A 121466-nucleotide genomic window follows, 5' to 3' on the forward strand; every position below is an offset into this window, starting at 1 on the left:
TAGTAAACAAAGGGGTAGGCTGGGGGTACTTTCTAACACAGCATTTTATACTTTAGAAGACTTATACATTACCGTCCTGCAGAGTTCAGCTATTCAAACAGACTTGAAGCAACTTATCAAGATCCTATGGATTACTTGAAAAATAAAAGGCATGTGTATTTTATGAGGGTTGAAGCTGAATTGTTGCGGGATTGTATCTCGAGGAGCATGATTGCGCACCCATGCATGAGTGTTAAAATAAAATTTAATCATGAAGAACGTTCATGCATTTTTTACAGAACTTGACAGTTGTGCTCGATTCCCTTAACATCTCTCAAGCATTTTGGCCTATTCTGGATAAATTATAAACACACCCTGCATTCATGGAAAATGATTTATGCATAATTATCGATGGGCTGTTACTGAACAATGGCTCTTTAAATCAATCTTTTCTCTTGCCGGTTGCTCTCCACATTTGCTCTATTGGATGAACAGTGTCCTTGTTCCACTGACTCATACAAGCAAAGATTTTGTGACTCATTCTTGGCTGTGTTTGAAGGATGAGCTGTCTAAATCATCTCTCTACTCCCCTCACAGATCCACTGAGAACTCGGGGTAACCCGCATTCGTGTGGATGTTCTCTCCATAGTTGTCTCTGTGTGCAGTAAACAACACAGTGATGTCAACATGAGTGAGGAAGCTTTTGGAGATATGCAGTAGTCTTTTTCATTTGTTGGCTCATCGCTCTAGAAATGTCAATGTCATTGTGTGATTCATTTCAGAGGTGTCACTGACTGGATTTTGAGCTCAGAAAGTTCTGCCGACCCGAGTTCAAAACCAACAATTGCCTTTGGCCATCACACTGTGCTGGTGTATAAAGTAGGAAAAATGTCTTTGTTCTGTTGCACATAAAAGAAGATATTTTGAAGAATGTAGGAAACCAAACAGTTCTGGGGCACTTTTGACTACTATTGTTATTTTTCATACTATAATAGAACTGTTTGGTTACAACCATACTCCTAAATATCTTTCTCCATGTTCATCAGAACAAAGAAATGTATACAGATTTGGAACAACTCGAGGGTGAGTAAATGTTTTTTTGTTTTTGGGTGAACTGTCCCTTTCAGAGTTGGCAAATTGTGAATGAATACCAATCAACAAACATCAAATTAGTATCTGACAATATCGATTCTACTCCAATACACTCTCTTCCTCTCACTTAAACACCTAAGCTACTAATAATTCATATTCAAAAGTATTTTTAAACAATACATAGAATTCTGTGTTTCATTTTAAAGTCCTCCTGTGGTAAGAATCACGTTTTAAAGTTGTTCATACTTCTATGAGATGTTTTTAAGATATACCATGTAAAACTTAATGTAAAACCATTGCTGAGTATTTTCTCCATAAAACTGCATTTTCAAAATCATAAACCTCCAAGCAATCGCGTCAACACATTTGACCTGAAAGGATCAGGTAATCGTAGTCCGAGTCATAGATTTGTAACGTTGGCAGTGGCGCATATATTAACCTGTCATGATTCTGCCTCCTTGATCATGTTTTTCTAGTCTAGTGGCAGAATCATGACAGACCCACATGTTTAGTGTAGAGAGGGACATGACATTGTTTGTTTTGACCTGTAATGCACTCTCTCTGGTCTCGTTTTTGTCCCTGCCTCCATGTTTAGTCGATTAGCCTCCCGCCTGTGTCTCATTACCATACCTGCTCATTGTTATCTTCTTTGTTAGTTCCCTCATTTAATGCACTGGTGTTTGCTGTCTTGTGCAGTTCGTTTGTGCATTTCCGATGACTACACGTCAAAGGTTTGTTCCAGTCCTGCTATTTGTAGATCTGTCAAGTCGAGTATCCTAGTCCAGTTATCCTAGTTAGTGTTCTGTCATCTGTCTTGTTATTTTGCCTCCTTGTGGGTTTTTGCTTTGTCTTTTTATGAAGTAAACTGTTTTGTTATCCTCACACGTCTGCATTTAGGTTCTGCACCCACAATCCTGACATAACCGCACTTGCTCATCGTCTCCTTCATAGCTAAATCATTCTCTATCCCCTATAATGCTCACTAGGAGCTTCATTTTCATGTAGGGATGCTTCAGAGCTTCAGAGTTTACAGAGCACTCGATTGGACAGAAAGTGTTGATTTTTGATTGATTTTTTGTTTGTAGCCTTACCAACTGGAAATTGTATTCATGCCACATGACGTTTGCGAGTCCGGGGTGCGGCTGACGAGGCATGTAGCTGTACATCTATAAATACAAGAACTGTAAGAACAATTATGCAAACATTCAAGCACTTATAAAAGGAGAGAATTTGTTTAACTCACTCAGGTACAGGAACTGGTGTCAGTTTGGTCTTTGCAGACACGTGTAGCCCTTCCAGCAGACCGCATAGCTCTTCGACACCTGAGTCAGCTATCAGAGTCCTCCTCTGCTTCCGTGGAACAGCCGCTGAAAACAAATCAGAGCAGCTAAATGACCAGTTCATCAGATGACTCATATAAAATATGAGGAGTTTCAGTTTTGAAAAATAAAAGCGCATTGATACTGTACTCTTTGTAAGAGCGTTCTGGGTGTTCTGTGAGCTGGTCTTGTGGACACTTGTAGTCCCTCCAGCAGCGTGCATTACTCATCAATCTCCGGAAACGCTGCTGAGAACAAAGATTGGGTATATTAAATATTCATCCAATGATTATTAATGTAAATGAATATAGAAATGATTTAAAATCACATATAAAATGAGAATTGATAGTGTTCGGAAATCAATGTAATGACTTAAGAATTACATTTTTCCTCCTGTTTCAACTTCTTTTCATCGAGCACTCAGATGGTTGAGGAACTGTAATGGACACAGGAATCAATTTAGAAGGTGCTAGGACACAGACTCCGGTCCATACTTCTGCCTCCGACGAGAAGGTGCTGAAAACAATCAAAGCAGATAAATGACACACCTGATGATGCAATGACTGACATCTTGAAACCCAAAAATGAAAATTCTGTCATCATTTTCTCACCTTCCACTTCAATGGTAGTCGAAAGTCCCCCAGAACAGTTTGCTGTTCTTCATTCTATAAAATGTCTTCTTTTGTGTTCAACAGAACAAACATAAAAAAATTATCAAGTAACTTTTCCAACTATGGGAGTCTATGGGGGGGGACTGTTTGGTTATAAGCATTCTTCCAAATACCTATCTTACAACATAGTGACATGCATTTATGTAATGCCAACATGAGTGGATTCATTAAACCTTCCAAAAGGGAAAGTATATTTTTTGGTGTAGCAGCTGAGGTCTGCCAACCCCGCCTATAATGGAGAAGACAGATACAGTTAAATTCCCTGAAAGAGGAAATCAGAGTTACAGTGGATGATACTTTCCAGCTTTATTAATGACTAGATAATTGGCTGTATAAAGTATGTAAGAGACGATTTCTCATATTAGTACACCCAAACAAAAGCGCTACCCGTTCACTTGCATTAGTTTGGTGTCAAAACAATGGGCACAGTCATTGTTCAGTTATCAGTATTCTTTATACTTTTGTGTTCTGCAGAAGAAAGTCAAACAAGTTTAAAATGTCAAGAGGATGAATAAAACAGTATTTTCAGATGAAAACAGATGACAGTATTTTCATTTTTGGGTGAACTATCACTTTAATAACAGTTTTTTAAAATACTGTTGCATATGTGACTCACTTACCTACTCCCCTACGTAGTTCCCCATAAAAAACAAGCCCCACATGTGCTGTGCTGCACGTCAGTCGTCTCTTCAGCAGACAAACAGCGACCCAGCGTCACCTCTTTAATGCCCAGCAGATGGCTGTTATAGGCGTGAATTGCAGGTGCACATACAAATACCTGCTTTTACATACACATATACCCATGCATGAGCACACATAGGGTCTTCTACTTCTTCTTCTACTCGGGGCTATGTGGACTTTATAATAGACACCTTCACTGTTTTTTTTTTAATGTCTGATATATTAACAGTCATAAACATTTGAAGAGCATTAAACATAACTAATGGTAAAAGTGTGGAAGACAGTAACATGCCACTTTTATATAATGAAAAAAAAAACATTTGAATCAGAATAATAGGTAACGCTGTACTTAAAGCACATATGTATAATGCATTACAAAGTAGTTTTAATGTATTAATTTTGCCTTGTAATGCACCTTATAATGCATTGTGGCAACTTCTGAATAATTGTAACTATACATTATAACAGTTTTTTTTTTAATGTACAGTATTTGGCAGACACTTTCCCCAAAGCGATTTACATTCCATAATCCTATACATTTGTACATAGGTAGATGCAATCCCCTGGGATTGAACCCACAACCTCTGTCAAAATCTGTCTGTTATAAGCATTCTTCCAAAAAAATTCTCCGTGTTCATCAGAACAAAGTAATTTATACAGATTTGATTTTTGGGTGAATTATCCCTTTTAAGTAAAGTGTAAACCGTTTTTAAACATTTTATTTATAGACATTAAGACATTAAACAATTTTCAGTATGTACAGCAATGCTTTCTACCAAGACAGTAGCACAAGTAGCACAACATTCTTCAATAAAATTCACTTCACGTTTTGTTCAGCGGACCCTAAATATCTCCTGTGCTAGGAAAAGGCATCTATGGAGTAGAGTTCAAAGTGGCGTTTCCAGGAACTGTGGCCTGGAGATCACCCAGGAGAGGTGTAGCTTTCAGTGTCCTGCAGGGAAGGGCCGAAGGGTGCTGAAGTTCTCACTGCTCACTCTGCACCTCTTTCCTTGTAGACTTTTTCTCTCTCTCTCAAGCTGCCTGTCTCACTCACGCTCTCCCTTCCATGAGCTGTTTGATTTCCTCCAACTCTGTTTGTTTGTCTCACAAACTATTTTTCTTGCGCTGTCTGTCTTCGTATTTCTGTCTGATGGTCTCACACCAGCCGCCGAGATGGACGAGCTTCCTAGTCATGCTGTTGAGTCACTTCATTAAAGTTAAACAAACAAGCTGCCAGAAGCTCGGAGAGGTAACACGATATTCGTCCCAATATCATGAATTGAGATTATTCTTTGGGCTAAAGAGAGTTTTCACCGCACATGTCTGCCAGTGCATAATAAAGCAACTGTGGCTGCCTGCACATTGTTCCAAAAAAAACATTGATTGGTGGGCCGGTGATAGTGTACTGACAGGCAGGAGTGGCTCGCTGGGAGAACTACGCCTGTAGGTGAATCGAACGGTTAGCACAATGGAAAAATCGTGACGCCGCAGACATGAGGAGAGATATTATTGTTGCACCCACGCATTTTTGGAGATCTCCTGCTTACAAAAACCACCAAAGAATTTATCGCCTGCGAAACAAGCGGCCTTAAAGCTGACAAAACCAAAAGTTTTCTCATGTCTGCAGTTCTAGCCATTCCAAACGTAAGGGTCACGCAAATTTTAATACTTCAGACAACCAGTGCGAGACGCCTCTCTCTCTCCCCAGCTGCAAAGAGAACGTTAAAGAGCGCTGGTGGGAGGACGTTACAGCAGAGCTTCCCTCGAGTACGGACTGCAGAGCCAGCAGGAGCATCCGTCCCCTTCCTCTGTTGATTTTGGCATGGGGCCATCCGTCCCCTCCCCTGCTCGCACTGCACCCTGAGTCCACATCCCCCAACCTCTGTATGTTACCCCAACATCCCGTATTCATCCGTGTATGCAGCTGTAGCACTCACAGTGACCCTGACGGTCAACACAAACCAACAAATACACAAAAGCGGTGGGATAAAACTTGAGTTCAAACTGATAGTTGTAACGATTAAACATTGAGGATTTCTCTTTGATTAATAGCATGCTTAAGGTACGCTATGGATTTGCTGAAGGATTATGTCGCTGTTAACTCTGTCTTCACTAAACCCTCAGGTTAAAACACATGGTTAACTGGCAACTTAACTAGGCACCTTCATTGTTTAAGGGAATTTTTGTTGCCGTGCCACAGATGGTCTGCCGCTTTACTACTAAAAACCAAAACACCATAGCGTATGTGTGTGTGTGTGTGTGTGTGGTCTGGCATGACATACTGAGTAATGATTTGGACCTGGTATGGAGGGACTCAGTGGCACCAGGAACCCTGAAACAATGGAACAGTGTCTGATCTTAAAACACCAACTAGATCAGGTTCTCAAAATGATTATCCTTGTAAATGTCTTTAAAATAAAAATATATCTCAGGCCTGTCATCACATACTTTAGATGTCAGCATGATTCCTGGAAAAGAGGAATCTTAAAGGAATTGTTCAGCCAAAAAACAAAAATTAAATCACTATTTACTCACTTTCATGTTGTTCAAACCCTTTGATTGTTTTCTTTGCTCTTCAAAATGTGGATTTTTTTCCTGTTCTGCTGCTTTGTTTTTATGATGGGAGGCCAAGCGATTTGTGCCTTATATTTCAAGTGTCCTGAAAACAAACGAATGGTATGAATGGTAAAAAACAAACTTACCTACAATGCAATATTTTATGAACATCTGGACTTGTGCCTCTTTTCTTGCAAAGAGAGTACACAAATGGCACTTTTTCACTGCATATAGTACTACACGGTACGGGGCGGTAAAGCTTACTTTTGGCGGGTTTCGCACTGGGTACAGTAACTGATTGTATAACTGATAGCAAACCAAATGATCGTTGTCTGGTCTTTGCTGTAAGATTTTCATATGACAATAAGTTTATAATACCCATCCACTTTGAAGAGGTATTACTCTGCTGTGGCAGAGCAAACTAAGCTGAAGTGAGCTGCACCGAGTCGTACTAAACCTGTCGCTGCCATGCAGTGGAAAAGCGCCATAAGAATGCAGTTTCTCTATTCGAGCTGAGGATATCGCATTTGTTTTGGTCCTGTGTCTTTTTGAAGCTTCAACAAAGGGTCATCATCTACTCACACTATAATCGAAAAGCACAAAACAATACTTAAAACCCTATTTATAGAACAAAGAAAGAAATCAGGAGACAAAGCCATCATGACAAACTTTTAATTTTTGCATGAACATGCACTTTAAGGCTTCGATCTGCTGTGTTGTGCATAACAGCCTTCAGCCATGACTACATTCACAATGTAGCACAGCTATATTAAAAAAAACATATTTTAATTAAATCAGTACCTCATTGTTTTTTTATTGCTTTGGCTTAGTCTCATTAGTCCACCAAAGGAAAATCAAGCATTTTCAATGCTCGAAATCACCTTGTTTCACGTCTGTAATGGTAATCCAGCCACATCCAGACGCCTGATAAAACTTTGACAGCCCCCCTCCTCTCCCCTCTGAAAGCTCTTATTCATAGTCCAGTCTTCTGCTCCAGACAGGCAAGAACTGTCTATATTCATCCTCACCTCTCTAATCTTTGCTCGTATCCTCTCCCTTTCGCCAGCCAGACAGGTCCTATCTGGAGCCGATATGATGTCTGGAGTCTGCCTCTCATCATGACGTAACTTTACTGAGGCAAAAGCTGTAAGGCAATGAGAATAACCAAACCTTCAACTAAAAAGCTCTTAAAAAAATCATAGAATCTTGCACCCAGCTTCAGTAACTAAATACCAGTTTGTCCTTCCAAATATACACAAAAGCAAGATGGACTAAGGGAGTGAATTGGTCAATAATATCTCACTTAAAAAACAAATTTATTGGCTTGTTTCATTATTTTCCCAGGTCAAAGATTATAAGAGAGGAGGCAGTTCCTTCCACAGCCCACATGATACATAATAAAGCAGTCATTGGGGCATTACTGATGTGATCTGGCTTCATATCCGTGCTGGATCCAGTCCTGCACTCTGTGCGGCAGGAGGAGCTGTAAAGTATCCGATTCTTGGACCACTAGATGTCTGACTCAGAGCATGAATCATCATCACATACTTACAGCAAGTCACAATCCTCACTCACTAAAGTCCTGTGCAGGCAAATCGATTATATGTCATGTGTGTGGTGTTAGATGTGTGACAATCTAAAGTTTGTCTTTTAGGAGACCCAGGGAGCTGAAACGGCTGCTCAAAAAGCCGAAATTAAATCCCCTAAAAGTATTATCAATCCGTCTTCATATGCAGACATTGTGCAATCATTTTAAATCATGCAAGACGTGAATATTGTTCTAATTTATCTATTAGGGTTATCTTTTCATTGTTGAAAGGTCTTCTGTTAGTTATGGTCTGTAATGTTATGCCTGGATAAGGAACATTAAAGCATCATAGGATACAAATTTAGGATGTGATGTAATCGAAAGAAAATAAATCTGGTTTTATAACTTGATTTTACGCTTTTAAAGGTGAACATTTGAAAGGTGGGCTGCCTGCCAGTCTTCAAGCTCTGTAAGTATCTTTGACATTTATTCATCTTTTTACACATCGTTAGGTTACAATGCACTACAGCACATGAACACGTTTATTCCTGAACTGCAAGTTTGAGATAAACAAAAGCTAAATGAAAAAGAAACCACGACCCCTTGCGGACAATGTTTATCAGTTACCGTTATATAAACAAAGCAATACAATAACAGTTTTTTGCAGTCCTTCAGGACGAAGCATTATATTTGTGTATTAGAAATATCCAATATAAATACTAATATTTAAACATACCAAAATCTTTTGGTTTTACGGGTTTACACACACACACATATATATATATATATATTAGGTTTTTTTTTGTATTTCATAGGGAAAAGTTTATAGGGCCTTCACAAAGTCCATGTCGTATTGGAATATAAATACAATCTAAAATGAATAATTGAGACGTGGAAATATTTCTTGTTTATAAACAAAATTAAAGACAAAATTAAGCTAAACCCGACACTCAGTGTCGTGTTGGCGTTTTACGTCTTTTTCATTAAATGAAAAGCAATCTTCTAAAACAATTAAATTAACCAAAAATCAGTTTGTACATTTATATCACACGGGAAACATCAAGCTAATTCTGTAATTTGTTGAGGCTGAACATGTAGGCTAATTTTAAATACTTTTAAGTTATTTTTGTTTGATAAAACCACAACAAAAACTTTCAGTTGAACATGCACTCGTGTTTTAAAGTTCACCAAACAATCATCGAACTTGTCAAGAAAATAGAGTTTAAAAGAAGTTATTAAACTGTTTTCCCTTCGCGTTTTTTAAAGATTTCCCCCACCCTCCTTCTCACGTCTTGAACTTTCTTGGCCAATCACCTCTCTTCCCACAAACCCTTAACCAGGCTATAAGAGCTCCCCAACTTTTTGCTTTCAACCTAAGTCAAAGTTTCTCGGAATCGTGGATGTTTAGATATTTTCGCTTGGAACTGCATTTCACTCTCATGAGGGGATAGCATTTATTCGCACGCGCTTTCAGACCTGAGCGAGATGCCCGAAGAAGCCGCGCGAGACTCATCCAGCTCCCCGGTATCTCCAGCGGACAGCCTCAGCAACAGCAACAGCGACGGAGAGCACGAAAGGCCACCGAAAAGGTGCGCGAGGAAAAGACGGTCGAGCAGGAAAAACGGGGAGGATTCCGATAGTTCGACCCTTGGGAAAAGGGGGAAGAAGTCCAGCAATAGCAGCAGCAGTCCTCAGTCGTTTGAAGACCTGCAGACTCAGCGTGTGATGGCGAACGTGCGCGAGCGACAGAGAACGCAGTCGTTAAACGAAGCGTTTGCATCGTTGCGCAAAATCATCCCCACCTTGCCGTCCGATAAACTGAGCAAAATACAGACGCTCAAACTGGCCTCCAGGTACATCGATTTCCTCTGTCAGGTTTTACAGAGTGACGAGCTGGACTCCAAGATGGCAAGCTGTAGTTATGTTGCTCACGAGCGCTTGAGTTACGCGTTCTCGGTTTGGAGGATGGAGGGCGCCTGGTCCATGTCTGCATCTCACTAGTGTGCAGGGAAACTTTTTGGAGTGCAAATGGTACGCTTTAGATTCTATCACACTACTCAGATGCTTAAATAATTGTTAATATAAATAATGTTTTAAAAGCTACACACTGAAAGCCACACTCAAGCTTTAACATCACCAGTTATTGCTTACTTCTGATCGGATGAATTCGTTTAATGTCGGTAATGGGTTTATGCTTCCACACTTTTCTCTTTTCCTTATGAAAAAAGTATCATTCATTAATTATTCTAATTATTTGGAGAAATGTATCATATAATGTATATTTTTAGAAATACCAGCTTTTGAATTATTATGGCCTATTTGCAACACACAGTGGTTCATAAAAAGTATGCATTATTTTTTCTTAGGAAAATGTGAGTTTCTGTCAATAATGTCTTATTATGCTTTGCAGGTGAAGTTCACGCACTGGTAAACACTCGTGGAGCAGTTGTGGATATGCGCATTCCTTCAGATTCATGGGGGAAAATGGCAAACGTTCAACAGAGGTCATGGCTTTTATCTCGTGAAGGCCACGGACAGAGGACTGTTGCACGTGCGCTGCATATGGACTTCTTCGCAAGTGTTATTATTGACGACGAATGTTGGAAAGGTGTGCTTATGCATGATTTTTTATGAATTTTATAAAACACTCGGTCGTGCAAAGCTTTCTTGGAGAAAGTGAAATTGCATCACAAGGACTCAGAAAATGGGAAATTAAGCCTCTAGTTCTTTTCCTGTGTAAAATATAAAGTTTTAGTACAAGTCTATTTATTTATTGATGACACAATTATTAAAATGAAGGCAAATGTATTCTGTGTCAAAATGCATTCTTATTTTTTGCTACTTTTGTACATAAATATGTCTTTGTGTAATAAAGATGAAGAATTTAAAAATTAATATTTGACTAGTTTCCAAATTATTTCGCTATTTTTAACTATTTCTGCATTTAAGCAAGAAATATTTGTGCATGTTCTTATACCCTTTCTTTATTCAATTGTAACGAATAGTATACTAATTGTAATATAATTACATCTTATTGGTTAACTTTTTTTTTAATATAGCCCCACGAAAAAAGAAACAATGCATTCCTTAAGTAAAGTGAAATAAAAAACTATTCACGAATAAACATGTAATAGGATTGCCTTTAGTATCACTTTACTATTAAAAGTATTCATGCTTCATTCATTTAAGACACACTACAATATTTAAAATGGAGAGAAAGTGAAAAAGTTTATGCTGGACTGCTTCGGAAGAGAGAATATATGACAGTAATTGCTTTTACAAGAAAAAGGCATTTTTTTCTATGTGTGTGTGTGTAGTTTTTGGAATACGTTTTATATTCTTCAACTATTGCACAAGACTGTAATGCTTTATTCCAGGAGTTCTGGTTAATTTCGACTTGTATGGCTTTGGGTTTTTGGCTGGTATCATATGGTATTATTGACATAACAATGTGTTGAAAGATTGACTAAAGAAAATACACAAAATGAAGGAGGGGTGAAAAGAGCAGTATGGATAAATGCCATGATTTCATTTTTCTAACAGTTGAACTAAATATTGGCATTTTATTCGGTTGATATTACAAATAAACACATGTGCGTCATAGGGTCACATCCCTTGGGACTTAGCTCAATGTGTATAGCCACAGGCTGCTCCAAAAATATTGTGTGCGGGAAAAGCACAAAAACAGGATCTCAGACTAGCTTTTTATTTTTAATCCATGGACTCATTAATAAGTATTTAATAATTGTCATCGAATTGTTCGATCGAGTTAAATTACAATTTTTAGCAAATAAATTTAAAACTGTATTTAGCCTATACTCTTTTGATTGAGAAAGACGTGTTTTGTTATATTCGTTTGGGGAGTATGTATACAGATAATACACTTCGTGTCGATTGCCTTTAGTTTTATATAAGATCTGGAAAAGTATTTTGAAATCATGGAATATTTGGAATAAAGACACGTGCACGTTTGAAGGTGTGTAAATGGGTTTTTGAGGCATGTGTGGAATTCCCAGATGTCTATGAAATTTAAGCTGCCTTCAGCAGGACATAAAAGGTGGGGTGGATGAAGCTGGTCTGCACGGAGTGCAACTGAAACGTTAGCCTTAATACTATTACTGTAAAATCCCCCTAAGAAACATACAAACAAACAACAGAGTTTTTTGTTTTTGTTTTTTTTTTGTTTTGAAGGATTAATGTGGGATTGATTTTCGTATTCATGTTGGTTTAAATAATAGTGCTAATTTCTACACAAACATCATATAGATCTAGTTGAACTTCAAGGGAAAACTGGGACAAAGTTTGAGTTCATTTCCAGTTGTAAGGCGTTTGGCAGATGGATGTAAGAGGCACACGAATGAAACTTATTTTGAACAGATGTTAACATTTTAGAGTCACGTGAATTGAACAGATGTTCAGGTCCGCCTTTAAATAGACTATACTGAAAAACTTAGAAACAAAGCATTGGCTTTTATTAAAGAAGCAGAGCGCGTGGAGATTCGAGCTCTGCGTGATTTCACATATTTGCTCGAAAGGCCTGAATCACGGCCCGTGGGATCCCATTTTGAAAGGAACACGCGTGGGAGCTTCCCACACAAAGAAGCCTATTGCTGTATGAACAGGTACTGTACATGTTTCCAAGAGCAAAGTCCAATTATTTGCGTTTTTGCGTGTTTGACGTTTTTTATTATTATTATTATTTTGTGGAAACCTGTTATTTGTGTAAAAATCGTAGCAATTGGCCTACTTGACAAGAACGAAATACACGAAAAAAACATTTTCGTGTATAGCTACAAGAAACCTTCTCAGAAAATAGTAGGGAATTGTAGCAAGTGATCTTTAGAAGTTAAACTGTTTGGTGTCATGTCATAGTCTGCCTCGTTTGATCAACTTCAACTTTTGACCGACACATCATTAGCCTACTATTATTAATAGCCTAGTTATTTCTCCAATAATAACAAATAATAATAATATTAATAATAATGATGATGATAACAATAATAATAAACAATTCTAGCTTTTTAAGGGAAACTATTATCTTGCGTTTAAGGTCAAAAAAGTATTTATTAATATGGTATGTTAGCTGCTAGCTCTACATAATATTATAAAATATGTATTAAATAACTCATTGTATTGACCTTTTGTGGTTGTAAAGTGTTTTATATTAACTGAAATCATCTTAAAACGTGGGCCTATATATTTATCTTTCAGAAACGCATATAGATTAGCTACAATAAACGTTTAGCATTGTGAAATGTAAATAGGGAATTGGGTGAGTTAGTCTAATCACAAGATAAATGTGTTTTTAATACAGCTTATTTAACGGTGAGGTGACATCCTGGCGGCAAATAATTAACTGATCTTTCACTAAAGATGTGTAGCCTTATTCTGCTCTTTAAAACAGTTGCTCTTTCCAATGCGATAAAAATCATTATGACCGACAAGTTTCGCAGTAATGTGAATCATGTTGTTTTGTCAGCTGAATGTGGAACAATTCGTTTAATTTTTAATACTGTTAATTCCTTACTCATAATTCCTGTGTTGTCAATCATTTCCTATTTGTCCCATTTTAAGCTTTTATGTTTTACATTTAAAGGGATAGCCTACTGTCATCATTTACTCTGATTCAAGTTGTTTTAAAAATGTATAAAAAAAATTCAACAGATTTGGAACAACTTTAGGGGTGTAATTCATGACAGAGGTTTTATTTTTGGGAGGAGCATCCCTTTAATATTCTACAATACCTGTATCAGGTAGTACAGCTGTCACAGACATAAGTTTTGACCTTCTGTCTTTGTTCAATTTGTTAACCTTAATGTTGTAATACTTAAGATTATAAAGAAATAAAAGCATTTTTGAAGAACACCTGCCATCTATCATGTTGTATTTCCTATATTAAAGGCTTGTGCCCATTTGGGACATTTCATTTGACACAATTGGGAACAATATGGTGAGAGCTGAAAAAAGAGGGTGAAACTAGGGTCGGAGTTTAATGTGCAGGGTCACAGTTAGGGTATGTCTGGGTGCAGAAATAAGATTGAGGGCTATAAAACCTACACCTTGATACCAGTAGCTTAACATTCTATCTCCTATTTGCGAAAATATATTTTGAATAATAGTAGTATGAATGGTCCATAATTGGTATTGTACTGTTTAAAAAAATGAATACAGAAGGGAGCAAAGGACCACCAAACTATACTAACAAGCACCTGTTATACGTAACATGAAAAGTTGACTAAAATGTGTAAACCTGCCTTAAAATTATGATTATGTGCTATAAAATGGAAAAACTTTTATTTCCTATAGGACACAATTTCTTAACTCAAATATAATTACAGTTTTCTCGTAAAAAGTAAAGAATAAATGCTGTAAACTAATTATGCAAAGAAAACAGCTGTTAAAAAAACAAAATTTATTTAATCCATATAGTTCTATTTAATTAATTTATAAAGTAGTTTAGCAGTGTATTTAAATAGTGCACAGTCTTATTGTCACATAACAAGTCTTTCTGCAGATTATCCCAGATAGTTTGAAATAAATGTATGCCTACTACATTTAATCTTTTAACCCATTAGATTGAATAGATTGAATAATATAGTAAAGTGAACTAAAATAATGGAAAAGTACATCCCTTTGGAAACTTCAATGCAGTCTTTTAGTTTTGTTGGAATAAGGCCCTAGTGGTGCAAGTGTTGCATTGAATATGACAGAGTATCAAACGTCTCCATTTTAAACTCACTCAACAAAGAGAGCGCTGAACCCCATGTTTATGGAATGCTTAGCACACGCCACCCAGAGAGCAGACAAGACACGCATCATGCTGCCGCTAGGGGATACACAATGATGTCACACACAGGAAATGGCTGGAGAGACTTGGCACCTCACGGTGGTTGGCCCAGCATCCATTGGCTCAGGAGGGCCGCTGTGAAAATAAACAGGCAATCAGAACGCTGCACGAGAAGTACACAAGCCCATTGTGGTGTTTCATGGATAATAAAGTAGGGGACTGTTTATTTACGCAATCTGCCTTTCCATAAATAGAACTGTCTGTTTTAGGATGGATAAACATGAAGTGGAAGTTAAAACAGTTGTCCGAGGAAAAGCTTTCAAACCTTCTGCTAATGTTTAGAGATGTTTATTAGATGATCAGCTGTCAACCATCAATAAAATAGCATAAATTGAATTTCAGTTATATTATATTTGACCATAATTCCAGGATTATATTTATGAATTTTGTTTATTCCAATTCATTAATAACATCAATGTGCTGTTCGTTTTTGCATATATCGTCATTAAGCTTTTGGTATGTATGTTTTGTTTGTATATTAAAATAAGTTTTATTTACAGTATACAAAAAGCATCCCCTAATGTAAATAAGGTTCAGAGATTTCATAAATACTCATCTCGTATCACTTACACCATTTTGCTCCAGGAAACTCTCTTCTGTTTGGCAGAGAGACACCCCATCTGGATCCAACCTGTTAGGAAAGAGAATTTCTAGTGAATTTAAACCTAAAATACTGCCGTTTAGAACTGAACTAATGGAACAAAAAATGTGCAATTGTCTGAATAAAGGAAAGAATGAAATCTCAACCTTTGTTAAAAAGACTAACCCATTAACCCGTTATGGCACATTTTATGATAGCCCTGTCAAATAAGCACACGTCATCATCAAATGTTTTCTAGGCACTTTCTTAACATCCACAGATGTCAAATTAATACACCGCTCCAAAACCAGTTAGTGTTAATACAAAGTGTGATGTGTTTTCATTGGCTCTTCATTAATGTTCTCCAGCTCTGTATCGGACACAGTACTGAAGCCTGCCAGGACACTATAGAATCTTTTATACATTCAGAAATAGACAATGTGTGACTGATGGTCTTACCAGTCAAATGGCCTATGCCACTTTCTTTGACCTGGGGGCATTTGGCTTAATGACAACCCCCACTCACGCTCCTAGGGGTCGGCTCCTGAGCAGCCACTAATTTCCATACAGTCATTAACCTGCAGCCCACCGGTGCGCCCGAACACAGGACTGTTTTCAGTGCTGTGCAAGGAAGATAAGTGATGTGTTGTTTCTCGTACATTACAATGATTCCCCTTTTCCTTCCTCTGCATGTCACTGGGGCTAAAAGCCAAAGCCTTAAGGTTTAAAACAGGATCATTTAACCTCTTCAGGTTAAGCATGTTGTCAATGATTTCATGCTTTAATTGTTCATTTGGAAAATTGTGGAGAAAGAGAGAGAAATAATATAGTGTTGTAATATTAGGATTATATTTTCAGTTTTTTTTTATATGGAGGCCATGCAGTTGTTTTGACACAATGGATTACATTTAGAACATGAAAAATTCAGTTAATACCAAAATAAAATTTGTTATGGCTTATCATGAAAAACAGTTCACTTGCAAAAAAATATATATTTGAAAATATTATATCTCAGGGCAAATATGTAAGCAGAAGTGACACATCCAATTAAACATAAGAAGTAACATAACTCAATCTTTGAGCTTTGTTGTGTTAAAAACTGTTGTATTAATATCAACACATCTCTGTGTCTAGTTAAGGATAACACATTCCCTCGTGTAGTCCCTTTTCTTAATTTATGTTACACATAATGTGATAAAATATTACAAAAAATTTGTTATTATTCAATACATCGTTTTTAAAAGTGTTTAATACCTCTTTGAACACCCCTCTGTTAAATGTCATTCGATGTCATTTCATACAATTTCTTTAAAAATTATCTTAAACAGTATGCTTATGTGTGGTTTGTTTCAGTGGAGTTTGTGTAAAAAAAGCATACAGATGTATCGTCTTTGACTCAGATACAGTCCATTTCCGAGCAGCATGACTTATGACTTACAGTCAAATGCGTCACGTTTTAGTGAGGGTGTGTAGTGCGAAAACAATAGTATTTCAAAGAGACTGGAGGAAGATGTCACCTTTCATACGTCAGTGGCTATTTTAGGTCTTTTATTTTCTTCATGTAAATTTCTGTACACATTATAGGCTATGTGAATGAAATATTTGAACTGTAATTGGCAAGAAAAATATTTTTTTTCGCCTCAAGTGTAAACATGAACAAATAGGGCTCTTTTTTTTCCAGTAGCATACTCATATGACCTCTTATGTTAATTACATTACATAATGAAAACATGGGAATGTTATTCTTAAAATTTCCTAAATTCGAAAATCCCCTGCATTATTTTCATCATCATGTTTTTCTAACCTGTTTTATGGAACAGACAATGTCCACACTTTTTACTTTTATTAAGTGGACTCGTTTTAAAAAGCAAAATTTAATACACTGGTTAAAATCATATCAGCATCTGGTCGAAATCTATGACATGACCTTTCGGTAAATGATACATATCAACACTGCATTCAGAAGTATTCAGGTTTAATCAGACAGCACCTGAAGTTCCGATAACTGAAGCTCATGGAATTGGAATGAAGGGGCATGACTGGATGAAATATCTCCAAACCACCACATGAAAGAGCAGGAACTGGAAATATTTTTCACGAATCGGTTCAGAGGAAAAGGTGACGCATCTATTTTTCATAGATCAAGAAGTTTCGATGTGATCTGACCGCTTGGCTGTTCTGTTTCTTATTCCGAATAGACTTTTAAAGTCCTTTTTCCAGAAATCTCGCAATGACATCGGAATTTTGACCGCGTATAATGCAACAGCGTAATGTGCAGAGTCTGAGTTGTATAACTCGAATTCTGCAATAGGGCCAAGATGGAACTAAAAACATTGCTGTGCATTGTATCTAAGGTCACAGCAGGGCATCTTGTTGGTTGATCGGAATATGACATGAAGCTCTCACTTATCTTTCTGTACGAGATCGGCGTCTCCAGGGTGCTGGCTCCAACCTGCAGCGAGGCGAACCTGGTCGTTTGTGACCCGGGTACTAAATCAAGTTCAAAGCATCTCTCCGCACGCTCGCAGGTATTGTGTTACGCGTACGCTGTTGGGATCTGGCCAGCCTGCCTTATGTTTGGTCAACCCCTGGGTTGCTCCTTTGACTTCTTCTCACAGCATGAAGTCTGCTGGAGTGACATTTCTACAAGCAGGAAGTACTCATTTAACTCTTAAACTATTCTAGAGCTCCATGTGGCTTGCATATTTAAATGGAAACACAAAACAAGCTCTTTGAATGCAGAGCGATCAAAGCCTGTGCAATCGCCATGTGACAAATGCTTGAAAAATGTGAGAATTGCATAACTCGGTGAGAATAAAACAGGGCCTTTAGAACAACAGGAGCCCATTAAGACTTTCTGTCTGCAATCAACATGTTAAATCTGCCCGCTGGCACTGTTATCTTGTGACTGCAACATACCACATGTGAGATAAGAAACTGTGCAGCGGGGGAACTATGTAGAAGAGGCATGGTGGAACGTAACGCTGTTTTGAAGCTCAACTGCCTGGCACCATTGATGGAGTTGATTACATGGGCCAAAGAATGTGGACATTCACGTAAAGTGTGGTGTGCACTATTCCCAACTGCGCATTAGCATGGGACAGTAATAACTGCCTTTTCCCCACAACACACCTCATTAACTCTTCATGGGCTGTGGACGGTTGCAAACTTCCCGCCTTGAAGGCCATTCCAAACGTGGTTCGATTCTCCCTTCGTGACATTTCACTGATGCGATGTGTAAAATTGAGTGAAAAGCTGTATTTGAATCATCAGGGCCATTGTCTGGAGTAACGTTGTCCCAGGCCCTATGACAGGGACCTAAGAAATGCATCTTTACTCTACAAAAATTTAATTCCATTCATAACTAACAATAAAAAAATATTATTAATTGCAGGAAAACATTATTGCTCATTGTTAATTCATGTTAGTTAATGATTTTTTTATGTTAATTAATAAAAGTGCTATTTAAATGTAACATGTTACCCAAGACTTATTTTGAAAGACACTACTTGGTTTTAACCGATTATACTCAATAAGGATTGTATAATTAAAATAACAGCTTATTTCAAAAACAAAAAAAGAACATTTGTTTTTTGTTATCGATTTACAATTCAAGTTTAAAACTAAACTGTAAATTAATAAAAACTGAAAAGATCGGTCACTGAAAAACTAAACAGAATTTTAACACAAAATTTAAACTTAAGAAAGGAATTAAGAAAGCTAACCCCCTAGAGAACCAATGCAAGCACACACTAAAACAAAAACAAAACAATATATATGTCGAAACAGGTCACATGTTGCCAGCTCAACTACTATGATTAAACACAGATTGTATCATAAAACAACTGCTTATTTTATTTTTTGTTTCACATAATGCGATACATCAAAACATTGTCACACCCCTAGTCAGAAGCATTGATTTTGGAGAATGATTCAAATGTTGCATGTTGGTGACATTATGTGTGATTATTTTGCATTATTTTGATCTTAAGCCAAAACAATCATGTCCCATACCCAATCCCACAAAGCCATCACTCATTACAGTTCTAATATCACTTAACTTTTTGTGTAAGCGATATAGTTCACTGAAACGCACACATTATTCTCCAGTTTTTACTTCCACAAACACATGTGTGATTAAACTTCTACTTGAGTAAAGAAAATCAAGTGTGTTTGAGAAATACAGTTACATTCGCTTCTGTCACCAAACTTCGTTGTTCTAATCGTGTTTAAAATTTTCAGATTAAACTAGTTCAAATGACCTTTGACACCGGGCCAAAACCACGCGAATGCCCACGGCACATATAATGGCTGCTTTCCTTCGTATTAAAGTCAGCAGTAAAGTCTGCAAATTAGAGAAACCATGGCAACCGAATTAGAAGGCCAACAGTGCTGCGAACACTTTTGCAACTTCAAAAGGTCTGCAGCCGCAGACTCCAGGGGCTGGCAGAATAAGGCCTGGTTTAAATTAAGAAGCGACTTCCACACGCCTCACAAACGCAAACTCAGGAGGGATAGAAAAAAAATAATAAAAGGAAAACCAAAAAAGTGAGAAAGGTCCTGGGGAAAGCCTCGCTGAACAGGCTCTCTGGATTCTATTAAAGCCAATTATCTTATCTGTTTCATTTCAAAGGCTGACCCAGGGGGCTCAATGGCATTTCAATACTGTGTTCATAAACAGACTGCAGCCTGCCGACTGGGTCATTACAACAATCGGACCCCCTGCCTGGGGTGATCAAATATTTGTGCGCTTTTGTAAATAATGTTCACGTTTTTGCTTTCCCAAAGGAAACAAAGGTTCGGTTTTCGTGCAATTTATTTCGATTGATGAGGCATGCATTTTTCTTATTCGACTTCTTACATCTGTTACTGATGGTTCATACACATTCATTTCCGTTTATTAAACTATACGTACAGTATGCTTATTTTGTGTAGGAACCTAAGTACATTCTTTTTTTATCCTTCCTTTTACAATCTAAAATTCACAGATGATTTGTACAAGCTGCTTTGTATTGTAAAAGTATTCTGATATGATTTTGGAAAAATTCCCAGAGTCACTGTAATTTTTCCCAGTTCATGCATCAACAGTATCAGTGCGAAGGGAATGCAGTCCCTACACAAATCGATCAGTACAACAGTATACTAGATGACAGTTCAAAGTTTCCACCCAGTAGTTACATAACACTCCTATGACTTACGCCCCTTGATTTTCCACCCACAGTATTCACATTGCTCTGATCCTAAACCAGCACCCCAAAAACTTGCGGGGGTTATTATTAATATATCTCATTGGACAACAACATGAATAATAATAAGAATGGAACGGAAAAATGGAATGCAACAAAAAGTGATTTTAACTGTTATTTACAGCAGAACCTGCATGTTTAGGAGTATAAAGAATGTTTTTTGGAGGGCTGTCAAATATATCAGTCATGATTGATTGGTTCCAAAATAAATGTTTGTGGTTATATTATATATATGTGTATATTTATATGTATGGGAATGAACAAACATACGTACATACACATATTTTATAAAATATAATATTTTTTAATATAAATTCATCACAGTTATATATATCAGATATTTTTATCTTTTACATGCTGTATATCTTACTTTGTGCATCAAAACTACTAAGGTTCGAAGTAACATGTAAGTTAAAGGTAAAGTTCACCCCAAAATGAAAATTCTATCATGTTTTACTCAGCCTCAAGTTGTTCCAAACCTGTATACATTTCTGTGTTCTGTTGAACACATATTTGGAAGAATGTTATCAACTGAGATTTCCGGGGCATCATTGACTACCACAGTAGAAATAAATGTTGTATTTTTTTGTGTTCACACAAAATAAAATTTGTTGAAGAATTGAGTTAAAGAAACAGTTTTGGGGCATCTTTGACAACCATTTTAATGGTAGTCAATTGTGCCTCAGAAATCTCAGTTGCTAACATTCATCCAAATATCTTTCTTTGTGTAACTCATGACAGAATTTTGATTTTTGGTGAACTTTCCTGTATGTCACAAAATAAAATTAATTCTGTAAAAAGTAAGAATACTTGAAACGTCTTTAGCATTTTACATTAGCATTTTACAGCTAAAAACATTTACATAACACATCAATGGGCATCAATCAGATACAGATAAACTAGACTTTAACTATGGTTTAAACGTGTGAATTATAGTATATTTGTTCAAATTACATTCTTCAATGATTCTTTGTTTAAACACAAAGCCGTGATGATACAATTAGCTACTACAGTGTAAAAAAACACCACTTTGTCAAAAGCTGGTTGAGCTGTATAGTATACAAAACAGCCTGTTTTAGCAAGTGCCTACGCAGTGTGCCATGATATTATCCTTAACGTAGCAACCGGCCACCTGCCCAAGCAATACATGAATCATTTAAATCTGGATTCGTGATGGTTTAGAGAAACACCATCCCAGAAATAACAGTGACTGGTCATGCTCTCTGGCCAGCATCATCAAACAGCACATCAAGCAAGAGGCCCTCGTCATGAGTCCTGACAGGGCCCTCTCCGGCTCTGAGTGACACCCGGGTGCGGTAGGGTCCCATAGGACAATTTGGGTAATCATACAATTAAGCAGCTCTGTCACAGATTTTAAACAATGTAGGTCTAATCAGCCAGGAGCTCGCTTGTGATTGAACAGTGCTGGGGGAGGGGGTCTGGGACTCAAAACTGAAATAGAGACCCCGTCTCATCACGAAGATTTTTGCCCCTGGAAGAGCCTCCCTTCATCACAAGCGCACCAGGAAATGCAAAGGACGGTGGGGTCACCAGCGATCGGCCTGCTGTGTGCCGTTGCCATGGCGAACATCCCTGGGGCCAATGAAAACAGATGACAGGAACAATAATATGAGGTATAATCACCGAGGTCAGTTGCCTTATACATGTCTCCGCTTCAGCTCACCTCACCCTCCTGTCTGAACAAACCCATCTAATATTGCCATTCTTCCAGCATGTTGCAAGACGTTTGGACAAGTTTTATGGACGTGACTAACAGATTCAGTATGAGTAGAAACTTTCTTCGAATTTATGAATAATTTTATGGTATTATCAAGTAGTGTCTGTAGCCTCACAAATTGACTTATGAACTATCAAAAGTTCGCAAACCCCAAAACAATTTCTGGTTTTCTTTCATGGTCCTGCAAAAACTGCATAATTTTGAAAAAGGGTGTGAGAGTATTTACTTGTAAAACGACGGAGTGTGTTATATTGTCGTTGAGTTCAAATTCAAACATTCATATAACCCATAGTTCATTGCTATTTTATGAATAACGGTAGTTAGTTTACTTTTGACTATTTATTTTTGTCACATGACCCAGATCAAATTGTTTGTAAACTACATGCAATTATAGGAATAATACTGTATAATAAAAGCCTATCGTTCTGACCCAAACCCCCTGATCATATAGATAATAGTTCAATAACAGCCTCCTCTAAACGCTTTAACGCTCAACATAAAAACGTATTTAATCTTTATTTTGTCACGCTGCCAAAGCTTTGTCAATAACTGGATGGTTTTTTGGAGCATTGTTTTTGCCTCGAAAAAAAATGATGTCAGAGCCACGCGGCTAAATCTTTTATCACTTGCCAAAAAGACGGAGGGCAGATAATTGCATCCAGATGCGAGGCATTCTCATTGATAGCAGCCTTCATTTCCTGCCTCTGCTTTTTCAGACAACCTATTACACCTCAGAGGGAACTGCTGTTAAAATATACCGCCGTCTTGTAAATCAACACTAACTTTGGGCGAATGTCATTTAGAAACATCTAAACACGTCTCCACGTCTGGAGTGTTTCACAGCGGGATTTTCTGGGTGAGCTGTTTACTATCAGTCATGGACGTGATCAGGCCTCTTCATCATCGGGATGCTAATCAGATCTCGATTAAATAACTGGAAAGTCATCATGCCCTATTGCGATCCTTAAAGGGACAGTTCACCTAAAAATACAAATTCTTTCTTCATTTACTCACGCTCAAATTGTTCCAAATCTGTATAAATATATTAGTTCACAGAAGAAGATATTTTGAAGAATGCAGGAAAGAAACCAGTTCTGGGGCACTTTTGACTACCATTGTAATTTTTCCTACTATGGGAGTCAATGGTGGTCAAGATTTGTTTTGTTACAAGCATTCTTTCAAATATCTTTCTCTGTGTTCATCAGAAAAGAGAAATTTTTTAATACTGATTTTTAACAACTTAACAACTGTAGTTGTAGTTTTTTAACAACTACAGGTTTTTTATTTTGGGGTGAACTGTTCCTTTAACAGCTGCACGTGTGAAATGGATGTGTGACATAGTGTTTTGCATGACTTTGAAAATATGTTTCATTTGGAAATATGCAGATGGACGCCAAATAAAGCTTAAACGCAGAGTTTGTTTGTGAAAGGAATCGAAATCGTTTACAATAAAAAGCCCATTGTTTTTTTCAGCTTTTTGATACTCGTGTGGCAACATTTTAATTTGCTTATCTTTTTATAAAGTGCCAAGTCCTGTTTTCAATAGTTTTGCAGCTGGTTAGACAATGTTTGTTATGGGGGTATTGCGGAGTTTGAAATTGTTCAAAATAAATTAAGCTTATTTAGGGAGGAAAAATCATGCAAATAAGAAAAGGCATGATTTATATGCAAGCTTCCATGTGTGAAATGACTCTTTAATATAAATGTCTATAATTACCATTGAGACTATCAAACTCACAAAACAAGTCCTTGATCCCAACCTTTGGGCATTCAACGGTATAAACGGCTTCTTTATCCAGTCTGATTTCCAGATAGGCCCGTTTTTATTCTCGAAAATAAACGGCCCACAGGCAAAATTCCATCTCAGACTGATGTCAAGATTGTTTGGACCCCAACGTAAACAATACAGTGGGGTTGCCTATTGACTCAGATGTCATGTTTAGACTGTGATTAGTCTTCACGAAATGAAAATTCCTGACAGAAGTTCTGAGACTGCATGGCATGCTAAAATAAACGCTGTTCAAGGCAAGTTCCACAGACCATAAACTTTAAAATCCATAACCCGGCCCCCGCGCTCATCATCTAAACGGGTGGTCGTCCACCTCTCCGTCTCGCACATTTCTACAGGACCCCTCATTTTCTCATCTTTAAGCGCATATACACACTCGAGTCCCTCCACCTCCTTATTTCCTCCTCTGTCCTCACTCACTTTCTCTTTTTGCACTGCCATTCTCCCTCATCTTTCACCGTAGAGCTGGCCTGTATTTGTGTTGTAGCTTCCTGCTTCTCTCCCACCCACTGTGTGAAGGGGCTGAGAGCTTTACCTTCACTGCGTGATACAACTTTTGGCCATGCACGGGGAGATGGTGGAGCATGCTTCACTTCTAACTGTGTCGCTATCCACCTGAGCAAACACATTCTGACGTTACAAGAGAGAGAGAGAGAAACAGAGGGAAAGGGTGCTGAGGGACCGTTGGTGGATGACTGCCGTTGGTCTAGCCAGTATATGAAAACATTAGTCTTGACAGGCCCAGCTGAGTTCTTTTGTATTTTCTTGAGAGCAACTCCCTCCAATGGAAACACATACTTGTCATGCTTCACTGCTGTCCCCTGTTTGTATTTCTCATTACAAACACCATACATTTGCCGGGTATGACGCTGGCCAACACACAAGAGCAGGATTGGCACCCCCGACAGTACGTTCAGTTCCAGGTTCCAGGGAATCCTGGTTTCCACTTGGCGCGGAAACGAATGTTATTAGACACAGAAGCATAGTAGTTCTCACACTTAGGAGACAATCAATTCGCACACATTCATCTTTTATTTAGTACATTCATAGTATATGAGTGTGCATCTGCGAGCTGCTTCAAGTATGAACTTTGTCATGCAAATTGAAACTTTCCAATGATATGAAATAAAACTTTACAAGGCAATGTTGTTTATGTTAGATGTGCATCGTAAAGGCCTAACAGGGAGATATTCAAAAGCATTTCATTCAAGAGTATTTGAGACTGTAAAGAGATCTTTTGCTGAAAGCTATTAAACATTGGATATACAATTGCACTTCACGAATGCCAGCTTTTCATTAAAATCAGTACATTGTTCATATTTTGTTCATTTATGTCACATTTGCCATACCTTAGAAGAAAATAACCTGTCTGTCAAAACAGCTTTGAAAAGCCTCATCTCCAGGAGCTGTGGAACATTATGTAATAGGGAAAAAAGCCATCATAACTCAAAATAATGGCAGTCGAAAAATGTCTATCATAAAAAAACACTGTTAACCTAAGGGATACTTCACCCAAAATCGGAAATTCTGTCATCATTTACTCATCCGTACAGATATCTCCCTGTGTGTTCAGTAAAACTAAGAAATTTATACTGGTTTGGAACAATCTGAAGGTGAGTAAATGATGACATAATTAAATTTTTTGGGTGAAGTATCACTTTAATGTTCATTTATGAAAAGAATTCACCATTGTGATTTTTACGTTTTGTGACCCCCTTTAATGGAATAGTTCACAAAAAATGAAATGTCTCATGTAGTTAATTTGATTTAATAATTTAAAATGATAAAATTTTGCAGTGGAATACAATTTAAAGGTGCAGTGTTCGAAATGTAGTGACATCTAGTGGTGACCATCATTGGCTCACTCCAGTCCTCCCTTTCTTAACACTACAGTGGCTGACACAGAACAAAGATGTCATCACGTTTTTGCTTCTTTGCCGATTGAGATTTTTTATGAAACATGCTCTGTAGGTGAATTCCATGTCAGGAGACCCACGGTGTATTTAAGGGATAGTCAACTAGTGCTGCCACTGGTCCAATGTTGCCCGGCAATTATCTTTTCCTGGCCCACCTTAAAATTTCTAATAATTGGAGAGATTTAAAACGGCAGCTATCCCAGATAATGCACTTTTAAATGTTTATCTACCAGAAAATGAGTCGTCAGCGTGTGTGCAGAAATACTGTGTAATTATACAAATTCATCTATTCTTCTTCTGGTAATCTCCTTTAAACCACAACAGTGACACAAAACAGGCTGTTGGCGATCCCGTATCAATCTGATGTCACATTGTTTACGTCTGCCCATGACCGCTCACAGACTCCGCCATATGAGCGCATAGTTCCACCTTCCGCCAAAGAGCGGAACCCATTTTTAGGCAAGAGCCGATGTAGCCACTAGCCAGCGACAAAAATTTCTAAGAAACAACAAATGTTTGCTGTTGTTGGATGTAAAATGGAACATAAAAGGAGGCCGGGGGTAGACCAACGTTACAACACCTGGTTGGTGATCTTTACATACCTGTAATATACAAGTACTCTGAATCCATGTTTATGCCTATATCCGTGTTTATGTCTGTTAGTAATATGCATGCACATGATTAATCATCAATGCCCAACATTTCATACAGCAATGGGACAGCATATATGTTTTTGTATTTTACATTTACATTTACATTTATTTTACTTTTACAGACGTGGAGGGGAGCAGAATCTCATTTGCATTTAAGGATACGCACACAAAAATGCCACATTTTTAATTTAAGCCACAAATGGCCATGTTCAACATATTGTAATGTAAGATATGTGGTGTATTTTGAGCTGAAACTGTACAGACACATTCTGGGGATACCACTGACTATTTCTAAATTGCAGAAATCACCTGGATTAGCAGCCCTTTAAGAATGGAGTGGGCTTTAAGAAATATACTTCCAGAGAAGCCACATCTGTGAAAATCAAAAACGCTGCTACATTCAATAAAAAAGTAATTCCCGTGGCTCATAACGATTGACGTCTTATAAAGCGTTTTGATCGGTCTTTCCTAGAAGCATAATTTTACAACGTTATATTCAGCAATCCACAGCCACAGGCAGTCGTTTTGCTTACGTGTTAGGTCGCATTCCAAAACGCGTCTTTTGCCCTTGAAAGGAACTGCAGGGAGGGTACTACACCACGTGAACTGTTGTTTAAGATAAGGGAAAGCTATGTTGTTTTTATTACTGCATTCATTATATATAATTTAAACAGCTTTATTTACGAAAACAGCTGTTCAGCTCCCTCCAGAACTTGGGCTTCAAAGGATCTGCCCTGCTAAGTGCCTGGGGCACATGAATGCGATTGGCATTCACCCTGAAGATGCGATAATAGCCAAATCTATGAAAATAGCGTTTAGTGTCTTGCAAAAAACAATTAATTCTCTTTATAAGACGGCAATGCAGAATGTATTAGTGTTTCTGAGTTTTATGCATTTGACTTTCATTAATCCAACCAAATATCTTCATAAATATCATCTTGAAAACAAAATGCCTTGCACCCACATCTTGGAAGTACTGGGGGACTTGAGGTGAGTAAATGAATTAGCAATTTCATTTTGGGGTAAACTAACGCATTAAGGAATATAAAATAAAATTAAAAAGTTATGTTTTTAATTTTTTAAAAATTAATATTCCTTTTAATTAAATATAATGAAAAGGCACAAATTCTGGATGCATTTTTACATCACACATATGCATTTGGCAGAAGCTTTTATCCAAAGCGATTTACATTGTATTGTATTATACATTTTGTAATATGTGCAATATTTCTGTGCATTTTTTTAGAACTGGGTATAGATAATTTATGAATTGGATTGCATGACAACATTTGTAGTCAGTAACGTAATCTATTAGATTGCATATTTTTGGATTACTTTTGGATTACATTTAGATTAAGAGCTAGCTAACAGTAAGTAGCAACGCTGTTAAAGGCATTTGATCTGACAGCAAAATAGCAGTTAGGAGTAAATCAGTAGACTTTTCCCCCCCTTTGTAAAGTCAGGGACAACCGGACTCAGAACCACAGGATAGAGGGAGAGAAAGAGGAAACGCGCTTTTTAGAGCTGTTTTTCTGATAAGGGCTACTGTACAAATCATGGCAGCGCAACATGGCGAATTCAATGTATGTAGGTCAGCTCTGTATGTAGATAGAAAAAGCTTATTCTAAGGTACAAACATAGTGGTTCATTACGTAAGGTGGAATGGAAGAAAAAGGAAGAAATAGTTTTGTATATTATATTGCATTATTGCAGATCCTCCTAAACAACCCACAAGTGAAATGTCACAATGCACCTATTTTTGCATTTTGGGATTTTCCATTGAATAAAATACTTTTTCCCATATATTACATCATTGAGAATTACTTAAAAATAGTGTAAAAATTGTGCATGTTACAAAATGGACACGCGTCATATTTACACTTTTAGAATCGGCCCTCAAAGAAAAGTAGTTGAAGACCCTTGGTGTATGTAGATAGAAATTCTAAGGGCTTGTCCACACAGGGACAGGTGAGTTTATCGTCAATGTTTAACGCCTTGCGACTAAACAAAAGGGCACCAATGTGAGTTTGCACACCAACGCGATAAACGCCAGCCGTAAAAGCTTTTATATTTTTAAACGGCTCTGGCTCGTTTTATTTTGGTTTGACGCGTCTTGTTAAAACCTGGCCAACCAATGAAATTGGCGCTTTTAATCACTTGAAGTTACAGGAAAAACACGACTTGGTGGCGCTCAAGCACAAAATGGTCTTGCCAGCACACATTGATGAAGAGGAAGCAAGATTAATTCTTCTTCTGTTTGACAAGCAAGTGTCAGAAGCATAAAGTTGTGCAGCGTCACCTTGTGTACCGGGGTGTTTGTTTTCATTAAGCGACATTTATGTCAGGGAGTGAATTTGCATGTTCACTCGACTCATCACCAGAGGAAATTGTTGGGTATGACGCCGAAAAACACTTGCAATAAGTGTGTGTGATTATCGTCCCTGTGTTTACAAGCTTTTAGACAGGGCCGGCCCAAGCCTTGACGTGGCCATGAGCAGAATTTTATTTGGGGGTTCCGCTTGTACCTCCATTACAATAGACTATTGTGAATGTTTGATTATTTGCATGCACACTTTAAATCTAACAATTTGATTAGTTGTAGTTGTGTTTGGGATGTAGAAATGTCATAAAAACAAAATCACATAAACCTTGCATTACAATTGCATTGTGATTGTCAACATCTAATCATTTCATTACTTCATATTTTAGGGGAACTGTCCCTTTAAATTTTGAGCTTAAACCATACATGGACCAATCAATCAAAAATTGTAGAATTTATTGTTAAATGCATTTAACTATTTGCTTTTTATATAGACTATAAAGATTTTTATTTTTATTTTAACCACAACCAATAAACACCCTTTTAAAGCCACTTGATAACCATTAAATGAATTAATATCCCATATAATATAACCATATCCCAAATAAAATGCTGAATTGGTAGATAATTATAAAATACATATTTGTAATGTGAATCAATATTTTTTCGTTTGCATCAGTGAATACTGTTGGTTGTTCAACATTTCTATTGTTAAACACTAAACCGAACTAAAACTTTAAATCTGAAGCGTCTTGCTGAACTACAGCTGTAGATGTTACAGTAGCTCGGTCTTCTTTGATTTATTGGTCACTGCTCGGCTCTTTGACCAGTAATTCCTGCCTCCTTTCATTGGATTGGCCACCTCACTTATTTTGATACTGAAATTCTGCATTTTGTCAGTAATTTCATACATTTAACACACACCAAAGAAAAAAATGGGTAAGGACCTGCAATTATGTGTCGTCAATTTAACACAAGAAAGCTGTCTTTTCATGTGCTCTTGTGGGCCCCCTAGTGGCGATGAGGCCCTAATCAGCAGCTTAGTTCACTTATAGGGACTGCCGATCCTGTTCTAGATAATAAAAACATAACGGTTCATTTTGTAAGCTCTTTATACACCTCTAAACACATATTTATGTATTTTATATAGCATTTCTGTCAATAGAGCCTCTAAAAAATTACACATTGGACCTTTTGGAGAAGTTTAAGAGAATGTTGTTCTCTTTTCCATATAATAAAAGTGACCAAATGGTGAAAAAGTTATCGTATGAGTTCAGATGAGTTAGAATGTATATGGGTAGTTGGCCAAAAAATCACATAATTGTATCCTGGTGTGACAGCAAATATTTAGAAAAGAACTTACAATTGCTTATGCTATTTTATATGATAAATATTAATAATATAAAGCAATATATTATTAACAGGGTATTTCGTTCAAAATTATGCTATGTCATTGCATAGGACACATACAGTTTATTTGTCAACTGCCCATAGACAATAGAACTTGTTTATTTTTTAAGCTCTTATAGTCATCATTGACCTCTATTGTTTGGAAAATAGCTGTGAACATCTCTTGTGGTCTATGGAAAAAATAAATCATTCTGGGTTGGAACGGGTGAGTAAACGATGTCAGAAAAGTCATTTTTGGGTGTACTGTTCCTTTAATCATCTGTTTGCATCGTGCAGCGTTTCAATGCCATTTTATGCTCAAACCTTTGAATTCTGTCCCGCTGCAGATCTTCATTCCACATTCATAGAAAAATTACAGTGTCTCAAACCTTTACCCCCCCTCTTAAAAAAATACAAAGTGCCTTCTCTTTTGGCACAGGATGGATCCCAAAAAAATCTGTTATCAATTTAAGGCTGTGCATCCAGGGAAAGCACATGATTCCAGTCCAAGATATAAACGATAACAAACGTGCCTGAGGTCCTTTGAAGTTACGGTGACGACATTCTTAGAAAAAACCTGGATCGAGCAAAACACATAAACATATGGAAAAAAGAGTTCCAGGCCTTTATTTTTTTGTCAGGTGAAAGTGCTCGCGTGTGGAGGTGGAAATTGGGAAACTATTTTTAGCTTGCGCTGCGATTTCTGTGCATTTTCCACAGAGATAATACAGTGAATGGAGAAAACATCTGCCACTCTGTTGACATGAAATAAGTAAATCCTACCGAGAGACTCCAACTAATCTTAACACCTCCTTTATTTTCCTTGGCGAGAGTTTTTACTGTCATATAAAAAACAGCAATGCAATCAAATTTTGTGCATAAAAATTAAGTATCGGGCCTTTTCTGCCAAAGTACCACAACACGACCAGGAACGCAGGCGTGCGTGTGTTGGCAATGTAACGTGTGAAACTTCAGGCATTCGTTCAGCATGCCGGAGGCCTAAACAAAATTCTAAGACGAAAATTCCAATCAGAAGAATGTCAGTCTCTCCATTCATACGCATGAGACCCACACTAGAGCTCTGACCATACAGAGGGCAGCTGTGGAAGAAAGCACCTGTTCCCTCGCCAATTCCCAGAGTTCTTGGCATAGGGTGAAATTTTTCATGGCAGAGTACCCTCGGGCCATACGAGGCAATGGTGCCAGCTGAGTTTCCAAACGTAAATAAGAGCAGTGTTAACTGCAGTACATTGAGCGCCGTGGCATTCAGTAACTGAAATCTGTTAATCCCCGTTAATAAAGAGCATTTCCCATAGCGTTACTGTTGGTATGCCATAACCAGCCTTACCAGAAAGAGTAGACCTGTGTTGTTGTCTGGGTTGAAGCTGAAACTGGTTGTATCTCACTACAGCTTATGTATAACTACACTGCCTTCATTACATTTCAACTACATTTTATGCATTTGGCAGGTGCTTTATCCAACAACAGACTGCATTCCACCTTCACACTTACAAACAAAAGATAAAATAAATATTGTCATACATCATTTGAATCTTTTCAACAAAGTTTTTCAAAAGTTTTAAACAATGAATATTTTGAAAGGCTATACACTTCAGAATGTTTGGAAAAGTCAAAAAAATTGTTGGTATGATACATATGCACATACAACAGAAAACACAGAGAAAGGCTGAGGGACTTAAGACTCTTTTCAGGTCACTTTAGCAGGGCGTCGGGCAGATGGTGGGGCCAAGAGTGCTTAGTCAGCGCTGCTAATTCATCTAACAGATGTGAACAACACTCTTCCCACATATTATGTACCTTTGCATGGGCTTATGTTCATTTCCACAACAGTAGATTGATCATGATTTACTTGCTCGTTGAATGGTGCTTCATCTTTAGAAAGCAACGTTGCGGTGGGTGGAAAGCTTTACCATTTACAGTATACAAATCTTTGGCAGGCCACTTATAATGGAGGCCTTCAGATTCAAATATCACTCTATTTACATTTAACCAGGTTTGTCTCTGAAAAGCTCTTATCTGAGATCTGCTTCCTTTGCCTATATGATTCAATTAACTTAAATGGAATGGCAAAAACAAAATGGGGAAACCGGGCCTCATGGGGAAACTGTGACATAGGTTTGAAAATGAGGTTTTGACACTAAAATGATGGAGAGATGCTTATTGTATCTTCGAGGTAAAATTTTGCAGCAGCTATTGTGTAAAAAAGTGAAAAATAAATGCACACTTTAACACATTCTGGCAAGGCGTAACAACTGTATAAAACCAGAAGTTGTACTTCCCTGTTGAACAGCATTACTATAATTATTCTGTGTGAGAACATTTACACACAATTAGAAAGCTTACATTGAAAGCACAAAATAGGAGCAGATCCCTCTCTCCCTTAGCACTTTATCCACAGCCACGCCCACTCCTGTACCTCATCATGGCTCATTACAGTACAAAGCACATAACATTATTATAATAATGAATGTGAACAGCTTATTTACAGTTATTGCTAGGGTGCGTGGAGTTAAAATTTTAATACTACTTTTCTTTAGTCATGCTACAGAGCATGTGAGCAGAGCGTGCAAAATATATTCGCTCCGGTTCAGCTCCGATACTGCTCACACCACGAGTCTAGGGCATGCACAAATCCACCCAGAATTTGCTGTTGTGTTTGTTTGAAATAAATATATGTCCTATTTTGACTGATGTTGTTGTTGCTGTGAGTTCTTTACCCCTAATTTACACTGCACTTGTGTGCCGGCACTTTAAGGCCGGATTCACATTTCGCATCAAAAAACGCGCAGAAATGCTAGCTGTGCGGTTTTCTCCTTATTTTTCAAATAGCCTGGACTTTGCGTTCTCCTGGCGTCTATCGTCGCTAAGCAACTATGGGCCACGATAGCTGTTGAGACGAGGAGTTATAAACAAAGGATATATGGATTATATACATTGAAAATACTTTGCAATAACTCTGCTTCTAGATTTAGTTATGCTTTGATCATCTGTGTCTCCACTTTCATTAAGCTCGTCTATATCGGCTTGTTGGTTCTTGTCACATGACCTGCGGTGCGCTTGTCTTTCTGAAAAGTTGAGATAATTTCAATTTGATGCTGTGTCGAGTTTAAAATGTGAAGCACTTCTTATGAAAGGTAACTTTGGTTTTACTATAATTTAAGTGTAATGATCATGTTTTTGGGGGACTGTTCTGTTTCTATTACCATAGTTTTAACAAAAACATCATAGCTAATACTCCTGTAGTGAGAAATGTCAATGCTTAGCTCCGCTCACATGTTCTGTCATGCTATCAGGATACAAGGAGATTTTAAAGGATGATTGTGTGATTTTTAGCGGCATCTTGTGGTGAGGTTGTGAAATGCAATCAACCGCTCATGCCACCCCTGCCTTTCAAAGCACTATGGTGGCTAAAAGAGGACTAAGATGAGGTCACGTTTTACGAAGCTTATTCTGTAGAGCAGTTTGTCTGTTTAGGGCTACTGTAGAAACAACATGGTGAATTCCACGCAGGGGGACCTGCAGTGGAGATACAGATATAGGAATAACTCATTCTAATAAAAATATAACACTATGTGTCTTCATACACCTCTGAACACATAGTTAAGTATATTATATTGCATTTCTGTGAATAGATACTTCAAAAAATTTCAAACAGCACCTTTAAACCAGTATAACAAAAAAGTGTTTGTTTACCTAGTATGGTTTACCTAGATTTAATATATATATAAATGTGCATAGCGTTATCCCCCCACATTTCCAGCCCTGATCATAAGTCTACACAAAAGGTATGGGGAAAAAGTGAACAACTTTGTACCGGAAATGTTTATGTGGAGTTTGGCTGTAATAGATTTATATTGCACACTTGATGTGATGTCCAGCAAATTCGACTGCGCACAAAAACGTTCCTCTTGGCCAACTTTGGTTGTTCAGAGTGAGAGAAACCCGCTACATTTAATATAATCTTCAGCCCGAGGCAGGCGAACGTGAACTTTACAGATTTTTATGATCCCCCAGACTCGCGCAGTGACTTGAAATTGTAGGAGCGTTGTATAAATCTGGTCCGGTGCTTATTCCTACCAACTGCGTGATGACGTTATTTACACACCCAGAGGTAAAATTCACCTGGTAATGACAGTAATAGTGTTTTGGGCCTGTGTGTTATATGTTTGAAGTATGGTTTCTGCACCGATTGCCTTATCTTTTAAAAGTTCACCTATAAGCACATGGAATGAGTCATTTTGGAAAGTGTCATTCTCTTCCTTCCTGCTATGCTATACTGCAAAGAAAACAATCTAGGCTGTTGCCAGATGTCACTGCACAAACTCAACCAAACTTGACAACTCCATTTATTATATTTCAACCAACACAGTCCCAAAACTCCGAAGCCATTACGTATCTGATGCTCTGTGTGTATATACTGTACCTGCCAGAGCTTGCTAGAGCATTTACATATACGCATTTGTGTTTAGGTCTTTTTTATAATGTATCATGTACTGGAGATGAAATGATTGTGACATCATTCCCCACCGTTTCACAATCATCCGGAGGAACATTGTGACAGTGGAATTACAGCACACCTGACAGACCCTAGCACAAGTGTCACATTCTATTATAACACAAGCTTGAGACCAGCACCGTGACTGCTCCCTCAAACACAATTACGGTGGTATGATGATTGCTTCTGAGGTCACAATGGAATGTGTTCCATTTTTAATAGACTGTGCCGTATGTGGCCCCTCTGCTCCGTGATCACACAGGTTGCAAACGACACATAGAGTATAGAGCTGGAAGTAGCGTAAAGCTCACGCCACCAGAATTCACAGCGTTAAGGGCCCTCCGGGTGCTGTTCTGCCTGGCCGTGCATTCAAGCAACACTTTCAAACACGTCCTGCCCAACTAACTCCAGAGGTCCACACAGCCAAAAGTTAGCTTTATGAGCCCTGGAGCACACACACACAGTCAGACTAGGGAAAGTAGGCCCATAAAAAAATGCCTGGCTATGGATATCAAAGCACCATAATCCTGAAAATACCTTCTGTACTTCTCTCTCTCTATCTTCACTTCCACTCCCTGTGTTGCTCTTTTCTGAAATCCAAAATGAAGTGCAGTCAGCTCTTCCCATGGGGGCCCTTTATCACCGGGCCACTGCTCTTCCTCAGTCTCACCTATCAGCTAAACCAATCAGAACTTGACAAATAACAGATTCTACTCTTTTTGCATCTCCTCCCTCCTCCAGTCATCTCATAAAACATGACGGAGAACATCAATGCTGTTAAAGTCACAATAACAGACATGATGACATCTACTTTACATGTCACGTCTCTGAGGGTCAATGTCACCGCAGCGGTTATGGGTGGGGGACTAATGGAACAGAACTGGCTGTCCTCGTGTCGCACCCTACCAACCTGGCTGCTTTCAATACGCTGACGTCTCCTGGATGAGGTCTTGACCACACAATGTGAAATGTTGCGAAACCACCAAATATCTTTACAAAATGGGTAATGATAACCCAGCGTGAGCCAAAACGTCCCCATCAAGCAGTTACCACTCTTTTATTTTGCTTTGCAGATATATTATATGTCTCCCGATGAATCCAATGACAGAATTTCTCCATTGATGTAATGCCCGTGATCTGTCAGTTAAGCAAAGCGTGGTTTATAGCCAGTCAATCATAGTCAGCAAGCTCGGAAAAAGTGGAACAATTGGACGGCAAGCCATATACGTTTGCTTTAACAGGCTGCAAAACACACAGCAACACCGGACCCCAGAGACCTGGGCATAGACATGTCTCCAAAATAAATGATTCAACACCAGAGAGAAGGCATAACAGTTCAAGCTCCCTTTTCTGTTTTATTTGATATAAATTTGGAACCGGGGTGGGTGTTTTATAACTTTTACTCGAAAATAAATGCTGCTTGCTTGGTGCCAGCACTGTCTCCGTGGTCTTGACACCTTAAGTTTGATCAAGGCCAAAATAAACACTGATTTCACTGTCAATTTCACACATATATCTACTAACAAAACTCTCCGTTCAACATGAGAAAGAGAAATAAGGCAGGGCATTTAGTTTGGTTCACTAAAATGTTATTTATCATCTTAAAAACCTTTTGATTTGAAGGTTTGAAATTTGTTATGTGGAGAAAAATGCAATTTCTCAAATTATTCCAATTTAATGTAACTTAGTAAAAAAACTTTAAATGGATGACATGTATAATGCTAATATAGACCACTTTGCAAGATGTAATTTCTGGTTCAGAAGCACTTTCAGTTTCCGTTTTATTTGTTTATGACTTTATTATACATATATAATTAAATCTTATAGAGATTTGTTTAAGATTTCAAATGGGTTATAAATATTCTGCTGGTTGTATTTTGTTCAAACGTTTGGAGATCATTTCTGATTCCTATATCTTTTCTACAATATATTAAAAAAAGCATGCTTAGATAAACTAAACTTGGCTCTGTACACTAAAGGCTTTGTGAGAGATGTTTTTTTTTGCTCTTATGCTTTTTGTTGTCCTAATGTTTAACCCAATTGAGAGCACTGCGTTCGTGAAGTTCAGCAGTGTTTGTTTGTTCACAGCATTTCGGCGAGGAATGTTATACAAACGGTGGATATAACGCTGGATTTGGAAATAGTTTGAAACAGATAACGCTGGATTAAGAGATCGTTTGAAACTGATAGATAGAGCGGTCCCAGCGCTAAAAGATGCCAGACAAAAAACGCACGCGGTTAGTGAAACTGAGTCATATGTCTATGTTTTGTTGGCAATGTGTGTGCACATGCTCTGGATTCTCCAGAGGTTTTTTTCTCCACTCTAGTTTTGGGTTCCTCGTAGGGCTGGGCGATGTGAAGATGTTATCGCATATCGCCGATGTCTCGTAAATATCTCCATGTCCATTACAACAGACAGGTACCAAACGATAATTGATAATGGAAAATACGCGTTATTATAACATTATCATGCAATGTATAGGATTTAGCATGAACGTTAATGTTCATATGCCAAGGCAGTCAGTAACAGTGACAGAATTTTGGATACGCTGTTTTGTTCGGTCAAGCTTCTGTTTTCTGCCGTCACTGCAGATAGACCAAGAGAAAGACGAAAAACCTCACGGTTGCGTGGCTGTACCGGTGTTCAAATTGTCCTACCCTGTCAGATTTTCCTACCCCAAAGCAAAACTTAATCTAAACCACATCTACAAAATAAACAGGTAGGATGATTTTTAGAATGCAAAATACCCTGTCAGATAGTCCCACCATTTTAAAATAAACACATAAATTAATTTTCATCGTAAATACCCTGTCAAATTATCCTATTAGCATAAAAAACACGTGGGATTAATTTACAGCGCAAAAACCAATCAAATTGTACCATAGGTATTAAATAATATGTAGAACTATTATATGTAGTATAGTAACAACGAAAATACACTTTCATATTCCCGTAGCAGTATAAAAAAACAGGTAGGATGGTTTGATAGCGCAACATTTTTCTACTGCATAAAAGTTATGGTTTATCTAAGCGTTTTAGCTGGTGAAAGAAGTCACTGCAACGTCTGTGCGTGTGCACTTGGCGCGAACCAAATTCCCTCCCGGTCCGTATCAGCAGATTGATCGTCTGCGCAACGTTGCATGAAGTCAAACACACCCGATATTATCGGATATCGCGATTATTTTAATGTCGATTATCAATTTATTTTAAACACATCCCGGCCCTAGTTTCTCGCCACTGCTTGCACACTGGCTGCACTCGTTTTGCTTGCCGCGGCAATATTAATAATAATAATATTTTTAAATGTAACATTTTGCGTGAATTATTATATTACCCCATATATGAATTGATATAGTGTGCGTTAGTGTGTGTGGACATTTTTAGTAAACATCAATTCAACAAAACCAAGTAGCATCAACAAGCATAATGCATCATAAAGCACGAAATGGGAAATTATTCAATTGCTACGTTATTTTTAAATATCACTTTATTTCATAGAGAACTATCGCTGATTAGCATAGGCTAATATAGCACTGACATATAGCTTACTACAACAATTTTACAGTGTTTATTGATATTAATCTGCACGTGTGTTTCTGTCACTCACCAGTTTGTGATGTTTTTTTAAGATTCTCCATCTATAAGACTGTGTAGAACATGACAATAATAGATTCACCCATGGCCATGTTTACTTTTATCGGACACTTGCTTCGTTTGAGACACAAGATGTCGCTAACTAGCCTATTGTCACTTCCGTTAGCATAAAACAATGCAGTGGGAGGTAGATCCGCGTTCTATGCACAAAGTTGCCATGGACACCGGCGTCAGTGTAGTAAATCTGATCTGAGTGCAGCGTTATGTATTCTAGGTTTAAAGGTTGTGAACATTGAGACAGAAGTCAAAAACTGAATGTTCTGAAATATCAAATCTGTTTACAGGTGGCAAAGAATAGACTGTTATGTGCTCCGCATATTCGCTCGGACTGGAAATTGTCAGAGCTCAGGCTAAGCCTACCCTGCATAATTGGTTAAACTTGGCATGGTGGCTTTAACCCAGGTTATATATCACCAGCTTGAGGTTCACTTTATCTTAACAGCTTTAATGCATACTTATGAAAGCTCTCATGTTCACTTCAAAGGCCTGTTCAGAAAGCCTTCAAAGGCAGAGTGTAAAACCTCTGTATCGCCCTCAGAATCAGAAGCCGGACTCTGGCTGAGTGTGGGAAAGTTTGTCAGGGATCGACAGCGCTTCACTTTAACTGATTCTGATTCTTGTTATTTGTTTATTTTGGACCATCGCTCTGACTGTAGTCCAGTGAAAAGACTGTCCAAAGAAGTGTGCGGGATGGAAAAAGACTTTATTTTATAAAAGGTGACAAGGCAGGAAGGGAAAACATACGTTACAAACTAAACGTGACGTTCTATCGTGAGTGGACAGTTCCCATAAACATCCCAAACAGTTGAATAGACGACAGGAACGAAAAAGGCCAGCTCAGGTTGACTCATGGGCTATTTGTAGACAGTGATGGCTCACACCAATGCAACATTTTCCCCTACAAGTTTTTTTTTGTTGTTGTTGTTGTTGACGTTTTCAGAGGATCACATACACGAAACGAACAATTAAACATTGAAAGTGCAACATCAAAATAAATGACAGAAAAGATGGTTTGATAACCTGAATAATACAACAGAACTGTTTTTGAACCTATTACACGAGTTAAAGAAAGACAGCCGTAAAACAGCAACACTGCCTCAGGAAAGGACCGAATGAGAGAGCGAACAGAACAATTACCCTTTTTTTAACATCGAGCCTGGTAAACACATCACGTGGGAATACAGAGGAAATGATTGGTTGTAAAATGGGGCTCCCACCACTGTCTCCCCACTCACTTTGTAATATGCCTCAACAGTAAATCAGAGCTCACTGCTGGGCCCTCTTACTTCAGTGTGGAGCTGTCCTCTCCCAGCATTCCTGCGCTCATGAATCATTCTGATTCCTGGCTTCCACCAGGCATTTCCTCTACGACTCTCTCCCTCTCAAAATTCTGCGCAGAGCGCAGTCCCGCTCGTGATCCTGGGCAGCCTTCGGTTTGCGCCACAGGAGACCGAGGGATAAAGAATGTGATTCTTGAAGTGTTCCCAGAGTTTTCGTGCCTGAATTTAGGTGGTTTTCCACTTTTGTTTATCTTTCAGCAGACAATGACATTGTTTTCACCTCTTACATAAACATAGCTTTATATAAAGCAAAATAAAATCTATAAGGAAATCAAAGTGCTATGGGAAATCACAGAATATCCTACAAGATGGTGGGTATAAGGTAGATACAGAATTTCTTAAATTATTTTAACAAACTTGAACAATCAAAAGTAGCATTTAAAAGACGCAGTCAGCTAAATTCCCATCAGCTTCAATTATATACAACACATTGAACATACGATACGGAGATCACTTCACAAGTTCACAAATGAAACCACTTCTGAAGCTCCCAAAACGATGGCCCTGTGTTACGCCTGATCATTTTAAGCATGATGTGTGTGTGTGTGTTTGTATCTGCCGACGTTTCTCGTTTCATATCATGGCCCGAATCACAACCCTCCCATTAACCTGGTTAATGTAAGAGCTATGCTTGTCAGCCAGGGTTTCAGTGGCCAGTGTTTCATCATCACTGGTATTGGGCTCCTCTTTCACCCGGATGACCCCAGGATGAATGTCCATTGGCTGGGTGGGTGAGCCGGATCTCTTTGTGCCATTCCTGTCAGGGCTGTGCCTCCAGATGACGCCACCAGAGGGCGAGCAGTCCTCCAGCATGGCCTGTTCATTCGAAACCTCTTCCTCCTCTGACTCCTGCAGGTGGACGTTGGGCTGACGCAGCTGCTCAATTGATTTCGAAAGCATCTGTGGAGAAACGTAACGATTTGTTGGTGGATCTGCTGCATGTGTACACGTATATGTGTGTATACAAACCACTGTCAATTATTCAGAATAAGATCTCACATTTAGTGTAAAAATAGCCAAACTATCCAGAACGAACCTATTGTTTGAAAATGCTTTCATTTTTCTGTGGAACACGAAAGAAGATATTTTGAGAAATGTTTCAGTGGTTTTGTGTCCTTACAATGGAAGTCAATGGGGGCCCATGTTGTTTGGTTACCAACGTTTATCAAAATATCTTGTTTTGTGTTCTGCAGAAGAAAGAAAGTCATACATGTTTGGAATGTCATAAGGGTGAGTACATGATGAAATAATACATTTTTGGACAAACTACCTTTAAATTGGTTATTTAGGGTTTTTAAACACAGTTTGCTACAGTTTTTCGAAGCCTCACATCATTTCAACATGCAAAACAAATCAATTAGAAACTTTCAAAGTAAAGTCACGCACACCACCCAGACCAGCCCCTGGTTACTGAGGCCATAACAATAATAGGCAAAACAACCGCTCTCTAGGCACTTTTGATCTTCGTGTCTGAAAATTGGTCTTGTAACCTTGAATTTCCCATAGCACTCTCAGCAATAATAAGGCAGATCAATCTGCAAGCTCGCGCTAACAAAGGAGTCTTTCAGTGCGCGAGCCTCCCGTGTCGCAAACCTTACATGCGCGGCTGAATAATTGCACTTAAACGGATGGCCAGGTCACGGCTGCTGGTGCACAGAAACACAAATATTTCCACAGGGGAACAAAAGTATGTATTCTATCCACTTTGGTGCCCATTTGAACTTGTCCCTGTGCAATTTTGTGATGTAAGCATGCAACTGATGCCTTAAGCTATGCTAATTCAAGTGCCACTTCTAAAACATACACAGGTTTTTTCCTCACATAACGGAGATGGGCTGTCAACTAAATGGCGATTCAGAAACATTTTAATCCTTCACAGTCATTTTCCCAGGATAGAGCTAAAGTCAAAACAAAATACTATGTGGTTGCCTTGGTATTTTTATGTTGGTTGGTTTAATGGTTGTACCTTGTTGATGTGGACCTGTTGCTGATATTGTTTCTGTTTCTCCAAGAAGTTCTGGTGTTGCTGTTGAATCACCAGCTGAGCGAGTGTGCTCTGGGGCAGTGGTGCAGACTGGGTGCGGTTCAGGGGTCGGTGACGTGGGAGCTTGGGCCGGGTGCTTCCAGGAGAACTGTCCCTCATGGCCAGCGGAGAGGGAGGATGCAAATGACTTTGGCCTATGTGAGTTAAATGGATTTTGTTTATACAATGTAAAAGATCAAACAATTACCCCTTAATGTCATGAACAGTCATACACTGTAAGAAAACATCCTCAATTTTCTGGCAGCCGGGGTAACCTGAAAAATACTGTAAAAAATTTGCATGCCTTCCAGTAATTTGACTTTTTTCTGTAATTCAAAATCTGTAAAAACAGTAAGATTCTGTAAAACTATTTTTTACTTGTTTTCATGAACCATTATACACCTTTAATTTGACTCCTAAAATGTAATAATCCTTAAATAGTGCTACAGTGCGTTTAAGAAACGTAATATTCAATATGAAATGAGCAACATGGTTCGCAGATCTTGTAGATCACTATTCCTTTATGCATGTCATACTCAACTATTTAAATTATTTTTGTAGCTTAGCTTTCCTTTGTAGGATTTGAGTTCTAACTCTAACAGTATGTTTTCACTGTACAACAAACTCTTTCATCTATAAAGATGAAGGAAAACTTGATCCCAGAAAAAATGGGGCCAAAAAGCAAAAGGTTACAGGTTCAAACACCACAAGGGACAATCATGAGCTTTCACCACTGTGCCTGTGAGCGAGGCACTTAACCTCAGGTTGCTCCAGGGGGACTGAACCTGTAACTTAACATGCCGGTATTGTGTGAAAGTTACAAAATCAAGTTTCACTTTTGTCATCACAAGCGGACAGTTAGATTCCTGTATGTATGTTTTGCTAATCCTCCTCTGAAATGGGAATGCTGCTTTGAGGTTCTTACCTGTGGAAAGGATCTTTTGGTGCCGAAGCTGCTCCTTCTGGAGGAGATGCTGCAGAAGAGCCTGGTGGCTGATGCTCACTTTGGTCTCCATGGCAACAGACAGGGGCACTGGTCCCAGAAGTTGCGTGGACAAACCCTGCATGACAGCTGATACCCCACCACCTTCAACATGCTTTTCCTGAAGTCCTAAAGCAGCCTGAGATGTGATAGAGAGATATTTTTTAGACTATTTGAGTTGGCTCGATAAAAGACTGCAAGAAAAAGATTCATATGTGAATCTGTCTTCTGTAAACCTAAAGAATGACGAATAGTCTTGGATTGCTCAGATCCATCATTTTACTTAACATTACAGACATCTCAAATAAATTACTATAAAAAAGGTTTGTAGTTGCTTAACTGTCTCTAATAAACACTAAGCTAATTAATTTCAAGGCTAATCTTTTTAAGAATCTATAAAGCAATTAAACTGCAAAATTACCTCATGATTAAACATTGTTTGCAGCTTCACTTGATTATTCTGGCTTGGCTGGACTTTAAACAGCAGTAATGAATGAGGTGACCGGGGGGAGGCTGGAACGCAACCGACACCAGACACTTAAGCACAATATTTATCTAAGGCCTATAAAATCCCCCAAGGTCAAAGGGCAGAACCCTGAGGCTACACATATCATCCAGTCAGCCCGGGATGGCTGCTCTTTCAACAGTCAGCACAATATGCAGCTGAACCGAGGCCGTAGATGACATTTCCCCTCATTTATCAGTATAAACATCCACATTAGATTCAATCAGTATAGGTGACTCTTAAATGAGAGTCTACAAGAGACTAACCTCAAGTTAGAGAGAAAAAAGTATTCCTATACGCATGTAAAGATGCTTTGCAAAAATTCTAAATTATGAATAGTGCCACAGAAAGAAAATGGTATAATATAATTTATTGTCTGATGCAACTAAATATCATCGGGATTATTCCGAAAACTCAGATGTCCAAATTTGCTGTTTTTCAGGAAATGGAGAAACCCTGTATTTTTTAATTGATTAAATACTGTGTTATCAAAGTTGGCAAGCACTTAACACTCTTTATTGCTAAGATATTAGTGAAACCTAGTGACAATGGTGACTAATAATGATTTATGGCGAGTACAGGACTAAAAATCACAGTTTCATAAAGACAGCAGCGATATGTAAATATTCGCAAAAACACAAAAACTATCAATGTACAACAATTCAAAAAATATTGCTCATAAGACAAAATTAAGCAACTCTTTAAATAGTATAATGATTTCAAATCAAATCTAGATTGTTCCAATGACGTGCACAGATTTCATATTTATATACAGAAGTGCATTTAAACAATGTATATGAAATAATGCAAGGTTTCAGCAATGGATGTCTGGTACTGATTTTTGTTTATTCACTACTGAATCCAGATATGGTGTGGACAGGCCTTAATAGAGTTTCTGAAAGAGATTTGTTTGACTTACACTGATAGGAGGAGAGACGGCCGAGAAACCCATTGATATATTGGGTAGAGAAGGAGATGTATAGAGATTTAACATAGACATGGAGCTTTCAGGACCTAGTAACCTCGGCTGCGATGGCCAACGCTGTGATGGAAAAAGGGAGCAAAACAGAGGGAGGGGAAAGAGAGACATTTTGAAATCCCACTATGGACCATTGGAAATAGCAACAGCAACAGAACAATAAACTTTAATGTACTAAGACGAATGACGGTTTTGTTCCTGCCGCAGTGGAGCTGTATGAATTCAACTGAAGGAAATAAAACCAGGGCCGCAGAGACGCCCACAACAGCACCATCGTATCCCAAATCATTTGCGGTAATAGTTTTTGAGAAACAGCGTATGATCTTCTCATCAGCTTTAGCTATCCTGTTTACCCATAATCCCTCCTGCCTATTTACTGACCTGTATCTGCCTTTATTTGACCCAGAAGACCAGTTCGCTCTGAAAGACGATACCCAATGTAACGGTTCACAAATGTGGTTCGCTTTCGTATGTAGCACGGCGTCTGCAGAAAGCGCCTCAACCCGCCAGTCCAGTCGGCTAATGTCAATACAATAGTGATCGGGCGTGTTTGTGTTGTTAGCGTGTCTTTGGCTACCAGCGGCTGGCAGATCAATTAAGCTCAACCACCCACCACTTCGGCAGTGGATCAGGGCGCACTACGCATTCCTTGTCAGCTATTGCATTGGAGGTCCATGGGAGTGTAAACAGTGGTGCTGAAGAATAACACAGCTGCTAAGCCGAGGCTTCACAGAGACATGTCACATTTGCCCAGAACACACCTCTGTGTGAGCAAAGTCCACAGGGACCCGAAGCAACCGAGCCATGAAGCCAACAGGAAGTGAGTCAGAGGGAGCTAATGAACATTAGGGAAGTGCACAAGACCTCCACGATAAAATATAAAGACATATGAGGTTATTATACACACTATATTGAGGGCTAATAGTGAGAACGTTCATCTCAGTGATTTGGAGGAAGTCCAAAGGTGAGCTCTGAACTCAACCCCGCCGCCTTTAAAGCACAGAATATCTGATCTACTCTTTCTTGGCCAGAGCTTTACGAGACCTGCGGGTACAGAAAACCACACAGCTATGCCAGTAAAGGTTAGTGGTAGAGAACAGGAAGTGAACGGACTCTTTATTGTCTACGCTGGGAGCAGTTTTCATTGGACTGAGACGAACAAGCAGGTCACGGGCCGTAGAAACAGCGTTCTGTTTTCATAGCTGCACAACGACAGCCTGGGCTTGTGTCTATGAAATTTATGTGTGCGGCCTGTTGGCCATCAACGTTTTTAAGTCTAAGGGCTCTAATGTTTTAGAAAAGCTTTGATGAGAAGTCTCGACTGTTAATGGTCTTTCGTATCTGCGGTTAAACATTTATTCATTTTTTTTATTCAGTCATTTGGCAGACGCTTTTATCCAAAGTGCAAATGTGCAAATGTGACATTGGAGCAGTACCTCAGTGCGTGTGGTGACTGGTAGAGAGGAGGGTCCGTTTTCAGCCCCCAAGGCACTGCAGGCCCCGTTAGGTGAGCTGGGACCTGATCCAGGAGCACTGCTGCTGGCTGTGGACTCTGTTGAATGTAAAATAAATGGGAAAAAAACATTAATTTTATAGGCCAGTCTATGATAACATGTTGAGTATGCTTGTATGTACAGTTGGGGTCATCGGCTACATTTACCTCGTACAATCTGAAAAAATAATATTAAATTTATTAAGAGGAAAGAATAAAAATAAAGTATATTTTTTTGTTTGTTTTCAATTTAGTATTGCCCTCAAGATATTTTACATACTGTAGCAGATGTTCATACATAGTCCATAATACAACACAAGAATTAAAACGTTTGTCCATCTTATCCATCTTTCATACTGAAAACAACTGAATGAAGATGATCTCTACTCTAATGCTGTAAATAATGACTGATATATGATGGTCTGCTATAAGTGAAGCATCATAATCAAGCTTCGTTATATTAACCCTTGTATGGCGTTTATGTTTTTGTTACATTAGTTTTGTTGCTTAATCAATACAGCCAAAATGTATGTAAAATACTTTATACTGTAGTTGTTGTTTACTTTATCCCAATTACAAGTAACATGGACAGTATATATGATTGATACAGTATGTGTCATCTTCACCGACAAATCTCCTTTCTGAAAACTCACATGTTGAAATTCGCTGTTTTTCAGGAAATTGAAATACTTTTAAAATGATTAAAATCTGTGTTGTCAAAGTTGACAAGAACTTTTTTAATACTTTCTATTGGTTACATTTTGAAAAACGAAGTGACAAACATAAAGGGTGACTAATATAAATGATTTATGGTAAAAAATAAAAATCACAAAATATGGAGATTAAACTCTGTTAAATCATGCAGTATTTATGAAAAAAGAGCTATTTGTTTTTTGTAAAAAAAAAGTGTGACGTGATAGAGGTAAAAACACTTTTCGGTAACACTTCACTTACAGAATATATGTAAAATGCATGATAAAAGTAGTTTTAATGTGTTAATTTTGCCTTTTAATACACCTAGAATTATGAATAATTGTAGCTTCAGTTAACACATTATAACACTTATCAATGCATTGTTAAACTTTGGAATATAATTTGTTTTCTTAATTATTTACAACAACATTTAATGTATTACAACACACATTACGAACCATTATAGTGCATCATACCCTTTAATAAGCCTTTATAATTCATTATACATAAAGTCTTTAAGGAAAGTGTTACCCACTTCTTACTAAATAAATGTCAAAGGTTAAATAGAAAATAAAAAATATAAAATACGGATCTTAACTATCTGAACAACATTGAGTTAAATTAGATGTATAGGATAGTTATCTTGCCACTGCTTTCGTAGAAAAAAATGCTACTGTTATCACTTTTCGTGTATAGCTCAACTGTTTGGGCATTGTGTTAGCAGTGCAAAGGTCATGGGTTCAAACCCTGTAAATACACATACTGATGAAATGTAAGCTTAAATGCACTTTCAGTTGCTTTGGATAATAAAGTCTGCCAGATGCATAATTGTAACGTTAATGTAAAGCAGACTTTCCACTGATACATAATAAACATCCGCAAGCAAATTTTATTCTATGGAAAAATCCTTCAACCAGCGAAGCATTAAAAACCACACTGGATACCTCATTGGATGTCACCTGTCAGAGCAGCTGTTACATAACTATACCAGCAGCACTCAGAGCCTCACAGACGGTGGACAGCTGCTGTGATTACTGTGCTGTTAGAAACTACCAATGGACAGACAGCCAATAGGAAGTCTTATTTTTAACGCCAAGGATGTGTTGTCTAATTATGACATGCATAATGGGATGGCACTCCTACCCATAAGCTCCAGGGCTCTCTTTTTAAAGGGTGTCATGATGCTCCCCTCTTTCCTCCTGAGCAGCGGGCTGCTCCTCCTCTCCGCAACCTTTTGCTTTAACCTGGAGCGCACCTTCAGGTTGGGCTCTGAAACTGAGGACAGAAAAACACACGTAAATCAAATACGAAGTCTAGAAGTAGTTCCACTGCGAGTTTCCTCTTTTTGGCAGGTTAAGTCCAACATTTTTTTGAGCCAAACTATTTGTAGCAACGCATGTTATTAAGCCGGCATGAATGATTTTTATCACGGAGAGGCAAATCCACGCTGTTGTGGAGTAGCATTCTTTTGCCGTGATGCTTTAAACTCTGTGGCCATTTACAGGTTGTTTTCAAGATCAGAGTTTCCTCATCATCTGGAATAAATTAGGCTATGCAACACTCAAGAAACAAACTTGACCTGGACGCAAGCTGACAATACTGAGGTGGAAGATGATTTTAGAGGGAAGTTAACATGCTTAACTCCCTCCGATGCAGATGCAAAACATCTGCAAAACAAATGTAATAGAAAGAGAATAAAACAATATACAGTACATCTTTGTTTTCCAGTCACACCTCGTGGAGTATTTTGTAATGATTTACATGTTCCTGAATTCTGGAGCAGCATCTGTTTGTTTAACTGTAATGTACAGTACAAGTGATTCTAAATAACCCTCTTATGGGAAGTGAACGACTAAGCCAGCCACCCACATTCAGTGCCTCCCTTTGGGAAACACCCACATCACAAGCAGCAGCCAAAAATACAGAAATCTGGTCTCATTATAATGAGTTGTGTCTGTTAAATTTGCCCTTCAGTTCCCCATTGTGCTATAGTAACACCATCATGTAGCCCACAGTAGTGTGCAGCTTATTTGCTTAATTTCTGGATCAGCGGTGCTTGACTTGTTTACGTTGACAGTACGTTCACTAACCAACACTACACAATTCACACATGTCCTCAATTCAAACGACTACAGAATCAAACACAGCTTATAAAAAATAATTTGCAACAATAAATATGGGACGCGTTATAGCTTCTTGAAAATACAGTAAATAAGCCTTTTATTTTGCTCCTTTACAAACAATACTAAAAAACAAAATAAAAATTGAATGAATTTTTTTTTAAGAGGCCCTGCTTAGTGAAAATCATTTTCTTTTCACAATAAGAATAAAAAAAATACATGGCTTTTTTCAGTGTCTTTTATTTTCTTTGCCATCCTTAACTCTATCAGAAAGGATCCTATTTCTTCCCTCAGATGGGAAGCCCTGTTCTGGAATACAGTATACTGACAAAGCAGATGACCATTCAGGTTGCAGTCAGGAAGACCGAGTTAGAGAGCCGGGAGTCATGGAAGACACAGCTGTAAGTGGTAATCTCAAAGGAGAGTGAGAGAAAGAGAGATGGACCACAGGCAGAGCTGCTATTTCAGACATCATCGGCAGAAGCGTCAGCTCTCATCCAGCAGTGCGGTAATGGGATGTAAATCCCGCTAGCGAAGTGGGCTGAGAGCGAACTGCAGGGAGCCTCCTCCAATCCGCCTTGCACCCCACACTGTCCTGATTGCCTTCTATTTTTATTTCGTGCTACAGCCTGTCGCCACGGGAACAAAACCCTATAGCTGTGGAGGTGGAAGCTCGGTTGATGGTGGGCTCAGTGGGAGGCTTCGATCATGACGTGATGGGAGAACACGCAGCTCTGCTCCACAATTTCAGTCAAAAGCAGTGATCGTGAGCAATGAGTTTCACACCTGCTTGATTTTTCCCGGTTCTGACATCTGTACTGTATATGGAACCAGAAGCCAAGCTAAACAAGAATATGTATGAGGTGCAGACTTAACAAATCAATCATGTTATTACACTGGAAAGCAGTTACAGAGGGAACACACTGTTGAATTATATTTATTGTAGTGGTGGGCATAGATTCATTTTTTTAATCTAGATTAATCTAGATTAATTTCAAAATTAATCTAGATTAATCTAGATTAAAATGGCTCATTTGAATTCTGCCGAAGGCATTCAGAATATGTGTGATACCCAAATAATGACTAAAAGTAAGTCTTTGAGAACGGGTTTCTCAAGCCAGGTGGCGCATTAGACCAGGGGCTCATCTCCTGTTTCCAAAATGCATCACAAACTGCTTGAGAAAGCTGTTCTACTATGATAATTGGTGATGAAAATTAAATTATGTTCAATAAGATGAACTTGCGTTTACTTCCGCATTAGCTAAGGGATGATTTCCGTTTATGTGGTACTTGAGACTGGAAGAGCTCCTACAGTACATTTACATTTAGTCATTTAGCAGACGCTTTTATCCAAAGCGATTTACAAAGAGTGAGGGAGCAACAAGCGATATGTCATACAGGAGCCATAATACATTAGATCTCAATACAAAGTTACTGGTTTCAACTAAAGCTAGACCACTACCTGTTGAGAGAAAGTGTTTTTTTTAAACCGATTCCGCATTGCACAAGGTGTAAACAACCTTAGTCTTGTCGATGTTTCTATTGGGAAGCTTCTTAAAAATTAATATTCCCTGAAGCAAACCCGGCGGCTTCATAGCTGCATCCATGTTAGCACGTCACGTTTGATGCGGTAATTTCACAGTAACGTTATGTTGTGTTCAGACCAAACGCGAATGGCGCCTCAAGCGTGAGTGATTTATATGTTAATGCAAAGAGCCAATAGACCTACTTGCTGCGCGAATCGCGCGAATGAAGCCCTGGTTATGAGATGATGAGGCGCGAATGAAGTCCTGGTTATGAGATGATGAGGCGGCTTCTGCTTCCGCGAATGACGCGAATCACGCGAGTTGAAAAATCTCGTTCTCGCCCCGTACAGTGCAGTTAAGCTGGTATACATCCGCGCTAAAATATCAAGGTGAAAGTCATCATAGCTTGCGTAGTATAGACCCAGCTCACAACCCAACTTTGAGAATAGATTAACGGCGACATTTTATGAAGTTGTGTTTCAGAGTGTTTGTTTTTAAATTAGATTTAGAGTCTGGCAAGTGTGAATACAACATATGTACCGAGAGTTTCAAAAGTTCATAACTTTTATTTTTACATTTTATACATATATATATCGAATTTTATACAATTCACTTTGATTGTATTTGATCATATTTATAATGTTAATTGAATAAAAAATGAAAAGTTGAATTGAAAAATGAACATGAAATTTAGAATGTTTCAGTATTTGGTTTGTCTTGCCCTCTGTCTTTAAAAAGCATCTTGTTTAAGAGCTAATGTACCATGATATATGTAACAAATGTGGTCATTTTATTAAAAACAGAAAAAATGCTGAATTTTACTTACTAAACATTTTACTTTTTCTTGTTTTAGACTTTTCATAATTATTTCATAATTATATAAGTTTCTGTTTTGAAGGTTTTGAAACTTTTTGAGAATTTTTCAACCATTTGCTGTATGCTGAGCCACATTTTTAAACGTCCTCACAAAGATAATTAAACATTTAAAAAACAACTTTTGGGCACATCTAAGTGGTCCTCAGAACTGAAATGACGTTTTACTTCAAATCTAAAGATTTCTTTAAATCTGATGGTTAATAAATTGTTCCATCTGTAAACGTGCACATCCTGCATTCTCTCTTATTTTTCTCTCAAGAGTCAAAATACACCTGTTTACCCATGAGACAGGAACCATGTGATGCAACAACATTGCCTTTGCAATGCAGATTACTTCATCATTGCATCTCAGTATATTTTTCTTGTTTTTCCTTCCCATACGTGTCTCCAGTGAGAAATGCTGTGCCGTACACAGGATAGAGCACGTCTGGTCCTACAGCCAAAATATGTACAGTTTAAGACATAAGCTCCCTCAACTGCACCTGCTCCACATGTTTGGTATGTGGGTCAAGATAAAGTTTTTTCCTCTTTTCAATAAGGTGCCCGTAGAAATCCACTTTGGTACTGCACTTGGCAATACGTGTCCAGCAAGTGACAATTAAACAGGCTTTATGGATAAATAGCTTGTTTACATTCAACTTGGCTCTTCCACGACAATGAGATCAAACAAAAGCCACACCGAGGCTTTGCAGGTGATACGGTCTTGAAGACCAAGGGGAATAAACTGCCTCTGGAGAAAATGTCAGTTTCTCCAGCATGAGAGAGATTGTTTTGCCTGCCAAAACAGCCTTGCCCTGGTCAATTGTCCTCACGGTGCTAACCTAACCTCTTGACATATGCCAATCAAAAATCTCTGATGAACTCCGGGATGTGGAACAACCGGCACCTTTGTGTCGCTCCTGTTGCTTGCTTACTTTCAGGGGATTCTAATTGAGATGGACAGGAAGCGGGGGAAGGGATCTCATTACGGGTGTGACCACATATAGAGCTTGGAATCCGACAAGCAGGAAATGGCGTTTAAAAGGTTTAGGCAATGAATGAGATTAACACTCATAAAGGATGGCTAGTTTTATCGCATTTGGCTTTTTGTGGCATATTGATAGGAAATGGGCTTTATTCCTCTAAAAAATGGCTCGTTTGAATAGTCCATCTCTCATATACATTTGGAGAATATGTTGGAATTCAATTATGTTGTTAATATTACATGATGGAAACCATGGGCTGCATTACCAAAAGATACTCGATCTAGAGTCCAAGTATAGATTTTTAGTCAGAATGTCATTTACAACAATGCAAAACAGATCTTAAAGACCGGTTCAAACAAAGGATGCTTTTAATAATAATATAACTATAAAGATCAAGTTTAAAAACAGAAGGCGTCCTTACCCAACTACAACAATAAGTGGAATTATATCATTGTGATCACTTTCAGAGTGAGGTTTTGCTGATCAGCCATAAATAAACAATATCTGATAAACACAAATAACTGATAGCCAATCAAAATCTATTGTAATTTTAAAAGGTCACACCTTTAAAATGTAAAACTGCAGCCTTCTATCTTAGAATAAACAGACGTTGGTGTGGACGCTAATATTGTTAGCATTTTAGTAGTTCTTATAGTTTTTTATGAGAATGGGTTGAAAACTCTAGGATAGGACGTTTTTTTAATATGAGTATATGAACCCGGTGCATTTCAGATGTTAAGGTTTGCTCAATAGCAATAGCTCAGATTCTTTTCCCATTGCTTTCTCAATGATCTGTTTGGATTCCACAACCTTCCGTTCCTCTCAGTTCTCAGGATATTGGTTGGTTTCAGTGGAGCGAAGCAGAAATTGATGTTGAAACTGGGAGGTTACTGTTCAAATAGCTAAGACAATAAACACGTCTCTTTCATGTGTCTATTTGAACTGAACGACCTACATAATTACCTTAGATTAGTTTACAGTACATTTGGCAAACAAAGTCCACACAATTTGGGATTAAACCTCCCTCGTCTGATCCCTTAAACTGTGTATATACACGACATGCCAAGCCATATGCTAAAGCAATTAGGCAGGTATAATTGTTTACTGTCATAATTCAAAGGGACACAGAGGGGAAGGAATGTAATGTCATTTCCGTGACTTAACAGCGCAGTTATGAACAGTTCGCCTTTGCAAGAACTCATGACTGGACGACCAAGTGGGAGTCATAACTCACAATAATACTGACTTCCCACAAGACTCCCTCTAGCACTGAGTCAACAAACCTGTGGTGCATTCTGTGAAAAGTCAAGGATTTTCAAAATAATTAAAGCCTCTTAAATTCCCTGAAAATTATACACCTTTTAGCAACGTTTTTTTGTGGTTCTTAGCATTGCGGGCTCTAAGCTAGGGAAATCCTCCTGTAGGGAACCAAATGGAATTTACTTAAACAATCTCTCAAGCAATGCACGTATGAGCTTATGTGTCACCTCTCGAGGGATCCTGTAATTCTGGGAAAAAGACTCCAGTCACAACTCCTCCCTAGAAGTTTCGTAAAGCTATGGTTTGCTAGAATACCGACAAGTAAAATGTAGTTTCTTTTTCTATTATGTTTTACTATATGCAATGTGTGCATTGCACTTTGACCAATAATTATACAGTAAATTTAATAAAAGTTAAAAAGATGGCAGGTTTTTTTTTAACTGTTTGAGGCCTACCTGTCTTCCTCAGAGGGAAGTCATCTCGAGAGTCTTGCGGTGAGGGCATTGACACCTTGCAGGAGGAGGACGCTCCGCCCAAAGGAGGTGAACTTTGCTCCAGAGAGGTGTGATGGGAGGCCCTGAACAGAGAGGAGATGCAAACTGAACTTCTGAACTTACCTCACAGTCATAAATACAGCTGACAGGTCTCATGTGCTCTTATAATACAACCTTAGGATCACATTACCAATTATTAGCCAAAATCTGCTGATATTTACAATTTTAGAAGGTTACGAATGTGAAGCTATACGTACATTCACTTATTAGGATACTACTATCAAATACAGTAAAGCTGAAAAAAAATAAAGATGGTTTGAGATATGTAAGGTACATCACTTACGTGTACCACAGTCTGGAGCTCTGTGTCAATTTCAAGGGGGCTCCAGCTGATGTACCATCTTTAGTGGATTTACTCAACAGAAAATCTTGGAGTTTCTGCTTCACTTCAGTGCTGGCCACCGCACCTGTCAGACCAGGAGACGCACACACACAAAGCATAAGCATCACACCCTATACAGGCTTAATACACGTGTTTATAGAGTTTGGCTCCATTTCAAGGCCTGAGAAACTTTTACTGACACTCCCAGACGCAGCAGGACCGGCCTGAACTCAAACAACACCGTCTTCACAGCACATTCACCCACACTCTTCTAAAAAGCTGAAAAATCTCTATTACACTATGGGCTGACGATTTGAGAACCTTTAACACAAATGAAGGAATATCTCCCTCTTCTGGTCGGCTGAAGTGAGGCATATGTGAAGGGTCTGTCTCAAATGCTTATTTCTGAGGAACTAATAGAACCAATTATGGTTTTTGAGGAACCTGCTGAAAAAACCCCATTTGAAATCATTACAGAAATTCTAATAGTTTCCATTAAAACCATTTCAAAATTCCCTTTTGTAGTGTTTTATTATTTCAATAGGATTTAATGATGCTCTATTGGATCCCAACTGCCAGATGAACCCACCAACCAATAGAATACATCACATACCAGCAGACACCATTATAGTTTCCTCTAAAACCAATTCAATTACCATTACAATCATTTTGGGAATTTTCTATTGTGTTTTAGTCAGGGTTCTATTTATAGGGTACCTTTTTTTTCAGCAGGGAATGCTTCACCCTCCATGTTGTAATTTTGTCATATAGTAAATATAAGCAGAATAACCAGAATTCAGCTGAAGTTCTATACTCATATTGGTAAAAAAATATAATCCAACTAATATTTAAACAAACATGCATTGGGAGCCTAAGCACATAACTCTATCAATGATAATCATGACTGTCAACTCTGCAGAAATTTGCACACACTTCCTAGAAATCTATTTTCCGTGTGGGCTGATTTTTTTCAAAGTGATGCTTGATAGAGGGCAGTCAACACTAGAGTCGCCTGGTCACCCCATAAAAAAGTTGAACCCACAACTTCATGGTTATCAGCCCAGATCCTGAATCACTTAACACTTCACTAAATGTTGAAATGCTGGTACAGACATGAGCTGTTTGACTGGTGACATTTGAATAGCATTAGAAATGGGCAGGTTGTTGAGTGTTGTGTGGGTGAGAATGACGACAAGCTCTTACTCTCTCTGCTTCGCTCTCTGTTGCGTAGGACCAGGACCTGTTGTTCTCGACGGTGTCTCTCCAGTTCTCTCTCCTGACTCTGTAGCTCTAGTTTCCTCTCTTTCTCCAGCTGTTCTTGGTGGTGCTTCATGGCCTGTAGCTCCTGCTGGAGCTGAGAGACAGGCGTCTTAATACTCAACATGCTCGCAATCCTTAACATTGAGTTTGACTTGAGCTGCCTAACTAGAATTCATTTTTCCTGTGATAATCACAGCATGTTCGAAAGTTTAAAAATGTTTTAAACGCACTTGAAGAAAAACGATTTGTATTTTTAATAAAGAAAAATCACAGATTAATTATTATGTTTTTCCTCGTAGACATGAAATATAATAATTGAAGAGCAAATGGAAACGTTTGCCTCAAAGGAAAATTGTCATCATTTACTCAACCTCTTGTCATTTCAAATCTGTGTTACTTTCTTTCTCCCGCAGGTATTTGAAGGTATTTGTTTCTTTCGTGTTCTGCAGAAGAAAGAAAGCCATACATGTTTGAAATGTGTCACGGTTCTGCCTATCTTGTCTGGCTAATTCTTGGTCTTGAGGCAGAACCAGAGCAGAATTCCCTGTTTCATGTGGGGAGAGAGATTTTGGACCTTTTGGGCTTCCATACTCTCCCCGAGTCTCGTCTGTGTTTCCCGCCATTTCGTGTCATTAGCTTCCCCTTAGTGTTTCATCTGTGTCACCTGTCCCCTATTAATTATCCTGTCATTGTCTCCCTTTAAGAGTCCTCTTGTTTCATTGTCTTGTGCGGTTCATTGCGTTTGCTTGTGCTTGTACGTATGCTATTTGCTATTTGCTGTTCCTGTTTCCTGTTCCTGTTCCGTGTCAAAGTAAGTGTAGTTTAGTCAGTGTTAGTGTTTTGTATCAAGTGTTTGTTTTATCAGTTTAGTTAGTTAGTGTCCTTGTTCGTTGTATAAAGTTATATATATACCTGTCCTGTTTTTTCCCCCACGTGGGTTTTGTTTTACCTGTTTGGTTAGTCTTGTTATTTGTTAAATAAATCTGTTAACCCCTTCACCTCCTTGTTTGTTCCTGCCTCTGCCTGCAATTGGGTTCTAACCATGAGTATTCATGACAGAATGAACCGCCACAACAGAACCCAGCAGGCAACCGCGGACGATTCCTTGCGGTCCCACCAGGCCCGACTCCTGTTGGGTTTTAAGCAGGGGGATCGCGGGATCAGGCAGTTCGCTCGGGAGTTCCTGGCTGCAGCTAGGGAGACTGAGTTCGGTGAGGCAGAGCTCAAGGTTATTTTTAACTGCTGCCTCACCGAGCCTCTCCGGCGGTCTGAGATGAGGATGTTGAGCTCCCTGTGGATGGGCGACATGATCAGGTATGTGGTCAACCGGGATGATCCCTGGCCATTAGTGCCAGACTGGGTGTCCACCCCCGTGGCTACCGTCCCGGAGGACCGCGCCCTGGCCGCCCTTACCCTGGGGAGCTCGGCACCCTCATCCGCAGCACCTCCTGCGGTCACTCTACCGTCGGCCAGTCCCACTGGCCGGCGGAGGAGAAAGAAACTACCCAGTCCGAAACTGCCCAGTCCGGAGCCATCCAGTCCGGAGCTACCCAGTCCGGAGCTACCCAGTCCGGAGCTACCCAGTCCGGAGCTACCCAGTCCGGAGCTACCCAGTCCGGAGCTACCCAGTCCGGAGCTACCCAGTCCGGAGCTACCCAGTCCGGAGCTACCCAGTCCGGAGCTACCCAGTCCGGAGCTACCCAGTCCGGAGCTACCCAGTCCGGAGCTACCCAGTCCGGAGCTACCCAGTCCGGAGCTACCCAGTCCGGAGCTACCCAGTCCGGAGCTACCCAGTCCGGAGCTACCCAGTCCGGAGCTACCCAGTCCGGTGCTACCCAGTCCGGTGCTACCCAGTCCGGTGCTACCCAGTCCGGTGCTACCCAGTCCGGTGCTACCCAGTCCGGTGCTACCCAGTCCGGTGCTACCCAGTCCGGTGCTACCCAGTCCGGTGCTACCCAGTCCGGTGCTACCCAGTCCGGTGCTACCCAGTCCGGTGCTACCCAGTCCGGTGCTACCCAGTCCGGTGCTACCCAGTCCGGTGCTACCCAGTCCGGTGCTACCCAGTCCGGTGCTATCCAGTCCCAAATATTTTTTGGGGGGGCGCCGTGGGGAGGCGACTGCCCGAGCGGCCGTTCCGGCCGCGGATTCCTTCCAGGAGCCGGAACCAAGCCCGTTCCAGGAGCCGGAACCAAGCCCGTTCCAGGAGCCGGAACCAAGCCCGTTCCAGGAGCCGGAACCAAGCCCGTTCCAGGAGCCGGAACCAAGCCCGTTCCAGGAGCCGGAACCAAGCCCGTTCCAGGAGCCGGAACCAAGCCCGTTCCAGGAGCCGGGACCAAGCCCGTTCCAGGAGCCGGAACCAAGCCCGTTCCAGGAGCCGGGACCAAGCCCGTTCCAGGAGCCGGGACCAAGCCCGTTCCAGGAGCCGGGACCAAGCCCGTTCCAGGAGCCGGGACCAAGCCCGTTCCAGGAGCCGGGACCAAGCCCGTTCCAGGAGCCGGGACCAAGCCCGTTCCAGGAGCCGGGACCAAGCCCGTTCCAGGAGCCGGGACCAAGCCCGCCGTCAGAGAGCGCTGCCCAGCCGCCGTCAGAGAGCGCTGCCCAGCCGCCGTCAGAGAGCGCTGCCCAGCCGCCGTCAGAGAGCGCTGCCCAGCCGCCGTCAGAGAGCGCTGCCCAGCCGCCGTCAGAGAGCGCTGCCCAGCCGCCGTCAGAGAGCGCTGCCCAGCCGCCGTCAGAGAGCGCTGCCCAGCCGCCGTCAGAGAGCGCTGCCCAGCCGCCGTCAGAGAGCGCTGCCCAGCCGCCGTCAGAGAGCGCTGCCCAGCCGCCGTCAGAGAGCGCTGCCCAGCCGCCGTCAGAGAGCGCTGCCCAGCCGCCGTCAGAGAGCGCTGCCCAGCCGCCGTCAGAGAGCGCTGCCCAGCCGCCGTCAGAGAGCGCTGCCCAGCCGCCGTCAGAGAGCGCTGCCCAGCCGCCGTCAGAGAGCGCTGCCCAGCCGCCGTCAGAGAGCGCTGCCCAGCCGCCGTCAGAGAGCGCTGCCCAGCCGCCGTCAGAGAGCGCTGCCCAGCCGCCGTCAGAGAGCGCTGCCCAGCCGCCGTCAGAGAGCGCTGCCCAGCCGCCGTCAGAGAGCGCTGCCCAGCCGCCGTCAAGTCCGGCTGCCCAGCCGCCGTCAAGTCCGGCTGCCCAGCCGCCGTCAAGTCCGGCTGCCCAGCCGCCGTCAAGTCCGGCTGCCCAGCCGCCGTCAAGTCCGGCTGCCCAGCCGCCGTCAAGTCCGGCTGCCCAGCCGCCGTCAAGTCCGGCTGCCCAGCCGCCGTCAAGTCCGGCTGCCCAGCCGCCGTCAAGTCCGGCTGCCCAGCCGCCGTCAAGTCCGGCTGCCCAGCCGCCGTCAAGTCCGGCTGCCCAGCCGCCGTCAAGTCCGGCTGCCCAGCCGCCGTCAAGTCCGGCTGCCCAGCCGCCGTCAAGTCCGGCTGCCCAGCCGCCGTCAAGTCCGGCTGCCCAGCCGCCGTCAAGTCCGGCTGCCCAGCCGCCGTCAAGTCCGGCTGCCCAGCCGCCGTCAAGTCCGGCTGCCCAGCCGCCGTCAAGTCCGGCTGCCCAGCCGCCGTCAAGTCCGGCTGCCCAGCCGCCGTCAAGTCCGGCTGCCCAGCCGCCGTCAAGTCCGGCTGCCCAGCCGCCGTCAAGTCCGGCTGCCCAGCCGCCGTCAAGTCCGGCTGCCCAGCCGCCGTCAAGTCCGGCTGCCCAGCCGCCGTCAAGTCCTGTCAGGTTGATCTTCAGACCCTGGTCCAGCCCGGCATTCCAGCCGTGGTCCAGCCCTCCAGTCCTGCAGGGGACTAGGACGGTTCCCCCCAGGACTACCCCTGTCAAGCCTCCTGGGGCTCCGCGCCCTGGCGCGTCCCCAAGGGCTGGAACTTTCCCACCCAGCCCTCCCCCTTTTGGACTTCCCATGTCTTCTTGTTTGCCCCCACCCCCCCTCCCTTGTTTGTTATTTTTATTAAGTCATCCTAATCCCCTATTGATTCTTGCCTGTCTGCCACTGATTTTGTTTTCCATGTTTTGTTTAGTCTTGTCTATGTCTCAGTCTGTCTTGTCCTGTGAGTCTCCTTGAGGAGCGTCAGGATGTCGCTCCTTAAGGCGGGGGTTCTGTCACGGTTCTGCCTATCTTGTCTGGCTAATTCTTGGTCTTGAGGCAGAACCAGAGCAGAATTCCCTGTTTCATGTGGGGAGAGAGATTTTGGACCTTTTGGGCTTCCATACTCTCCCCGAGTCTCGTCTGTGTTTCCCGCCATTTCGTGTCATTAGCTTCCCCTTAGTGTTTCATCTGTGTCACCTGTCCCCTATTAATTATCCTGTCATTGTCTCCCTTTAAGAGTCCTCTTGTTTCATTGTCTTGTGCGGTTCATTGCGTTTGCTTGTGCTTGTACGTATGCTATTTGCTATTTGCTGTTCCTGTTTCCTGTTCCTGTTCCGTGTCAAAGTAAGTGTAGTTTAGTCAGTGTTAGTGTTTTGTATCAAGTGTTTGTTTTATCAGTTTAGTTAGTTAGTGTCCTTGTTCGTTGTATAAAGTTATATATATACCTGTCCTGTTTTTTCCCCCACGTGGGTTTTGTTTTACCTGTTTGGTTAGTCTTGTTATTTGTTAAATAAATCTGTTAACCCCTTCACCTCCTTGTTTGTTCCTGCCTCTGCCTGCAATTGGGTTCTAACCATGAGTATTCATGACAAAATGACAAGAGGGTCAGTAATTGATAAAAGATGGAGTTCCCTTTAAGTCTCCTTCATCTCAGATAGTTCTCAGAGGAAAAAGAAATCCAGAAATCTCTCAAATATCTTAAGAGTTTCAGAAAAGATCTAAATGTCACAAAGTGACTTTAGATCAAAGTCAATTTGATATAAGATTTCAATACAAACTCACATTTCTCATTAAATTGAACCAAAATTAAGATTATTTGACATATACAATCTTCATTCTTTTTTTAGCTACAATGTATTGAAACAATCTATTTTATTGCCAAGCAATTTTAGGAGAAACATCTTGAGACCAAGTTGATGTTGATAAACGAAACATAACCGAGAGTTCCAAATACTGTCCCTCTATTTCCCTCGGAGTAAAATGAAATTGTTTTCAAAAAGACGAAACAGCAGGTATAAATTATTTCAGCGTATGGTGTTTTTTTAATATTTTTACAGAAATATATACAATGTAGGCAGCTCAATAGGTTTTATGACACAGCCCTTGTTTCACATTTGGACTGTGTGGATTTGATAAGTGTTCTTGCTTTCTCTTTCATCATGTGTGATACTGTACAGTAATGTTGTGAAGTATCTAAATCATTACGTCAGCAGGGCTGTGTTTTTACCTTCAGGTGCTCTTGTATCTGGGCCTGGTGTTGGCGGACCAGGTTCTCGTGCTGTTTCTGGAACTCATTGATGAGTAGCTGTTTCTGAATTTGCTGTTGTTTCTGAATTAGGAGCAGTTCTTGTTGAAGCTGTCTTTCCCACACGCCGGGCTCTGAAGCGGAACACTGCATCCTGACATCCGTACGCAGGTCCAACGGGGAGCCCGGATCAAGAGCCAAGGGAACCTCTGGCTTAACGTCCACTGAGAAAGAAGACGAATACAAAGATTTATTATTAACGTCTCTTATATGTTTATGGTTAATCATTTACAGATATTTGAATATATTAGTCACATAACTGTAGTCTATATACCCATATGTAGGCTGAGTTGCTTTGGAAAGAAAAAAACACTTGGTGCGAATAATAAAGCACAAAAATGTCCTGATTTCCCTTTTCATACCGTACTAAGTAAACCTCAGCAAGTACACTTCAAAGTCATCAAAACTTTCTGAATGTAGCCCCACAGGAGCCTCTGTGCTTCTCATATATAGAGATACAACAAAAACTATATTGCTGTGTATCTACTGTGTGTCAGAATCTCCTGACAAGTCCTCCCCTCCGAAGGTTATTGCTTGTTTGGTCCAATGGGTTCCACTGACCCCTCCGGTTTGCATGGAGACCGCAGTGCGGCAGTCCATTTCCCAGAAAGTCGAGATGTTTGTGCTCCTCTTATTCCCCACAGCATCACAACTTCATCATGATGGAAAATTGCTCATGTATTCTTCACGCTGTTTTTCATTACATGTAATACACTGAGTACAAAAAGCAGAGGGCATCCCAAAGGCCCCGAGAACTATATATAACCAACTAGATAGCGAAAATCAATATCAAGCATGGAGGACAGCCTCTTATGGTGGAGATGTTCATCATAACAGACGGGGACACACTTCTGCTTAGCCAAAAAATGATAAGACATGGAGAAGAGGGGATTGTAAAGTGTCATTGTTTGCAAACAAGATAAATGACGGTGTATGGAAGAACAGAATTGTTTCTACAGTTGTTGATTTCTGTTGCTCTCTGTATGATACAAGCCTGCCAGCCTGGCGGTTAGTTCCCTATAACTGCATACAGAGTGACTGACAGGATATACAGTACTTATGGCTCAATAATTCTTGGGTTTCACGTTGAGGAAAAGCACTCACACGCCGGTTCTTGCACAATTGAGGATGATGTAACAAAAGGAACCCCCATGTAAGAAAATATCTGGAAGGTTTTTTTCCATTTTGGTTCCCGTGATGAATTAGTTGACTAATTTATCATAACCGCTTTCAGTACATAACCGTAATGGATGATAAACTGCACAAAATCAATATCTGAGAATATTGATTTTCTGATGGTTCCAGGTAATGCAATCGTCTGAGAAACTTTACTGTAAAGCTAAAGTTTACATTTAGTCAGTAAGCAGACTCTTTTATCCCAAGCGACTTCAGGGAGCAATAAGCGATATGTCATACAGGGGTAATAATACAATAGGTGCTATAGATTGATAGATGGATAGAGATGGATAGATGAATAGATAGATAGATAGATGGATAGATGGATAGATGGATAGATGGATAGATAGATAGATAGATAGATAGATAGATAGATAGATAGATAGATAGATAGACATAGGTCCCTAAAAAAACTCCTGTTTAATTACATATCCAAAATCGCATGTTTACATATATACAAACACAGAGGCAAAACCTTCAAACCATGAATCCTATCCATCAAGTAGTGTCTCCTTAGCCCACAAATTCCCGTAATGAGTTGCCATAGCAAGGCACTTAATGCGACACAAGCGGCAATTTACACATTAATGGTGAAGCTTTTCTGCGCCTGTTCGCTTGAACGTAATGTGCTTCACCATCATCAAAAATGTCTGCGTGCGCAACTGATGATTAAAAATAGAATCATAAAAGCAAGTGGTGCAATCTCAGGCTATGACAAAACCCACACCCAATCCACCACCCAAACTGGCTGCCATGGCAACGCTTGCGACATTATAATGACTCCTCTTCCTGCAGATTCTGAGCTGTGTGGCGTCTCCTCCCTGTGTGCACCCATGGATATTATATCATCCCTTATATAAGTCTGCAACACACACACACACCACAAACACAGATACACGCACTCTGCTTGTGTCAGCGCTCACTTGTACACACCAGCTATGCCTGTCAGCTCCGGTTCAGGTTGAAGCAATCAACCTCTTGGAGTTTAGCAAAAATTCACCTTGGGTTCTAATTCTGGGAAGGGAGCCGGGTCCAAAGCTACTTGAGCGGCACGCTGCAGTGAGCCAAAGAGATGACCCTAAGCATCCTGGGGAATATTAATTCAGACTTGAAAGAGCACTTTACAAAGAGCAGCCTGTGTTCTTACAGTACTTGTGGAGTCAGCCAATGAGCTTCAACAATGAGTCACAGGCGTTGGGCTCTCTGCCCTAATGGAGCTAAAAATAGCCCCAGAAACACCTGCTGGCTTGGAGCACTTGTCTCATTTGTCTTATGTTTCCTTCATGCACCCCTCCCTGCCGCCATCATTAAAAAGATACACTTTGATCCGACCAAGCAGCCGAGCTCTCTGCGAAGAAACTTCAGGTCAAGTCGCTTAGACCTCCCCGCTCATCTGGTAGCAGTCGGAGATTAAGACCGACCAGGTTAAAGCCACTGGCACATTTCCACACGTTAACCCTGTTCCAGACAACGGGATGACATCGTGACACAAAACACAACGCTGGAAATGGAAGCTCGGACGTCATCGCTTGTCAATCGATTGACCTCTTTAAACAAATAGATTCGCTGCGTTGTGCTTTCACAGCCCATTGTTGAGGTAACAGAGCAACATGTTGGATCCCTCGAGATGCTGTTGACTTTTCATCACTCGCTTTTAATTACGTTAACAAGCCACTTGTTGAGAGTGCAGCGGGATGCGGTCCATTTTGGCATCACCTGACCATCTGTCACTAAATCTATGTTACTAGAAGAAACGCGCTTGCACCTCGTGTTTTGGCTCCGAGCCTCCATCAGAACATTACGAGTAATGAAGCCAAGATGAGCTGTTGATGTAATACAAACGCCAGCTGAACTGAAAAAGAGAATCTCAAACCAGCAGTAACAGGGCTAAATATAACCGCTTTTCTGAGCACGCTCTTAATATAGGGTATGTGTGAAAGACTGTCAAACGTGTTGAGCCATCTGGTAATTTTAACTCGGGCAAAAGTAAGAGCACCCTGACAAATTTATGAAAGCTATTAGGCTGCTTGCCCCCCTAACCTCCACCACTGCGCTTTTATAACAGTTTCACGCAGACTAACGGTTACGTAACTTCTGTTATCTTTCTGTTTATGTTGTTCCTCTGATCGGTTAGACCCTTGGCTGAGCGGCATGCTGGGAAATGCTAAGAATTGTGGTGCAGATGTGGCGCTGTGAAGCAGTGAACGCAAGATGACCGAAAGCGCTCTGCTTTATTCTTAGCACCATGGGATGACAAGCGTCCTGCCCTGTGTCCAAATGGTTCCCTTTCTCCACAGGGCCGGCCTCAGGGGATGTGGTGACTCATTGGCTTTACTACATTTCCCATAATCCCTTGAGCCACGGACCACGCGTACTGATGTTTCTCATTAACACTGATTACAGAAATGATCAAAGCGGTGACTTTATAGCGCTGGGTACAGCCACAAAAGCAAACCTCCCACACACTGCTAAGTGAAAAGCTACTAAAACAAACTCTTAATTAACCCTCTTTATTTGGATCTATTTTAGTCTTAATTTGATAGAATTTTTTTTTTTTGTAAAGTGTGTTTTCATTGTTAGTTCACCTGAAATGTGCATGTTTCAGATACCTTTGTAAAACATTGTATTAAAGGGGTGATATGATATGGCTGAAATGAATATTTTTGTTTGTTTTAGATGTAATGCAATGTGTATACACGATTAAAGTTCAAAAACGCTGTAATTTCCACATACCGTGCATGTTTGTATCTCGTCTTTGCCCCGCCTCTCTGAAACTCGCAGTTTTACTACAAAGCTCATCGCTCTTAAAAGCAAGGTGTGCTATGATTGGCCAGCTAACCAGTGCGTAGTGATTGGTCGAATACTGCAAGCGTGTGACGGAAATGTAAAGCCTCTTACCATATTTGGAACATCAGGTTCAAAAGCAATTGTACTGACAGGTACACCCACCTTATTTGCGTATATATTTGTGCGGTCTTAGTCAAATCATACCACGAACTGACGTAGATTTGTGGGGTTTGGTTACACGAGGCGTTTCAGGCAGGTCTTGGTGAGCATTCGCTCATAGATAGAATGCATGTTTTGTTCTGAAACTTTAATTTTAGCAATTTTGCATGTCTAATCATGGGCAACTTATATCACACCAAAGACAAAAAAAACACGTATTCGGAACATATGACACCTTAAAGTGAGCTGTACAGTATGTCACTCACAATCAAACAACTGTGCATAAATAACTACACCTAATTACAGTTTGCATGACATTTAAATGTCCTGCTAAAAAAACTATACTATAGAAACTATAGAAATATCTTAATATTTTATCTCGCTTTTTTAAATGCTGCATGTATTAACCTTTCAATGGTGGCTTTTACACATCATATATACACCATACAGATAACAAGCCACAAAATAATCAGGTAGCCCTAAATAAGCCTCGGGCATATTTAAATTGAATTCTATTTTTTAACCTCTATTGTCAGTCTGAGTTTTTATGTTGGGGGGATTTTTTTTGCCTGCATATGCTGCGGTGAGTGAGTGCTCATTACGGCTGATGTTATTCTGGGCTGCAGGCGTGTCTAAAGCAGGAAACGCTGCTGTATTTTTAAGTAGCAGCTTATTCCTCACAGCAGAAACAAGGCAGGGGAATCCACATCATAACACACACACACACGCGTATCACTGAAGAGCCAGCTTCTGTTAATCAGATAAGCTGCAAATAGATTTCAGGAGTGTTATTGTAATGTGCAATGTGAGAATTCGTGTCAATTAATAGTAGATTACTAAATACATTTCTTAACAACTTTATTTGGTAGAGCTTTGATTGGAAAACCTATTGAAACTATGGATAGGAGTTAAAAGGGCATTTTTCAGCAAAAAAAAAAAGTAAACTCTACTTTAAAAAGGGAAAATTGTCAGCGTTATGGATGTGACAAAAAAGGATGCATGTTTTTGAGAGACAACATACTTCAGAAAGGAGGAAAATCAGAAACAACAAATGGAGAAGGGTTGGCTCTTCAAAGACCACAAAATAGTTCTTTTATTTTAGTTTTCATTTGCCCATTTATGAGGAATTTTTTTTGCTTATGGAAAACTATGCTTTAAAAACACAGAAATTGGCATATCTGATCATTATGATGAAAACCTTTGATAAGACATGCTTTTTTCATCTTAAAGTTGACATTTGCATGGAATTGCCTAAATATTTAAACGATATACAGCATATACAGTACATACATTATATCACTACTCTAAATCAAGCAGAATTATCATTACAAATTCTAAAATCTAAGCAACGTTCTCACTGACCAGAATCACATTTAACAAGTACATTCACAACCCAGATATTGAGCATCAGAGAGATGTTCGACTCATTATGATAAGGAATGCAGCAAAATGTCAGCCCGACAAAAGCTTAACTTTTCTTTAGTTTATAATGACATGCTATCCACTGCCATAGGGCGCTCTGTCATTCTGTGAAATACGGTGGATGAAAAAACATTTATTTTTTACCAAAAAATGCAAGTAGATGAGACCGAAGTGATAAATTCATCATTTAAGTAAGGCGACAAACTGACTAGCACAATTAATTTGAACACCTGTTCGCTTGTTCATTCAACAACTGGCTTGTTCTCTTATATGACTTATTCTAGAATTCTAGTTATCAAAATGATTAAAAAAATTATAATGTTTGTTATGGCTTTAAACTCGCAGTCGCTGCAAAACAGCACGCCACAAACATCTTCAGATGGCAGCAGGTTCTCAAGATTTGCTTTGAACCAAAGAACCGATTCCCTGAGCTCACTGACATAAGTAACAGATTAAGTCTACACCCTTAATTAAAACGTAACCTGACCTATTTGCCTCATGTTAACACATTAACTGTTATGTTTTTGATCACAAGGTCAAAATATCACAGTTAATGTTCCAAGATAAATTTAAAATAAATTAAATCTCTTCAGCAGATTTACCTGCGTCAAGAAAAATGACGAAAATACAATTCAAATGAAGAAACTTTTTAACAAACAACCATCAACAACAACAGATGTACCAGACCGCAGATGTAAGTGACAAAACTCTGTTAATAACTGTTCCACTGTGGTTATATTAAGAATGTGTGAGGATGGTATGATAGCAGCGCACTACGGCGGCTAATCTTAGCACGCTAATGCTATAAGCTGAAAATAACATACTAAGAATAACTGACCCACAGAGCAAGCAACAGGCCTGCCTTTCTCATATGGCTGTTGTTGAACCTCACACGTATAATGCCACACATGCCTGTATGAGGCTTTCACTAGTCAGATGAGCATTAGCCCGATCACTCAGTATCAGAACGGAGGAGTTTCATGTTCACCGTCTGATATTTTGTGCTGAACGGGGTGCCCTACTGCCCAGGATGGTTGAACTTGGCCCTGCAACAGGTTGATCCAGTCTGCTGAGCCTTATTGAAGGAGACAGCTCAATATTTACCATGTCTGTGCGTAATGCACCTCTTTGCAGATTTACAAATCAGGGCTTGAACTATGTTTAGAAACACATGATTGCATTATGCTTGTGTGTGGTTAGTGTGTTTGTGCATGTGTGTGTGTCTGCGTGCTGATGTGTGATGGAGTAGATGATAAATGAGCAAACTTTCAGTTATGTTGCAACGAAGCTGAAATCTAACTAGGCGATCTTGCGCGGTTCGGCAATGATAAGGCATTTTAATGCAATAAAGAAAACTCAGAGGTGAAGCAATCTTCTCCACCCTTCTTTCAGGAACCGAAATAGCTCCATCTGTCCTCTTATTATACATGCACTTCCTTTTCCCTTCCCTCCTCACCCCTAAAAAAAATCCCAGAAAACCCCACATTCTAGCAAAACCGGACAGAGGTTGTGACAGCACCCGACCACGAGTCAAAAACAACAGCAAAGAACAGAAATGAGTCACGCTCCGAATTCATACAGTAAAGCAAACACATTGTGATGTCAGACCCTTCGCAAACAGCATCACGTCGCAAATAGACCTTTTCATTGTCTTTGGCATGTACCGAAAGTAACGTGCCTTTCATCTTGACAACATATTTCTGTCAGCAAGTTTCCTCTCCTTGAATTAAAGGCTAAACTCATGCAACATCCTGTAGACGCAAGAGTCTAAGTTCTGTTTTTACATCCTTTAATCTACTCTTCCCTGCCGCTTGCCATCGTTGCCAGAATGACGTCTGACGGGATAATTGCACGGACATCAAACCGCCCCTTTGTTAGTTTAGTGATTTAGCGTTAACCCTGCTAAAAGACGTCTGTGGAGCGCTGCCCTCCTCAGAACTTTCCTCAGGTGTGAGGAGGGAGCATCCACGACACAAACATGCAGTTCAGACACTTTACGTCTTACATGCCTCCCTTAGCAGCACATGCACTTTTGTGCATGAACGGCCGCTAATGTTGTTGCAAGTTTAAGATGTCATCATTTTTAGCAACAGGAATAAAGACGTGTACATATTAAAAGTTACCTGAGTTGTTGACGTTGTGCATGTCGGAGTCGTTGGGGGTCCGAGGCAGCCGGTGTTTGCCGATGCTGTCTGTGGAGAAAAAGGATTCAGCCTCGTAAATGGTCTGGAGCATGAGTGCTTCAGTTAGCAGCACATCGTCTGCCAGCCCTGCTCTTCCTGTATTGCTGTCAGCTTGTTCCCTCCTTCACACTGTATGTGTGTCTCTCTCTCAGTATCTCTCTTAGTCTCTCTCTCTCTCTCTCTCTCTCTCTCTCAAGAGACCAGGAGTGTTCGCCTCTGCCTCCTCCTCCTCAAGCGACACTCGCAGTGACAGCGCGCTCCCTCACTAACGCTAAAAGCTTCACAGCTTCACTCCTCCTCTTCTCCGCTCCTCTCCGCTCTTCTCCTCCAGTCGACACCTAAGTGCTTCTGAGAATCAGCGGGAGAGTCTCTCACTCTCTCGTTCCTCTTGTCCTGACAAAACTGCTTGTTATTTTTCTCTCCAATATGTCAGATTTGCCGTTCTCAAACAGGTTTCTTTTCCACTCCGGGGTGGCTGAGATCTTCTCTGTGGCCAAGGAGTTGAGTTCACCTCCTGCTCACGTCTTTCTCTCCTTGTCTTTTCCCGTCAGGTTTCTTGCTGCAGAGGAGGAGGCTGATTTGCATGTGAATCAACAAGAGCTTGGCCCACAGGTGACAGAAATAGAACAATGGCCGGCTCAGGCTAAAAATAGGTCAGGCGCGGTGCTGGGATTGGAGCAGCATAGATGCGTTTAAAAATACCACACCAAACACAGCTGTGGCCCTCATCTACAGCCAGAAGGCACGTCTCTGTGTGTCTATCTCTCTCTCTCTCTTTCGTTTTAGTGCGCTGTCGTTCTTTATCTCTGTTTATCTGTTCTCTCGCTCTTTTTGAACTGTCTCATTCCACCCTTCCATTTTCTCTCATTTGACCTGTATGAAAAATACACACAATCAGTTTTTTTCAGGAGATATAAATATTTTCTGCATACATTTTGCTCAACATGTTGCTGGGAGCCGTGCTGCAGAGCAGGGTTTGTGTGCTTAGTGTGCAGAGCATGTACAAAGTCGAATGCACCATTTCTTGGTCTGTGTGAAATCTGCAATTCAGATCTAGAATTCAAAACTATGCATGGCACATCGTGTTGGAGGCATAACAAGGACATCATTTCACAACATGGCATTCGGTTCATAAGTAGTATGTACTATATGTGTCATCTCATCGCTCTATACAGTTAGAGCAGGTACAGTTCCCTAGAGAACACATGCTTGCTCTTCTAATGTAAACATTTGTACACGCTACAGTACGTCTAGGCTTGATTTGCTTGTGTTTGCACATGTGTGGTCATTTGTGGAGCAGGCAGGTTGTATATTGAGGCCAGTTTTGCTCTTCAGTAGGGATTTCCCAGCTGGCCAAGTGTGTTTAAGATGAATTTGGAGCTCAGAGCGCACCACAGCCATCTGTGTGAGGGTCAAACTTTATTTAAAACTCTCACTAGTCCCTGCTACAGCCGCACTGCTCTAATGTGAGATGTTATATTTCCATTTTATTTTCTCTTATGTCAGTGAGAGACAGTTTAGAAAATAGGGCTCTCAAACGATTAATGGCATCCCGAATAAAAGTTTGTGTTGACATCATATATTTCTGTGCATGTTCATTTTGTATTTTGAAATCAAAACTTGGGGGACACGGTGGCTTAGTGGTTAGCACATTCGCCTCACACCTCCAGGATGGGGGTTCGATTCCCGCTTCCGACTTGTGTGTGTGTGTGTGTGCGTGCGTGCGTGCGTGCGTGCGTGCGTGCGTGCGTGCGTTTGCATGTTCTCCCCGTGCCTCGGGGGTTTCCTCCAGGTACTCTGGTTTCCACCCCTGGTCCAAAGACATGTATGGTAGGTTGATTGGCATTTCTGGAAAAAATTGTCCGTAGGGTGTGAGTGCGTGAGTGTGTGTGCCCTGCGATGGGTTGGCACTCCATCCAGGGTGTATCCTGCCTTGATGCCCGATGACTCCTGAGATAGGCACAGGCTCCCCGTGACCCGAGGTAGTTCGGATAAGTAGTAGAGAATGGAATGGAAATCAAAACTCTTTTAAAGATGTCTCCAAAAAGGCATGCAATACTTCATAAACATAAGCGTATCTATTTACATTAGAAATCGTTCCTCTTTCACATTAGCAACGTTAAACATAAATTTTAGCCTAAGATGTCATGTTTAAATGGAAACCTAGATTCCTTCATAATTTAAATGTATCCTTCTCATTTTGTTTCAGGTTTGGAATAACAACAGCTGGCAGGACATTTTTGACCCAATTTTTTAAAGTTACTATACCTAAAAGAAAGCACTGTAAAATATTTGCGTTTTTTGAGTACAGCTGGTGAAATGTATCGCATTTAGTTTGGTCAAACAAAATTTTACCTCAAAAATCCTGATGTAGCCTCAACAAAACGATTTGTAGACAGAAGATAGATGGTACATCTATTGATGATACAATACCAATATGCTGAGTACTGAGTATCATCTGTCTTGAATTAATACAATCATTGAATAGAGAATGTGAAGCTGATGTCATGACCCATTTTGCATGTTGCAGTGGCGGCGCCATCTTGGGAGGATAATACTCCACTGCTATTCTTGTTTTGATATGTACCATTACTTGTTTTGTTTGATACATGGAGAAATCGAAAGTGAACGTACCATGGCCTTTTCCTGAACGACTCTGTGTGATGCTATTTTAGTTTTTAACACAGCAAGACCGACCTACCATAGTTATATTTCCTAGTCAAACAAGAACAACTAAAAACTACATTGAACGCACTAGCAGCGATCTCCTCAAGATGGCACAACATTCAATGCGGCGTTCTATATGAGTTCTATATAAAGAATATAAACAATCCGGTCGGACAGAGTCGCTGCGCGAGTTGCGAACATGTGCCGGTGCCGCGGGCACGTTTACTTCTGCGGTGTTTATTACAAAACAGGTTAACTTAAGATATCGTTTGCCAGGTAAAGACTGCGTGCAAACATAAAAGATGCCCACAGAGGTCATGCATTATTATTTCTTTTTCATTCTAAAGTTTGTTTTCCAATCAACGAAATTTTCTCTTCATCTGCAATAACACAAAACTTTATATAATGTTATATTTTGAATCGTTATATTTTAATTCTGCTAGTAAATAGCTCATTATGGTTCTTACACCCCAGACAGAATAACATACTCAGAAAGCACAGGCATGTGTGCAGAGCTTGATCCTGGTTAATTAACCGTCATTATTTGGTAAAGCTAATGCTACGTCTTTGGCACCTGCTGCTTTTAGTAGTAGTTAAGTGTATGTATGGATATCACACGCATAGCAGGCAAACGCTAACACCCATCTGTCCACCAGTCTCATAATACAGGCCTGCAATGGATAATGGTTTCATAGGTGGGGTAGCAAGCTATTTCATGCATTCTGACTTCGTTACAGTGTTAAACATGCTGGCTTCTCACGCGTATGGTCAACTTGTCAAAAACCTAGTTGGACGTATGACGTAGTATTTCTGTGCTCAATACACTCAGCCATGGTTCATACAGATTTCAGAAAGTTATTTTTGTCCTAGCTTCCCCCAACACGGGGGCTTTCAGTTAACACTCATCGGCCTCTGCCACGGTTATAGTCGTTGTCAATGTCCAGAAAGGTACTAAAGAGACATTGTTTAATAGGTCCATCCGCTTATAGTGGCTCAATTGAATTTCTGACTTCAATCAATATATTTCCATCTGTCTTGTCAGTCTATGGTTCACAAGAGCACTTCGAAGCATGCTCATTCGGTTGGGCAAATATATCTAAATCATCAGACATTTTGCAAAGATCAGCTTATATACAGGATGTGTCTACTTGTAAACACAGAGTTGGGCTTCTAGGTTGTCAGTAAGAACGCCGGCGTCTGCCCCCACCAAATGCGCATGCATCGAAGTGCTCTTGTGAACGTGCATCATAGACTGACAAGACAGAGGAGAATAGGTAGATAAATGTCCTTATTTTGGTTTGCTTTCCACACATGAAGTATCCTCTTCGCATCAAAAATATTCAATTGAGCCACTATGAGTGGATGGACCAATTTAACGATGTCTTTAGTATTTTTCTGGACCTTGTCAAAAACTATGATGGTCTACGAGGAGGCCTGGATCTCTCTCGGATGTCACCTAAAATATCTTTATTTACATTTAGCCTACATTTATTCATTTGGCAGACGCTTTTATCAAAAGTGACTAACAAGTTGGAGAGCATATAAACATTTAGTCAGCACTCTAAACAGTACCGTTAGTGTACAATAACATGCTATTTGTGTTCTAAAGACTCCAGGAGGTCTTAAAACGAGTTGAACATCATAAGGGTGAGTAAAAAATAGCACAATTTTGATTTTGATGTGAACCTTTCCTTTACGTTTTTCAGCGTTTAAAAATACTCTCCGTTGTATACACACAGATCGCCAACATTCAAATTTTTTTCATATTTGTACGTGACTTCCTGTATTATATTTTGAAGGGATAGAGTATGTATTTTCGCATGTGTCCAAAGCGCAATAAGCTCTGATTGAGGTACAGAAAAGTGGAGAGGCAGGGGGCCAGTTATAGCTCGCCCACGTCAGCTGTGGCCTTTATTCGTTCTAGTCTTATTAAAGCATTTAAGTGTAGCGTCAGAGTGTTAGCTGAGAGTCCCACACACCCAAACACACATAGAAATCTGCCTGGTGCACAGACTGCTCTCTGTGCTGTCACCCCGCCATGACATGAGCTGTATCAGACAAAAGCTCCTGAGCGTTTTCTGAATTTAAATGTGAGGTAAATGGAGAGCTCTCAACAAAAGAGGGTAAAAGAGAATGTGAGAGCACATCAAAAGAGAAGGTAGCCACAATGGGCACAGACTGTGCTCGTATTCTGTGCTGCATTTAAGTGGTTACACAGGCATATTAAATAAATGTATTGCAGCCTTTTGCATCAGAAATATGATTAACTACGAATACAATTAGACTAACGCATATATACTGTACACTAAGACTCAATTGCATTATATACATACCGCCCCAAAACATTATAGACATTTTTCCAAGGGCACCAAATGTGTTTACTCTAAAAGCTCTGCACTCTTTCTTGGGTTCTTATGAAAGGCTTTTCCTTGCTCTCGTCTCGTTCCATATACAGGCAGGGCTGCATTAGCTGTCCTCTGGGTGAACAAATATTGCTCTTTAGTTAATTAGATCAGACTGCAGCATGTTTTTGTTCCATGCTCGATGATGACCACTCTGTGTGGGAGAGGACGTGTCAGAGTGCGCGCTTGTTTTTCTTTTGCTTCAAAGATCTCTGTCTTTTCTTCACAGTCTCGTGTTTTTGTGCAACTCTTTTTGTGTCTGATAAAAGATAAGGAGCACTGTCTGACCAACTGAAATGTCGAACTGAATAGATGTTGTTTTCATTGATGGCTTGGGTGTGACCTGACTGTGCTTTGAAGAGGGTTTGATGGAAAATATCCACAGAATAAATGCCTATTTGTAGGAATGTATTCAAAAGGTTCTTAAGGAAACAAAAATGTATTTCAGTCATTTCTAAATATGCTATCAAATTATTCATATCATATATGCAGGTATGTACATACTTCGAGAATAATTTTATGGATTTAGTTTCTTACGTGGATTTACGTAATACATTCAAAAGGTGCTACCTTTAGCCTGCTAGCACTGAAGAAATAATCTCACCCTTTGTGCGATTTGCCATCCAAAGCCACGCCTCCTCCAAATACATGAATGTATTTTGTAAATCCACGTAACAAATTACAAACTAAATCCTTTAAATTATTCTGGAAGAATGTACATACCTGTCCAAAAGAATGAGAGCAACCCACGCCATCGTCTTTAAGACCCTTTGCCTGCCGGAGCTGTCTCAATAGTGTAAAAGCTGAACCGATGTTAATTCAAGTTTTTCCACTTTCATGATCCAGTTGTTTTTTCGTCAATGCTTTTCCAAAAACTGACTTTTGTTTTGTAGATTTACTTGCTGTCGGTTTTGCAGGAAAGTTTGATTGTTGCTGATTGTCCGCCATTCTCCCTACATTGACACAGCGGATGAAGCATGATGTCTGTGTGAACAGGGTGTGCAGTAGTATGCAAAATACGTTTGCTGAAAATGTACAGATGACCGTTTACAGCGTTCGGCCAGAACATTTTGATTGGGCCAAAAAAATGAGGTCCTACGCTTTTCACAGAAGATATATAATTCTAAAACTATTATTTGACCACTATACTTCTTGATTGCTATCAGGATGTAAAGAGAATTCCAACCAACATAAAAACATAAAAACATTTTCTGGACAGGATCACCCACCATGCCTTTAAGGCGAAAATACACTACAAGACTTTTGCTCAGATTTTGCCCATATTTTCAGTCTGACTGGTTGTAGTAAATCTGTGAAGTCTGCAGATTTTATCAGTTAGTGTGTTTCTATCTGAAACTTTCAAAAAGTCTGCAAATGTATGATGTCTAGTTAAAAGAAATTCACTTCATTATTTAAAAGGCTTGTAGTGTATTCCAGCCATAGGGGTTATGGTATTAAATCAATAGTTTTATCTTATTTTAAGTACATGAGCTCTTCCAGTGTTATGGATGTGACACTTTGTGTTATGGATGTGACATAAATGTCAGAGAATGTATTTTTACCAATGTACTGAACCATCTGTTAATATTTTACTAAACCCATGCTGACAGAGTATACAGTCGTTGCCAAAAGTTTTGGCAGTGATATAAATGCTGTGTTTTGCAATGTTTTTGAAAAAGATGTTGTGGTGTTGTTTATTCACATTGTTTAAAAATTATTATACAGAGTGATCCGATGCATTTTAAATAATTGCAACAAAAAAGCAACTCTCCAGATGTCAATCCCATTAAGAACCTGTGGTCAGTCTTCAAAAAGTAAACTGACAAGCAGAAACCACAAAATTGTGATCATCCCAGAGCACTAATAAGGCAATATGACACAAATGTGACAAAAAAAGAACAAAATAAAATTCAACTTAATTTTCCATTTCATGTTTCTTTTCGTGAGGAATATGAACTGTTATGAATGTGACAATCCTGAATATGGCAATTACCTGACTATGGAAAATCATGCTTTAAAAAATCTAAACATGCTTTAAAAACCTTTGAGACCTCATACAGTATGGGCACTTGAACCACCCAATGTCGACATCTGTGCGTATAGTAAAACTCTTTGGTAAAACTTACAAAAAGCATGTCAACATATTGCAAACACAAATGTGTTTGTACATATTTATTCCCTTCAGAGTTTCATCACAATTGTTTGTTGCGTTAACAGATGAATGCAGCCATTTTAGATTATAGGTGGCTGGGGAGCCCAACGCTGTAGGTGTATTGTGGAAACAAGGGAAGATCTCTGTGATCCCTTGGGTCGCAGCTCATCAGGTTCCACACACCTCACAGACTCCCCCGCAACATTTTACGATCACACTCACATACTTGCATCAGCATACCTTTTCTCCACACACATTACTTTTCCTTTGCTCTGTTTTTAATGTTTATGCTTCACTAAGACTCGTCCAATCTTTCTGTGTTAGAATTTGTCACCGCAGTCAACCTCGACTCGATCACCAGCGTAGAAGCCCAAAGGCATCAGAGCTGTTGACTGCAGGTCAAAACCCAATTAGCGTTTCAATCTGGCCGTATTCTGGGGCCATGTTTTTGCTTCTTCTGATGATTTAGGTGCTCTGGCTTTATTAAGTTACTCATTCGGACCTCCGCTAGCACATCACAGCATGCTTCAGATAATGTGTGTAAAGTGCTTTTTGTATTATTTTCTTCATAAATGTCAGCGTAAGTGTTTACTAATTGTGATGGCAAGTAAGGAAATCTCTTGATGTTCACATAGGAGTAAAATAACCAGGCCATTTTCAACATCTGCGTTTTGTTGTGTGAGAAAGCTAGAAGCTTAAAGGGGTCATATGGCGCGAATATGTGTTTTTATGTGTCTTTAAATTACCCATGCATGTATTAGACACGTAAAATTGCAAAAATTAAACTGTCAGAACAAAAGATGCATTCTATCTATATGCGAATGCTCACCCAGACCTGCCTGAAACGCCTCGTGTAACCACACCCCCACAAATCTACGTCAGTTCGTGGTATAATTTGACTAAGACCGCACAAACGTAAACGCAAGTCAGGTGGGCGTACCTGTAAGTACAATTCCTTTGAACCTGATGTTCCAAATATGGTAAGAGGTGGTACATTTCCATCACACGCTTGTAGTATTTGACTAATCACTAAGCACTGGTTAATTGGCCAATCACAGCACACCTCGCTTTTCAGAGCGATGAGCTTTGTAAAAAATCTGTGCTTTTCAGAGAGTTGGGTCAAAGTGGAGATACAAACATGCAATGTGTGTGCAAAAAATACACAGTTTTTTAACCCTAAATTGTGCATACACATTGCATTACATCTAAAACGAATGAAAATATTTGTTTTAGTCGTGTCATGTGACCCCTTTAAGGTTTGGCTGGTTAACTTGAGGTGTCATAGTTTCACTGTTAAGCCTTCAAAAAACAACTTTTCTGTTGATGGCCATAAACACAGCGCTTTCCTGGCTGAATGCATCTTTAGCAAATATTTTATTATACTCCACTGTTTATTATACTCCACTCCAGCAATTTTCTTTTCTATATGTACTCTCCCATTTGCCGCAGTGACAACCAGAAAATTCTCTTTGTGCCGTTTTTATTGGTATTCTCTGTGCGTTGCATGTTTCTGAAGAGGCTTTGCAGTCTGTCCTTTGGCGCTGTATTGATGACGCTCTATAAATAGACATGTTGCTGTGCATGTGGCTGGGAGTATGGGGACAGTTCACTGACATCCCCCAGATCAATCACATCATGACTGCGGGAGCACATTGATTTATTTCGGAATAATCGGGTGAATTGAGTTGAGTTGAGCAGAAGCACAGTCTGTTTCTGACCTTTAACCTGGACAGCTTACATCATGAACCTTTTCAGCAGGGACCTGCAGCCTCAAACCTTTCACTGGAAATATTTGACACCATCAATCTAACAACAAATAGACTCTACAACTACATATGGTTTTGATCTGGCCAACTAGTTTAGATGCAACTATCTGACAGACAAAAAAAGTCTTAAATAATAATAATGATTTCAATAAAAGAAATAAAGAAAAACTTTCTCATTAAGCTTCACCATAGAGTAGATATGCTTGAACTAAAGCCAATTTAGGAGTGATACTACTTTGATAGTATTTGCTTTGATAATTTAATTGCTCAGCTTATAAAAATATTAAATAGTCATACTTTTATTTGGCAACCCTCAGTGTAACACAGTATTCGATTGAAATCTCATAATTAAAATTCTACAAAGCTAAAAGTTTAAAATTCACGATATGTAGAAGTTGGCGAATTACAAATAATACCAAAATTTGCTGATCTGAGCATTTAGAGAAAAGCACTTCGTTTCAGTGTAAACCAATCAAAACTGATCTCATTTCATGTACAAATGGGGGAAAACAGGAAATTATACATTGCACCAAAGGAAAAGGCAGATTTCCTTGACCGCTATTGTCTTGGACCACCTACACAATTGTGGCTTTCCATGACCAGGATGAATAAGGTTTCCAAGAGAACGGTCCCAGGGAGAGATGGACCACATGAAAAATCTTCCTGTTATTATTTACAGAACGACTGATTTTCTCAGAGGAGAATGACTCATGTTTGCCTGAATGCAAAATTAACATTCAGCCTTTTCAGAATGAACGCGTGGAAGAAAAAGAAATGAACAAAAACAACCTCTCGCACTAGTTTTAATGGACCAACATATAAGCCACGTAAAGTTCAATTCAGACTGTCCCTGACCTTAAATGTGCATGTTCAGAACACTTTTTCTTTTTTTGCACTTGAAAACAGTATTGTTTGTTGTAGTTTAAACCCTGAAACCTTCATCATACTGTAGAAAATTAAGTGAGTATGTTGTTTAAGTATTTACAAAATGCTTTCTTCATTAAACAGAATTAGAAGCTCATCTCCATTTCTGTGTCAATGATTGCTATCATTGCGAATAATCATGGCGGGTCTGTTAAAAAGAGGTCTCTCTCTCTCTTCCTCTCATCTGGTCTCATCCCTGTTATCCCCATGATGTTGTGTGGGTGTAGCGGATCATCATCACTAATTGTCGTAGAAGCTCCCAGAAGCCTGTTATGAGGAGTGGGATACAGATCAGAGGTCAGATCAGGTCAGCCCACTCATTCGGCCAGAAGCTCCCAGTGCTGTATCCTCCTACGGTTAAGGCATGCTGAATGTTTCTAGTGTGGACATGTTTGCCCCATCTATCCTATGCATCATTTCTCCCTCTCAATCTTTTCCTTTCCAAAAGGCTCAATTTACGATTCGAAGTAGATTTTAAAATGGTGTGTAAACATGCAGTATACACAGTATATATATAGGCCTTAACATTTAAGGAATAGTTCACCCAAGAATAGAAAGTCTGTCATAATTTACTCGCCCTTAAGAGGTTTGAAACCTGTATAATTCTTTTGTTCTGCTGAACACAAAAAAGATGTTTTGAAGGGCACTGTAACATAGTAGGAGGGTCTTGTATCACACTGAAGGGGCTTTATTTCGTGATAACAGCCGGCTGCTTGTACATTATATGCACAAGAGAAACTGGACATGAAATGGAAATAGGCAATTTGGATAAATCATTTGTCATTAAAAAATGCTTCTATTTCCCAATATCGAAAGTCACCATTTTTGTGGGAAGTAAATGTTTATGTATAGACACACATTCACACACACATACAGTATACCTCACGCTGTGTTAAGGAGTGGTTTCAGTGAGTCTAACCGCTCCTTTCATCTCAGATCTAGTTCCGCCCTAGCCTTTCAACATCACCACTGCAATGTCAGCCCAGCTGACAAGCTGTAAACCTCCCTATCTTTGTTTTCTCTCTTTTAGACAGCAGTGGTAAAAATTACAACAATCTCCTTGGAGGTACAATTCAACTCTACAATCTGTTAACGTTCCAAACAGAATTAAACAGAATCCAATTGCACAAGCAAACAGGACGTCAGCCACTAACTACATCCCTGGCCTGGGCAGCAGGACTGGCAGCGCTTTAAATAGCATTCAGTGATATTCACCGCCTTTATCAGCCTTATAATCAAGCTACAGATGTGACATGAAGAGAGCAATGGAAAAAATAAAAGAGAGAGAAAAAGAAAAATGGAAATAGTGCACCGAACCTAATGCAAGGATTAATTGAAGAAAACATTCACACCATCAGCTTCTTTTATAGAGATGAAGAACACACCGTAATATAAATTGAAATTGTTAATTTAAGATCTTTTGTGCCACTTTTTGTTGTTGTATTTTTACATTTTCCCTGTGTGTATCTGATTTTATATACAATGTTTCTACGGTAGTGTGAAGCCTCATTTTATCAGTAAATATATTTAAAGTCTATAAAGTGGATACACGGAAGCCTCCTGTCAATCACACACGCACATCTGGGGTGTATAGCCGTCCTGCTTCAGACCCCAAACAGGGGCACCACTTAGTGTGACTGAAGCCTGCGGAAACTTAAAGCAACTTCGCATTTCTCATTTCACGGCTTTTCGTCCCGCACTATCCCATAACTCACCGGGACGGCTCAACGGAGAGGCAGAGCAGGTGCACCGCACATGAAAGGCCAGAACAAAGGGCCGTCCAATCACAGACCATGGTGACCTGGGGACCTGAGGATGAGGGACCTGGTTAATGTCGCCCCGTCTGTTACTGCCATCACGGTCAAACCAGGTATGCGTGGAAATAAAAATCACAGATCTCACGCTGAGAATAAAGCCTGGGGTTGCTCACACCTGTCGTATATACAACCGGAAACATTCCAGTGATTTCCAGAAAATAACGTTATTAAACACTAAGGGTTCATCGGTCACGTTTTACTTTTCTTAAAAAGTTTCGAGCAGAAATGCACAAGTTGGTTATAGGGAGTGATTCTGAACATTAGCAGAAGATGAAAGAAGGCAAAGAAAATTAGGCCTATCCTAAAATAACTCAACCTTCAATGTAAAAGAGGCGGTTTATGACCCCCCAGAGACTGAAAGAATTCGTTCTCTTTCCTTTAGACTGTTCTTGCCCTTACTTTAACAGACAATCCTGGTATAATTAATTACACTCATTATTACTTAATCTGTCAGACTGCACTGTAAGCAGACATGTTCTCCCAAAGTCAAGGTTTTTAACATCCTATAAAGGGTCATGCATCTATTTTTCTTTGAAGGTCATTGGCCTGTTCTTCCTCAGAGGACTTGTATCTAACAGCATCGGTTTTATATTTGTTAATACTGTTAATGAAGTTCTATAATTGTTTATTGAAGTTCTTTAATTATTCATTGAAGTTCATTTAACTTTATTTGCTGAAAAAGAAACTAGATCAAATCAGGTTCAAAACGTATTTTTGTACGCCGATTTTAGTATGCTCTCAATCATTTTATGTCACTTTTGTTTCTGGTCTTAACATTTCTGATCATGTAAAACTGGCTAAGAAACGAGAACAGGCTGTGACAGCAGGCCTCAGACTATAAACATTTAAATAAGCGGAGGAATAACTGTGTAACTGTCTGTGCCGCCTCGGCTTCATAAAGCAGCAATAGTGTGTCGAGTTTAAAATGTGTGAAGGACCACTGCTGTTAGGAGACTACACACATTTGCACTGAATTATCACACATTTTTCTTTTCGCAAACACATGCAGAAACACAAAATCTGTCCAATTTTAATGCATTCAAACTGACAACTTTTATGAAAAGCAGCAACCTTTAAAGCAACGAAAGATGCTGCACACTGTACTTGTTTTGTTTTTCCTCCACCATCAGGGCTACGTTCAGCCCTAACAAAATGTTGCAAAACGTTTTTTGAAATGGTGATGCGTTGAACACACTGTTCTGATGACGCAAAAGTTGCAACTAAGGCAGCTGAGAAGGCTATTTGGTCAGACTTCAGTATAGAGAGCAATTTCCGCTATTAACAAACCCTTAACTAAGACTTTTCCCCCAATAAACTGTTAATTTGTTGCTAATTTATAGTTTAGTTAAGGTTTTGGGTAGGATTAGGGGTGTAGAGTATGGTCATGCAGAACGTTGCGCACCTGTTTGAGCTTGAACGTGCCCCAGGTAGCAAATTCGGTGGTGTATTAACCAATCAAATCAGTCTACATGCAATTCTGTAAGAAAATAGACCACTTCGCAAGATAGAAAAACTGGACCAGCGTTGTTAACGTCCTCTTAAGTGGTCTAAAAATAAAAATGTATTCATATTAATATTTATTAATATAAAACATTTCTCTTCATGCTTTTGTTACACAGATTTGTTCATCTTGAAAATCATCTGATTCGCATGGTTTTTATTTTTGTTAATATTGAAAGCTGGTCCCTCTAAAAATATATGTTCTATGTATAGCCGTTTCCGAGATGCTGTGCCTGTGAATGCAGGTGAGTTATTTACCCACCAACAGTTCTGTTACGTTCAAATCTGATGCTGTTGCTTAGAGACCATGTTCTGCGTCAAGCCTGAAATGACTCCTAATATAGAGCACAATACACTAGCGCTCATTCTGTAGAGCTCCACCCCTGTCTCCACTCTTATTGATTGATCTCCAAATGGATTAGATCTAAGATTAGATCGCTGTTACGTATGTAAGTCCATCATTATGGAGCTCTATGATTCATGACATACTGAGATCCATACTGGACCAGAAGTGTGAAATCAACCCACTTCAATTCATTGTCAGAGTTCATAATCCAACCAAACACTCTGATTGACAAGGACATTTTTACTTTGGAAGATTTCAAAAGGATTGATGAGATAAGCTTGTCTTTTTTGTTAGCTTTCAGGCTCATTCACAATACAGAGGACAGCTCATATTAAGTTTCTCTTCAATTTCTCGGAAACCAACAAATTAAAAGAGGCTTTTCAGTTTTGGAATCACACAGGAAACTTGTGAAAAGGCATCTCATGAATGTACCATCTTATTTGTACAAGGATGCGTAAAGCTTTCAATGTTTCCTCTTTCAAATATACTCCACTTCCCTGTCCAAGTTTCTCTCTCACACAAAAATAGTCAGCAAATCCATCTCCACCCAAAAGTACTTATAACGAACAATAAACTACCTAGAGAATAATGCAACCAGGAAATAAACATACAAAAGTAATAAACATTGCTTTTTGTAATATAGCACCACTACACATAGGGACAGTTTCCCGGACAGGGATTAGATTAAGTAAGGAGCCTTCATTAGATTAGGACATTTAAGTGGTTTTTTTAAACATGTTTTACGAAAAAAAAATACTTTAAGAAAAAGCAATGACACTGGTGTATTTTAAGATATGCCAGTTCAAGCTGTTTTAAATTTAGACAACTCTAAACATATATTTTGGTATAGGACTCGTCTTAAACCCTGTACGGGAAACCACCCCTAATATGTATGCATCCTAGATGAAATAGATAATTCAGTGCACATTTTAAGGAGATACAATAATACAGACTATCATCCTCGTCATAGCCCCAGACTGAGTTGTGTGGACTGGTTAAAATTGTATAGCCATTGCATTATACAGATGGTCTATAGTGTCTGTGTGTGACAGTCTTTACAGAAATAACCTGAACTATTATTAAATAACATTACAGGAAACATTTGGGAGAAAGCCACAGTCATAATGTGGACTATTGTGAATGCACTTTTGAGAATAATGACTCATATTTCAAGAAATGTTTATTATTACATTTCAAGTTAGTTACAGATTCTATAAAATGTTATTGCAAAGATATGTGGGGCTGTATCCTAAAGGTTGTGATAAACACTGACCATCAAATTAGCAGCTATTACTGAAGGTGTTTTATAGACGAAATTGTTTTCATACTAGCAAAATAATATTTGTTATATGATACTAAGCCAATAACTTTAAGAAATATGTTGACATTATTAACTTTAAAGTGAAAAATAAGAGACCTCTTAAAATGTCCTCATAAATTGGTTAGGTTTATATGTTACCTTTCTATACATTGTGGCAACCTTCCACATAATGACTTTTATGCTGTTCGAGCTATATATTCTATCCCTAATCCTCAACCTAGCCCTAAATATAACCATCACAAGAACCTTTTGCATTTAAATAGTTTCAATTACACATAGTTAAATTTGTTTTTATAATCATTTTCTATCACTTGTGGGGACATTAGACACACATTGTGTGTCTTTCTTGATCTTCACATCATAAGAACACTTTAAATGTCTTCTCACTGCTGCAATATTAATCTGAGATACTACTCACACACACATGCTACAGTATACAGAGAATCCCTGTCATGCAGTCACATCTAGAGGAAAAGACCAGAGTTATAAGGTCTCTGAAAAATTATCTGAGGAGAAAGCCACGGCCCTTGCAATTCTCGCATGCTCAGGGGTTTGAGAGGATTGAAACACAGCAGTGATGTGGGGACTGAGTCACCGGCTGCCTCTCACTTACTGTCACACATTCACATTCACAGTCCCACGTTACTGTCACAAAATTCATGCTTTAACACTAGAAAGTATTTCAAAGGCACTTCTTATGAAGTCTGAATACAAAAATGATTTGCCTTACAAAATGTCTTTTGGTACACTTTTTATTTATTATAACTAGTTTTATAATAATTTAGTCCAATTAATGACAACAGGGGCGTGGCAATGAATCTCAGACCCTGTGCAAAGGGAATGTGTGTGGCCCCTCTATGCTATTTTTAAGAAAATTGTCATATTTATTTAGAATACAGCACTAAATCTCATTTCTGCGTGAATTGTGATATACTTAAATATGAATAGATCACCTCAGTATCCCCTTAAATATGAATTGAGATTTAATTTGAATTTTGTTTTCGTTTATTTTCATTAACAGAGAAACTGCAGTGTAGTCATTTAACTATTGAACAGTAAAACATCTAGTGCTGTATAAATGTTAGTAATAATGTCACTTCATCATCGCTGAGATTGCCAATTAATATTTCTTAAAAACTTTAATCCCAAGTAGAGTAGGCTATGACAAGAAAAAATGGCTCCCCTCTTATCAATATTTATTAAAAAATAAAAAGATACACTAGCACACCTTTTTATTACTTACATATATTTTGACTTAAATATTTTTTTTTAAAGTTAGCAGCCTGCCCTGTATATTCAATTAAACTGTTTTTTGGGGGGTTGTCTGTATATAACTCTCACAGTCTCTTGCCTATTAATTTAGACCTCCGAGATCGATTTCAATCATTTAAGCAGGCTTACAAAATTAATGCTACTGCATCATAAACAAAAGACTGTGCAGACTGCGAGCGGGAAACGGATTACACGGATCTCTAGCGGAGTGATACCAGAAAGATAGAAAAAAGCCCCCCCGCGCGTCAACTGACCAGCGATAAGAGGACCCACTTACCATGAACATTGGTCCGTTCAACCAGACCTTTAGGATTTTCAATACACAGAGCACAAATTCATTCAAAATATATCGGCCCTGATCATCGGCTGTTCTTAAACTATTACTTTTTATAAACCGAAAAATGGCTTTTATCAACCGATACCGATTATTGGCTGATGTATGGGTGCATCTCTGATTTATGTGTATATATAGGGCCTAAATACACAAACACATGTGAATATTTAAGAAAAATATAAATATATTTATACATAGTATAAATAACTTTTAATTGTGCAATTATATGTATTTAAGTAAATATTTGTACAGTGTAGGAAATAATTATTTGGTCCCTGCTGATTTTGTAAGTCCCATGCTTACAAAGAAATGAAGGGTCTTTAATTTGTATGGTAGGTTTATTTCAACTGAAAAAATCAGGGGATAAAATTTATATAAAAGGTTATAAATTGATTTGCATTTCAGTCAGTGAAATAAGTATTTGATCCCCAAGCAAAACATAACTTTGTACTTGGTGGAGAATCCCTTGCCGGCAAGCACAGCAGTAAGACATTTCTGATAGTGTGTCAGGATAAATTTTTGTCTTCTCCACAGTAAATCTTTATGGTTTCTTGGCTTCTTGGGCACATTCACGGCCCATCTTCAGTGATTTAGTAAGGGGAGACAGTTCTCTTCCAAGATTTTACTGTACATGGGCCGTCCCTCAGCCCCAGTGAAGTCTTCCTGTACCCGAAGCAGAGAAAAAGCTGTAAAGCATAAAGTTTCCAACACTGACGCTTCTCTGTGGGATGGTGTTCTTGGGGTCATAGTCAGCGTCTCTCTTCCTCCAAAAACAGGAATCCATTTTGGTCTCACAACACTTTTTCCAAAGCCTTTTCTGAATCATTTTGATGTTCATTGTCAAACTTCAGACGAGCCAGGCAGGAGGACCTTGCGGGTGCTTCAGGATTTCAATCTATTGTGGCATAGTGTGTTACCAATGGTTTGCTTGCTAACTGTGTTCCCAACTGTCTTGAAATCATCAACAAGCTTCTTCCATGTAGTTCTGGACTGATCTTTAACCTTTCTTTTGATCATCTTTACCACATTGGTGAAATCTTGCAGGGAGCACCAGACCAATGGCAATTGAGAGTTATCTTGAATATATTCTCCTTCTCACCAAGCTTCTGTCTGTAGCCTAATCAAGGTTCATGCAGGTCTACAATCTTGTCCCTGATGTCCTTGAAACCTATTTGACCATGTTAAGTTGACCACGTTAAGCCTCAGAAGACAGCACGTTTAAGATTGTAAAGAAGTCAGAATGCATGACACATCGTTGCAGGGCCGCTTTAAACCATAATAAGACGTTTCATCATATTTTTATGAATATAATTTTAAAGTGCATTTCAAACTCATATCTGTCATATGATTTACTGATGGAATTGCAATAGAATACTAATATATATTTTTAACACTTTACCACGTTGCATTTGTTAACATTAGTTAAGCATTAGATTACATGTCTGCATTCATTTTCAGTATTTTCTTATTTTTTTTAAATCATTGAACATGTGCCACAAACTAACATGAACAATTGTATTTGGCATTAACTAACAATAAACAAGATTAACAAATGGTGAAAACTGAATATCTTATTGTTGGTTTCATGTTAATGCAGGGACTCTCAAATTTTTGAGATGTAAAATCTCTCAAGATCCTCCAGAAATACAGGGAAAACACATACATTTGTTCCTTTTTGGTAATTTTCTTATTATGAATCGATAAGTTTAACTGTAATTTTAAAATACACAATGGAAGGGCTGTACGATGGTGTTAAAAAACTATATTAATCCCCTAGAAATTGTAATGTTGATTATTAATGTTGATTGGATTTTACATTGTTTGAAACTTCCTAAACGATATAAACGCACCACTTGTAGCTCCCACTATCAAAACAAGCATTATAAACGTGTAAACCAATGAACAAGTGTCATTGTTAGTCAAAACATTTACTAATGCTGACAAACACATGATTTTAAATAGTAGGGGGGCCCGAAAACAACTCAAGCCCAGGGGCCCCCATCATCCTTAATCCGGCCCTGCCAACCATCAACAGCATTTTATAGGCGATAACATGATTCATGTTGAAATTAAACATTTGAACAATGTCCTGTGGTATGGTAACCGTGTTATAAGTGGAATTGACTCCGGTCCATTCAATCATTCTAGTTCAAGTCAACGCACACCCGATGTGTTACCTCCACTTCGTGTCAGGGTGTGCATTAACTTTCAATAATTGAAAGGCCCGTCATCAATTATTTCTTACTTAAATGCACGACGTGCAGGCCAAGAACCAGCCGACGCGAAGGGGAGGGTGGTTGCAGTGGTGTAGTCTGATACGTAGTTACACGATGTATACCAACTAGAAAAGATCAAGCATTTCCGTATGCCCACTTAAAAGCGCGAGGATACGTAACAACATTGTTTTGTGTCAGAATACTGTGACGTACTTACTTTTGGACCAGTGGTGCAACCGGGAGATACAGTATGAAACAAAATGAGATCATGAAAGGTAAGCATTTAAACTACACTATTTCTCTGTGTTTTTGTAAGCCTGTTCCTGAAGCTACTGGTGCTTCGGATGACGCTGCAGCAGGTGTTACAGAAAATGAGCCCGACCCACTCGCTATAGTGTCCGGGGGTCGCTGACATGGTCAAACTAAATCAAAACCTAAAGATTATACTTTCACAGGATATTCTTTAAATTATGTTGGTACCCCTGCTGAAAAATAATACAACCCTGCCCAACATAATATGCAGATGGAAATCAATAGAACATCCATCAATGCCAAAGACTTTTTGGTAAATTTTGTCAAATACAAAATTGTGGTTCATAATGGTCTTTGAATGGAAACAGCTAGCATTTATATAATACTATTTTTAGCAGGGTGGGTTTATGTAGAAATAGAATATCACAAATAAATGACTTTATAGCTGGGTTTTCACATGGAACACAAATGCATTGAAAATTGCCAGCTGATAAACCTATGCCTTAGGGATTGTGTACATATACCATATAATGCTAAATAAAACTCTTAACTGACTGATTTAGACAGTGATTAACAAAACCAGCAAGTCTCCCCAGCTGTCATTGGCTAATGAAATCTTTCAATAAATCTTTCAGAATGCTCTTGATTACGTATAGAGGCACACTCTGTGCATTCGTGGGTGTGGTGGTGCTCATGGGTTGTTGATCTGGGATGGATAAGTAGGCTGGGGGGATCAAAGTATACTCACTACAAAATAACAGACTACACCACTGGGTGGTTGCCTCCGCGAAGTGCATTAAAACCCTTTAACACACGGCTAGCTGTGGGTTATCCCAGTTATACAATGGTCATTTGCCACGTTAAAGCTTATTTTTAATGTTTGCAGTGTAATTTTAGATCAAACATGTGAAAATGACAGTTATTTTCGTCTATACTAGCCAAACTGGGCTACCCTGCCTTAAATTGTTTTAATACACACTGTCACGATCCCTGTCACGACCGGGCGGAGTGAAGAACCCAAGTGCAGGTAGCAATACCAGGGTAACAAAAACAAGACTTTAATAATCACAAAACAAAGACCCACGATGGGGAGCAAACAGAGAGCACGACTAACTATAAACAATTATTAAAAGAACTTTCCACGTGGGGGCAAAACAAAGGAGGCAGAATCAAAACTAACACTCACAAGTACTAAACCAGACAAGGGAAAACGTAATCCAAGGGGAGGGTAACAGGAACACGAGCAAGCAAGAGCAATTAACAAGAAAAGGATGCAATACTTGAACAGGCATAAAACATGACAAGGCAAACAAGTAAGCACCTGCAGATATGAGTACAACGAACAAGCACCGGACAATAGACACAATGATATTTTATAGGGAGACATACAAAGGATAATTAACAAGGGAACAGGTGTAGGGGATGAAACATTGATGGAAAGTTAACGAGGAAACGAGATGGCGGGAACAGACGCGGACCGGAGAGAGAGTATGGAAGACCAAAAGAGTCATATTCTCTCTCTCCACATAAGACCTAAGGCTTCGCCATGAATCTGACACAAGACCAAGAATAGACATGACATGATGAGGTAGACTCAAGACAGCACACCTTCCACCCAATCAGAATCAAATATTCAAACAGACTATGGTACAATTGAGAGTTAATAATTTGACAGTTGCCTACTACATACAAAAAGAAAAAATTAATGTTGGACATTATTTGAAATGGTCAAATAATAAAATCCTTATTTCATTCATACGAGTATAAAATGAATCTCTAAAAAAGATATGAAACCCATTCTCCTCGCATTTTGTTTTTCATTTAAAATTGGGCCTGAGATTGAATACCTGTCTAGGTCCTATGAAAACGTCTAGGAACCCCCGTTTTAGAGTGTTTTCTCAGCAGAAGTGTCAAGCTTGACACAGTTCTCTCTAGAGCAACTACAGTTTTCAGGTCTAACATGTTCTTTTGAATAACCGTAGTAAAAGCTCGAACACATTTCTTTTGTATACGTAAGTACACGGGATGCACAGAGTTTAAAGCTCTGTATTGTCATGAAGAGGAAAAGTATATTATTGTTACTCTAAAAGCTTTCAGTTCTCTCTTACCCACAGAGAAGTGATTATGCCTCAAGCAGAAGAGATTCTTCTCCTGTTATAAATAGTTATTCCTGCTACAGGCGTATTTGTAAGAAAGATTTGTTGGAATTTTCATTATACAGCCAAAGAAAATTTTAGACCATCGCCAGAATATGTTGTTCTTACATTTCCAACTTCACACAGATTTGTGATGAGAATGATCTTGGGTTCACGAGGACTTCAGTTGGCAGTATGATGGTGACACTGCCCCCTCAAGCCATCTGACTGAAGAATCATACACCTGCTGGGCTTCATCAGGCAAAGCTGCGCTGTGTTGCCCATCTTACACATTCCACACAAAATGTTTGGTGACTGTCCACACAACCACAGACTGTCTGATTATGTATGTATGCAACAGCAGAATTATAAATATAGCGGGAATATTTTAGCCGCGTGTCACCTGTTCGGCTTCCCACTGAGCTGTCCCTGTGATTTTTATAGTCACCAGTAATTTCTTGACTTTCATCACACATTTTGTCAGAACTGCTGAACTATGATTAATTATCATCCAAGCACTCGAGCAAAAAGTGTGACTGTGTTGATCTGGGGACAGAATGTGTCAGTTTTTTTTTTTTTGGTGAGATGTAAGAAAATGTATAACTTTTTCATCTCATGACACAATTCTGCTTTTCTTCTGACATTTCAGCTGAACATTTACATTTGTACTCTATCTTAACTGTCACATTGTAATGAGTCTACAGCAAATAGCTCTCTACTATTAACATTGTATTTATAAACGAAACCGCTTTAAGATAAGCAAATTCAATCTATTTAAACGCATGAAAGATTCATGCTTAGGCCGCAGCGAGTTTTAAAATAACAGCTCGTGCTTTAGTTATTTTGGTACAGGAGCATCTTATAAAATTATAGAGCTGTGCTCTTACACGCTCGCTTCTCTTTTTTCTCTGTTCCACTTTCAAAAACTTGTTTTGTGCTTTTATGGCCTCGCTTGACTGAATTTCTGGCCTTGCGCATCTCTTGCAGGTGTCCAATTAATGTCAGCGTTGGATTTATTCTGGTGTGTAACCTCAAGCACTGGGCCTCAGCCAGCATCCCTGAGTCGATTTGCATGTCACTGCGACATTACATTTATCCAGCCGAGGGTTTCTGCACTATTTCCCTCTCGCTGGCGCAGTAGATCCATCAACTAACTTGTTTGCACACTTACGTCAACAAAACTCATCTAAAATCCCTGTGGATTTATCGAGACACATTCCAGACCATCTCCTCTTGTGTTTTTATTCTTGTCTGGTTGATAAAGAGATACATGTGGGCCAAGGGGGCGCTTCTCTGTGACGGATGACGTGTTTTATTTGCGGTATGGGGGAGAGCTGGTTTGTGCAGGTGTAAGGCTGCTACAGTAGTGTTTATCCTGGCTCTGTATTATGTCTGGGAATGGGTGCTCTGACGGAGGCTAAATGTTCCCTTGCGGCCTCAAAAAGTCGAATAGAACATGAAGCTATAGGGAGGAGTCAGAGTAGAGTTGTTTTTGAGCATTTGTATGTGTTGTGAACAACTTTATGAGCCAATATAAACATAAAAATGGCTATAGAAACTCTTTGATATTCCTATTGGACATGTGCTCTTATTTCTTATGTAAAATGGTTTTGCATTGTGAAACATGTTTTGAGTGTTACCTATTATGGTTTGATTCGATCACGATCGTTGTAGTCTGTTTCTTTTAGGCATTATTTTCTAGTTTGTTTGTACAGGATGGTTATAGCTCTGTGTTGACATTTTGTTTTGAGGTTTTATGTTCTGGGTTCCGTCTCCAAAATCCTGACAGAAGTGGGTGTCACACTTTTTACTCATAGTGAATATCTAATTTTTTACATCTTTTTTAATAAACATAACCATAGGACCAAATCCCTGCTGTACTTTTGAAACCTTGTATCTTGATATTTCGTGATTTTTAGTTTTTGTCATAAACCCTTAGTAGTCATCTTTTATGTTTGTCACTGGGTTATGCAAGTATCTTACCAATAAAACGCATTCAAAAATCCTTGTCAACTTTGACAACACAGCATTTCTTTATTCAAGAAGCAACGGAAACAGCAAATTTGGACATACAAGGTTTTGGAAGGACAGTGTTGATATCTTAAATTCTAGAAAAGCTAATGAACATTTCCAAAAGGTGTAGTTCATTGAAAAAATAACGGGGCATGACGTCACAATATTTGGGGTAAGTTATTACATTGGAACCCACCTATTATCTGTACAGCCGAACATAAATACAGTTAATTGAAACAGCACAATGTATGAGTTTACGGAAAAATAATGTTAACAATTTCCAGTTTACTTACTGTTTGAAACCAACATACAAATCCCTCATTTATGAATGCCTAAAGGGTTTAAAATCTATGGACTGAAGTATAAACATGCATTGTGGCTACTAGTGGTTTGGTGGGAAATTCAGTCTGAGCTCAAGTTCACATTATGAACCTGCTGCAGTGTCCTTCCAACATTAGAGAAAGAGAAAGACTGCCACCTACTGTCACCAGTAACTAACTCCCCCATATCCCGTATCACCTGTTTTCATGTAAAATGGGCATTAGTCTACTTTAAAGATACGAAAGTTATGACCAATAACATAAAAGTTTTTCTTGCTTCTTTGGCGTTGGTCACTGATGGCTGAAGTAGGGAAATCAGTAGGCCATGGGACCCTTTCATCCAACCTGAGCGAAGGATTACGATTAGCACCGATTTTGTGCAGATTTGTCATCGTCATAAATCCACAGCTGTCTGGGGCATCACATATTTGCATGTCACTTCAAACACATTCCTCGCTTGCTTTACAGCTCCTTTCCAGTACTGACGAATGTCTCCTCATCGCTCCATTGTTTTCCTGAGCTCATCCACTAAGATGTCACGTTTTACGTCACGCTGTGGAAACGCTTGTTAGGAGCGGGTGGTCAATACAAAGTGCAAACTGTGTTTCTGCACCTCTGTCAACCCTTTTCTCTTCTCTCTGTTTATATCCTTTCTTCTCCCACCTCAAGCAGCTGGAAGACCAGTGAGGGTTTGTGTGTGTGTTCTCTTCTAACCAGCTGTTTGCTATTCCTCATGCTGATGGCCTGGGAGCCTCCCAGAATCCAAGCTAAGCCCTTGACCTAACGTCCCATTCATTCACAGCTCTGCCCTGAGTCGCACTACTGAGAGAATATCCATTTACTTACAAAAAATAAACTTTCCTTTATTGTTCTTTAGGACCACAGCTCTGGTCATTCTTTCAACCAATTTTCGTGCTTTTTCAACAATATTAAGAGTTTAAAAATACTTTATGCCAAACCCTTGTTGACTTAAGGTTACATTATCTCACAGTACAGTCTAACTCATCCAACACATTTGATATTTTGATATTTTTGTAAAGCAATTTATACGTAGACACAATGTCAGTTTGTCAACATATCATTTCATGTTATTATTTCAGGCACTTAATCTGAATCATTTAGATCTAAATCGTTTTAAGGTCATGAGAAACATATGTCAAATGGGTACTAGTACAGTACATTTACATGTACATTTAGTCATTTGGCAGACGCTTTTATCCAGAGCGACTTACAGTGCACTTATTAAAGGGACAATCCCCCTGGAGCAACATGGAGTAAAGTGTCTCGCTCAAGGACACACTGGTGGTGGCTGCTGGGATCGAACCTTTTGATTTACCAGTTCATTGGTTTAACCCACTAGACCACCATCTCAGAGTAGCATGTACATGCCTATCCGTCACTGGCCCTCTACTGTAATTCAATTTGTGGGAACGTCCAGCCTTATGGAGGGCAAATTCCATCTGCTGCAAACAGATTTTATGGGGTTTACAGAGCCCAATCGTTAGGGATTATTTTGACCCAAGTGGGCTGGTCCCTAGTGGGCTATGACACCATTAACTGTTAAAACTAAACTTTGGTCTCTGCCTAACATTTTAAGTTTATTTTGGAAGTAGGAATGTACTAGCATAGCACATTGTCCTCTCAAACCCAGTACTTGCATTGTCGATTACAACTGTCATCAAAATCTTTAATAATGACTGTCTGCATTTAAGGCCAAACATAATACGAAACATATCAGCAGTTTCCTGATGTTTGTAGATTTTTCTGGTCAACCAATGCAATTTTTACAAATTTTGTTATGTGGGAAAGTCAAAGTGCATTCAAATTCAAATTTACTCAGTGTTAAATATTCCACCCATCCATTTTCTTCCGCTTATCCTGGGCCGGATCGCGGGTGCAGCAGTCTAAGCAGGGATGCCCAGACTTCCCTCTCCCTAGACACTTCCTCCAGCTCTTCCGGGGGGACACCGAGGCGTTCCCAGGCCAGCCGGGAGACATAGTCCCTCCAGCGTGTCCTAGGTCTTCCCCGGGTCTCCTCCCGGTGGGACATGCCCGGAACACCTTCCCGGGAAGACGTCCAGGGGGCATCCGGAAATGATGCCCGAGCCACCTCAGCTGACCCCTCTCGATGTGAAGGAGCAGCGGCTCTACACTGAGCTCCTCTCGAGTGACTGAGCTTCTCACCCTATCACTAAGGGATCGCCCAGCCACCCTGCGGAGAAAGCTACTTTGGGCCGCCTGTATCCGGGATCTTGTCCTTTCGGTCATGACCCACAGCTCATGACCATAGGTGAGAGTGGGAACGTAGATTGACCGGTAAATTGAGAGCTTCGCCTTGCGGCTCAGCTCCTTCTTCACCACGACAGACCGGTACAGCGACCGCATTACTGCAGAAGCTGCACCGATCCGTCTGTCAATCTCCCTGTGGCGAGGCGCCGACCTAGGATCAGCGTCGCCTTGGAAACGGCCCTAAATGCCGTGTGCTCACACCACTCTGGGTTCTGGTTTATTCGCACCCACCGCAGTTTGACCCCCAGCGCAAGAGATTGAGGGGACAGCGAGGGAGACATGAAATCAGAACGACCTACCTGCACGAGCACGGACTGGCGGACTTTACACTACGAGCACCCCGGGTGACACCTCTTCTATTTTTTATTGTTGAGTTGTGCAATAAATGCCCCTTTGGTGTTGTTCGTATCACCCTTCTGCCTGTGTCGTGTCTCTCACCTCGTTACACTCCCGTTCCATCCTTCCCTCACTCGTGAACAAGACCCCCAGATACTTGAACTCCTCCACTTGAGGCAGGGACTCTCCACCCACCTGAAGTGGGCAAGCCTTTTCCGACTGAGAACCATGGCCTCAGATATGGAGGTGCTGATTCTCATCCCAGCCGCTTCACACTCGGCTGCAAACCCTCCAAGTGCATGCTGAAGGTACTGGTCTGATGGGGCCAGCACGACGACATCATCCGCAAAGAGCAGAGATGAAATCGTGTGGTCCAACATGCACCGGGAACAAGTCTGACTTACTGCCGGCAATGCGAACCAAGCTCCTGCTCCCGTCGTACAGGGACCGGATAGCCCTTAGCAAAGGGTCCCGAATCCCATACTCCCAGAGCACCCTCCACAAGATGCCGTGAGGGACACAGTCGAATGCCTTCTCCAAATCCCCAAAACCCATGTGGATTGGTTTGGGAAACTCCCATGAACCCTCCAGCACCCTGGAGAGGTTATAGAGCTGGTCCAGTGTTCCACGACCGGGACGAAAACCACACTGTTCCTCCGAGGTATCCGAGGTAATACCATCGGCCGGATTCTCCTCTCCAGTACCCTGACACAGACTTTCTAGGGGAGGCTGAGAAGTGTGATCCCGATTCTTAAAAAAAGGGACCACCACCCCGGTCTGCCAGTCCAAAGGCACTGTCCCCGACCGCCACGCGGTGCTGCAGAGGCGTGTAAGCCAAGACAGCCCCACAACATCCAGAGACTTGAGGTACTCAGGGCGGATCTCATCCACCCCCGGAGCCCTGCCACCGAGGAGTTTCTTGACTACTTCTGTGACTTCAGCCCGGGTGAAGGATGAGTCTGACGGCAGGATTGAGGAGATCCTCAAAGCATTCCTTCCGCCGCCCGATGATATCCCTGATGTCCCCGGTTAAATATTAATATTTCTATTAATTATTTTACCCCCAGACATCTTCGGCGGGATCTTGGAAATAAGAGATCAATTGCCTCACATCCAAGTAATGTTCCTGGCAAAGATACTGTATGTCATCTTGTTTTGTTTGGGTATTTTGTCAATTACCAAAAAGGGCTCATAAAGGAACGTCAAATTAAATGATAATTAAATGTAACTTAAAACCTAAACAAAATTACATATTCGCACTAGCAATATTAGTAAAGTTACACACATAATGTACAATATGGAATAAAAATGAAATAACATTATGTAGGATCTAAAATTTGAGATATAAACTATTACTATTAAAATGTGTGTCTGTTTTCAGAAAGTGAATTTGTTTTTTGTGTTTCATACTAATGTATACAGTCTGTGGCACTGTGCCAACTCTTTTCTTGCAAATATTCCTCACATTATTTAGGCAAAGTATCAACTAGTGTTGCAGACCACCTGCCATCTGCTAGTACATAAGATACTTTTATATGGCTTATTTGATTATGGCTGGTTTTGATGAAAGTAATATGTAAACAAAAGTAGAAAATGTAGAAAACACCATGGTTGCCAAATTTACTTAAGCATTTCAGGTCTTATATGGTTCAGTTTTGCCATATAAACTTATAAAATGTATATTCATGGGTGTGGCAGACACTGTTATAACAGTGCCTTAATGGAACAAGAATAGATATTTTTCTTCAGTGTTCCCTGACAATTAAACTCATGAGCTTTGGATAATTCTGCAATCACATTCTTTAAAAATAAATGTTCACAAATAACACTCTTTCCATAAAACAATCCCATGGTTTTAGGCTCTAGGTGTATTTTCGGAAACACATGTTATTTATATATTTTAGGGGCCAATAATATTGAATTTACATTGACCTGATCCAATAAATGAAGTCAAAATGTATCAACTAAACATTTACATGAAAGGGGTTTGATTGTGAGATGATGCCAATCCCAGCTTTAACCAACAGAGGGCTGTCCTGGACCGTGTGTACCAAGACTAACAGTTTGGGGAAAGTTTATAAAAGGTTTGCAGAAACCTACAGAAAAGGAATTACACTATACAAGATAAAAAATATTTGAATATTTGATTTATATATTAGAATAGTACAAATAATTATAATTGATATATCTCAAAACCGAGATACATTTATGGTCAAGAACTCGAGCTAAATCCAGCTTTGTAAATTAACTTCTGAATTATAGATATAAATGTTTCTGGGATATACAGATCATTATATTTCACAAAACTGTCATGGATTAACAAATCTCTAAATATATTTTAATCAATATCCATTAAAAAATTGAACATGAAAACCAGTCAGTAATTAAAAAATTACAGAGCCCACAAACTACAAACAAATAAGAAAAACAAGCTCAATCTACACATATATAAATGCATTTATAAAGACAAGTATTTACTGTACAGTAAATAAAAACAGTAGGTTGATCAAGAAGAATGATGTAAGTAGTAAGGAATATGATCGTCCAAATTTGGTCATCGAACAAAATACACAGAATCTGGATTTCTCATTTATCAACAGTGCTTTTTAAACATTTCAACATTTTAGCAGAAAACCAAACAAAGCTTGATTTGCGGTTGGCCAAAGTCCATTCTTCCTCTGAACCTTAATCTTCTCTTTGGTTGCAAGCCACGCTAAATCAAATCATAAACAGACATCTGTACAAGTGCTACATATGTCTGATTGTATTTAACAGCTTCATTAAAAGTACAAAAGATCAGAAAACAATAACTTACATATGACAGTCCAGAAGGACGTACACAGGTTCTTCATGAGTACTGTCTAAACACCATAAAACACTATTGTGTAAATTCTTTTTTCAAATCATCAGCTTCAATTTGTGCATAAATTGAAAATTCTGCAGATAAAGGATTGTCACTGCATACTGTAAGTCCTCATGTAGTCTAAGAGCTAACGGAGTATATTTGTTGTTTGTTAAACAGTGATTTCATCTATTTGAAAGGCCATACCCTTGGTATGCCAGTTAATGTACAGTAAATATTGCTTTGACAAGCACGTCATGAGAGACATTTAAAGAAATGTTTATCAAAGCACAGTGAAAGATTTAATCACATGTCAGAGAAGCCACTCAACAAATGGGTTCTTCAACCATTTAAGTCATCATATCCTGCCACAACATACAACTCCTCCCGTTAAATCTTTACAACAGCTGACCTTTGGAGCCTTTTCATCCATTTTCACCCTTTCTTTTCCCAAATTCTGCCTAAAGGTTCTTCCTTGATGTGATCACTTACCATCCAGACTCTATGCACCGCTGCCAGGTATGAAGTTTCACTCAGACCTTGAGCTAAGCAGTCACAAGTATCCTCCTAAAGACAGGTTGGGATGAGGCCTGTTATTCTGATGCTGTGCAAGATGTGTCGTGCCACATTCTGCTCTGATCCCCATTCCTACATTCTGTCCCAGTTGCCCGTTCCTCTCCAAACCTCCTCTGTCCAGGCTGCTAAGCAGCTCTTCGAGGTCCTGAGCAATAAATGCACTCAAGTCTGCATCACCTGCAGTAATGTAAGGTGAGGAGAGCTCCTGGGAGCAACTGATGGATACAGTGTTGAGAAGGTTTCTGTAAGAGTTCTCAGATTCCAGAGGAGACGTCTCCTTGTAAAAGTACCCTGACTGCTGAAGCTCTGGCTGGAAGAGAGGAGGAACCTGCTGGCTGTCGCTGGCTGGAACATTTGTGATGTTTTTACAAACCTGAGCATTTCCGAAAGCATTGTGCACCTGAAGAGGTGGAAGGTTTGGAAGTTGCTGGTTGTCCATGAGAGCTGTGTGCCACTGCTGGTTCATGATCCGAAACTGTTGCTTTTGGACATTTATGTGTGAAAGTTTACATTGTGTGACTTCCGTCCCATCATATGGATCAGACAGTGTGCAAAGATTATTTTGATGTTCCTGTTCTCCTTTGGTGTCCATTATGAAGGACATCTTTTGTTCCTTAGAAATTGTGTGAGAATCACTTATGGAATACAGACGCTGATCCTCTGAAGAGAACAGAGGTGCCTTCTGTAAGGTATGGTTCAGGTTCCCTCGAACATCACTGGACAGTGTACGATCGGTCGTATTCCTGAGAGAGTGCTGGACGTAAGACAAGACCCCATCTGTGAGGTCCCCCGTGTTGTTGCCACCATCAAAGTCAATGCTAAGGAACAGTTTATCTTGCTGAAGGAGCGTCAGATCATCAGGGCTGATCCCTAAACTCCCCATGAAGCTCAGTATGTCACAGCTGTCATCTCCTCCGAACCTCATGATTGGCTGCCATTCAAATAGAGAGCTCTCAGACGGTGAGAGAACACTCGGAGAGATATCACACAGATCATTCATCCCTAAGCGGTGTATGGAGGGTAATGTTTCATCTGAGCCTGCAGGGCACACATATATAGACTCATCTTGCCTCAGCATGGAGGCCAGCAGGGAGTCAGGATCTAAAGTTTTGGGTCGATCGGTGTCACCGGGAGCACTGAGATCAGAAGGTGTGTTGCTGCTTTGGGATCTGGGCAGGTTCGTTTCGTAAAGAACACCCTCACCTGTGGTAAAGCTGAAGGGGAGAGTCATAGTGCGCTTTCTCAGGTACTCCTCACCCTCCTCGTCCCTACAGAAGATGAAATGACTCCATGTCAGACAAAGATTTTGCATCCACAGAAGACAAATCTGATTAAGTTCCCACTAGGATGTAATATGTGAGTTCACACACGTTCAGAACATACAAAAAAAAGATTACTAAATCCGCAAATGTTTTAAAAGTTCTGTTATCATTTAATCACCCTATCATTTTAACATGCATGACTTTCTTTCTTCTGCAGAACACAAAAGAAGATATTTTAATGACGTTAGTAACCAAACACCAGTGGAAACAATTGACTTGAGTATATATCGTGTAGACACAAAACCAATGCAAGTGCATACCTGCAAACTCAGAAGAGGTGAAAAAGGTGACAGCCATACGAGGCGAGGGGGGGTTTGGGGTTGTATATAAGGGGGTTGTATTGTCATTTTCTTCAGGCTTTTGGCCTGCAAAAGTTTTTTAAGTGCAAAGCATGACACCAAAGGAGCAGCTTATCACATGCAGTTGACTATGAAACCATTTACTGATACCGTGTGTCCTAGGTCAGGATAGAGAAAGAAAATTTCTCACAGAGATGAATAAGGACGTACGTGATCGCTCTCTGAGAGGAGATGATGCAATCTGGTTGCCCATTTTTGTAGATAAGCCTGGCGTTGGCCTGGACCCAAACCCAGTGATTGTATTTAGTCAGGAGCCTGAAAACAGTCAAGCCGCTTTCACCCGTCTTAATCACTGCAGGGAACAAACAAGATACAACAATTCTGTTGTTAATGTTGCTACTATTAGCATTTAAATGATCTTTAATATCTTCACAGCTGTTACATAAACTAAGTGCTGCTTAAAACCAATGGCTGATATGTATTGTTTTTCCAGACACAACAAGTTTTATTAAATTAAATACATTTTATGAGATTAAATCTTAACTAATAACTTAAAGTTTGTCATTTTAAACCTGTATGACTTTGTTTCTTCTGCAGAACACAGAAGAAGATATTTTGAAGAATGTTGAACCAAACAACGGGTGTTGCCATCGACTGTGTCCATAAAAGTGAATAGGTACCACCGTTGTTCGGTTACCAACATTTTTTTAAATGTCTTTTATGTTCTGCAGAAGAAATAAAGTCATCAAGGTTTGAAATGACAAGAGGGTGAGTAAATGATAACAAAATATTCATTTTGGGGGAATTAATATTAAGAAATGATGATAAACTTTTATGCTGTGAACAGGTCCCTCAACATGATTTTATTACCATCCACCAACGACAAATGAGTCCACAGTGTTTCAAAGCAAGCTGTGTGTTGTGGTATAGTGTCTTTATCCATAAACAATAAAAAAGTCTTACTGCGTATGTGGTTCTCGGCGCAATACAGCATGTCAGCCGCATGAATGAACTGATAACCTGAGCCACGGTAACACAGCTCTGCCTCTGTGTATCCCAGAACAATCTTCCCTCTGTAAAGAAGCCAAAGAACACACAGCTTTGAAAGTGAAACGAGATGCTGAAGCATTCAAACAGTTACTATTTACAAAAGAACAAACCAATTTCCTATTTCCCAGACAAATTTGTATGCGCTTTAATATGTGGTGAACTAGTTATGGTTCTGATTACAATAGCGTTCTCTCATATTACTAAATAATTCCTTTACCAAAAAATGTATTTGCCAATAAGGCCCGAAAAGGTAGCACAGAGAAGAAGTAAAACCAGCATTCAAATCGAATTCAAGACTTGTGATTGTAGCTCTGTTTATGTGGCTTACTTTGCATCACATGCAGTGGGAGTGAAATCGAGCTTGTGTTTGGTTCTGAACATGAAGCTCTTGGTGCCGATCTCCAGTATGGAAGGCACCTGAACAGGGCAGACCAGAGCAAACAGGGCCAGCTGAGAAGGGATGGGTTTTCCATCAGCTGTCTTCTCACTCTGTCCATACAGGAACTTCAGCCGCCCCTGAAAATTCACGGCCTGTGTAGAAATAAGGCATGAGGAAGACAACATGACGATCACATGATCAACACCTCACCCCAAGCAGAAGATTATAAAGCATTTCCTATTAAGACAATGATCTATCACTGAACCAAAAGAGTGCACTTTATCTACCCTTGCAAGTATTGATGTGTGATATACAAAAGAGTGCAATTATATACTTTTAAAGGTGATTTCATACTACATTTAAATCCTAATTGGTAATCTCAACACTAGGGTAATGTCATAATGCTTAATCCTATTTGAAAAAGCTTTGGGTACAGAATGTATTTAGCAGAGACATTTAACCAAGGAACATCTGAATGGGTTCATTGACTGAGTCATTGCACCAAGCTGTGTGGATGTCCTGAACCACAGATGAACTCAAGCAAACAGGGACCGACTCAGGAATGATCTCAACATTATAACAGACGTGTCCTTAAAATTGTACAGCCGCAGACTTAATATTAATCCAAAAAACGCTAACAAAAGTGTCTTTTGTTATGTGATGAATGTTCTGTATTTTCAGGATTATTGCATTATCATTTGCTTTCCTCAAAAGACCAGCGTACATTACAGGGTATTTACAACCAAAATACTTTTAATTACAGGGTTTGCAAGGCAAGAAACATTTTGAAAGCCCTTTGTGCTGCTCTCCGAAATTTCAAGAATTAATACGGCTTCAATGTACTGGCCCCATTTAAACTTTGGAGATCATTTCATTTCGAGTACATTTAAAGGTCCAGTGTATGAAATTTAGTGGCATGTAGCGTTGAGGTTGCAAATTGTTACCAACGGCTCACTCCACCCCTCGCTTTCGTAGCACTAAGGTGGCTGACACAGGACAAACATCTCATCTCGTCATAACGTATTTACGGAACGCGCTCTGTAGAGTAGTTTGTCTGTTTAGGGCTACTGTAGAAACAACATGAGGGTTTCCGTGTAAGGGGACTCCTGGTGTCTGTAGATAGAATTAGCTTATTCGAAGATAATAAAAACATAATGTTTCATTATGTAAGCTCTTTATATTCCTCTGAAGACATAGTTATGTATATTAGGTTGCATTTCAGTCAGTAGATCCTTCGAAAAATTATACTTTGGGCCTTTAAGATTTACACTTACAAGACGTTCGCTTGAACACGATTTCCTGTTATGTAAAGTAAGCTTGGGTTACAATTGAGGTCTTAATTTCTCGCCATTTCAATTTAAAGTCTACAAATTTTTAGCATCTCATATCATATCACGGTAAACCTACAAAATAAGCTTTGCAGAATGTATCAGGAATGTATAAGTAAAATGTGCATTTCACATTGTTTCTCAACTCACAAGAAACCCAGAAGAGCTATCCAACAGACATCTTAGCCTGCAAACAAAATTTTGCTCAAGGAATGTGGAGTTCTCTGGTCGTAACTGCTCTGAACTGTTGTACATCTGAGGCAGTGGTGCATCATGGGAAGCTTGGCAAAACAAAGCAAAGTACATTTTAGCTTGTATATGGAATAAGCCTTGGCCTATTAATTCAATACAAATTTGTATAAGATTATGTAATGGTAAACATCGAATAATACGAGTAAACTGTCTGTCACAACTGTCGTGTAAAGTTCTGACATTGAGTGTTCTTTAAAACTGCCAAGCGTTAGATCTCTTATGAAAACTCATGGATTGGAAAAAAAAATAACCCATTCTAAAAGCAGAAGAAACTGGGACAGCTCTTAAACGCCAACTGTCAGACTGGAGTTGGGTGTAGCAAGTGTATTTGGTAGAGTAGAAAGGAATCAAACTTAATAAAAATGGGCAGTACCTCTATGATACAACTGTAAATCGCTTCTATTGTCAATTTTCTGTGGCCAAATCTGTACTGATCGGTCTTGAGAGATGTACATGTGTTGTTTACCTTGTACTAGCTGTCCAGTGTCTGGGGTGGAGCTGGGGTTGTGCGCCAAGTGGAGCTGTTTCTGAAACTCAGCCCGGTCATCAGTGTGAACAAGCTCATAAACACTCTGATGGATAAGATCCGACTGCAAGCCAAACACATTCAAGAGATCTTATTCTGTACTTCAACAGATAATTAAACTAAATGATACATCCTCATAATTCTAAAGCATAAGCACACATAATGATGTGTTTTCATTCAAATCTGTTTAGATTCTGTTTTAACACTAAATATAATATTAGTTAATATTAGTAATGCCGCAATTTGGCAATTCCAATGTTATGGATGTGACTGCTTCGGTCAAAACTTGAAATATTAATTCTCAAAGGATACATTTATTACCAATATTTTACATTTTCAGTTTATTTTACTGAGCACCTATTGATACAGACCAGACATCAGAAAAATGTACGTTACCCATAAAACATAAAATAGTTGCTATGCTTTTATTAATTTTCATGTGCCCATTTATGAGGAATATGGACGGTTATGAATGTGACTATTTGCTTACCTGGACAAAAATGCTTTAAAAGCTTTAAGAGCGAATTCACATGGGTATTTAAAACACCAAATATTGTAACCTGACCTATCAGTATTCTAAAATTTGATTTTTTTTTTTCATTTTAACCTTAACATTTGCATGGAATTGTACAAACCCTTGGCCCTGCAATTCCTTCCTAACCCTGTAATATTTACTATGTGCACAAAGCAAGCCAGACCTGTTGGAACCCCAAGTAGTCCGCAACGGTGGAGGAAGTGTAGAAGATTGTGCCATTTGAGGTGACCACCAAGACAAACCCATTTATAACCTATGAAAGGAGAAGTAGCAGTTATAGTCTTTAGCCTTTTTTGGATCAAACATTTAAAGTTTGTACCTGATCTTTGTTTTTAGATTTGCTAATCAGTTCTGTAAATGTGTGGATCTTTATTTGTGAATTTGTTGATCTATTTTGTTTAATAGAGATGTTAATGTTTTACAGGACGTGTATGAGAAGCTCACCTGTAGCAAGAGCTCTCCTTCCGGCAGCTCCTGAACTTTGATCTTGTTTGCTGGGTGGCTGGAGTTCTTTGAGTTCAGGGTCACTGTAACAGCAAACATGCATTAAAGCAACTGTCTCTGCACAACAGTTAATGGCTATTCTTTAACAGACGATGATCCAAGGAACCAAGAACCATTATACCTAATGTCTTTGAGCTGTTGATCAGACACAATGTTTCTAACATTCGTAACCTAATGAACATGGATTTTGGCATCAGACATGTCCAAAACTGAAAGAAATTTTTAATGCCTTGTTGTATAACAATGGAAAACCACTTGTGCTTGGAACAACTCGGATGAAATGTTTGCTCATGGAGTGGTTACAACATACAGTACAAGGGCAATGAGAGGTCAGAACACACATCAGTCTGACATAAATTATGTAACTAACTCATTTTGAAGTGTATCAGATGTTAACCGCACAGTTGGGAAGTTACAAACTGTACAGCACTTCACAAATTGAAACATTGCTAAAACACACAAAGATACAAACATGCTCCACTCTGCCAAGCAACCTTGTTTCTATTGAGAACAATGGTTTGCACTTATTAGATGCCATTACTGAATGAAAAGGCGATTTCTTGCCTTTGTGTCAACAAACCCCTTCTGGTATAAAACTGTGTGCCAGTCTAACATTGAGATCATATTTGCATCTGTTTATTAGTGCTTTTCTTATGCAACATCTTCCCCCTTGTTCGCAATGGTTCACATCAAAGCTTGACATTATAGGGTGACTCGGGTCAAAACTTGCTCCTGGAGCTAGTGACTATCAAACAAGTTTCGTAACTCTTTTTAAAGAAGTCAAGAGGTCAATGAGTCTGTTTCGATTACTCACGCAAACCCAGACCTCTTCCCCCAGAACCGGCCTCCAGAGACTCTGGGTAATTGCGAACCAAACAATCAGCAGGTCTCCATACTGCCTTGGGAGGAAACCACAGCAGTACATACCACTCCTGCTTAGCCTGTTTCTCATGAAATCCATTATGGCTTTAAGATCCCTTCAATGTTGACCCCCTGACACACCCCAACACAGCACACCGATTCTGCAAAATGCCAGTTCATTGCCACACTGTTCCAGCCACTATTCCTGCCTTTTCACATAAATAAAACAAAGGTTGCACAATTTCCTGAATATTGATCGAGTACCTTCCCTGGCTCTTTTTGTTAAGTCTCTTCCTTAAAAAAGTTGAATTGATGCCTTTATACCTTTCAATTCGGGCGCGCAACTGCACCCTTAACAGAGCATAATGGTAAAGAGCACCTGCATTCACTGCTAGCAAAGCCACAGCAGTCTATTCTATAACTGATGTTACAAAGGAAATGTGTTATTCATACCAAAATATTGTTCCGAAGGCTGTTAAACGATTAATCGCGAGTTATTGCATCAAGAATAAAAGTTTGTGTTTAGATTATAAATGTCTGTGTACTGTGCAGATTAATTTTGTATTTATAAACCCAAAAACATACATGTACATGTTAATATTTTTAGATCTAGTTATTTATATTTACCATTAAGTGGAATTATATATAAACATTTATTAATTTGTATATATTTATTCTTAAATATATGCATGCATCTGTATGTTTTTATAAATACTAAATTAATACGCACAGTAAACAAATATCTTTACACATGTATTGTGTAGACACAAACTTTGATTCTGGTATGCGATTAATCGTTTGAAAGATCAAATTTTAAAAAAAGAAAGCTAGTTCTTAAAGTGATACTTCACCCAAAAATGAAAATTGTGTCATCCTTTTTACAACGTCAGATAGTTTCAAACCTGCATACATTTATTTGTACTGCTGAACACACATGAAGATATCTGGAAGATTGTCAAAATTGATTCCCAAAGTATTTATTTTTCCTACTATGGCAGTAAATGGTGTGTGAGATCTGACATTTTTCCAAATTTCTTCCTGTGTGTTTAGCAAAACAAAGAAACTTATACAGATTTGGAAGGATGAGTAAATGATGACAGAATTTTCATTTTGGGGTGAAGTATCCCTTTACGACATGCAATTTACAGCCTAAAAGGACTAAGCCTTCAGTTCATTGCTGTCAGGTCTACACTATATCGTACTTTTGAGTAATAAACATACTGAATACACCTTTTGGGGCTGTGTCCACCAAGGCGCTTCTGCTAGCATAAAGCATCATAGTAACCAACGAGACTCCGCTTGAAAAAAAAAACGCAGTTTAAGCATTCGCAACCGCCGTTTTCAGCCAGCGCCCGGTTGCAAACGTGCCTCAGTGGGTCTGAAGCCTTAATAGAGATTAACAGATATATTGGCCAATAAAAGGTATCGGTCAATAAAAGCAATTTTACACACAATTGGCTATCGACTGAAATATTCAATGATTATGTGCTCTGTATATAGAAAATGTTAAGAAACATCACAAGTTTAATGTTAAATATAAATAGTCATTATATGAATAAATAACATTCAGCAGATTATGAAATATGAATCCAATTTTGAATGGGTATAGGCAGATATCACTCTGAATATTCAGCTATCGGTATCGGTGTAGAAATTTAGTATCGGTAACTTTAAATATAATTTATAATCTCGAACATTGCAGCATGCATCATATTTGTTCTTGAACCTGTGAAAGGATTAACACCTCTGAACAGAACCAAGTGCCGGAGAAATTCGATAAAGCTCCTTTAATTCCTATCATACATCGAATTACATGAGCAAGGATCACTGTTACAGTGTCAACAAACTTGCAATGCACTCCTGGTTTGGTACTTATCACACATCAAGTTGATCCCAATCAATGTCTTCAGTTTAGTGATTCATGCATAAAACAGCTAAACCGAAACATTTGGACGGGTGCAAGAAAAATTATCCAAGCCCTAAATAAAAGATAAGCTAATATTTTCATCAGTCAAAAACATGTTCCTATTGTTCATTCCGAGCGAAAACTGCAGAGCAACTGGGATGCCCTGTGATAAGCGTTTAATCTATTGAGCACAGCCAGCAAACAAAAGGAACGTCACATCAACCTCTGCATGCTGAAGACAAAACTGTTGCCTTACGACAGATTTTTATTTTTTATATTATGCGCAACATGTTAATATCCTATACAACATTCTACTAATATTTAAGCAACCTGTCTTAAAGTTGACAAAATTAGCATTTATCCAATCAAACTAAAACCTCTGACATTTGAAATAAAAGTGCTATTGTTGCTGTATTGCTTGGGTTTCCTTTGAAAGGGAAAGCATATGATTACAATTTTTTATTTTACTTTCCGCAGGATCTCCCACACCCAAGTGACATCCTGTTTTTTTTTTTCAAATGCCCACTCTCCTCTGTCTCATTGGGTCTATCACACTGTAAAGAGCTCTGAGACGTGTCTGGCCCTCGTAAGAGGAAACCAGCGTGTAAATATTGAGGTTGTTTAAGGTTTTAGCCTAGTTTTGTTTTTAACCACTTAAAAATGATCTATTATCCATTCACTTTGTTCATTCACAATGGAGGAAAAGTCTTGCTCCTGGAGAGGAGGTGGCTTTTAAAGTGTTCTTGAAGATAAGTTCACAGAAGACAATATAATGATATAATGCACTTTAATCTCTTAGATTTGATTGATTTGGGCATCCACTCAGTGGAATAAACACAAAAGGTGTTCAGCCGTTTCAGTGTGTGACCATGTATCTTTGAGGGGATATACTGTATCATGTATTACCATTAAAGTGACTTTTGGCCCGCAGATAGCTCACACTTAGCCTCAGAACAGTGAGTTTGTCCAACTTGGATATGACCTCTTGCGGGAAGGGAAGCTCGCTGGCCAACCTGTCCAACTCTCCATTCAAGCGGTCCCGATGGCGTTTGGAAGGATTCGTTTTGACACTTTTAGAGGGAGCCTGCTGCACACTAAAAAAGACACTGGCTTTACTGTAAATGTTAGATTAGAGTATAATAGGACAGCCACATTAGTTGATGAATCTATTTGTGATGAGTATTGAGTTTCATATTTGTATTCTTTACTAAAAGATCATACATAGAAAATATTTATGTAGTATTAATGTCGTGCAAAGATATGACACAGCCCTTAAGAAAATCAACCATGGTTTTATTATAGTAAAAGTGTAGTAACCATGTTTTTTGGCAGATTGATTAGCATTTGTATCACCACAATCTCACTACAAATAACATGATAAAACCATGGTTACTAGTGTGGGAAGTCTCATTTTGTGGTTAATATGGTTTTACTACAACTATGGTTGGGGTTAAATCATGGTTCGTTTTCGTAAGGGACATCAGTGCAAACAATCTGAGGTCTACAGCTTGTTCATACAATTCATATAAACAAAAGAGTTTATGTAAACAATACGTGCTGAACTCAGTAACTTAGGCTATAACTCAAAAATAGTGTAGGCAGTTTGAAACAGCCTGATCATCTAACGTTAGCTGCGCATATAGCAAACAATTAAAGCGCTAACATCTTAATGCTTAAAAAGTTAAAAAAGCAATTTATGACTTTATTAAAATTATGTTTCATTACCTTTTTGGCACAGGTTTCCTCCGTTTGCGACTTGCATAAACATTAGTGGAGCTCATAATTCCCACAGAGTCAGACTGGTGGTTACAGTAGTTTTGCTAGCAGGCTAACCTCAATGGGTTAGAGATTAGCTTTATACTCAAGTAAATAAACAACTATCCGACAGCGCTCTTTAAATCGGAACACTCCACATTTACTGAGACAGTTAAAGCACAGCGGTTGACATGAGACAGAGAATTAAAACATCTCTGTCTTTAATCTCTGTCTGTCATGGCTAGGCTACAATGACAAGCTATCAGCGTCGCATCTAACTTTCTAAAACTCTACTAGCACTCATTCTCCAGTTTTATACTCAGCTGTCACATGCTGATACTAACAGATAGTCCTGGTTAACTGCTGTAAGTTTGAAAGCGCACCACAGTGACAGTCTGGGTCAGACTCGGAGCCCCTCCCTCGCACTCTTACCACCTGCTAAACTAAACACCCCCTAGAATTAAAGAACTACATGTAGACTGTGGTTTCGTCTCAGTGTGGATTTTGTAGCATAAACCTTACTAACCACATCATGGTAACCACCAAAATAACATAATTACAAAAGTTACAGTTGCTATAGAGTGAAACCATAATAAATCGAAATGAGATCTTCATTATACAATGTGAGAAACTTTCAGAATTTAGTGTGTTTGTTTGATTGATGATGGCTTATATAACAGTACAATAAAATACCAAGATAGCAGTTTTATTACAAGAAAGAAAACATATTTGTTAGGGAGCTAGGCTACTGTAGGCCTTTGTGTCTTTTATATCTGGTACATGATAAATGCAGAACAGTTTGTAGTCATTTATATTTAACCAATGTTGACAAATTGCACATTTAATATTTCATATAGCTTTTATCTATTTATTGCTATTTATTTCATAATTTTGGCAAAATGGACGTGCATGTATAGTTTTGTTTGTCTCCTCTTTAAAAAACCTCTCTTCTAAATGTGCATTTTTTCATAATTGACGGTGCCAGACATAACCCCTTTAACAACACAAATGACTAGTTAAAGACGGTTGTTTGGAAAAGCTTATCACAGTAATCGCCTTAAAACCAAAAAGCTTTTTTATTCGGACATTGTACATTATTTATATTAATGTGGATTTAAAACCCTTATTTTTCTATAAACTTTCTATAAGTTATAAACTCAAAGACAGATATTTAAACCAACTGTAATTGATGTGGCAAGATCCTGTCTTTCTTTTCTTAAGCATGTTTGTCTTTTCCTATAATTTCTATACTGTAGATGAACTTGGACAGCAACTGTACATCTTTTCTTTAGGTTCTTTTAAAAATTGAACATTTTCTAAGATTTTATCCTGCAGTAAGTCATAAAAACAAAAGTGTTAAAGGCCTTTGGTCAACATATCCCCTTAACCGTACAAAATGATTTGTGTGAGTTAAAACATATGGTCATCCACAACAAAATACAGACTTCTACATTTACATTTAGTCATTTAGCAGACGCTTCTATCCAAAGCGTCTTACAAGTTGGGTAAACAATGGAAGCAATTGGGTCAAACATTAGGACAACAAAAAGCATAAGAGCAACAAAAACATGTCTCACAAAGCCGACTACAGTGTACAGAGTCAAGTTTAGTTTATCTAAGCTATTTTTTTTTGATAATGTTGAAAAGATATAGAAATCTGAAATTATCGGTCAGGTGCAGATGTAAGAGATGTGTTTCAGCTGATTCTTAAAGATGGCGACAGAATCTGCTGATCTTTTAGCAGCAGGCAGATCATTCCACAAATGTGGAACCGATCCAGAGAAGGTTTGCGAGAGCGATTTTTTACCTTTTTGGGATGGCACCACAAGACGTCGTTCGTTTGGAGAAGGTAAGAATATGGTATGTAAATAAGTCTGCATAAGTGAATGAAGATAAGGGGGTGCCAAACCAGTGGTGGTCTTGTAGGCCAGGAGCAGAGTCTTGAATTTGATGCGAGCGACTATGGAGCCAATGTAACTTAATGAAGATAGGAGTGACGTGTGCTCTCTTCAGTTCATTGAAGACCACTTTTGCTTCTGCATTCTAATGTTCAGACTTCTAATGTTCAGACAAATTTACCCAAATCTCAGATATCACTTCAGTACGTTTTATTGTCATTTTCCCCTGCAGGCAAAATAGAAATGCTAAATGTTGTGAAAAGCTTGCAAATATTCATATGGCATCCGTGAAGTAAGCAAGACAGATTTATTTTTTATGACTACTGATGTGAAGTTGGCTGTACACATTAAATCACTTATCTAAATGCAGCAGTAAGTGTGATTGAGGTACACGCTGTACACATTTTTGCCACTTTCACTCTGATGGGAGCTTATCATTGTTTACCCAGATCTGCTTACATTATGTGCTGCTCAGAAATGACCAAATTTATTCTGTGGTACTAAGGATCATGGCATAGAGAAATGCAACGAAAAAATACTACTGATTAAACTGATATAAATCTTTACATTACAATCTTAATATAAGTTTAATGCTTTTTTATTGAAACAAATCCTCTTTATTTTATAGTAGGCCTATACTTTATTTTGCCATATTCTATGATGAGGTGTTTCTATCAAAACAGTCTATTCTTGACATGACTAGTCTGATTGTAAGAACATTTTCAAAGAACTGAATTTAATGTATGGGTTGTAAATTCACCTTAAAAACCTCAATGTATCCTAAATGTCGATTGTCAATGAAACCATTCAAACATAGCCCTATGGACCCAATAGTCAATTACTCATATATCCCATTTTAATGTAGTAAAATACTTATAGTCATTAGACTTCCAATTTAATATTATTTATGCGAAATAAGAATGATCAGACTATAGGATATTTTGCAAGATCATGACGGCACATATAGCAATATGCGCCTCTTTGCTGTAGGCATATGTACAGACCGAAAAGCTCAACATAACTGATATTGTAACATCCAGTGTTCATTTTTCGTGTTTGTTATATTTTTTCTATAAATGTAAGCTACTATAAAGTTTAAGCATGATCGCAGATGATAATGTTTACATTTCACCAGGGGAAAAGCTGTGATTCTTTTTAACATGCGTTTTTTATTGCGTTTTAAGATGTCGGCGCATATTTAAACTCAAACGGGTTGGTTGAAAATACACCTTTAGCGTCATCTGGTGCACAATATTGAAATAGACTGTTTCTGTTTCGTTTGTTTAAGCTCACTTGTAGCCACTTAATCTCTCATTAAATATATTTACTCTAACATTTTAAATGTCGAAAGAGATCAAGCATTTGTAAATGTTACAGTCACCACTGAATCCATTGTCAATTAGGCCTATAATTTATAATCCTAGCAGCTTTTAAATGAGTTGTTCCTTTTTTAGGAACACAATACAAGGAACCGGTTACATTGTTTTCTGCACACCCTCTGAACGCATTTGCGTTTCCTGTAACAGAGTCTAGACTGACTCGCACAAATAAATGGGTTACATTTTTCCAAGTCCAAAGCTCAAATTTTATAGTAAGCTTATTGAAGCATTATTATTCTATCGTTTTAATGAGCAACTGAAATTCATTTTATTGAAGATATAAGTTTTAACAATATAGGTGATCTGTTTTCAGTATCATTTTTGTGGTCAGTTTTCATTTGCTTTGGTTCCTGTCTAGAAATTATTTCAAGAGCTGTAACAAATGCATCTTGATCTTAAACTCAATATTATGCAATGGATATTATAGAATAATATATATTATAAATATTCCACCAATCAAACTAACAAATTGTGACCATAATGTATTGAAGCATCTTCAAAACTGCTTTCATTTTTAACCTTAGTGTCAAATTTCACATAACCACCCACACACGCTTATTCCCGTTTTAAATGTATTTTTTGTTTACAAACTTGTTAGCCACTAACTGTAAATTTTTTAACTCCAGGATTTAATTTGTATTGATAAATAAAGAAACAGAAGCTTTGCAATCCTAACAATAAGTCTAGGTTTTACTCTGATGTTCTTATATCACCACTGTTACATTATTGGCATGGCAATGTATATAATTTCCAACATTTTAAAAAAGTAAGGTGGAAGTTACTCTGCAATGCAGAAACTGATACTTCTGTCTTCTATCAAATGATATCACTATTACTAGCAACGTTTCACTTCTTTTACCCCAATGCTTTTAACCAATCGCCGTTCTTGTTACTGTCGCTGAAACTACAGGGTAACCAATCATCGCCTCTATTCTTTGCGTGGTGGCAGTGGCGGTAATGTTATGGAGTTTTCTCTCCTGCTCATCAGTGGCATATAGGAAACGACAGGCCTACTGCAAACGCTAGATTTGTCGACAATAAATCATCAGCATTCAGTTGTTGGTGGTGAATAATATCCTTTCAGTCCTGCATGAGAGCCAAAGAGAGCGTCAAAACATGGTGGTTCTCAAAATTCGAGACCAGGTGAGTGATGTCTTAAACTGCTTACGAGCTAGCAATGCTAACACGCTAGTGATCAAACCAGCAACCTCGCAGATTTTACAAAGTCTGTTAACTCGAGCATTATAAAGCTGAACAATTATAAAGTCCCACATTTTTATTGTTTCTGGATATTTACTCGAATCGTAGATTTTTAACATGTAATCTCTTGCAGCAGGTATGTAGCTAGCAGCTACCAAGCTAGATGTGCGCAAGACACGATACGAGTTTAACGGATCTTGACGTATGAGGTGTTAAATATATATATTCTTGAAGAATCGTCTGAAATATGAAGTCATACATCACATTTCTGCTTTATTATAAATTTTCGGGCAACAGTTGGTCTCTCGAGGATAGCAAATGGTTAACATCTTTGTTTGACACTGGGTATGAGACCGCTAACGTTACACTCCTCTAACGGTATATATTTTGTTAAATATCGTTTTATTTATGGGTTTTATGATACGTTCGTGTAGAATGATAACTAATATATGATTACTTGAAACAACTTTCATGATTGCACGACAGGTGTGTGATTTCTGGTAGTACTGTACCAACCCACACGCATACATTGTAGATAGATGAAATTATATAATAGTTGCAGTGGTAACGTTAATATAAACGAAATTTTTATAGATCTTGTATGAGAGGTTTCTAGAACACGGAACACGTTTCAATATAGATTGATCTTACAATTAGACGAGCTTGTCAAATATTTTAAACATTTGACCTTTGTAATGATGATTACTGACGTCATAAAGTAACCACATTTCCTCTTTATCTGGACATCTAAATGTTGACAGGTTTTCTCTATGAATGTGCTTTTGTAATTCTTATAATTTGCTCTGTCATATTCTGCTTGGAGGTTAAAGGCATCGTGAACTTTTCTTGGGGCAACTTCCATTTAAAGCTACCTTACAATACAGTTTAAAATAGTGTGTGTGTTCTGCTCTTTTATACATGTTTAATTCATAGTTTCTTCATACTAACTTTCATTTACGTTGCGTTCACATTTATGCTTGTATGCAGAAATGCCATGCAGTGCGTTCTGGTTGTACAGTTTATCAGTCAAGTGTCTGTTGTTGCCTGGGCATCAAACCCATGACCTTGGCATTGATAGGATGTGTGTGCTTAACAGAACCAAAGCTCAGTGGTGTTGACGTGTATTTGTATGTCTACACTTGCGTGTTGTCTCTGGTGAGGGAGGATGAGGAGATACAATAGAGCTCATCTCTGTGGTGATGGCATTATGTAGAGGGGCTTGTTTATCTTTAATGGAGACATAGCAAGATCCCACCGCTTAAATAGACATTGACAAGCATTAATGCATATGACAGAGTGCAAGATGCATGTGTGACAAACACAGCCTTGTCTTAGCTTAGCACCACATTGTGCCAATGTCACACTAAGCTTTCTTCAAGCACAAGGGCTTGCTTGTTGTGTTCTCACGACTCTCATTGTGAGCTTATCTTTGGCCAATACTGACAACCTGAACTGAGTCTAACTGGATTTAGATGAGACAATGCAAATGTTGTCTGGGTTAATTCGCTGTATTGTGTTGTTTTTAGATTAGTTATAGATTTTATGTGTATAAAACGATGACATCTTTTTCCATCCATTTGATTTGTAATTATAATGTTTTCCTTGTAGGCTATACAATTGTTCTCAAGAGTAGTGCATGGTTTAAACTGGGTTGGTAGCATTTTTCCATTGAGCAGCTAGAAACCATTTCACAACACTCAAGAATGTGAGACTGAACACTTCCTGTTACTTTGTCATACTGCACATATTTCCCATAAGTCATAGCGAGTCTGTACTGCAGCGGATGTGGAATGCAATGGTATTGTTTGTGATGCTTGTTTTTTATGGTAGTATAGAGGTCTTATCCGGCAAATGCATGAGTATGCGAAGGATTTAAGTTTCTGCAAAGAAGAGCTTCAAGTGTCTCCACACAAGTACGGACTGTCTCGGTTTTGAGGTGTCATTCCTTTTGTAACATCTTGTCACTGAATGTCTTTATGGAAATTAGTAAATCAGATAGATAATTATCTGGTAAGATTGAAAAGATTCTGACACTGTGTTAGAAGAACCCATTGTAGTTTTTTATTTTGTCCACACTGGATGCGGCATGACACGACAAACCCACTAAGAACAAGCAGGCTGTTGTATCAAGTCCGGTGTAGACACGGTGTTGATCACTCAAATGCAGACCTGCTTTTTAATGACACACAATAAGAGCTTCTGTCAGATATTGATGTCAAAAGATTATTTGTCTCCCTGGTCACTTCTTATTATAATGATCATTGATCACCAAAATAACCGGAATAAAGACTGAATTTGAATAGTCTCAGTTGTTCTCCAATACTTAGCCAGTATTAGACAATGTTATGATAGGATTTCACACACCCACAAATACATTTTTTAATACTGTTTTCTGGAAAAGTGCAAATAAGAATATTCCCCATTTCAATGCTATAACTATTTACATGTGCACTAAGATAAGTTGAATGTTGAAATGTAAAACCTGAATGCATATTTTTTCTTAGAGCTGTTTGCCTCTGTCTTAAATGTAACATTGGTGGTTACATTGTTCTTTTCCTGTGAAAATCGGTCTTAACAGTTTAACTTTTAAATCATTGTCAAAAATGTATATTGTGAATTGGCGTGAGCTAAGAAGAACACTGATCTTGTATGTGCTCGGCTCGCCAAGTAGCGTATATGTGTCTTAAGTAGCATGGGAACATTTTAGTCAAAGCCAAAAATACATACAAAATATATATTGATTTTTCTTTTATGCCAAAAATCATTAGGATATGAAGGAAACATCATGTTCCATGAAGATATTTTGTAAATTTCCAAGTCTAAATACATAAACACTTTGTGAGTGGATGGCCTGCTTCAGTACCTCTGATTTCAATGGCAATTTTGTTCAATATTTAGATTTTTGTGCACCCTCAGTTGTAAACTGTTGTATCTCGGTAGATATTTCAGCTTTCGGATGATGTAAAATCTCAATTTCGAAAAATGTACCCATAAGACTCGTTTTGTTGTCCAAGGTCACATATTTTTTTGTTTGTTTAAAAAGTAATGGAAACATTGCAGCAATTTTATTCTTTGTAAAAAAATCTTTAGATTCATCTTTATAAAAAAAAACATCTGGAAGAATCATAGACATTTTTAATGCTTCTCTAGTCAATAAATTTGCAGAGGTGCAGAAGGTTATTTTTATGTAGAATCTCTCCGGTCCATAAGGATGCACTTATATAAGCGATTACACATGCAGTCTCATGACAACACTAGCTCGAGGTGTTTTCGCTTTGGTTTGCACTCGGATGTCTTTCAGGGAAGAGATGCAACCATGCTTACCCCCCTCAGTTATGTCAAACAACCTCAAATTCTGCTTTTAAGTTCGGTCTTGAAGACCTGGCTGAAATGTCACAGTTCAGCCAAGTTTTTTATTGTAAGTTTTGTGACTTAATGTTTCTCTGTGTTTCAGCCTCCCCTGCTAAAAGCTATTTTCAATGTTGATCCAGATGAAGTGCGCTCACTCATTTTTAAGAAAGAGGATGTGAATGTCCAAGTAAGATTTCAGCTGAGTTACCTTTTGTAGAAACCACCTGTTCATTACGGGCTAGACTTATTTAGGACACAAGAGCTTGTAACAACACTTGAATTTCTTTCAGGACAATGAGAAGAGGACACCGCTGCATGCAGCTGCCTACTTAGGAGATGCTGAGATTATAGAGCTTCTAATTTTATCAGGTAAATGCATGTGGAATATTCATCACGATTATGCTTATTCTAAAGGGTCTGATGTCTATTCCGTTTGATTTCAGATTCGTTAGATGTGGCTTTGATGTATTGTACTGTTTTTCGTAATGAATTTGTTGATGTTTTGGTTGGCCATAGGGGCGAGGGTAAATGCTAAAGACAACAAATGGCTGACTCCTCTTCACCGTGCAGTGGCATCCTGCAGCGAGGTACGGCGAATACAGAGACAAAAAAAGCTGTAGATGTTCTTTTGAACCTACAAACACGTTCTGATCCTTAGAGCACATATTATACTTTGAAAATTTTAACCTGAAATGAATTAGTTGTTGAGTTATAAGCTATAAACTTGCACATTTGTCCAAAGTGAATGAAATGCAAAATATTATTATTATTCTGCAGGAGGCAGTGCAGGTTTTGCTTAAGCACTCTGCTGATGTGAATGCTCGAGATAAGAACTGGCAGACCCCTTTGCATGTGGCCGCCGCTAACAAAGCGGTCCGGTGCGCTGAAGCCTTGGTCCCACTGCTCAGCAACGTTAATGTATCCGATCGGGCCGGACGTACCGCCCTGCACCATGCTGCCTTTAGTGGCCACCTGGAGGTCAGTAAGCGTTTACACGCATTTAAAATCTTCAGAGGTTTCCACCATATCGTTCTGCCATGAAAACATATTTCAATAATAATAAGAAATACTCATTATTGTGTTTCAAATAGATGTTTTCTTTTGTCAGATGGTGCGATTACTGCTCTCTAGGGGAGCCAATATAAACGCCTTCGATAAGAAGGACAGAAGAGCGATCCACTGGGCAGCGTACATGGGTGAGACGGGATAACTTTCGTTCTCCATTCTCTTCCACGGTAATATGTGCTTTGAAACTTATTAGATCATCACCTCTGTTTTTGTGTGTCTCAGGTCACATGGAGGTGGTGAAACTGCTGGTGTCCCATGGCGCCGAGGTGACGTGTAAGGATAAGAAGGCGTACACACCTCTTCACGCTGCGGCATCCAGCGGCATGATCAGTGTTGTGAAGTATCTCCTGGACCTTGGAGTGGATGTGAGTGTGAACATCTGTTTCCTTTTCTACCTTAAACCCACAATTTTGGCATTGCTAGTGTTATTCTCTACCAGTTGAACTGCAGGAACTTGATAAAATCCTGTAACAATGTATTTGAAGATGATACGATTGTGAAACAAAGTGGCTTCAATTTAGATGAACAGAAATAAAATGAAAAGTGTTGCATTTTAAATTTCGATGCGTTTCGAACATCACACCATCCATTCATTTGGAAATACATTTAAAAAGCACAAAACAAGACTAATATGAAGAAAGTATAGAAATCGTTTAAATGTATTCACTCTTAAATTAATTCAATCTCAGGTGGTCTTGTGCGTCATTTAATATGTGGGTGTGATTACAGATGAATGAGCCAAACGCATATGGGAACACACCGCTGCACGTGGCGTGCTACAACGGCCAGGATGTGGTGGTCAATGAGCTGATCGAGTGTGGAGCAAATGTGAACCAGGTCAACGAGAAGGGTTTCGCCCCACTGCACTTCACTGCTGCCTCGCGTCACGGGGCGCTCTGCCTCGAGCTGCTCGTTGGCAACGGAGCCGACGTTAATATCAGGGTAGGAGTTTTACATATGAAGGGAATACTTTGAGACAACAAAGTCAGCTGGTTCAAAAGAAAATTATTGTGCGATAGGTTGACATGTTGTTCCAGGCCTAGTTTATCTGATAAGCTCCGTTTTATTTTCTTCACACAGAGTAAGGACGGTAAGACCCCTCTGCACATGACCGCAATCCATGGAAGGTTCTCGAGATCTCAGGCGATTATTCAGAACGGTGAGTCTTCATCTTGGCTGTTTTCTGTCAGTGAAGCGCACTGTCACGGTATCTAACACTGTCATGTGTTTTCCTGTGTGTGTAGGTGCTGAGATTGACTGTAAAGACAAGAACGGTAACACTCCTCTGCACATAGCCGCTCGATACGGACACGAGCTTCTCATCAACACACTGATCACTAATGGAGCTGGTACAGCCAAGTGAGATTGGGTTTATTTGAGTTTATTTGTGTTGGACATGCATTATTCGATTTATTTGAATGATGTTTTAATTGGTTCCTCATCTACCGCCTGCGTGATTGTAACTCAAGCTGTTATTGTTCCTGCAGTAGAGGAGTCCATGGCATGTTTCCACTGCATTTGGCTGCGCTCAGCGGCTTCTCGGACTGCTGCCGTAAACTGTTGTCATCCGGTATGTGACGTCGCCGCTAGAATAGGCAGGCGTTGTGGGTTCTGTGCATGGATTGAATTTTCTGCCTAATTGCTTACAAGGATGTACTAGAGCAAGTCTTTTTCTTGCAGGCTTTGATATTGACACCCCTGATGACTTTGGAAGGACCTGTTTACATGCTGCTGCTGCCGGCGGGTAGGGATCTGAACCCACCACCTACTGTTTTCCTTTCGAAAGTGCATTAAAGTTTTTTTAATGTGTGTTTGTCACTGCAGGAACCTTGAGTGTCTGAATCTGCTGCTCAACACGGGGGCAGATTTCAACAGGAAGGACAGCTTTGGAAGGTGCGTTTATCTCGACTCTCCTATTATTACCTGTTTGACTTACACAGGGCTTGTGGTGGTTGTTTAATGGACTCATCGTATGAGCACTTTCAACAAGTCAGTATGATTTTTTAGGGTCAGTATCGAAATATCAATATTTTTGACAATACTAGTCTGTAACTTATTTGGCTTAAAAACACTCAATGGCTGTGTAAACAAAAGCCTTTTTGCCTTGTCAAAAACAGCTATGCTCAAAACAACCCGTTTTGGTGTATGTCTCTTTAAATGATGAGGTACAGCGCAACTCACCCACCTTGTCCGGCGTGTCAACACAACACATGTGTAGTACTGCCATGGCAATCGTTTTGCTAAATGATATTTCCTGAACTCCTCTATGGTTAGTTTCTATAAATCTGAACAGCTCAATTTCATACGCTTGCAGTGAAAGACACACCAAAACAAACTTACTGGGTTCTTGTTTTTCACGTTTTCTGTGTTGGAAGACCCATTTATAACAGTTAAACGCGGAAAAACTCACGTTTTCACCCGATGAGCCCTTTAATTTCCGGTAAGCAAGTGTATTTTACCTGTATTTTGATAGTGAGACCTGAGCAAACAATCTCTTCTCCAGGACACCTTTGCACTATGCAGCTGCAAACTGCAACTATCAGTGCCTGTTTGCTTTGGTGGGTTCAGGAGCCAACGTCAATGAGCTCGACGAAAGGGGCTGTAGCCCACTTCACTACGCCGCTGCTTCTGACGCCGATGGAAAGTGAGTAATGGCGGCACATGTTACTTTTTGATGAGTGATGCTGTAAGAAGTGTGTATTCACCGTTCCCTCATTCCCTATCTAGGTGCCTGGAGTATTTGCTGAGGAATGACGCTAACCCAGGGATCAGAGACAATCAGGGCTTCAATGCAGTGCATTACGCCTCTGCGTACGGACACCGGCTGTGTCTGGAGCTGGTGAGGGAACACTTAAAATCGATACTGGAAAGGATTTCTGCTTTTAACTTTTCAACTCACTATTTTTTGTCTTCATTAGATTGCGAGTGAGACTCCTTTAGATGTGGTAAGTATTGTGACAGTCTACATTAAAAGTCACTGTCCTCTGCGATCTTGCCTAATTAGGTCTTTTGTGTCTTATGAAGTTAATGGAAACCTCAGGGACAGACATCTTAAATGACTCTGACGTACGTGCTCCGGTCAGCCCACTCCACCTGGCTGTGAGTACAATCTCTGTCTGTTTGTTCAACCAGACTTATAGAATTGGAGACTATAGTAAACTTGCAATGTGACTTTTCCGGGAAAGCTATGAGCCATGTGCTTATGATCTCTCCGCTCCCTTGATCGCTATTATCCCAAGATAAACACAGGCAGGTTGACCAGGACATATTTCTGTAAATAAAGAATTGCCTTTTATTATAATGTGGTTTTATTTGTCTTTGGGAAATTGTTTGATCTTGGGTTGAATCTTGGACCGTGGCAAGGTTGTTATAGTCTATATTAAAACTAGTTTAATGTTTATGTTAGTTGGAGTCAAATAAAATGTTGGTCTAAACATTATTTGAAAAACTTATATTTATGAAAATTAGAAAAAGAAAATTAGTAACTGAAAATAAATAACTAAAGCTGAAATAAAGAAACGTAACATTTAAAGCAATATAAAAAAGTAACAAACAAAATGATATAAGCAAATAATTAAACAGCGTTAAGTTAACCGGAAATCTAAAAATATTAATAAAACTGAAAACAATACTATAATAATTATACTGTGGTTCCCTCTAATAAATTATAATAAAAAAAATATTATTTGGCTTGGGTTTCTCTCTTAAACGTCACATTTGTCTTTAGGCATACCATGGGCATCACCAGGCACTGGAAGTGCTTGTTCAATCTCTGTTGGACCTGGATGTGAGAACTGCACATGGACACACACCGTTGGACCTAGCTGCCTTCAAAGGCCATGTGGAGTGTG

At 39.4% G+C, this 121466-nt stretch overlaps 4 protein-coding genes and 1 long non-coding RNA gene across 8 annotated transcripts in view; 2 read left to right on the forward strand and 3 right to left on the reverse strand.

The window, feature by feature from the left end:
• Nucleotides 1-4356: 4356 nt before the first annotated feature.
• LOC130432963 (uncharacterized) lies at nt 4357-38607 on the reverse strand. Of its 2 annotated transcripts, XR_008908509.1 has the most exons (7): nt 38429-38607; nt 15244-15304; nt 14566-14748; nt 7327-7442; nt 6278-6401; nt 6025-6074; nt 4357-5686 (listed from the first exon to the last, which is right to left on the reverse strand). It is a non-coding gene; the product is annotated as an uncharacterized LOC130432963 (long non-coding RNA). The 2 variants fall into 2 exon arrangements; XR_008908508.1 differs by having other exon boundaries at nt 4357-6074.
• twist1b (twist family bHLH transcription factor 1b) lies at nt 9196-10721 on the forward strand. The gene is made up of 2 exons (XM_056762586.1): nt 9196-9857; nt 10237-10721. The coding sequence occupies exon 1, from the start codon at nt 9312-9314 to the stop codon at nt 9825-9827; it is 516 nt and encodes a 171-aa protein (XP_056618564.1). The 5' UTR covers nt 9196-9311; the 3' UTR covers nt 9828-9857; nt 10237-10721.
• Nucleotides 38608-39161: 554 nt separating the features above from the next.
• On the reverse strand, nt 39162-69012 carry hdac9b (histone deacetylase 9b). The gene is made up of 11 exons (XM_056763037.1): nt 68463-69012; nt 60718-60959; nt 55316-55466; nt 54074-54197; nt 53692-53813; nt 47633-47764; nt 45741-45856; nt 44245-44367; nt 42764-42959; nt 41782-41993; nt 39162-40715 (listed from the first exon to the last, which is right to left on the reverse strand). The coding sequence occupies exons 1-11, from the start codon at nt 68572-68574 to the stop codon at nt 40389-40391; spliced, it is 1857 nt and encodes a 618-aa protein (XP_056619015.1). The 5' UTR covers nt 68575-69012; the 3' UTR covers nt 39162-40388.
• Nucleotides 69013-96900: 27888 nt separating this feature from the next.
• Nucleotides 96901-109106, reverse strand: ahr1a (aryl hydrocarbon receptor 1a). The gene is made up of 10 exons (XM_056762269.1): nt 108690-109106; nt 107871-108058; nt 104138-104220; nt 103857-103946; nt 103099-103222; nt 102531-102661; nt 101002-101204; nt 100587-100696; nt 99834-99975; nt 96901-99270 (listed from the first exon to the last, which is right to left on the reverse strand). The coding sequence occupies exons 1-10, from the start codon at nt 108743-108745 to the stop codon at nt 97980-97982; spliced, it is 2418 nt and encodes an 805-aa protein (XP_056618247.1). The 5' UTR covers nt 108746-109106; the 3' UTR covers nt 96901-97979.
• Nucleotides 109107-112948: 3842 nt separating this feature from the next.
• ankrd28b (ankyrin repeat domain 28b) overlaps nt 112949-121466 on the forward strand; it is a 13412-nt gene continuing 4894 nt past the window's right edge. For all 3 annotated transcript variants that reach the window (XR_008908504.1, XR_008908505.1, XM_056762506.1), the window contains exons 1-18: nt 112949-113139; nt 116651-116734; nt 116838-116916; nt 117064-117134; nt 117325-117525; nt 117656-117743; nt 117838-117980; nt 118345-118557; nt 118696-118774; nt 118860-118974; nt 119103-119185; nt 119296-119359; nt 119440-119508; nt 120119-120259; nt 120343-120454; nt 120534-120560; nt 120640-120714; nt 121343-121466. The exon at nt 121343-121466 is cut by the window's right edge and continues 78 nt beyond it. Coding sequence is in view for 1 of the 3 variants with exons in the window: in XM_056762506.1 (XP_056618484.1) it covers nt 113113-113139; nt 116651-116734; nt 116838-116916; nt 117064-117134; nt 117325-117525; nt 117656-117743; nt 117838-117980; nt 118345-118557; nt 118696-118774; nt 118860-118974; nt 119103-119185; nt 119296-119359; nt 119440-119508; nt 120119-120259; nt 120343-120454; nt 120534-120560; nt 120640-120714; nt 121343-121466 (1795 nt within the window). In the remaining 2 variants the exon portion in view is untranslated. The remainder of the gene's footprint in view (nt 113140-116650; nt 116735-116837; nt 116917-117063; nt 117135-117324; nt 117526-117655; nt 117744-117837; nt 117981-118344; nt 118558-118695; nt 118775-118859; nt 118975-119102; nt 119186-119295; nt 119360-119439; nt 119509-120118; nt 120260-120342; nt 120455-120533; nt 120561-120639; nt 120715-121342) is intronic.

Source organism: Triplophysa dalaica, chromosome 12 (genome assembly GCF_015846415.1).
Source record: "Triplophysa dalaica isolate WHDGS20190420 chromosome 12, ASM1584641v1, whole genome shotgun sequence".
NCBI classification, from domain to species: Eukaryota; Metazoa; Chordata; class Actinopteri; order Cypriniformes; family Nemacheilidae; genus Triplophysa; species Triplophysa dalaica.

Excerpts from the sequence above, each read along its gene's own strand:
- twist1b (XM_056762586.1), top strand. The coding sequence starts at position 9,312 with ATGCCCGAAGAAGCCGCGCGAGACTCATCCAGCTCCCCGGTATCTCCA.
- hdac9b (XM_056763037.1), bottom strand. The coding sequence starts at position 68,574 with ATGCTCCAGACCATTTACGAGGCTGAATCCTTTTTCTCCACAGACAGC. Across the intron at positions 45,857-47,632 it reads GAGAGCCCTGGAGCTTATGG|AGTCCACAGCCAGCAGCAGT; the intron begins GTAGGAGTGCCA and ends TACATTCAACAG. Across the intron at positions 42,960-44,244 it reads CCGTCTCTCCTCCTATCAGT|GCTGCTTTAGGACTTCAGGA; the intron begins GTAAGTCAAACA and ends ATCACATCTCAG.
- ahr1a (XM_056762269.1), bottom strand. The coding sequence starts at position 108,745 with ATGAGCTCCACTAATGTTTATGCAAGTCGCAAACGGAGGAAACCTGTG. Across the intron at positions 102,662-103,098 it reads CACTGGACAGCTAGTACAAG|CTTCCCATGATGCACCACTG; the intron begins GTAAACAACACA and ends TGTTTTGCCAAG. Across the intron at positions 99,976-100,586 it reads CGCCGAGAACCACATACGCA|TGATTAAGACGGGTGAAAGC; the intron begins GTAAGACTTTTT and ends TGTTCCCTGCAG.